The 142563-nt window shown below is 39.6% G+C and overlaps 12 protein-coding genes, 2 long non-coding RNA genes, 1 other non-coding gene and 2 pseudogenes across 23 annotated transcripts; 8 read left to right on the top strand and 9 right to left on the bottom strand.

The window, feature by feature from the left end:
- Positions 1 to 7998: 7998 nt before the first annotated feature.
- Positions 7999 to 9070, bottom strand: LOC120743198. Its single transcript, XR_005698092.1, has 3 exons — positions 9043 to 9070; positions 8844 to 8923; positions 7999 to 8739 (listed from the first exon to the last, which is right to left on the bottom strand). It is a non-coding gene; the product is annotated as an uncharacterized LOC120743198 (long non-coding RNA).
- A 1670-nt stretch (positions 9071 to 10740) lies between these two features.
- On the top strand, positions 10741 to 15990 carry LOC120743185. Its single transcript, XM_040046755.1, has 2 exons — positions 10741 to 10841; positions 12444 to 15990. The coding sequence occupies exon 2, from the start codon at positions 12536 to 12538 to the stop codon at positions 14702 to 14704; it is 2169 nt and encodes a 722-aa protein (XP_039902689.1). The 5' UTR covers positions 10741 to 10841; positions 12444 to 12535; the 3' UTR covers positions 14705 to 15990.
- A 6574-nt stretch (positions 15991 to 22564) lies between these two features.
- Positions 22565 to 22638, top strand: trnaq-uug. Its single transcript has one exon. It is a non-coding gene; the product is annotated as a tRNA-Gln (tRNA).
- A 9130-nt stretch (positions 22639 to 31768) lies between these two features.
- Positions 31769 to 46554, top strand: LOC120743186 (caspase a-like). Of its 4 annotated transcripts, none has more exons than XM_040046758.1 (10): positions 31769 to 31887; positions 34996 to 35049; positions 35208 to 35250; positions 36653 to 36829; positions 36922 to 37141; positions 37285 to 37422; positions 37502 to 37611; positions 40867 to 40960; positions 45513 to 45951; positions 46038 to 46554. In XM_040046758.1, exons 3-10 carry the CDS (start codon positions 35215 to 35217, stop codon positions 46096 to 46098), a joined length of 1275 nt encoding a protein of 424 aa, XP_039902692.1. In that variant the 5' UTR covers positions 31769 to 31887; positions 34996 to 35049; positions 35208 to 35214; the 3' UTR covers positions 46099 to 46554. The 4 variants fall into 4 exon arrangements, with proteins under 4 accessions (XP_039902692.1, XP_039902691.1, XP_039902693.1 ...); XM_040046757.1 differs by having other exon boundaries at positions 34996 to 35053; XM_040046759.1 differs by having other exon boundaries at positions 34996 to 35094.
- Positions 43024 to 46929, bottom strand: LOC120743199. The gene is made up of 3 exons (XR_005698093.1): positions 46825 to 46929; positions 45829 to 45835; positions 43024 to 43036 (listed from the first exon to the last, which is right to left on the bottom strand). It is a non-coding gene; the product is annotated as an uncharacterized LOC120743199 (long non-coding RNA).
- Positions 46930 to 50405: 3476 nt separating this feature from the next.
- LOC120743194 (GTPase IMAP family member 7-like) lies at positions 50406 to 51879 on the bottom strand. Its single transcript, XM_040046774.1, has 2 exons — positions 51758 to 51879; positions 50406 to 51619 (listed from the first exon to the last, which is right to left on the bottom strand). The coding sequence occupies exons 1-2, from the start codon at positions 51774 to 51776 to the stop codon at positions 50922 to 50924; spliced, it is 717 nt and encodes a 238-aa protein (XP_039902708.1). The 5' UTR covers positions 51777 to 51879; the 3' UTR covers positions 50406 to 50921.
- A 279-nt stretch (positions 51880 to 52158) lies between these two features.
- Positions 52159 to 72553, top strand: LOC120743196 (GTPase IMAP family member 7-like). Of its 2 annotated transcripts, XM_040046777.1 has the most exons (6): positions 52217 to 52263; positions 52477 to 52532; positions 70720 to 70882; positions 71154 to 71241; positions 71461 to 71516; positions 71706 to 72553. In XM_040046777.1, exons 4-6 carry the CDS (start codon positions 71177 to 71179, stop codon positions 72281 to 72283), a joined length of 699 nt encoding a protein of 232 aa, XP_039902711.1. In that variant the 5' UTR covers positions 52217 to 52263; positions 52477 to 52532; positions 70720 to 70882; positions 71154 to 71176; the 3' UTR covers positions 72284 to 72553. The 2 variants fall into 2 exon arrangements, with proteins under 2 accessions (XP_039902710.1, XP_039902711.1); XM_040046776.1 differs by lacking the exons at positions 70720 to 70882; positions 71154 to 71241; positions 71461 to 71516; positions 71706 to 72553 and adding an exon at positions 52780 to 53898 and having other exon boundaries at positions 52159 to 52263.
- On the bottom strand, positions 57748 to 61273 carry LOC120743200 (annotated as a pseudogene).
- LOC120743193 (GTPase IMAP family member 7-like) lies at positions 69245 to 91361 on the bottom strand. Of its 2 annotated transcripts, none has more exons than XM_040046772.1 (2): positions 91326 to 91361; positions 69245 to 70541 (listed from the first exon to the last, which is right to left on the bottom strand). In XM_040046772.1, the coding sequence occupies exons 1-2, from the start codon at positions 91342 to 91344 to the stop codon at positions 69844 to 69846; spliced, it is 717 nt and encodes a 238-aa protein (XP_039902706.1). In that variant the 5' UTR covers positions 91345 to 91361; the 3' UTR covers positions 69245 to 69843. The 2 variants fall into 2 exon arrangements, with proteins under 2 accessions (XP_039902706.1, XP_039902705.1); XM_040046771.1 differs by lacking the exon at positions 91326 to 91361 and adding an exon at positions 70676 to 70750 and having other exon boundaries at positions 69246 to 70541.
- LOC120743195 (GTPase IMAP family member 9-like) lies at positions 90117 to 91379 on the bottom strand. Its single transcript, XM_040046775.1, has 2 exons — positions 91326 to 91379; positions 90117 to 91221 (listed from the first exon to the last, which is right to left on the bottom strand). The coding sequence occupies exons 1-2, from the start codon at positions 91342 to 91344 to the stop codon at positions 90524 to 90526; spliced, it is 717 nt and encodes a 238-aa protein (XP_039902709.1). The 5' UTR covers positions 91345 to 91379; the 3' UTR covers positions 90117 to 90523.
- Positions 91380 to 94966: 3587 nt separating this feature from the next.
- LOC120743187 lies at positions 94967 to 97273 on the top strand. The gene is made up of 4 exons (XM_040046761.1): positions 94967 to 95113; positions 95218 to 95662; positions 95913 to 96109; positions 96212 to 97273. The coding sequence occupies exons 1-4, from the start codon at positions 95104 to 95106 to the stop codon at positions 96826 to 96828; spliced, it is 1269 nt and encodes a 422-aa protein (XP_039902695.1). The 5' UTR covers positions 94967 to 95103; the 3' UTR covers positions 96829 to 97273.
- A 6419-nt stretch (positions 97274 to 103692) lies between these two features.
- LOC120743212 lies at positions 103693 to 104578 on the bottom strand (annotated as a pseudogene).
- LOC120743189 (GTPase IMAP family member 7-like) lies at positions 104556 to 106572 on the top strand. Of its 3 annotated transcripts, none has more exons than XM_040046764.1 (5): positions 104567 to 104651; positions 105022 to 105194; positions 105354 to 105415; positions 105537 to 105587; positions 105695 to 106572. In XM_040046764.1, the coding sequence occupies exons 2-5, from the start codon at positions 105118 to 105120 to the stop codon at positions 106276 to 106278; spliced, it is 774 nt and encodes a 257-aa protein (XP_039902698.1). In that variant the 5' UTR covers positions 104567 to 104651; positions 105022 to 105117; the 3' UTR covers positions 106279 to 106572. The 3 variants fall into 3 exon arrangements, with proteins under 3 accessions (XP_039902701.1, XP_039902698.1, XP_039902700.1); XM_040046766.1 differs by having other exon boundaries at positions 104593 to 104651; positions 105095 to 105194; XM_040046767.1 differs by lacking the exons at positions 105022 to 105194; positions 105354 to 105415 and having other exon boundaries at positions 104556 to 104651.
- Positions 106573 to 113360: 6788 nt separating this feature from the next.
- LOC120743191 (GTPase IMAP family member 7-like) lies at positions 113361 to 115127 on the bottom strand. Its single transcript, XM_040046769.1, has 2 exons — positions 115100 to 115127; positions 113361 to 114966 (listed from the first exon to the last, which is right to left on the bottom strand). Exons 1-2 carry the CDS (start codon positions 115116 to 115118, stop codon positions 114269 to 114271), a joined length of 717 nt encoding a protein of 238 aa, XP_039902703.1. The 5' UTR covers positions 115119 to 115127; the 3' UTR covers positions 113361 to 114268.
- Positions 115128 to 115177: 50 nt separating this feature from the next.
- On the top strand, positions 115178 to 116907 carry LOC120743190 (GTPase IMAP family member 7-like). Its single transcript, XM_040046768.1, has 4 exons — positions 115178 to 115305; positions 115481 to 115580; positions 115760 to 115824; positions 116094 to 116907. The coding sequence occupies exons 2-4, from the start codon at positions 115504 to 115506 to the stop codon at positions 116678 to 116680; spliced, it is 729 nt and encodes a 242-aa protein (XP_039902702.1). The 5' UTR covers positions 115178 to 115305; positions 115481 to 115503; the 3' UTR covers positions 116681 to 116907.
- Positions 116908 to 129703: 12796 nt separating this feature from the next.
- On the bottom strand, positions 129704 to 131052 carry LOC120743192 (GTPase IMAP family member 7-like). The gene is made up of 2 exons (XM_040046770.1): positions 130995 to 131052; positions 129704 to 130781 (listed from the first exon to the last, which is right to left on the bottom strand). The coding sequence occupies exons 1-2, from the start codon at positions 131011 to 131013 to the stop codon at positions 130084 to 130086; spliced, it is 717 nt and encodes a 238-aa protein (XP_039902704.1). The 5' UTR covers positions 131014 to 131052; the 3' UTR covers positions 129704 to 130083.
- A 4584-nt stretch (positions 131053 to 135636) lies between these two features.
- On the top strand, positions 135637 to 137869 carry LOC120743188 (GTPase IMAP family member 6-like). Of its 2 annotated transcripts, none has more exons than XM_040046762.1 (4): positions 135637 to 135740; positions 135846 to 136290; positions 136541 to 136737; positions 136840 to 137869. In XM_040046762.1, exons 1-4 carry the CDS (start codon positions 135731 to 135733, stop codon positions 137454 to 137456), a joined length of 1269 nt encoding a protein of 422 aa, XP_039902696.1. In that variant the 5' UTR covers positions 135637 to 135730; the 3' UTR covers positions 137457 to 137869. The 2 variants fall into 2 exon arrangements, with proteins under 2 accessions (XP_039902696.1, XP_039902697.1); XM_040046763.1 differs by having other exon boundaries at positions 135678 to 135757.
- The last annotated feature ends 4694 nt before the right edge of the window (positions 137870 to 142563 follow it).

Genomic DNA, 142563 nt, shown 5'->3' with positions numbered 1-142563 from the left:
CTGGAATGACACTTGTAGTTTGTCCTTTTTCCACTTGCGCTCAGCTCGACGGCAATCGCGTCTGACAGCTCGGGTCAAGTCGTTCAGCCAGGGCTCAGATTTAGTTTTAGGCAGTCTGGATTTTAATGGAGCCACAATGTCCAAAGCAGTCCGACAGGTAGAATAAAACCATGAGCTCAGTTCCTCAGTCTGGCTGCATAAAAAATCCGGGATCTTACAGAACTGGTCAAAGACTGTTGAAAAGTGTTCAGCAGTGGAGGAGTTAAGAACACGACAGCGCTGAGCAGCAGCGCGAGTTTTAACTGAGGCACAGGCAAGAGGAACTTCAAACATCACAGGACTGTGGTCAGAAAACACAGCATCACAAATCTCTATGTTAGAAACAGAAAAACCATGAGATAAAACAAGATCAAGCGTGTGTCCACGTTCATGTGTGGGACCTGTCACACATTGCACCAGATTAAACGAATCAATAAGGTTTAAAAAGCCCTTTGCCATGGGCCTGTCGGGACAACACACGTGAATATTAAAATCCCCAACAATAAGAACACGATCATATTTTGGCATAAATTCAGCCAAAAAGTCGGCAAAGTCACTCACAAAGTCGTTATTGTATTTTGGAGGCCGGTAAACCACCGCACACAACACTGTGTGAGAGCAGCCCAGCTCAAACACAGACAGTTCAAAGCTGGTGAATGACGGGGTTGATAGCTGCTTACATTTAAAATGACTTTTAAAGATCGTAGCTATTCCTCCTCCTCGGCCCAACATACGTGGGGAATTAAAATAGCAGCAATCGCCAGGTAGAAGATCCGAGAAGATGCTGCACTCACCGGCGCTCAGCCACGTCTCGCACACACAAAGAAAATCCAGTCCTCGGGATGTGAAAAAATCCTTCAGGATAAACGTTTTGTTCGCTAGGGACCTAGCATTTACCAGGCCAATCCTGGCGGTAAACAGCGGATCCCCGTCGCTAGCCGTCCTAGAAGCCCGACACAGAGGCCGCAGATTCCGCAGATTCACACCACGTCGGCGGGGGCGAGGAGAGTAGAGTTTTCGGGACATCCCATCCAGGCCGATGACAGGTACCAGCCAGGCACAGACAGGTTCCAACGATCGCTGAGAGAAACAGAAGTTTGGCACCACTCCTTGTTTTCTGGACAAGGGCTTAAGAGAATACCTCAAAGAAGCTTTCAGCTTAACCAGGAAGCCAGCCCTTCGACCCCGGCGACGGCACTTTTGCCGGAGTGGAGGATCTGGAACACGGCACAGGTGAGCCGGGATCTCTGATATTAGCGGGGGCAAAGTTTTATGTTCAGCTTGGTTCCACTTTGCCCAGCTTTTGACAGAAGGTCGGAGATCCAGTAGGGTTTGGCGATCATACACCAAGAAAGAGTTGGCATTTATTACAATAGTCAATAAAATCAATACAAACAAACATAACACTGGCAGTGATAGACGGCAAGCCACACACACCGGCGCCATCTTGAATGTGTTGGCAATAAAAGAAATTTAAAAAAATAAGTTGGATGTACTTAATTCATTTGTGTGGAACCTGTTGACAAAATAGATTTATGTAAAACTAATTAATAAAGCACAATGTGGCTGAAAATATAATATTTGAATTAATTTAACTTAAATTTAACATTTTACTGCCACAAATAAGAAATGTGTTGAAGTAACTAATCTAAACTATCTAACCTGTAAATATATCATCTATGTTCATACAACATAACTTGATTTAGGTAGTCTTAAATATCTCTTGTTAATCTTAAGTAGTTTTTTAAAATTAGATGAACTAAAGATTTTTGCTTTAAACTAACACAATGCAATTTCGTGGAACCTGTTGACAAAATAATTTTAATTAAAGTCAACATTTCATTTTTTTGAGTGTACTTGAAATGTGCAATTCCCTTGTATTCTTATTCCCATTTATTCTATTTATCCCTTTTGTATACTCTTTATTTATATATGTCTCTGTATTTATATATGTGTATACATGGTACTCTGCTCAGATTCTGTTACTTCTGTCGGTGCTGTGCTATTTGGAAACCAAATTTCCCAGAGGAACCCACCCGAGGGATTAATTAAGTTCTATCTTATCTTATCTTAGATATTTTTATTCCCATGTTTACACATATTTAACAAACACGTTGCAATATTGTGCTCTCTTATACATGTATTTTAATGTACATGTTTACAAATTTTCATTCTAACATACATGCATGTTCTTTTATGCATTCCTACATTTTGCTCTCATATACATGCATTCAATATGCATTTAATCTTACAAATAATATACGTATTTAAGAAGAGAATGCATGCATGTCTGAAGAAAATATATGTATGCAAGAGAATAATGTATATGTATGAAAGAGTACAGTGGAAACAGAAGGAGTTTAATGGAAACAGAAGGCTGGGTGTCTGTACCGCTGTGATTGGCTGAGAAGCACGTGTGGGTCACTTTCAAGTGTCTGATGGCATGGAGGGGGGGAGAAGAAACTTGAGTTCTTCAGCAAGCTATCGGGGTGTTAAGAAATATTTTATCATCTCCTGAAACGGTCACATCGTTGTCCTCGTCACTTGATCGAGATGGGATCGGCTCGACTGCACCCAGTGTTACCCACAGCACGGTTGAAAGTGAGATGAGGGAACTTTTTAGACCAACTAACACCCGGCTAGCTTCAACGAGCCAAGTAGCACAGAGTTCAACTGGAGGTCGAACAAAGACTTTCAGGAGAATATGGACTTTGCATTAGGTAATACACATGGTTTTGGAATAGCTTAATTCCTGGTCAGGTTAGTATGCTAATCTGAGCTTTGCACTCAGTTAAATAAATGAGTGTCAATGATTAAGTATTTCTAAGGGGGTTTCTTTTGGTTAGAATATCATTGCATTTTCTTTCCCAGAAATCAAACAAAAAATGTTCCACCTAACACACTTGAGACCAAGCTGAATTTACTTTATGTTGCCAAATTTCATATTTCACCCACCTATTTTGTGATTGGAGGCTGTGTTTTTGCATTGACCTTTTAACAAATGTTCATTTGCTTCAAGTCTTTTTGCTTGTCAGGGTACCTTTCTACAAGTATACAATAGTTATAAGGACTAACAAAATTCAATTCAATTCAGTTTTTTTTCATTGCATTAATTTATGTGCATTGTGATTATTTTTGGTTTCTAGCTTTGTATTTGTTTGTTGCTTTTATTCTCTGGTGTTCTTCAATATTGTTTATCTGACACTTCTATTCTATTTGATCAGTGATCCATGTTTGATGTATTTACCAACTGTATTAATGTTAATGTAATCAGTTTGAGTCATCTTGTTCCAAGACAATACACCTGGTGATTGCGATGACCAAACACCTCAATTAAATGTGGTTGCACAAATTTATTTTTTCCTTTTAACAAGGTGTTTTAAAACAAAACATGGTTGTAAAATCTCAACACACTCACATAATCCAACTCATGAATTCTTTAAAATTGTATACAAACCGTCAACATGCATGTAAAGGTTGATAGTAGCATTCTTGAAATTTAAAGCTGTGACTAAACTTCTAATAATACACACTCAGAAATTAAAGTACAGAAATGTACCTATAGGGGTACAATGTCTTGTCACTGGGGTGGTATCCTCTAAGGTACCGTTCTGTACCCCAAACTGTGGGTACTGATTTGTACCCTTGTAATTTGTACCTTTTACACGTCAAACCTGTACTTTAAAGGGCAAAGTTGTACCCTTAGTATAAAGTACAAAAAAAGAACCCTTAAGAGTACAAAAATGTCTTTCTAAAGGTTCAGTATCCACACACACACACACACACACACACACACACACACACACACACACACAAAAAAAAAAAAAAAAAAAAAAAAAAAAAAAAGAGAAGATTGGCCAGCTCTTGGATTTATGTAAGCATTTTGCATGTATTTAACACAATTGCCTCATGGTTTAAAGTTAAGTGTAACTATATAGTGTAGAAACTACATAATATGCAGAGCGGGTAGATTAAATTGTTCATATCATGTCTGAGTGAAGTAAGTCAATAATATAGCAATGTTAAATCTTGCGAAACCGCACGGGATTTCAGTCTTGCACGCTTTGGTTTGAGGAAGGCATCCATCTCAGTCAAGTCGAACAGCTGCCTCTACTTTTTTTGGTAAACCGAAAGTAGTAAATTGGGTGGTTGTTACATTAAAAAAAGTCTACCTTGTAATTTGAACACAAAATTTTCATGTTTCTATCTTGAACGTAATTAAATCATTTAGGATCTGTACGAGATTCAACAACTTAATTTGTTCTTGTTGAGATGACCTGATACACTCTAGTAAGAGTGGTTAGTTGCTGGACTCATGAAATGAACAAGATCACATGAGATTTCAAACGGCAGGAAAATCACTAGAACGTCTTGATGCATTCAGGAAAGTAAATCTCCAAAAGTTGATTCTGTTCACCTGGACGTGGCTGTTACATCCCCACATAAAAGCTAGGCGATGAGGGTGGGGGACAGTAACAGTCTGGTCCGGGTGAAATGAAAAGAACACCAGGCAGAGGTATTTAGCACAAAATAAATCTTTATTATAATCAAATACCTCAATAATCATATAAATAGTAACAACAAAAAGAGACAGCACCACTGCTTTAATGATAAATCAGACAGGTCAACCCAAAGAGATAGTGACCACTTCAACAAAGAAAACAACTATAAGGCTTCAACAGAAAAAGACAGCAACACTGCTAGTAACAATACCAAGGCAGGCCAAACAAACTAATGGAGGCCACCGTCACTTATGGGAAACCACCGCTCAGTTAAGCACTACTCACAAAGAGCCACACACAGTGGGGCTGGTCACACGCAGCAGGCCGTTTCCATACCTAAACCAGTATCACACACTGACCAGCACAGAGGAAATCCACCAGAAGCCTCTCCCACCACACTGCTCTTCTCCAGCTTATCACCTCAGAGGGTAATTGGTGGTAACGAGGGCAGATGAGCAGCAGGTGTGTCCTAAAGGAGAAGGCAGGGGCAGAGAGAGACAAGGGGAGGGGCAAGAAAGAAGGAGGAGGAGAGGGAGAAGACAACACCACGCCCACACACTCCCACAGTCTCACAGGATGTAACAGTAGCGTTTTGTGGGATGAGTGACGAAGCGTTTCTCCCACAAAACGCTACGTCCAGATGAACAGAATCAACTTTTGGAGAAAATCACTAGAGTTATAAGAGGCAGACAACTACACACACACAACGTGTATGCTATTGCTTTTTATTGTGGTTTAACCTGTCAAGGACAAAAACGTACAGAAAATTCTGCATCAAGCCTTGAAATCATAGCTTTTCTACTTTTGTCAACCCTGGATTGGTGACATGGTGGTTAGCGCTGTTGCCTCACAGTAGGAAGGTCCTGGGTTCAAATCCACAATATGGCTAGTTTGCACTGATTTCTCTCTGCGTATTCTGGTGTTGATTGGTGATTCTAAATTCACCATAAATGTTAATACAAATGGTTGTTTGTTTCTATTTGATTGACTGGTGAGCTGTCCAGTCTGTGCCATACCTCATAACCTAGCCCCCTGCAACCAGGATAAAGATTGGAGGATGTTAGTTGTTGTAGACCCATTAAATTTTTATGTTAACCCGACTTTAGACTTTGTTGAACATTATGTAATATGAAGTCAACATGCAATATTTAAGTGATCAAGTAGCACTGTGGTAAAGGTTATTGAATAGTGTTGAAATAAAATGACAAAATTGTGAAGGATTAAAATATTCCAAGAACTCAACTTACTTCATCTAAACATGTTTCAATCACGTTTTATGAACACAAAATGCACAGGTTTATTGACTATGAATAAGTTGTGTTGATTTAACTCAGTTGTTTAAGTTTCTGCCAAAGCAAAACGTTTGTGTGCAACCAATGTCCATTATTGAATCACGTAAATCCAAAATGGCCTTTTTTTCAGTGCAGATTTCCTATATTTTTCCTCTCAAGATTTGAAAAATTGAAGATACAAAGTCAAAAATACTTGTCACATTTATTACCTTCTTAAATACATTTCTTAACTGTTACATACAAACTGTTATCAACAGAGTATGTGTCATAAGCTGCAACATCAATTTCCTGTCCAGGTTTTAGCAACGTCCATTCACTATCAACTCTAACACTGTATGAATGAAAATGGTTGTCATATAACAGAGGAATGAGAATTTTTCCACAAAAGACCCACATTGTGTCAATATTAAATATGTACTTAATTTGCCAGAACAGAGGAATCTTCTCTGAATGCAGTACATCAATGACCAACACATCTCTTACACAGTATTTGACACTGTTCACAATTACTTCTGACACACACTGGAAAGCTTTCTTAGCACTATCAACTTCAGAAAAGCCACAATAGACTGTCAGTGCTTGTTGCAGTTCCATTGGTAATGACAAAAATGGTGTAGTCACACTTTTTCCAAAAACATTTTCAAATTCACCAAGTAAACTTTTGTTAGAAAACTCCCAGCACTGTCTGAACTGACGTCTGTTGCTCAAAGTTGTAGCAATGTTCATAAAATTTCTACAATTGCGGGACGACGTTTTGAAATACTGGTGCTTACTTTCAAATCTCATACACCATAACAAACGTAGAGGGCTGAAATACACTTTTCAGTTTTGTGAGAAACTCATGGACAAGCAACTTCAACAATAAAATATTCTCTTTTTGCACTTTTTTTTACCATTACAATCTCTGTTATTTCACGACATAGAAGAAAAACATGCCAATATTTACAATTAGGTGGCACACGGTCTGCCATCAGAAATGGCAGCAATCTGAACAGGCACCACTTTTGAGATGCTGATCCAACAATACCAACACTCTGAAGTCTCTCTGATAACTGTACTGGTTTGTTTGTTTTGTCATTCTGACCAATGGGCATTTTTTTGCAATTCTTCATTGATCTCTCTAATTGTAATATGCTTCTCAGTGTGGGCTTTACAAATCACTAGTTTCATAACTAGAGGAACTACACCTTCCAACAGATCATGCATTACATCAGGTGGTAAAGGTTGCGTAACACTGAAATAACTCAGTCTGTCAAAAGGACATGAACTATTTACACCATATATTGTTTTATCATCCGGAAATTCTTGGATTCGTGCAAGATGATACTGGTGAACCTCTGATGTTCTTAAAACAAAGCTTTCTTCCTCAAAGGATTGTTTCATATCTTCATAAGAAGCCATGCAATACCGACAAATTCTACCAGTGTTAAATGACATAGAAAAACCACCAATCATGTGAGCTGATAAATTATCACAAGATAAAGTTGCAAGAGCAGCATGAATAGTGTGTTCAGTTTTATCAATGGTAAAAGTAAAGCCATCAGTGGAAAGTTTTTCCAAATCATCAAGCAAAGGTTTAAGGATAACATGCCAACCACACCGCTTAACGAGAGAATAGCGTACCAATAACGCTAGATGAATGTGTCTCTGCTGAGAAGTGTACCTTTTGTCCAAATTGCCTACAGTGTAATAAAATGCACTAAGTTTGTGTTTGGATCGTTTAGATCCTAGGGGATTAAGTACTTCAAATTCATCCTCATAAAAATGGAGTCGCAGTGCATTTGGGTTATCCTTGAAGAATTGATGATGTCTGAAGATTTCTCCATCAGAGTAATCTGTTAGAAATTCATCAGTTTCCGAATTGCCACTTGAAAAAATGTGATCTTGTATGTCTTCATGAGAAAGATAATTTTTTAGCACCTTATCAACAGGCACATATGAATACGAGCCAACTGTATGACCCACAGAGTCTCTTAATTTGCAATGAACAGGCTCTGTCATGTTGAGCTTTGATTTGCAATGTTCTTTGACCAAATAAGGAGATCGAATAGCTGTTGAAGCCTTCTCAAAAAATTCATTTGAATGCAGGACATTTTTAATCTCTGGACACAAAGACACGTCAAGACCCATTTTCTCTAAATGATATGCTATAAAAGCATAGTAGTTCTCCTTGAAAAAACACATCAGAAAATTTACGTCTTCCACAATTTCTTCCTGAAAAGAGACTGGTAAAGAATTTTTCTCTCTGCACTTAAGAATGAACTTGAAAAGATTGTCTCTGAAATTTATCAAAAATTCATCCCAGGATGGAGGGGTTTCAATATTTTCAGTTGTTTCATTTGCAAATTCATTTGGGTGTGGACTGACTACCTCCTGCTCATTTTCATCTAAGTCTTTATGGGGACACAACACCTGTTCTCTGTGTTTCCTATACACATGTCGTCTGAAAGATTCACATTTTTTGAAGGAAGAACAGCAGTCACTGAATGCACAAGTTATATCAAAATTGGCATCATGGGAATGAATAAGTCCTATGTGCTGAATAAGCTTTGTCAAACTAAAGGTTCTTCTGCCACATTTGGAGCACTGATATGGCTGAGGCATGGTGGTCAATATAGAAGATTTATTTGTCTGGTGACTGTGATTGGCAGAGGCCGGTCCTCACCCTCATCTATTTTCACAATGTACTTTTGGAGAAAAATCAGGGTGTTCTTCAGATGTTTTGGGTAAGCAAGGTTGAAGACAAAATACAAGCAGAAAGAAGAGATGATTCCTTCAAAAATACACGAGCTTCTGCACACTTCACTGCCATCCAACTTCACAATGTTTGGAGCGCTTCTGGAGAACACTGGTTTCCAGTCTTCATGAAGTAGCTGAACAGTTGGATAGGGGGTTTTAGGATGAACCTTTGAAGTCAAAAAAGAAGGTAGAGGAAAGCAATATCTTAGTCTCTTAACAAAAGATACATTTGTTTTCCTTTTATATAGACTAAATATTTTAATACACACACCTCTCCAAGTATGACAAAGAGATCCAGTTTCTCCTTGAAGACGTATGGCAGGAATAAAAGTGCAGCCCTTGTGTCAAGATCTGCCAAAAAAAAAACAAAAAAAACCACAAGATCACCCATGCATTTTATCTGGCATTTCCAGTTACCTATAAAAATTATATAAAATGGAAGCCTTGAAGTTAAAAAAAAAAGCAAATACCTGGTAGGTCATCAGTGAGAGCCCCCTTCTTGCATCAAGGTAGAGCTGGTAGAGTGGGGTTTTCCCTCGTGTAAGGTCAATCACCTTTGCTGCAACACATGAGAGCCCTTCACGAAATCGCTGGCTTACATTACCCGTTGTTGGTTGGATCCACCCGAGTTCGTTGCACAGCTACAAGTAAAAAATTCGCCGCCCCCACCACGATGCCGCCCCGGGCAACCGCCCGTATCTAAAACCGCTACTGGTCCTCCAGACTCATTTCTTAGCAAGCCTGAAGATATAATAATCTCTTTGAAATTAAAAATGTGAAACATAAACCTGCTGGAGAACATCAGAGTCTTATTGTTGTAAATGATGAGAACGAATGAGGATTTTAAAAAGTTCTGAATCCTGCCTTGATACAAGGCCGCCCTCTAGAGAACATATACACTACATGCTTTTTTTATATAAAAACAAAAAAAAAAAGTTAATAAACAAATAAAAAGACTAAAGATATATGCTCAGTGGATTGAAATAAGAAACCTCTCATTGATAATTGATATAATTTCTCTGATAGCGTCAGGTTTCGTGAGCACACCTAAACAGAGGGCGTGTCTGAAGACACTCCGGGAGCCGATCGTCACGAACACCAATGAAAATGAAAACAGACAATGAGACTCTGACCTGATCGGGAGCACTGAGACTGTCTGAGGAAAGGTGAAATGCAGCCATGAGGTATGTCAGTCTGTTAAAAACACTTTACAGCCTGTTTTAACTTCCCCAAAGCTGTTTATAATTTACATCCTTGCATAATGCTTGAATATAATTATACATCTGAGCTGTCTTAATTAACTGACGTGTGTTTGACTCAGTATTCGCAAGTTTTTACTGATGCACCAGGAGCCAGAATGTACATTCGAATATTCAATGTTGGAAAATTTTTCCGGTACATCAGCATTAAATATTATCTAAACCAGGGCTACAAATAAATATAATTTTAAATATGCAAAAACAAAATAACCTTTCTAGAGTTATGGTTACAGACTCTCTTCAACTCCCTACACTTATTTTAATAATCCAAACCCACAATAATCATTAAGTCTTCTCGTGTTTGAGAACTAAGGTTGTTGTTATCGAAATAAAACGAAATGGATGCATATTTGTTTTTACTAATTAAATTTACACTACTTTTCTTGCATAATAGTAACCAATAATCAAATTAAAATAATATTAAAATAAATACTTTAATAAAATAACCAGTAAATTAAAAAATAAAATAAAAAATAAAATAATCAAATATATTAAAATGTCTGAATTGAACAACATAGGAGGTTGATTGCAGCTGAAGCTGCAGGATTAAAACACAAGTGCAGCTTAAATACATGTTCATACTTTGTATTTTACAATAAGAGCAAAAGTAAAGAGGAGGGGAAAGAACAGGACAGGGAGAAAGATGACGGGCTCAGGTTTGTATTCAGTACTAGAAAAAACAGCACAGGAGTATTTCCTGTTTGTGTTAGTATTTGTGTTGTTGGGGTACTAAATAAGACGAGCGCTAAATTCAACCACAAAGTGGTTAAACTATTAGACTGACAAAATGTTTGGCTCCTGGGAATTCTTTTAACTTAACAAGTGAACTGTCTGCTCGTTTCTCCAGAAGTGCTCATCATTGGCATCGCTGACACTGACAATACAACAGGAAGTTACTGACAGCTTCCTGTTTTAATGACAATGTTTTAATGGCAATAAGGAAGTTACGGACACTTTCCGCATGCAAGACGGTACTGATGACAGACATGAGTTTATAATGAAGAGAAAAGGTATCAGTGCCGACTTTCAGAAGTAATCTGCATTATCCGTGTTGTGGTCAATCAAACTTGGTCAGTAATTCACTTTAAAAACACAATAAGTTGAAGTCTGAACGTCAACAGAGAGATCACACTGGACAAGGACATAATTGAGCTTTGCATATTTTTGTTATTACTAAAGTTTTATTTTCAGTCTAGTTTCAGTTGGTGAGTTTATTTTCATTTATTATTCGTTTAATATTTATTAGTTTCAGCTGGGTGGTATTTATAGGGACAGATTAAGGAGGCTAAGAAATAACTCATAGTTGATGGAGGCGTCTCAGTCTTGGGTAACATCCCTGCAAAGCGTTTGCATTGTGTTGTGGTGCCTTGACTTATGAGCTTAATTCGTTCCGTGACGGAGCTCATAACTCAAATTATTCGTATGTCAAATTAATTTTCCCAACTGAAGAAAATTGAAATGCCGCTAATCCGTTTCCCTAAAAAGCAGCATTTTTGTAGATACGTGTAGAAGTGCTACCCTCATATTCACTTGCGGGTCGACTACAAGCACACTTTCGTCACACTATTCATTTCTTTAATTCACTGCACACAATCCACTACTTCTCAGCGCTCGCTTTCTATGAAGTTTTGCAAAACAACTGCGAGTTGCCCGCTGAAAGAGAGCAAGTGAGGCAAGATATGCTGGGCGGATGTTGCGGCCATCACTGCGGTGTTTGCTGCAACAGCTGGCACAAAGGTTTGAGTGCAGTGAAGCTTTGGCTGCGGGCTGTAACACTTCTCTGAGTCATCACCCTGAATGTCCGAGTGTTACAAGACTTAATGTTCGCTTTTAGAAATACCTGCAGAAAAACAGAAACTTGTAGATTCATGCATAAAAACACAAAAAAGTAATTTTATTAATATATGAATGATACTGGATTCACACATTGAGTATAAAGTATAAAATTGAGAAGAAAGAGGACAAAAGTTCTAACCTATAACCCACATGTAAATGAAATTTTAAAATAACTACAAGACATCCAAAAACCAAAGCAGAAAGAAAACCTAAGTTAGGCAGTAGAAAGATACCAGCCTCCTGAGAGGAGGGACAGATCGACTCAGGGAGGTTCGGTTAATAAAGGAACTAACAAGTGAAGAGAGTGTGTTGAGAAGACAGAGAGAAACCTGAGAAGCCGATGAATGAAGAAAATGAGAGGAATAAGAATGAAGAGGATTATTAAGGGGCAGCACTATCCAGAAACATGATGGCTTTAACATCTGGATTTGCACGGAGAAGGAAGAATAAAAATCAAAAATATCAAAAATTTAATTAAAGTATACAATATCATGTCATTTATTCTAATGGATGATAAAAAATGTTGAGTTACTTGGACCTTTTGAACCATAAAGCATAGCTGTGTTTTTGAAAGTCCATGGAAAATACAGAAGCATCATCACAGTCAAAAGAACTGTGCAATAAAATTATGACATTTAAAAACGCACAAAACTTACTCAAGGTAAAATTTGAAAACAATGTCTTTTTAAAAATGTAAACCTTGTGTTATCTGAAATCAGATATCAAGCGATAATGCATCTACTGATCACTGATGACAATTGTTTCTTGATTTCCAGTCTCAGCTGATGGAGACCACTGAAGTGCAAATCAAGCAATGAAGAAAAAGCGGTATTACAGTTAAAGATGAAACACGGAAACAAGACAAGAAATGCATTCAAAGAAAGCTCAGACTCACCAAAGGACAGAGATGGATCTAAAAAGCCACAAAGAAACAGAAAATGAGAGAAATGAGACCTCTGACACAGCTACTGTTAGAGTGCTCCAGCTTTTCACCACTATCTCTACCTTTTACAGACAGTTTCTCAAGTTAAATATATCAACCATAATCAATTCAATTCATAATCCAGACTTTTGTATGTCAAGGCGGCACAATGCACCGTTTTTATCATCACGTAAAACTGAACAAACTCCAGCTCCCACCTTCATTAACTCTTCACTCTGTACTCTTCCAAAGTTTGATCCTTTCCCCCCACAGTCAACCTCAGCAAAACTCAGCAGCACAACTGTGGAACAAGACAGGAAGCCTTTACCCTCGTTGTGTCACAGTCTCTGCACCTCACAGGACTCTGCTTGTTCCACGAATGACAGAATTGTTCTAAATCAACTACAGTTACCTGAGCTAAAGACTCCGGACTCCACCTCCACTACCTTTTCTTCTGTTTCTCCTGTTAGGCATCTTTACACACACTTGTTTTTTTCTTCTGCATCAGTTAAAGGCGACTCCACCGCCACTACTTTTTCGTCCCCTGATTTTTGTTGCCTTCAAAGGATTTCCTCACGATCCACCTGGATGAAACCAGGCAGCATAAAGATGCAGCAATACAGAACTACTTTACTGCTGTCTCACAGCCTCTCCACCTTACAGGACTCTGCTTTGTGCACTAATGGCAGTAAAAGATATGATTTTTCCACATTTCCTTCTTGCTCCCAGTCCAATATCCCAACTGTTGCTTGTTCAGCTGAATGCAGCCAAGAAGAAATACTAGAAGAAGATACAAGCAGAGTTTCAGTTTCATGGACAGAAGACAAACCAGGAAAAGCAGATCCACCTGTCATAACTGAAGACATCCTACGTACCACAACTCTGCCATATAATTCTGATCTCCAGCTCTCCTCCACAGATTGCTACAGCGTTCCTTCACTGAACAAAATACCAAAGAACAACTCAACACAAGCAGCAAGCTCACCTGACATGAAGTTAAAGGAGTTTTCACCTGCCATCGCTGATGACTCTGATGATGAAACCTGCCTGTTCCAGTGCTCCTGTGCAGGCCTGTACCAGTGCAGTGTGACCGGCCTGGTGTTTTTAATGAAGGCAGAAGGAGACGTGGTTTACAGGACTGTCCCTTGGAACAGGAGGCTGCTGGCCCAACACCACAAGAAGCCTGCAGGACCCCTGTTTGACATCAAATGTCAGCAGCAGTCTGTGTGTCAGCTTTGTCTCCCACACTGTGAGGTCATCTCCACAGGTGGAGGTCAGTTCTTGCAGGTCGCTCATGTGAAGGATGAGGGCATCGAGTTTATTACCCCTCACCAGATAACAGAAAGTCACGTTGTTATAAACCTCACAGGGTTTTCTGGTTACGGTATTGTCAGGGATGAAAACTCTCCCTGTGACCCAGTCCGAGCGTTGGTTCTGCTCTTCTACAAACCTCCAGTTGATCCTGATCTCACATCCTTCCTCAGTGTGCTGTTGTTGCCTAAAAATGTTGTTCTGAGAGATGTGCTGCACACCAGGAAGAAACTAGTTGGAGATGAGAGGTACATAGAGACATCTCCTCACTGTAAACTGCATCCAAAGCAGGTTTACACTCTGTCCACTGTTCCTGAAGATGACTCAGTTCTAGTTCAGCCAATAGAGGCCGAATTTGATGAAGAGTCCTATGACAACTACTTCCCATCCTTCCAGGTGATTTTGGAAAGAAACATGAACAATATTCAGTTATTTATTAGAGACAGCATCAGTTCCACCAGCATGTGGCAAAGACAAGTTTATCTTTTGCCTTCTAGAGTAAAATCGTTCTGTGGGCAAACGCCTTTGAGTCTCTCTCCCAATGAGAGGCTGTTAAATGTACGGAGCTGCTTCATCGATGGGATATCACCGCCTGTTCTCAACAGCCTGCTGGACAGACTGCTGGAGAAAAAGGTGATAACTGATGCTGAGAGGGAGGAAGCAGACGCCATGCAAAACAGAAGTGACAGAGCTCGCTTTGTTATCGACACTGTGAGGAAGAAAGGTGAAGCTGCCAGTTCACAGATGATTGAGTTTCTGTGTGAGCTTGACCTCTTACTCTGTGAACATCTTGGGTTGGTCTGAAGCATCCATGTAAATGTTGCTGCATTTGAGCAGACAGTAAATCACACTTCACTTCAGATTTCTTCAATATAACAAATGATGGGAACCAATTTAACATAATGAGTTGTTTCAACCCTTCTTCCCATTGGGTCTGTACTTTTCCTGGCTCATGCATTTGTGGATTTCTTGCGAGGTGAAGATGAACGTAACATGTTTAAGTTTAGCTGTTCATAGATGTAGAACCGGTGGGATTCAGTGTATACAGTACTTACAATGACATTTCCATAATTCATGGTGAAATTAGTGGCTTTTTTGGAGAATTGATGAATATGTAAATGTATCTATACCAATGAACCATGCAATTTAAAAAGTATAATTAGTATATAATTATCTATTTTAGCTTTACATGTTTACACATATTATATTTTGTAGGTGTCCTCTAGAGTGCAGGCATGTATAATTCAATACAGTTTTATAGCTCCAAATCACAACAGTTGTCTTTAAATTTTAAGGTAAATTCCCTAAAATGATAGAGAAACCTCAATAATTAGACGACCCCTGTGAGTTAGTACTTGACATAATATGAAATGATTACATTGTTAAATGTGTATTTTGTGCTGTAGTTATGTTGGTTTGTGTCATGTTTGTTAAGGGTAACTCCCAGACGGTTCAAGGACGGTTTGAAGGAAGAAAACATGGTGATAAAGTCAATCTTCCAAACAATGGAGAATTTATTAGTTTTGGTCCTATTAGCAAGTTCCAATAATTTTCATGCATTTTCCAGTGACATGTGTAATTGACCAGAACTGTGAGGACAGTGCGTTTGTATAGTGCAACATGTGATAGTATTCTGTGGTTGCATTAATCTGGTGCTTTTGAAAGAAAGGCATCATTGTGGACTTGGATTTTCCCTCTATTTCTGCTCATCATCGTCATTATCATCACAGTGTTGAATCATAATTCGGAGAAAGCTTTGGACTTCCATTATTTGACGGGTAGCTTGCAGCTTCTAGAGACTTTCAATTTTCCCCATGAATTATAAATTTAAGAAAGTGTGGGCTCTATCAAGGAAGCCTGATTACTTCCATTAACACAGAGGTGGAACACATGTTCAGTGCTGTAAGTGTTTATGTCACCACCAACTTTATCCCCCCAAATATAAGAACAAAATCAGCATTAGGTTAGAGTGGGTTAATTAAATAAGTAGAATTGATGTCATTTGATTGTTCTTATTTTCCCTTTTTGCTTTGTTCCTGCCAAACTGCTTTAACAAGATCTGCAAATAAAGTGTAAACTGTGGACATTCACTTGTTAACTCTTTGTGAAACATTAGAGGTATAAATCTGAGTATTAATCTTTATTCCTCCAAATAGCTCTGATTGGTTTCTCTAGCCCTTTTTAAGCAATTTCTTCCCTTGGAGTCTGCAGTCCAGGCTTCTTAAACAAGTGTTAACAAGTGACGCGATCAAGAGGGGAGCTGAAATGACAAGTGTGACTGATTAGATTTGACCTGCGAGATACTCAGGTTTCTTCACACCAAAGCAGCCAGGCTGGGCAGCCAGAATCAGAATGAGAAGACATTATTAATCCCTGGGGAAATTATATGGGTTAAAGTTGCTCCAGTACAGTAACATTAACAAAAACAGATCACACTATTTAGCAATACAACATGTTAAGATATAAGGATTAGGACAATATTTACAAATCACCAAATAATAAAAGGTACCCAAAGATGTGACAGATGTGATTATAAATAAATATCAAGAAAATAGACAGGAACATTACAGAGTAGAAAAGAGCGTGTGTAAAAATGGTCTAACTATTGCAGTGTTCACAGTGTGTTAGATGGAGGAGTTTTACAAGGAGATGGACACAGGAATGATTTCCTGTGTCGTTCAGTGGTGCTTTTTGGTCATCTCAGTCTCACTGAACGCGCTCCTATGGCTAGCGAGCACATCATGGAGTGGGTGGGAGGTATCATCCATGATTGTCTCCAAGCCAAATTGTCAGTATTTTACACGTCGGGAGTGAGAACGGGTTGTCCTTTTCGTGGAGATAATTTCTCCTGCATTAAGGAAAATCCCTTCACGTGGAACAGAAGAGGCTGGAGTGCAGAGAAACTGGTAGAGATGCAGTTATACAGTCTACCTGGGCCCCACAAACTATCAGCTAAAGAGAATAAATAAATTCAATTGCTGCACATTTGGCAGAATAATATTTTAAGATTATTTAAATAATATATATATATATATATTTTAACATTAAATGTAAAGAGTCAAATGGAAGTTTTTCTAAAGATATTTGATGATATTTATATTATGAAAAAATTATGACATTTTAAGTTTTTAGATAAAATAAACATGCACAAAGCAAAAATAAACAACAAGAACACAAAGCTGGAAAACCCAACTAAAATTGACCAAAATCTACTCAAAATACTCCCACACAACAGAACCTCCTCTCTTCCTCGCTGGCACCATAACAGTGGTTGATGATCAGTGATCAGTAGTTTGCTATCTGTCACCATCAAAACACTCCACAAATCCTGCGAATGATTCACTTCCTTATAAACCGAAGCAGAGGTGGGTAGTAACGAGCTATATTTACTCCGTTACATTTACTTGAGTACGTTTTTGAAAAAAAATGTACTTTTTAAGTACCTTTTTTGCACGATACTTTTTACTTTTACTTGAGTACATTTATGAAGAAGAAACGGTACTTTTACTCCGCTACATTTGCAAAATTTGACTCGTTACTTTAAAAAAAATTAGTTTAACATTAGATAACATACCGTCAGTGGAGTTTTCCGTAACTTTTTTACCAATGAGATGTGGCCATGCAGTCACATGACCAGTTTGAAACCGTGGCGGGCAGAGCGGCCCAAGCGTTTCAAAGTAGCGGACACACGGAAAGAAGAAATATGATGGCAGAGTCTACGCTGTTCTATTCTATTTTTTGTGATTTAATGTTTGTTTGTTTTTGTTCATTGCAGTGAACCGAGGATAAGCCTGTAGCTGTGGGACCTTTGGTGAGTCGTTTTTCACAGCCCCTTTGTTGTACAACCAACTTTACACCTTTGAGGCCGACTGTAGGTCATCTACCTATTAGGGTGATGGTTGCTCCTGCGTAGAGCAGGGCAATATGGCCAAAAATATTTATCACTATATATATATTTGAAAATTTGCAACGCGAGACAAAATACGTTACAACTCCACAACTTTATTGGTGCAAAAAAAACCCTATTAATATATTTTCACTTTTCACTTAAGCAGCTGTTTTTATGTGCATTAAAGTTATATAAAAATGTAACAGTGCAAATGCAAATTCCTCGCTGACAGTTTAACCAAAAGGCGTTTCCAGTGGAAACTGGCCGACACATCCTCAGCATAACCATGTAGAATATCCACAAAACTTAAAAAGAGGTTATACACACACAATATGGTAATATTATGGTGAAGCACAGTACGTATCACTCCGCGAGGCTCCTGCCTACGACAGCCGTAACGCTCCAACAATCCATCAAGCGGTGCGGCTTCGTAGCTCAGCAAAGTCGTACTGAAACATTTTACAGATTTGAAATTGACTATTTAGCATAAATGGGAAAAAAACTGTGTATGTAACAAGTATCACCTGGCACTTTTCTGCCTTCTGCCATGTGACTGGCAGAGGAACTTTGAAAACGTAGTGGGTGCATGGGGTGAGGTCAGATCTCTTCTGTGGGAAGTTCCAGAGGCGGTTAACTCACTCTGGTGCGAGTGGGTATATTGTTCGGTAAGAGACTTTTGCCGTGTGTGACCACGAGTTTTAATGGAGGAGTCAATCAAGCGGGGAAATCGATCAATATTGTAGCTATATTGGGTGTTTGTTTTAGATCTGTGATTTTGAATGGTTTAATAAAACCGATGTTTTTATTTGGTAACATTTTAATCTTGTTTGTGTTTTGCAGCTGTTGTTGTGCTGCCTCTGTTGTCCTTTTTTTGTTCTTTTGTTTGATTTGTAATTTTGTTTTGGTTAGTCCGTCCAACCGTAAAGGCTGTTGTGAATGATTGAGGGTCAGTCTTTTAAGGGCAGAGTAACCTCTTTTTCTTTTCGTTTATTTGTTTGTGCCACTTCCCTTTATAAACCCTTGTTGCAGGTCATACATAGCGCCGATTCCCAGCTGTGCTGAGACCCAGATTGTTTGCAGTGCGTGCCACAGGTAAATTGATTGCAGTGTCTCTAATGTGACGGTTTGCTGTGTAGTGTTATTTGCTTCCACCCAGTAGTCCTAGCCTGTTTGGTGCCCTGAGAGAACAGGGTAACTAATGAGAGATTTAATAATTAACATCTGACAAGAAAAAACAACAACAACAAACAAAACAGAAACAAATGAGAGTTCACAGTTCTTAATCATATTAATGATTATTGCATTGACATAAGAAGAACTCTGCACTGCTGCTGTAAAACTCTCAGTCAGCCTCCCTTACAGTCTTATGTTCCTTCGGGTGGCTGTAGCTCAGGTGGCAGAGCAGGTCAGCCACTAATCAGAAGGTCGGTGGTTCGATCCCTGGCTGCATGCCAAATATCCTTGGGCAAGATACTAACCCCATGCTTGTCAGAGGGCCCGGTGGCGCCAGTGTCCGGCAGCTTCGCCTCTGTCAGTGCGCCCCAGGGCAGCTGTGGCTACAATGTAGCTTGCCAATGGGTGAATGACTGAATGTAGTGTAAAGCGCTGTGGGGTCCTATGGACTAGAAAACGCTATACAAATGTCCCTACCATAAAACAATATTTATTTATATTTAAAACATATTGTGTTCAAAAGTAACATCATAGAGTGACCTTTTTCCTTACACATGGCTGCTGTCTAAAGGACCTATACATGATATACCCCTCACAGATGTCATTGCTGCCTTTGTCACTGCCACCAGAACCAGTCTAAAATTCAGTTAAACATATTCAATATTTTTGTATTTTTCTGTGTTTTGTTTATTTTTCAATCATTTTACAACTTTTATTAACTTTTAACGTCATTGAGCTCTGTTCCAAATGCAAACAAGGATTTACACATTTTGCTTCTCACCTCATAATGTTTCAGTTCTAATAAATTAACATGTTTTACAAAGCAAAAGTTTTAATTTAGGCATAAAGTGAATCAGTCTCAACAACTATACTGAAGAATAAGGGCCTATTTGTACTGTATAATGTACTGGTTGCATTTCACAGATGTCAGATTTGTTGTTATGGGTATTATAATGGGGCCCAGTTCACGATCGAAACAAAAATAAAACAAACAAACAAATAAATAAATAATGGTAAAGGAGGCCTAGCAGCAGCTGTACATCCTCCATGTCCGGATGGGGAACAACCAGGACCAAGAGCTGCTGCTGGCCTTCTGCTGCTGGACTGGGTAACCTTCATCTCTCAGGGGTCTCGCACAGAATTTTTGGATTTGACGTTTGAATGAAGGGCTTTTGATGCTGAAATAAAGATTTAAAAACACTGTAAAAATTCAAGGTAAACAAAAAGGACAAATAAGCTTAACGGCATATTTTTTATTACTTAGTTTTTAATGAAGGTTTTACTCTTTTTCTTTTTAAAAAAAACAGAGAAGGAAACAACAAACAAACAAAAAACAACAATAACAAAACAAGCAGTCGACTGAAAAACACAGCGTTTTCCCTAAACAGCAACTCTGACAGTGAGAACATGATTTTATATTCATGAATGACAACACATATACAGATGTATGGGCAGCCTAGGAGAGGCATACAGAAGTTTATATAGATGTGAACAGGCACAAACAGGAAAGAAATATTAATGCTAATTTCGGATAGATTTCAACCACTTGACCGATCTTGTGGTATAAATATTAGATTGCAACCTTTAAAAAAAGGTACGTTTTTCCATTTTATGAATCTCCTCAACAACGCTCAACCAGTCGTCCAGAACAGGGGGGTCAGTACAGTCGTGGCCAAACGTTTTGAGAATTACATAAATATTGGAAAAGTTGCTGCTCAAGTTTTTATATTAGCAATTTGTATACACTCCAGAATGTTATGAAGAGTGATCAGATGAATTGAATAGTCCTTCTTTGCCATGAAAATGAACTTAATCCCCAAAAAACATTTCCACTGCATTTCATTGCTGTCATTAAAGGACCTGCTGAGATCATTTCAGTAATCGTCTTGTTAACTCAGGTGAGAATGTTGACGAGCACAAGGCTGGAGGTCATTATGTCAGGCTGATTGGGTTAGAATGGTAGACCTGACATGTTAAAAGGAGGGTGATGCTTGAAATCATTGTTCTTCCATTGTTAACCTTGTTGACCTGCAAAGAAACGTGTGCAGCCATCATTGCGTTGCATAAAAATGGCTTCACAGGCAAGGATATTGTGGCTACTAAGATTGCACCTAAATCAACTATTTATAGGATCATCAAGAACTTCAAGGAAAGAGGTTCAATTCTTGCTAAGAAGGCTTCAGGGCGTCCAAGAAAGTCCAGCAAGCGCTAGGATCATCTCCTAAAGAGGATTCAGCTTCGGGATCGGAGTGCACCAGTGCAGAGCGTGCTCAGGAATGGCAGCAGGCAGGTGTGAGCGCATCTCCACGCACAGTGAGGCGAAGACTCTTGGAAGATGGCCTGGTGTCAAGAAGGGCAGCAAAGAAGCCACTTCTCTCCAAAACAAAACATCAGGGACAGATTGATCTTCTGCAGAAAGTATGGTGAGTGGACTGCTGAGGACTGGGGCAAAGTCATATTCTCAGATGTAGCCTCTTTCCGATTGTTTGGGGCATCTGGAAAAAGTCTTGTCCAGAGAAGAAAAGGTGAGCGCTACCATCAGTCCTATGTCATGCCAACAGTTAAGCATCCTGAGACCATTTATGTGTGGGGTTGCTTCTCATTAAGGCAGTGGGCTCACTCACAATTTTGCCCCAAAACACAGCCATGAATAAAGAATGGTACCAAAGCACCCTCCAACAGCAACTTCTTCCAACAATCCAACAACAGTTTAGTGAAGAACAAAGCATTTTCCAGCATGATGGAGCACCGTGCTATAAGGCAAAAGTGATAACTAAGTGGCTCGGAGACCAAAACGTTGAAATTTTGGGTCCATGGCCTGGAAACTCCCCAGATCTTAATCCCATTGAGAACTTGTGGTCAATCCTCAAGAGATGAGTGGACAAACAAAAACCCACTGACAAACTCCAAGAAGTGATTATGACAGAATGGGTTGCTATCAGTCAGGATTTGGCCCAGAAGTTGATTGAGAGCATGCCCAGTCGAATTGCAGAGGTCCTGAAAAAGAAGGGCCAACACTGCAAATACTGACTCTTTGCATAAATGTCATGTAATTGTCAATAAAGGCTTCAAAACGTATGAAGTTCTGGTAATTATATTTCAGTACATCACAGAAACAACTGAAACAAAGATCTAAAAGCAGTTTAGCAGCAAACTTTGTGAAAACTAATATTTGTGTCATTCTCAAAGCTTTTGGCCACGACTGTACAGAGCCACTTACAACTATTTGCTTTTTTTGCTGCAGCGGTAAGAATCTTCAGGAGATATTTGTCGTTACTTGTTAATTCTTTGGGAAAATCTCCTAAACAAAATGTTATGAAAAATTGTACCAACTAAATTTAGTTTTCCAAAAGATAACGGGGGCGGATTCTGGGTTCTTCCGTTTTGTCTTCTGCGAGATGAGGAGTTCAGAAGATCAGTCATGTGAGATCTTTATGTTAGTGCCCATCATCAGCCAAGGTGCAATGCTGTAAAAAAAACCAAAACCCAGATCATATCAAAAGAGGGATTAATCATTTTATTTATTTTTATTTAGTTTATATATACTTAACATGAATGTTGAGTGGAAATCAGCAGCTGTGCACAATTAAGGGGTACGGTGTGTGAGGATGGCCGAGCGGTCAAAGGCGCTGCGTTTTGGTCGCAGGAGACGTGGGATCGAATCCCACTTCTGACATTGAATCTTTGCTCTTGTTGTCAAATTCCTGGCCTGGAATTATTGGCCTGTGCTGTATAACTCGTCTAACACTCCACCCTGTCCTCAATTAGTCAGTTTACTGACACCAATGAAGACTCAGTGAAACTGTTCCAGCAGATGAAATACTTCACTTAAAGGAAAACTGGACAAGACGAACAGTTGTTTCTGTTTGTCATGTGATGTACAAAGATGGTAAAAATCCACAAAGAGCAAAAAGTAATTTAGATATCATCATCAGGTAATCTGATCACTATCTGTCTGCACAGAAAATCTGCTGGAGCTCAAAATGTACAAATGTACACAACTCAGTTTAAACTGAGGGATTCCCTCAGGTAGACTGGAATTAAGGGTTCCCCCACAAGTCTAAGCCCCCAAATAACCTTAAATAATGTCACTGGAATGGAGCGAGAAAGTCAGCAATGTTGCATCACACATTTCTGATAGTGAATCTGATACTGAAATATCAGAACATAACCCTCAAAAGTTTGATTCTGTTCATCTGGATGTAGCGTTTTCAGTGGGAGAAACATTTCGTCACTCATCCAACTGACTTCTTCAGTCTCAGCTGACTGCAGGTTTCCCCAATCTTATAAATGCTGTGTCCAAATTCAGGGGAAGGATGCTTCAAATGCCATATTTGGAGGCAACGACGTCACAGCGACAGAAGAAAGGCTGTCCAAATTCAAAGAGTCCTCCAAATGTGGCGACAAATACATCCTTTTTAATATGCCCTGGTAGAGTTATAGGGCATATTATAGATAATTGACTTATATCCCTTAAAGTATGTTTGCAAAATCAGATTAATTATTTAATTAGGTTGTGTATTAATTTCTTTAGTCACTTTTGAGGACAAATGTTGCCGTAATTGTAGGTATCTGAAAAAGTCACTTTTATCTAGCTCATATTGTTTTTGTAATGTTTGAAAACTTTGAAGGCCATTCTTATCCATTATTTTACAATATACATTAATACCTGTATGTGACCAGTTCTTAAATTTTAAATCCAATTGGTTTGGTTTAAACTCAGAGTCATAAGCGACCCACTTAAGTACTTGTGGTTCCTTAGGTTTAGTTCTTTTACTAATTCAAACCATACAAGCAATGTAAAAGATGCCAAGGGGTTCAGTTCTTTCTGACAAGCTGTTCTGATCTCCTATCAGGGCTTGAATTGGAATGACCCCACCAGAGATGGGCAGTAACGCGTTACTTGTAACGCGTTACTGTAATCCGATTACTTTTTTCAAGTAATGAGTAAAGTAAGGGATTACTATTGCAAAAACAGTAATTAGATTACCGTTACTTTCCCGTAGGAACGCTGCGTTACTGCGTTACTAAAACAGTGATTTTCTTGCAAGAATGTCTCATGACAGTGACATAAGCAAGTGCGACGTTAGTGACAACAGCTGTGTGCAGATCAACAATGGATCACATATCGATTGTGGGAGAGAGTATGAGCGTGCAGCGTTTAAAGCGTGGAAGTACTGACCTTACTTTGAGTTTGATTCCATAAAAAGTGACAAAAACATTAGCGTCCGTTGTGCGTGGGAAGAAAACTTCTTTTTACAGCGAAAAAAAAACCCCTAAACTTCCAAACAAGCACCGAGTAGCTACGACGTAATGGGAAACTCACAGAGAAACTCGCGGATTCTTCCACTGACCGCTGCGGCACACCTGCACCAGGGTAAACCTCCGCCTACCCCACTCCTGCTTTACAGGTGAAAATAGAGCAACAGGACCGCTGAGTCTTTGACTTTATTTATTTTCTGCTGTGTTTTACTTGCATCTATTTGAAAGAGTGAGTGTAAACACACAAAATATTTTATTTTATGTGCTGGAATGTGCAGAAAATAGGTTTAAATATTAAAAAAAATTTCTTCCAGTCAGAGAATGTTGCATATAATTAATATTTGCTTGATGCATAAAGTTAAAAGATTAAAACTAATAAAACAAGTTAAAAAGAGACTTTTCCATTTGATTACATTTTGTATGATGGATTATGCAGAAAAAGTAGAATTGGGCTGAAAGATCTATCGCTTTATCACCTCTTCAGGTTGTAAATCGTGTTTTTAAAAAGTAACTAAGTAACTAAGTAATTAATTACTTTTGAAAATGAGTAATCAGTAAAGTAACGGGATTACTTTTTCGGGGAAGTAATCAGTAATTAGTTACTGATTACTTTTTTCAAGTAACTTGACCAACACTGGACCCCACACATATTCTCAATGTCTTTCCACCTGGCCCCACAAGTATCATCACACCATTGTATAACTATTTAGAGTTGAGCAGCAAGGTAGTAATCCCGGAGACCTGGAGGAGAGAAGTGTTAAATCCTCCCAATTCTTTTGATCTTTGGGCTGAAGGAAGGACAATACTCGGTGTATAAATGCTCAATCAACAATCTTTTATTCCATACAATTCAACACTTTATGAGCATAAACCATCCGTATGGGGAGACATGCATGAAGAGGGTCACAGCAAATCTCAAAATGGTGGAGGGTTACTCAACCTCTTATAGCCTCTATTGGCCCCCACCTAGTCATAAAACCTAAACATTCACATTCTTTCTCTCTCTCAGTGAGCCTGACTTATGGCCTTGGCTTCCTGTGCAGTCTGTTCTGTTCTTTTCTAATCAGACAAATAAGGCGATGACTCTCTGAAAACAGTATTTCTTATAACTCAGCAGTATAATGCATCATAAAACAATATAATTCATTTACAATAAATCAGCAGTCTAATGTAATACAAATCAGTTTAATAAATCTAATAGTTATCACCTTCTAAGTCAGGAGAATAATGCAAACTAAAACTATATAATAATTTCACAATCTTTAATTAGGGGTATAACATAGCATAATATAATATAATTATCTCACAGAAGCCACCTTTATCTTTATGAATTAATAATGTGCTATATTTAATTCTAGGTTTTCGCCCCGGATCAGAGGCGGAGCCAGACATTTTATGCACACTTTCTGTAAATCCAATAAACTTCTTAAATATCACTGTGTGTGTCTCCTATATGATATATTTAACTGACATTTTAATAACCAACGATTTATACAGGAAAATAATGACTATGACAAGGTTGCCCAAACGTTTGCATCCCACTGTATAATATTTGTCAAGGATTTTCATATCTCTGACTTAATCCTTCATCACACATGTTGAGGAAGAGGTGCGTCACGGTGGTCGTAAACAAATGTTTTCTAGACTACATCAGAAGTATTAGCTTCCTGGTGTATCTCTGTCAAGAAGAAGACATGTTTCAAGATGTCTTGCTTCATTAGGTGTATAAATGCTAATCCTGGACTCCATCTAATCTTACATCGAGTTTCTCCTGATGAACCTCCCTTTACAAATGGAGTTGATTTTTTTTTACCTTTTGGAGTGAAGCATGGAAAGAGTGTTGTAGGAGTGTTTTCACATGCCCCATGCGTGATGGTGCCACTTTGGGGCTTTCAAAGTAGTGGTAACCTCCCACAGTGGTTAAATATGCTGGGACCAAACAGCTGACCACACATGGCTGCTCGGATGCTCAGAACATCATGGTGTTTATTCATTGACTGGGATTTGAAAAGCAGCCCTCACACCTCATGTAACAGCTGCGTGTATATTGTAGAATACAGTTGGCTAAATCCACAAAGAGCAGTAAACTTTAGCATCATCATCATCATCAGGCAATTTGATCACAATCTGTCTGCACAGAAAAGCTGCTGGAGCAAAGTCATCCCCCAGCTAGACTAGATATAGAGATATGAGAATTTAAGTGAATTCAGTGAAATATCAGAAAAGTGGAAAACAAGAAAGCTTTTCACAACAATATGATAATACCTAACAGCAGACTAACTGGTTTTTGTTTCATTATAAGTCACGTGATAACATTTTGTTTTTATTTCACTGCTTCTTTGTTCCATGTTTTAGAGGAAAATATATGTTAATATTGTAATTCTTTATTATTTCTGTAATTTCCTCAAATGAAACGATAAAAGCGTCTGTAAAACATCATGTTAGCGATGAGTTTATACTCTAAGCAGAAACTTTTCATAATAACTGACTTGTACATTGGATAAAGATCGATAATAAAAATAATAAATAGAAACTTTTTTCTCCTGAAGGCCTTTATTATTGAGACTTTTTTTTTTTTTTTTTTTTAACAGCTCTCACATGACTGATAGTTCAAACCTGTGTGAGTGAGGCTGCTTCTCACTGGGTGCGGTGGCGTGTGCCTGTAATCCAAGCTACCGGAAGGCTGAGGCTGGAGGATTGTTTGAGCTCAGGAGCTCTGAGCTGCAGCGGACTATGTCGATCGAGTGTCCGCTCTAAGTTCAGCATTGGCATGGTGCTCCTGGGGGAACCTGGAACCACCAGGTCGTCTAAGGAGGGGTGCACCAGCCCAGGTTGGACACGGAGCAGGTCAAAGCCCCCGTGCTGCTCTGTAGTGGGATCGCACCTGTGAATACACCTGTGAATGAGCAACACAGCAAGACCCAGTCTTTATACACAACACACACGATCATTATACGTGTCTCTACATCACACAGCAGCCTCATCAGCCCTTCTCTGTCTTTTTCATTCACATCAAAAACACTCACAAACCTGCTGCTGTGCTTGTCCTACACCACCTCCACCTGCAGGAACGCTGCAACTACATCATTCAACATAAACACTTATTTAGTGTTTATGTTGTAGTGTTTGTCTCAGCAGGTGGAGACAAACTCAAACTAGGACATGTATCCAGTCAACTAAAGGTCACATTTGCAAGTGTTCACATTTTGGACAGATCCTGACTCATTACTGAAGTCACACGGTAACTGTGTAAATATTTAAATGTCCACACTTGTCCTCTGTGGACAGTTCACTTCTGATAAATATTGTTAAAACTAGAGATGGACCAATCCGATATTATGTATCGTATTGGTCTGATACTGACCTAAATTACTGGATCGGATATTGGCGAGAAATAAATTAAAAATTAAATATCAAAAAAGCACCTCACAAAACTTGCGAAACTCCGCTCATAACCGTAGCACGTCGGAGCAGTACGCGCCACGTGATAGAGCGGCTGTATTTGTGGCCTCGCTACCAAACCGGCATTTCATCTCCGAGGAAGTTTTCCCAGAGAGAAGTAAAGCAAGTGTGTAAGTTCATCTCTGAATGTTTGTAAAGCATTCCAGCGTTAAGCTTAACAACCAATATATGGAGCAACTGCCACTTCTCTCTCCCTCTCCTGTTGCTACTTCAATAAGGAAACTGATTAATGATCAGCTGATCGAGTTTTTTGTCATCTCTCTTGTTTGTTTATCGCCCTCTTCACGCCAGAAAGAGGAAACCAGCGGCTGAACAACAGCAGCACGTTTAACCTTGATAAGCTGTTGTTAGAATTTATTTAATATTACTTTCTACACCAGGATCTTTTTCTACGCAGCTGACGGCTGGTAACTGTAAGGGGGCACAAAGACATACTTTCCTTTCTTATTCTCATTTAAAATGTCTAGCTTTTAATAAATAATTATCTGAATCTTACACCCAAAGTTTTAATCTGATGTAAAATGTATAGAAGTCCATTACTGTATATAGTAACTGTTAAGTCTAATATACCCTAGTAAGCTATAGTACTTTTTTCTTTGGGAAGGTACCATCTGTGCAGTCTGCACTTCTGTTGAAGAAAGATGTTGAATCTATTTAATTATTCTTGAAAACTAATTTATTTCTGTGCATTTTTTTTCACACTGCATCAAATTAAAGTTGATTATGTCAATTAAGCATCATGAGGTGGAGGGTGGGGGGTGGTTCCCTTTTTTTTTTTTTGCTGGGAGTTTGCAACCCTATTAGTTAGGTTGCTTAATATTTCTGCTAAGTACTCTTTAAAATACCAGAATAGGAAGGATGGAGCAGGTTTAAGTTATTAGATTGATCAGTTTTGCTGAACTATGAAATATTTTGGGTGTAGTATATTTTTTGCATACAGGTATAACAGAATAGCTTTAGTGTTTGTTTTAAACTTGAGTAGGAACTTATACAAAATGCGGCAAGATATAAAAAAGTTTTATTGATTAAAAAACACACTATACATACTATACATATGGGTATCAGCAGATATCTAAATTTATGATATCGGTATCGGACATAAAAAAGTGGTATCGTGCCATCTCTAGTTACAACACAGTCATTCAAACCTGTGATTATAAGATGCAAACATAAAACCCAAAAGTTACCTGAATAAATGTCCTATTCAGGGAAGAACGGTGCACAACTCTCATACACAAGTTTCCAGAAACCTCCTGATGAACTCAAATTTCAAGTGTATTTCATCACAACTGGAAAGCAGCTGCCATTCAGTGGAAATCAATTCACATGTTGGCCTATGGGGGGAGCCATAGGCCAACATGTGGACAAACAGTTGAAAGTTCAAGCAGAACTTTCAACTGTGAACCTCTTAGATCCAATCTTCTGAACTGCTCATCTCACAGAAGACAAAAGTGAAGAACCCAGAATCTCTTCTTTACCTCAATTTTATACCTGCTTACACTTTCTCACGCTTCCATCACTGAAGATCACATCTAATCATTCACTGTCCACACACAACTTATCTATTTGTCTCTGTCCAACTTACAAAATTTAACACAAACTTTTAAGTAAGTTCAGTACATTTTCTTTGAGATCATTTTTATTAATAGATTTTTTTATTTTTGTTTATTTTCTATATACTCAGCAGGAATGCTGAGTATATCCATATCTCCGTTAGCGAGCTACCGCGGATCGCCCCGTGCGTGGGGCTGGACGGAGTCAACACGTTAACGAGCTAACTGCGCTAACACACTAGTTCCCACCAATGTAATTGAGCATTGCGTGGCACATCCGACATACTGTTTTACTTAAGTCCATGACGCGCTTACCTTCAGGGTCATGCTTCACATGAAAACCAAAATAGTTCCAATCGCCAGATCTGAATGAGGGTGGGGGAGGTTCAATTTGCCATGTTGCAAGGTGAATCTGCGTTCGACTACTCCGCCTAGGCTGCACTGTCGAGTGCAGATCCACTGAGCGCTCAACACAGACAGCATCGTCAGAAGAAAAGTTGATAAAATAAATTTTGTATTGTTCGATACACATGTATACCGAACCGAAAGCACTGGCATTCTGGTTCCCACAGATTGATTGTGTGTCCATGTGGCACACAGAGTACAGTCAATCAAGACTGTATATCTGCACAAGAACTTATCAACATACACAAAAAGGAAACACGGGTCAAAACAGTTGAGAAATTCTGACAAACAGGAAGTCATACATAAAACATGATGCCAGAGTAAAATAATCAAAACTGGAAACAACCCAAAAATGATTACTGAACACAAACCCAAGAAACTCACACTAAACGAGATAGAGAGGAACACTTGGGAGGCAAGAGTAGTCATGTCAAAATAGAAACTAAAATGTTATAATACTACAAAACAAATGAATTACAACAATGATAAAGACAAAGTAGGAACTAAAGTCGCAAACATAAAAGTTAAAGAACTTTATTTCCTAAAGGAGAAGTAGAAACTGAAAAGGAACAGACAATATAAACAAGGCTACAGACCTTGGGAACATGAGAACAAAAGTATTTGATGTCTGTAGTAGTGGCATCACTCTGTTATATGTATATGGTTGGTGGATGCTTTTGTATGAGGTCAGTGTAGCATGTACAAAATCCCACCTATCTGAAGCTCAGGCACCAGACTGTTCTACATACTAAGTTTCAGTTTTATTTTTTTGTTGTTTTGTATGAGCTCATAGAGACGGGATGTCCCTAATATTGTTAAAAATTCACAACTCTGATTTTGAAATTTGTTCCTTTTCGTCAAACCTAGGAGCAGCCAATCAGAAGACTGTAGTCTTAAAGTGGAATGGGACGAAACAGTTTGTTTCAAATGCAAGAGGACAGATTGTTATGAAATATGAATCATACAAAGCTGCTCTCTTTTAGTTGAAGGCTGCACCACATGAACCTAACGGAAGTGTTTCGTCAAAATACAACCAAAATTAAATAAACAGGAAGCTGACAGAAAGAATCAATAACTCAGTTTTAGTTTTGTGTCTTTATTTTCCTCTATCAGTTTAAGTTGATCACTTTTGTGCTGAAACAATAATTTTTATGAGCTAGCCACTGTCCCAGTAGTCATAGGTAGAGCACACCTGGACAGATCACCAGTGTGAGGACTAACAGAGAGACAGACACCAGAGTTACAAATCTATTTTAAATGACTGCCAGCTTGCTACAGCTGTATGAATGAACATGTGTTTATGTGCCCACAGTCCACTTCTCAGGGAGCTGCAGTTCATTTGAGTCCCCTTTATTAAACAGACCTCACAAAAGGCTAATGTGGCTGGTCCAGTAAGTTAAGTATGACAGGTTTGGCCAGGGATTAAATCATATACTCACAACATTAATGTAATGGTCCTGAATGGTGTGTACCCTTAATTATTTTTCCCACACCTGACTAAAAAATATTGGCATTTTTAACATTTGTACTTTGGGTTTTGTTTTTCATCTCTTCAAAGTTGAAGACACCAAATGTTTAGTTTTAACCTGAGTCACTGATCACTTACAACATTTCCCAGAGTCTGACAGTAAACGTATAAGCTTCTAGTTTACTCCGTTTAATCCTTATGATTAAATCCTGGCTCCTTTAGTCCTGCAAGATTTAAGAATCCAGACTTTGTTCAGACAGGTAGAATTTTATTTTACATTGACCCGGGTCAGTATTAGTATCGTACAGTTTAAATGAAGCTCTGGAGCTAGCAGAACTATATCGGGATATTTATTGGGAATATTTAATCAGTAATTCAATTTCCAACTAGCCATGTCAGGAGCTAATATTACTGTAATAGCATTGTTTTAATACCACGCAGACCTTCGCACACCAACTTTAGGTAGCACAATAAAGATGACGTAAAACATGTAATAAAATCTACAAATGCATCTCCAAGCTGTTATATCAGCACTCGTTTTACACCTCATTGTCATTTATGAACACTCGGTGACTGATGGATGAGAACAAACTTAAAAAAAAAAAATAAACAAACCCCGGGGATGACTGATGGGGAGGAGCTCCGAGGTCAGGTGGCACATCTGTTTGCTGTAGAGCTGAACTGAGCATGTTAAGATTGTGCAGTCAGGGCGCTAGCTGCGGTCAGTGACTTTCTTCTTCAGCTCATCAGAGAGTTTTTGGATATCATCTTTAAGGTCGGTGATGGTTTTGTTTTCTTCCTTGAGCAGCAAATTATCCTCACAAGTGAGCGCCGATGGTTTTGGAAAGCAAAAGCACTAGCGTTAATAATTGTGATAGTTGAAGGTTCAGGCTGAAGTGTGTAGAGACAAAACAAATAAATAAAATCTGACAGGTTAGAAATAAAAATCTGGTTTCAAAGTAGATAAAAAGATACTTTGTGGCTCCTAACAGCTGGCAGCTTCAACAGGAGAACAAACGAAATAGAAACGTGTAAAAGCCTCCTCAGTATGAGTGTGTTCATAAACGGGTCGAACTGACATACCCTGAGTTTGTTGTCTTGTACAAACAGTTAATAATTACACTTTATGAGCAGAAATTATTTTCTTTAAATGTTCTTTCACTTTCAGTTTTAAATGATTGTGTCAATGGATGTCATAGCGGAAGAGAACACGTCATGTTCTGTTAACTTTGACTTGAAAGCAGATAAATTTTTATCTTTGGATTATTTATAAGGTTTTTTTTTCCTACTGTCTAACAGTCGGCCAGATCATGTGCGCCTGGTTGAAATGAAAAATGTTGGGTCTGATCCAGAGGCACCAGAGTATCACTCAGACAGCCCTCCAAGACAGGAAGTAAAAATATTCACAGTCAGTTCGTTGAAACTTTAACAGCAGGCTGTTTCATGCAGGAAGTTTAAGGCTACGTCCAAACACACACGGGTATTTTTCTAAACGGAAATTTTACATTTTCGTTTAAAAAATAAAAAATACAGTCCGCACGTGCAGTTTTGAACAAATATCTCCGTCCACATGTAAATCACAAAAAACGCAGTCGAGAACATGCCAAATCCTAACCGTGCAGAAATATTGGCCAATCAGAAGTCTATGATTCTGGCAGGAAACAAGTAAACAGGATTTTATGTTTAAGTACTTCTGAAATGTTTTTGTGTTTTTCAAGTGCTTTCATCATTTCAAACGTTAATAACTAAAGACAGTATTTTGGCTGTTGTGTAGACTCACAACTTAGGAACGAACAAAGTGAACACAGCATACATAAATGTAATTTAAAAATATATATATTTATTCAAACCCGACGTCCGGATTTGTTTGTGACAGCGTCTGTGTTAAATGTAGAAGCCACGTCCGAAGTTCACTCTGACGCCTCTGTCTCTCTAAGTGGAGGGATAGTAACTGCGTCTAGTTTTTACGTCATTCGTTTATTTTCGTTTCACCCAGTGTTTTCACCAAATCCAATGCAGACGGATATATTTGCAGGACCATGAATTACACTTTGCCTACACCAGCACAAAATTGGGCTCACTGAACTGTCTGCTTAAAAGTTGCCTGACTTGAGCAACTAGGTGTGGGATTTTTGCCAGGAGTTGTCCTTTGGGTGAAACTGGCACTGCACAGCTCAGGTGGCAGCCTTACTTTGACTGGTTAATGCTGTTTGGCTTGTGTGTTTTATTTCAGTCTTTTAGTGGATATGTGTTTGTATACATGTAATTATCGTAAAATAAAATAAAAATCTTTGTATTATTGTAGAGTCTTTACTTAAGCCCCACGCCCCCGGTACCGGGGGCAAAAAGGAGGAGATCACGTTTAATCGGTTATAACGCGGGTTGAGAAATATAAGTCCAGACATATGTGGTATCCACAGAAACCTCAGAATCTCAGTTAAAATGTCATGTAAACCATTTCTACAACCACCAAACAAACCGAAAACAAGCCGCGATTAAACGAGCAATTACGTAAATGCACAGAAGTCCTCTAAACAAACAAAACCGAACCAGAAATTCTTCAGACTTCGTGTAACCGGCTAAAGATAGGCTGGTTAGCTTCCAGGGCTATCACTGACTCCACACACCAAGTTTCACCACGATCAGACCAAAATTCACTGAATTAGCCGCAAAAGAAGACCACAAAAACACAAAGCGGCGCAAATGCGCTAAGACAGAAATTGGCTTACCGTCCTGATTTCCTCCGTTATTTTCGCCGGTAGCCGGTAACCACGTGATTGCTGGTAGTTACCATGCCTACCTAGCCGCATCAGAGCCATTTTCCGTCAACAACCTCCATTTTAGACTCACCTACAGACACGTGACTGGACAGACGCCATATGCAATAAATTTGGGCCACCGTGGCTTTTGGCATTACAATGTCTGATTGGTTGAAGTGACGTGAACATGGCATCTTTACTTTGAATCTGTTGGCTAAAACGATTAAAAAGAGGTGTCAATCACGCAAATTGACCAAAAGAAACCAAAGTTACAGTCCCTCGGAGTTTAAAGGGCCAGAGGCCAATGAAGCGCTCTATGCGCACGGCAGTAAAGTTCCATTACCATGTAAATGTGTGGTTAATTCTTCCAAAATATATTTTTAAGAGAAGCATTTTTAGGCCTGTTAATAAAATTTATTACTTTCTGCTCTTTAATACCTAAAAATCAACTGGCATGGTGTCCAATTGTGTGCCAAAATTGGACATTTTTGTACAACGTCTGGATATTCATCTATTGACAGGGCTGTAGTTTTTCACTGTTTTACTTTAGAAACATAAATCTTTACACAGATGATGCTTATATGTTGGTTACTGGTTTTCTGGAACCAAATGTGAGCTGAGGCATATTTTTAAAATTCAAATTCAAATTTTATTTGTCACAAAAAATTTGTCACGAAAAAATAAAAGGGTTATATGCTAAAAATTACAGAAAAAAATTAGGCGAGAATAAAATCTACTTACTTTTTCTGTGTTCCAGTCTCAGTAACTTTGACACAGTAATATCTGCTTTATTATTTACACCTCTGATTAAATTTCCCAAGTGTTAGCTTTATTTTGATTCCAAGATTGTAAGGACAGAGTTTGTAATTGCAGAGAAATAGTCAATTTAATTTGGGCATTACATTTTCGAGCAGGAAGCTCAGAAACCCCCTTGGGGCTCAAGAGGTTAACAACATAAAGCACTGTTGATGTGATTTGGCGCTTTAAAAATAAAATACAATACAGTGTTTTTATTTGATGTATGTGTGTTAAGCATTTCGTCTTATCAAGTGAAAAAACAGTTATGACTGAGTATCCATATTTGTAAAGCTCTTGTGAGTAATTATTTTATTTCATCTTTTTAGTTGCTGGATTTGGCGACAGAAGGACGAGCCAGTGGGAGTGAGACCTCGCTCGAAGTGGGTTCGTCTTTCCAGATTTTTTCACAGTACAGTGTGAAGCTGATGTGTACTGTCTCTTTTCCTATCTCTTCATTAGGGCCTTTAGATACTACTAAGTCCATCTCAAAATCTTTTTTCTTTTGATTTACTGAAACTGTTCTCTGATCCATTTGTAGGTTAAAGATGGCGACATGCAGAGATGACGAGTGGGCAAAAAACGTATGTCACTGTATAATTCTTATATAAATCATGTTCACTGAGAGAGACGCTGTCCTCTCAACATTCTGCATCTAATGTAAATCAGTAATTAGTAGTGGCCTATTGTAGCTGACAGTTTTTCAGCTACATCCTCAATTTTTTTAAGATGTGGTCACTTTCTCAATTATGTAATTTTTTTCTAGGCAACATTTCTCGAGTGGCAGATAGAATAAGCATAGATCTAGGCCTGAGGGTGTGGGGGGAGGCCTCAGTGCAGCAGCTCCTGAGTGGGGAAATCCCCCTAAAATTCATCCAAAAGCAGTAGCAACTGAGCATTACAAAGATCTATAAATTAAGTGAAGGGTAGAGATGAAGATCAGGGTGATGTAATCTGACCAACCTCAATGACGATGAGGTAAACTCTTAGAAAAAAGAGTCTCTCCAGTGAGTGAAATGAGATGTCTGACACTGGAGGCCTTCAGTGTGAAGAAACACCTGAGATAATCCAGTAGTTGAGCAGCTGGAACCCATGAATAGCTTGGCAAAATAACTGATGCTGCTGAAATGAGATTTAATTGTGGGGATTTTGATACAAATAAATGTGTGTGTATGATTGGATGGGAGGTGTAGTTTGAAGTGGGAATCCATGGAACAAAATGAATTTCAATCTGACAGGGTGCTGGTACCAGGGCCGTTAATGATGGCTTTTTGAGATAGGTTGATGCTGGGCTTTAAATTTGTTTAAATATGATGTTGCTGAAAATGGAGCTACTGTTGTAAAATCTGCCTCTGCATGAGGAACCAAGGTTCTGAATGTGTGGAGACGAGACAAGGAGTCAGGAACAGTATTGTGGTGGCTTGGATTGTGTCCTGCTCTGTGTGAGGATTGGTGAGTGACCGACTGTCATGTACGACTCTGAATGAAGGAGATGATGGATGGGGAGTTTCTTTAGCCTCTTTTAATTATATCAAATTCTGCAAGGATTTCTAAGTGAATAAGGATAGAAATTTTTTATCAAGTCTCTGTAATAAAAAAAAGCAATGATTTTGTGATTTTTTTTATAAAAAGTTAAAGATGACTGAAAACACTTTTAGAGGAAAAACAAATTCGATCATAACAACGCCTAAAATCAGCAGAAGGAGCAGCATATGTGTACAGTTGAATGTTTGTTTGTTTTTTCTTTTTTTTGGGGGGGGGGGGGGGGGGGGGGTACCTGGGTGAGAGCAGGTGAGACGGTGGGTTTGTGCACCAGGTGAAGTTCAGGCGTTCTAAAAATGAGAACAAACAGCCTGCAGTGTGGGAAGGCATATTATAGTTATACACCTGTTATGAGGAGTAACTGGAGTGGTCTTGCTCCCATCGCCAGTTAAATTCTTAACATAGTTTGTTAAAGATCTCATGACTTTCCATTTTGCCTTTCAGATATACCCTGTGACTAAACAATCCAAATCTAGTCGCATCGCCCTGATGATCAATAATATAAAGTTTCATAACAACAGCTCGGACAGACATGGAGCTGAGAAAGATGACTGGGTCATGTTCAATCTTCTCCAAAGTCTGGGATACGAGGTGGTACGTCATAATAACTTGACTGGAAAGGTAAATTTTTACTGGCAGACAATGTTTATTCACTTTCACTGTCAGTTTTTTAAATTGATTGAATAACCTGTGATGATATTTTGTTCCCACAGCAGATTGATGATGCTCTTACTCAGTTCTCGCAGCATAAAAAGCTCACCCACACAGACAGTGTGTTTGTGACCATCATGTCTCATGGAGACATGGGAATTATCTCTGGCACTGACAGTAAGGCGTTTGAAACTGAGAAAATTTTCCAGCACTTAAACGCAAAGAACTGTCCAGCACTGGTGAACAAACCCAAGATCATCATCATTCAGGCCTGCAGAGGAGGTAATTCTCATCTGTCTTCACATACACGATACAACACGTGCATATATTTACTGTCCAGCATAACTGCTGATATGGACGCAGACCTCCTGAAGATGAAAAGGAAAACTTTAGTCACAAGTAAGTCTGTGTGTTCCTTGTTTCAGCTCAGAAAGGATCGGTGTATTTACCTCTCCAACAGCCTGTGCTCACAGATAATATCAGAGCTCTATCAGAAAACTTTACCAGAAATGCCAGAGTTCACATTGAAAAGGACTTCATCTGTTTTAATTCCAGCACTCCTCGTAAGTTTTCCTGCTTCCTGTAACAAATAATTTTTAATAAACTGCAGTTAATAATCTGTTACCGTCTGTTTGTTTGCAGACACAGTTTCATACAGATCAACATCAGATGGTTCTTTTTTTATCCAAACACTCGCTGATGTGTTCAACAAATGGAGCCACGAGTATGATATTGAGGAACTGTTCAGAAAAGTAAGTCTGATGACTGGAAGCTTTTGTTTCCTCAAGTAAAACCTGCGACTGAAATCGTTTGCCCAATAACCAGGGGCTAGCTATAAAAATCTGATAGACAGTTGTATAACAATCCATAACAAAGATATCAAGGCTTTGATCACTGTCATTAACATGGAGATGTTCTTATCATTCAGTAAGGATGGAATAATTGAGGTTAACCTCTTAAGCACCCATGCACCCAAAGATGGGTGCCAAAGGGAGGAGATCTTCTATGTTTGAGTCACAGTAACTTTGACATAGTAATATCTGCATATCTGCACCTCTGATGAAATCTCACAAGTGTTATCTTTATTTTGATACCAAGATTGTATACACAGAGTTTGTAACTGCAGAGAAATACTCCATTTATTTTGCACATTTAATTTACAACCTGGAAGCTCAGAAAACCGCTGGGAGCTTAACAAGTTAAATATGTCACTGAACTTCAAAAAAGTTTCAGTTTCTGATTAAATAACCAATACAGTCAATACAGAGACAAATGTCCCCCACTAAAAGGCAGCAAGGTCCTTAATTTAATCTTTGTTTGGTCAGTGACCAACTCTATTATTTACCAGAAAATAATATGCAAGAGAATTATTTGTCCAGTTATATATAAAAATTAGTGTTGTCAAAATTAACGCGTTAATGCAAATTAATCCATCATAACGGTCAATGTGATTAAAACAAATGCAGGCGTAGTCAGGAAGTGTTCAGTGTGGATAGTTTATTCTGCCAGCCTCCCAGGTGCACATAAGATTATTTACAAAGAAAATAAACAACTAACTTAATTTAAAACAAAAACAAAAATATATATACAAGACACAAGCGGCTGAGCCAATCTGCATGTTACCCTCACTGTAACATTTCACAGAATGCCCAAGTAGGCCCTGACGGCCTCCTTTTATACCTCATTGCCACTCCCACTAGGCACAATATTCATCCTTTTATCATTTCTTTCTCCAAAACACTCAGGCCCTTTCTCAATTCTCAAGTACACGAGTACGGACTTGCCGAGAACGCGAGTACGGACTCGCGATTTGTACAATTGGAACACCAGCGTACTTGATGATGTCACAGGTCCGGAGTTTTGACTGCCGTCCCCTCTTAATTTAACTGTGAGTAATGTGTTATGAAGCTTAACTTTAATCACAGCCAAACCGGTTTACTCAGGAACAAATAAAACACTGAAATAAACCAAACATTAACATTTAGAAGTGATCTAAGTGACTTATATATCATGTTTAACCTCAGTAGTGAAATCTCTATTAATAAAAATAGTGTACATGTACATACGTGTACATACCTTAATAAAAACAAGCAGGTGAGATGTTAGAACGCTTTTATTTTTATTTTAGTGGACACTCAATACAATAGACAGCTACTGGGGTTTGGGGTTTGTTTAACCTGAGTAGCGAAAAGACCGCGGGGGGGTCCTTTTTCTGGCCCAGAAAGAGTAATATTTAAAAGTTTTTAGCCCCGCTCATCCGCCATTGCCGCGTTTGAGTTTTGGACGAAATGCATTCTGGAATATTTAACTGTACCAAGTCCACACAAGTCACCACCGATACATGCTCGATAAAACGGGCGGAGCGAGAACACATCCGGGACTTTTTCGTGTTCTCGGCTTGATGCGTACTTCAAATTGGAACAGAACTTGGTCTCCGACTGATGACGTATCACGAGTACATGAGAACGCAAGTACGCACAAGTACGCATATTGAGAAAGGCCATCATTTTTCCTCAGCTTATTTCAAACTTTATTCCTACAATACATATATGGCCACTTCCAGACAGCCTACAGTGTTTCACAATCACAAAAAAAACAGAAACAAAAATAATGCAGTTCATGTGACCTTTCCAAACACGCGAACCCACTATTTGAACCCCGGAACACCATACCATCGGCTTGCATAACCATTCGCATAATTAGTGATCACGGAGTGGCTACCCGACCGACTTTATTAAAGGTAAGCAAAAAAAAAAAAAAAAAAATACTTGTTGGCCTCTCACCCCTTTTTCTTTCTTTGCCCAGTCAACTAAAAGACGCACAGCCACGGTAACTCAGCGCGACAATTGTAGAAACTCAATGCTGAATGTCCGGTCAGAGAGCCGAGATGATAAAGAATTTTATTTATCGCTGCCATGCATTAATCACACACTCTAGCTGGTGAGCAGGGATGTGGTTCTGAAATTGATACAATTAGGAAACAATATAAACAGCTATCATTCAGCATCACTTTAAAGTATTTAATTCAATAACATAATAAAATATAATATTAATCCTTTTGTGTTCACCTCCTGCCCCTTACTTTAGTGTTCATGGTCAAAAGTGACTGGTCTGATTTAACTGCTCTTAAATGAGCACAAAAACCATTTTTCGCTACCAAATTTTTATTCACCATTCTTTAGCTGTGAAAAATGTCTCAAAGTGTTTAACATGAATTTATAGAATCATACATAAAATAACTGCAGTGAAAATACAAATAGACACTGAAAACGTATTACAAAATGAACATGTAATGTAAAAAATAAATGGAAAACCAAAGACCAAACTCAACATGAAGTTGTGTGTGTGTGTGTGTGCGTAAGTAAGTAAGTAAGCAAGTAAAATTTATTTATATAGCACTTTTTAAATGAAGTTTTTTCAAAGTGCTTCACATGGGAATAAAAGCATATCAAACAAAACAATAAAAATGGTATAAAAAAGGTATAAAAGCATATCGATACAATAAAACACAATAAATAGGGTATAATAGCATATGTAATAAAACAGTTTGCTACACATGAATATTACCTAACTGCCTGTCTAAGCAGATGTGTTTTGAGCTGTTTTTTAAAAGTAGCTACAGAGTTGATGGTGCTTAGCGGGGGACTGTGTGTGTGTGTGACTTCATGCACATGAGGGGCATGTGACACAAGGGGACACAAGCGTGGGAAAGAGATGGGTTCACATAACAGACACCTGTCTAGTCTGTGTGAAGATATGATACGTTGTTTCATAGGGGACTTGGTTCACGAGGGAGGATTGGCACATAAGCACAGGAAAGACGTGTACCCGCAAAAGACATTGTTCAACCTGAAGAGAGAGAGAGTGTGAGTGAGCAAGCTAGCTAGCTAGCTAGTTAGTTAGTTAGTTAGTTAAGGTAGTGGAAAATGCCTGCATCTCTGTAGGACTGTAATATTTTCTGTAATATCAATCTGTGTCACTGAAATTAAGTGACGTGTCTCCCACAGGTCATGCAACGCTTTGAAGCTTCATCCTCTGACTACATGCAGATGCCAACAAAGGAGAGAAACACTCTCACAAAGCGCTTCTACCTGTTTCCAGGTTAGTTTACATCCTATCTTCAATTTTCTTTGGTGTGATGTGTTTTTAGCATATTTTGGGGGGATGTTTTAGGGAAATGCTTTGTCATATATTTATGACAAAGCATTATATATATATATATATATATATATATATATATATATATATATATATATATATATATATATATTTAAGATTGGAATATGCTCTCATGTGCTAAAATATTTTGAATAATATAGCAAGATTTTCTTCTCTCTAAGTCCCATTCTGGGGATGTATTAGTGAATATGATTGTGTACAATATTATATAAATCAGGCTTTCTGACACATAAATTAAAGTAAATATTAAGATTAGCAACGTCTTGTATTTGTATTGGTCTCTTTGAACTGCATCAGTAAGATGCCTTACATGGTAGTTAACACCACACACTAAGATGACAACAAGATGTAATCCACAACATATAAAGTGTCATAATGGCTTAAAATCTACAGGGTGGGCCATTTATATGGATACACCGTAATAACATGGGAATGGTTGGTGATACCAAAGTCCTGTTTGTGGCACATTAGTATATGTGAGGGGGCAAACTCCTCAAGATGGGCGGTGACCATGGTGGCCATTTAGAAGTCGGCCATCTTGGACACAACTTTTGTTTTTTCAATAGGAAGAGGGCCATGTGACACATCAAACTTATTGGTAATTTCACAAGAAAAACAATGGTGTGCTTGGTTTCAACGTAACTTTATTCTTTCATGAGTTATTTACAAGTTTCTCTTTATTCACACCCATTGACATGTCGAAGAGGTTAACACGTGAGGAGCGGATCAGATTGTGTTGATGTCTTGTGAACGCAGTAACCGGGTCATTGCAGCAGATTTCAATGCAAGACACCCTACGAGACCACCTGTCTCCCATGGTACAGTTAGCAAACTGCTTGCTAAGTTTCGTGAAACTGGTTCAGTGTTAGATTTGCCAAAATCAAATCAAATCAAATCACTTTTATTGTCACATCACATGTGCAGGTACATTGGTACAGTACATGTGAGTGAAATTCTTGTGTGCGAGCTTCACAAGCAACAGAGTTGTGCAAAATACAATAACATAAACAGGCAAAATATACGAATGGCTAAATCTGAAATTAATAAGTATATGTACAATATATAATAGTATATGCAAAAAAATAAAATAAAAAAATTTCTGGATGTGTATACTAAATGTTTTTCTACGTGTGTGTGTGTGTGTGTGTGTGTGTATACGCATATTTTGAAAATTAAATAGAGTAAACAATAAATAAAATATATAAAAATATACAGAGTGAGACATGTGCAAAACAGTGGCATTACTGTACAGTATGGAGTGCATAATGTTGAAGTTCCAGTAGTGAAGCTGAGGTGTCTATGACGTGTTCAGCAGTCTGATGGCCTGATGGAAAAAGCTGTCTCTCAGTCTGCTGGTTCGGGACCGGATGCTGCAGAACCTCCTTCCTGATGGAAGTAGTCTGAACAGTTTATGGCTGGGGTGACTGGAGTCCTTGATGATCCTCCCCGCTTTCCTCAGGCAGCGCTTCCTGTAGATGTCTTGGAGGGAGGGAAGCTCACCTCCAATTATCCGTTCAGAGCACCGCACTACTCTCTGGAGAGCTTTGCGGTTGTAGGCGGTGCTGTTGCCATACCAGGTGGTGATGCATCCAGTGAGGATGCTCTCAATGGCACAGTGATAGAAGGTCCTGAGGATGCGGGGACTCATGCCGAATCTTTTCAGTCTCCTGAGAAAGAAGAGGCGCTGTTGCGCCTTCTTCATTGTTTTGTTCATGTGTACTGACGCGTTACTGTGTAATCTGATTACTTTTTTCAAGTAACGAGTAAAGTAAGGGATTACTATTGCAAAATCGGTAATTAGATTACCGTTACTTTCCCGTAGGAATGCTGCGTTACTGCGTTACTAAAACCGTGATTTTTTTGCGAGAATGTCTCATGACAGTGACGTAAGCGAGTGCGCCGTTGGTGACAACAGCTGTGTGCAGATCAACAATGGATCATATATCGATTGTGGGAGAGAGTATGAGCGTGCAGCGTTTAAAGCGTGGAAGTACTGACCTTACTTTGAGTTTGATTCCATAAAAAGTGACAAAAACATTAGCGTCCGTTGTGCGTGGGAAGAAAACTATTTACGGTGAAAAAAAACCCCTAAACTTCCAAGCAAGCACCGAGTAGCTACGACGTAATGGGAAACTCACAGAGAAACTCGCGGATTCTTCCACTGACCGCGGCACACCTGCACCAGGGTAAACCTCCACCTACCCCCAGTCCTGCTTTACAGGTGAAAATAGAGCAACAGGACCACTGAGTCTTTGACTTTATTTATTTTCTGCTGTGTTTTACTTGCATCTATTTGAAAGAGTGAGTGTAAACACAAAAAATATTTTATTTTATGTGCTGGAATGTGCAGAAAATAGGTTTAAATGTTAAACTAATTTATTCAAGTCAGAGAATGTTGCATATAATTAAATTTTTGCTTGATGCATAAAGTTAAAAGATTAAAACTAATAAAACAAGTTTTAAAAAAAGAGACTTTTCCGTTTGATTACATTTTGTATGATGGATTATGCAGAAAAGTAGAATTGGGCTGAAAGATCTATCGCTTTATCACCGCTTCAGGTTGTAAATCGTGCTTTTAAAAAGTAACTAAGTAACTAAGTAATTAATTACTTTTGAAAATAAGTAATCAGTAAAGTAACGGGATTACTTTTTCGGGGAAGTAATCAGTAATTAGTTACTGATTACTTTTTTCAAGTAACTTGACCAACACTGGTACTGACCACGTAAGATCCTCAGCCAGATGTACACCAAGGAAGCAGAAGCTGCTCACTCTCTCCACAGCAGCGCCGTTGATGGTGATGGGGGTGTGTACTTCTCTGCACCTCCGGAAGTCCACTATCAACTCCTTTGTCTTTGCGACGTTGAGGGTGAGATGGTTGGCTTGACACCAGTGGGTCAGGGCGCTGACCTCCTCCCTGTAGGCCGTCTCATCACCGTTGGTGATAAGACCCACCACTGTAGTGTCGTCCGCAAACTTCACAATGATGTTGGAGCTGTCAGTGGCCGTGCAGTCGTAGGTGTAGAGTGAGTACAGGAGAGGGCTCAGTACACACCCCTGTGGACGCAAGAAAACTGTCACTAATGAAGAAACATCAGTGGCTGTCCTAGCTTCATTCAGCAAGAGCCCACAGCGTAGCACTTGCCGCATGTCACTGGAGAGTGGCATTAGTCGAACATCCCTTCGGTGGATATTAGCTACTCACAAATGGCACCCTTACAAACTCCAGCTACTGCAGCATCTCAACGAGGATGACCCAGATCAGCGCACAGAATTTGCAGAATGGGCAAAACAAAAATTGGAACAGGACCCTCAGTTCACGCAGAAGATTTTGTTCAGTGATGAGGCAAACTTTTATGTGAATGGTGAAGTTAACAAACAAAACCACTGCTGTTGGTCTGACACTAACCCACATTGGATGGATCCCTGCAAGACTGTTGGACCAACAAAAGTGATGGTTTGGTGTGGTCTATGGGGTACAACGATAGTGGGTCCATTCTTCATCAATGGAAACCTCAAGGCCACTGGATATTTGAAATTGCTACATGATGATGTGTTTCCCTCTTTATGCACTGAAGCTGGCACGATCCCTGAGTTTTTCCAGCAAGATGGTGCACCGCCACATTATGGGTGCCAGGTCCGAGCATTCCTAGGTGAACAGTTTCCTGGAAAGTGGATTGGTCATCGTGGGCCAGTTGAATGGCCCCCAAGGTCTCCTGATCTGACACCCTTAGACTTTTATCTTTGGGGTCATCTGAAGGCAATTGTCTATGGTGTGAAGATACGAGATGTGCAGCACCTGAAACTACGGATACCGGATGCCTGTGCTGGCATTTCTCCTGCGGTGTTGCTATCAGTGTGCGAAGAGTGGGAGAAGAGGGTTGCATTGACAATCCAACACAATGGGCAGCACATTGAACACATTTTATAAGTGGTCAGAAACTTGTAAATAACTCATTAAAAAGAATAAAGTTACGTTGAAACCAAGCACACCATTGTTTTTCTTGTGACATTACCAATAAGTTTGATGTGTCACATGGCCCTCTTCCTATTGAAAAAACAAAAGTTGTATCCAAGATGGCCGACTTCTAAATGACCACCATGGTCACCACCCATCTTGAGGAGTTTGCCCCCTCACATATACTAATGTGCCACAAACAGGACTTTAATATCACCAACCATTCCCATGTTATTACGGTGTATCCATATAAATGGCCCACCCTGTAGTATAGTGGAAGTAGAAAGCAACATGACATACAATAGTAAACCTAAATTAAAACTGCTTAAGTAAATGTCTGAAGTTACTGTTCTTATGCACATAATCTTCCACTGTAAGATTAACAATATAGTGCCACTCATGGAGAGTTAACAGGGTAATCATATTTCAAGGTTCTATATGATCCCATACATTCTCTCTGGATTTACATCTGATTGTTTGAACTGTATTAAAATCTTTATTTGGTTTATTTTTTACAGACAGAATTTCAGTCATTATCTTTGGCAAAGGGGAGTTTTTGAAGAAAGCTCTAATAACCAACATCCTGGGCAAAGATTTATCGGAGCTATCCAACAAAAAGTTTCTCACAAACACTGAAATATATGAAAATCATACATATGAGTTCATATGTACCCCCGACATGATCACACAATGTGAATATATACAATACTTTTCTAAAGTCCCACCCCCTGACATGTGCTTGGTGGTAGTTGCGGATGGGTTTTCAGATAAAGATGTGCAGCAGCAGATAGATGATCTGAGCAAGAAAAGTGGAAAACCTCCAGAAGTGTTCACAGTGGTTCTGCCTTTGAGATACAAACTAGGATGTTACTCTTTCAAATCCTGCACCATTCAGCAGGTTTTCAGTGAACTGGACAAACTGGCTGCAGACAGAGGACTGACTCTCTTCAGCATGAGGTAAAGATGCAAGTACACACATGCAGAGTTAGAAAAAGACATAATTTTGTACAACATGAAATTATTGTTTAATTTTCATGTTACAGGCCTGCTGATTGTTCTCAGTTCCAATTTCATCCAATGGATGATGATGACCTGTACGGGTGATGCATGTGAGCAGATTTGCAGATGGTGAGAGAAACATATTGAAACATTTTGAAAAAGCTTTTGGGAACAAAATTAAAGAACAAATGATCATCCTCTTCACCCGAGGAGATGACCTGCAGCAGACAGGAATGAGCGTGAAGGATTTCCTTCATTCCTGTCCACCTGGTCTGAGTGAAATATTTAAAAAGTGTTGAAACTGGTGTGTTGTTTTTGAGAACCACAGACCAGGTTTAGATGAAGTGGGAAAACTGATGGAATCAGTGATGGGAGTCTTAGAATAACTTCATGCATTAGATCAGAGCAGTAAATGTCTTTCAAGTGATTTTTTGGTGTAAACATATAAATTGGTAGAGAATGAAATTATGCCCTGAAGTATAACAGTTAAAATGTAATCACGGTCTGATATATTTGTAAGTGAAGCATTTGTGGAATTTTTTTCCTGAGTGTTGTCTTGTAATTTGTGATGTAATTTGTAACATTGATGTTAGAGTCATCAATAAAAAAAAATAACTTCTTTGTTAATGTCTGATCTAAAACAGCACTTAGTTCACAAAATACCTGGGTGATTTGGTAAAAATCAAAAGGTTTTCCTTCACATGGTTATATAAAACCAAAAACAATACATACATCAAAATAAAAAAGAGTAAACTTCAGAACATTTACCCCTCATGTTTTATGATATAGTGAAATAGTTAATAGTATGTCTTTATTGCATTGTGAAAGTACTGAAAGTAGTCTGCATACTGTAGATTTCACACTTGATAAAACACGGAGTACCAAAAAGGCAAAAGAAAAGAGAGAATACAAATCAAAGTTAAATTTCTATGCCCTATACTGCAAAGATAACTGAAGTGAACAAAAACTTGGTTGTTCCATACATCTAGTGCCCAGTGTCTTAATTCAAAGCTCCTTCACCGACTTTGCTACTCACAGTCTCTCCATCTATGAATTGTTGAATTCATATATGATCTATGAACTGACATCAATCTATTTTTGTGACTCAGTGATTACACAAGACGCAAAAATGCTGAAGACAAATGAATATTGAACTGTGGAGTTTGTCTTTGCAAATTCTAAATCATGGCAGTTTAAGGTGCTTGGAAAGAAACCACTGGACTTTTCGTGAAGATGTTCGGCTTGACGTACATTCAGCTGTATGGTCATACTTCCAAGATCACCACCACGGGTGAAGAGCACAATCATGTGCTGATTTGCTGAAGGGGCAAACACCTTCTACAGTTCCTCTCTTTTTTAGTAAATCGACTGACTTGGTTAAGCAGCAGGAACACATGAGGCCAGGGACAGGAGACTTTGACACATTTCACAATCTCTTTTTTGATGAAGTCCTTTGATTTTCCAATCTCCAGGATACCTGGTGTGTCTGCAAAACTAACTTCTCTGTTACCCCGCCGTATCACCAGTTTTTCACAGGCTTCTGTTATCAACGATGAAGAGGGGCAGGATTTGAAACATTTCTCTCCCAGAATGGTGTTTCCAACAGCAGTCTTGCGCACACCAGTTCTTGCAATCATCACTATCCTCAAATCAGGACCTGAAACAAAACATACAAGTTTGATTCAGCCTACCTGAAAATGTTTAACATAAGTGATCACGAACACATTTTGACACTTTTCACAGGAAACGAATTATACACACAGGATTTAAGTCACTGCTTACCTGGTGGGAATAAAGCTATATTTTGTCTTCACTGTTGTCACTGCATAGGTGAGACAGATGAATGCTAAAGCTACTGTTCAACTTGTTGTTTGTAGCTTCATAGCTGACACACCCTCATTATTTGCATAACAGCTCCATATAATAGGCAGTGTATAAAAGGCCCCAAAGTTCATAGAATAGTTTTACTGGTGTTTATAAGTTTATATAAGTTCATGTAATGTTCAGTCTTCTGTCAGTTTGGGCCAGCCCACCTTCTAGTGACATCATCCGGTTAGTAAGGTGGGCAGTGTAATGTCGGATGTGCAGTGTTGGTCCGGAGGGGGTGCACTGGTTCCTGGGAAATGTTATTTGTGCGTAAATGACAAGTAAGTAGTGACCTGTGTTGTATTTTGCCTTTGTTTGTGTCAGTACTGTAGTATGTTACCATTTAGGAGCTAATGTAGTCCATAGTTGGAGCGGTAGGCCACGCATGCAACGCGTGAGTTCACCCTCATTTCATATGCTAATTTATCTTGTTAGCTTACCCCGGTTTAGCTTTGTTGACGCATGTACGGTCGCTCGTATGTCCATAATGTCATTCCTGTGTTATCAGACCTTCTCTGTATGTTGTATGTGATGCTTGTGATTGTTTACTTCGAAGTAGTGGAGTTTGTAGCGAACAATTAGGTACGTTGATTAATAAAATAGCGAACGAAGTTTGACCGGAAGTATGGCGTCCCGCTTGCCCTTCACAATAAGAGCATTGTTACGGATTATAAGTGGACGCTTTTATTTTGTACAATTACCGGAAGTAGTTCCTGTGTACTGACGGTTGCTTAACCTCGCACTAATGCTGTTTAGTTGCATAGTGTGAGCAGTTTGAAGTGTATTATATTTTTCTGATCTTTATATGTGATTATGTTAACTATGTTGTATTATGTTTATATTTGTGTATTTGACTTGTCTATTCTCTTTATTTAACGTTATTTCCCTTGTTTATTTCCTTTGTAGGAAACCACACACGCACACACACACACACACAAACTTACAGTACACGATAGGAGGATAAATGTGCAGCGTACCTGTGGCTGTTGTCTAGCCTGATCAAAACCACCTAATTTAACCTGAAGATTTATCAGCACACAACACTTCTCGCAGGAGAGAAAGGAGGCATGAATGGCATTTGCCACCCTGTAATTGACTTAGCTAGCCATGTAAGAAACAGAGAGAGAGCAGAAAAGAGTGAGGGCAATAGAGAAAGCCAGAGAGAAAAGGCAGTGGAGAGCGAGTAGCCCATCCGGCTACACTAGCTAGGGTCCGAAGCAGAACCTTTCAAAAGGTTCAGCAGGTTTATTTATATTCACTAAAACCAAACACAAGACTTAGGGGTTACACCTAACAGGAGGGGGCCACAGGAAGGGAAGAAAGGGGAGGTCCACACATCAAAATCACTTGGGAAAGATTTGGATACTCTCTCACAACACACCTACGATGGAACACCAGGGAAGACTGGCACACAGGGGAAAACTGTAAGTAGCCAGAAACAAGAAGGGAATCAAATACCCAAGAGGCTGGGGCTTTACTAACGAGGCAGGTCAACAATCCAGCAAGGACTGACCGTCAGCCACTGCCAAGAAGTGGTAGCTATCATTCATTAGTAACAGGTGGGCAATGATCCTTAGGTGTGCTGGGCAGGGAGCTGGAATGAGTCCGGGCCATGATGTAGACACCAAAACAAACAAAGAATGACAGAGAGAGACAGAGCGAGAGGCACTGAGAGAGTACACAAAGGACTTAGGGACCATTACACTTCGTGCCCTGTGTAGATTAGAGATAATCCTAAATAAATTTTAAGTTGTGCATCCAACTCTTAAAGAAATGAAAAGGAATGTCTTCCCAGAGTGATGATTCTTAGAGGGAACAAGTGTGCTGTCATGACAGAAAGTTGGATAGTGATGTTGAAATACCTGTAACACCTTGGGTGGGTTTCTACAGAGAATGTTTTCACCTCATTATTGTGATAACCAGAAATATTAAAGATGATTAAAGGTTAAATGTATTAAAGCTATTGCGTTTCAGCTGATGTTTTCCATTTTCTTCAAAACATGGTTCAGTAGTTAAGTGTTTGAGTCTGCTATTTTTACTACAGAAGTGTTTAACTATTATTTACATGTTCTTTTAATATGTCTTTAAATATGTTTTCCCAGTCCTGTGAGGACAGACTTTGAAATCCAAAGAAAAAGTAATGAAGCAAATCAATTAAATAGCCAAAATAACTTAAAGAAAGTTCAGTAAATGTTGACAAACTATTAGTAGAAGAGTAAAAGAAAAAAGTAATATGAATAATTTTAAGCCATTACGATTAATATAAAAAAGCTTGATCCCAATGATTGGGAAGCAGTATATTAGAGGGATTTTATGTACATAGATGGATACCTAGAAACCTGTTGATACATGTCATCTAATATTCTCTCATTCAAACAGGCGAAAAAATAATAATGAATGAAGAGGTTGAACATTTGGTTCTGACATTGTCATCTTAGGATCACAAATAACTGATGAAAGTTCTGTGATTGCTAGTTTTTATTAGGCCAAAAGCTTTACAAGAATAATTGTCAAACAATAATGAGCATAAAGGGAAATTTTTGTTATGTTTTAATACAAAACAGCCAGAGCAGAACAGACCCAAAATAAAGACTTCTCATTAGAAACCGAAGTCCCCATTCTTTAAATCAGAAAATAATTCACAGTCCCATTTGCATAAAATATTTAATTGACTAAATTTATCTTGTGTCTCCCAAATTTACAACTAAATTTAAACACTGTAAACTTCAGCTCAAACATAACCACCACGATTTGATGCTCACATACAAATTAGAATAGATACAACAGAGACAAGCAATACTTATAACAGCACCGCTTATATTATGATTATTATATAACAATGATGATTATATGATCATTATTTAACTTTCACATACTTTATTCTTCAAATTTAAAAGACAAATTCACTTAATCAATAATATTTTATTTTATTATTTTTTTTTCATGGGAAATCAACAAACTATCTACACTCTGTGTGTCATCATGAACAAACTGTATATTTCGTGTAGGTAAACAAAAGCTGTCCTATTCAGAATAGAATAATTACAGTTAACCACAACACTTTAATCTTTCCCAAGAATGATGCGAAAAAGTTTGATACGTTTACACAACGACTCAGTGAACCTATACTGCTGCAGTGTTACTCCCTTTTTGCGTGCTTCCTCCACCTCTTTAAACATGGCGTCTGTGTAGTGCGTGCCCTTATTTACTGACACCATTTTGTCGATCTTCTTGATGAGCTCCACCAACTGCTTTCTGTCTCTGCTAGTGTTGTCAAAGACGTGGTACCTGTTTCCACAGCTTTGGATGATGCGTTTAAGCCCTGGCTCAGCGTCACGTACATACTGCTCTATGGTTGTGCCTCCAAGATCACCACCTCGGGTGAAGAGCACAATCATGTACTTGTTTGCCTCGGGGCCAAACAGCTCCTGCAGGGCTTCCACTGAGTTTTTCTCTTCTCTCGTGAATCGGCCGATTTGGATGACCAACAGGAACACGTGAGGACCGGGACAGGAGATTTCAACACATTTAACGATTTCACTTTTGATGAACTCATCTGATTTTGAAGTGTCCAGGATCCCTGGTGTGTCTACAACACTAATTACTCTCTTCCCCCACTGTACCCAAGCTTTTTGACAGAATTCAGTCACTGATGCAGATAAAGGACAAGATCTGAAACGCTCATATCCCAGGATGGTGTTCCCAACAGCACTCTTGCCCACACCAGTTTTTCCAATCGTCACAATCCTCAAATCAGGACCTGAAACACAATTCACTAACTCGATTTAACCCATAGGCTATATACAGGAGTTTTACAAGAACCAAAGTGAAACTGAGAAATTTTGACATTTTTCAAAGGAAAGTAATTAAACACACAATGATTAATAATAAGTCTTACCTGCTGGAACTAAAGCCATGTTTTCTCTTCACTGTTGTCACTGCACAGGTGAGAGATGAATGCTAAAACTGCTCTGCAACAAGTTGCTTTTTATAGCTCAACAGATGACACGCCTCCTGCAGTATTATACAGTCAGAGAACAGCAGTCTGCAGACTTTAGACAGAGTCACACAGAGTTTTGCTTCAACAGACTGAACAGCTTCCACTTAATGTAAGTTGTGCTTGTACATGTATTTGCTTTGTAGCAATAAAAAAACAATTTAAAATCAGTATTTAGAGAAAATGATTCTGATTTTTCTGATTTCAGACAAGTTATTTTAACATTTGTGATGATAAATCTCTTTGTTAACAATAGATTTAAGATTTATGTGAATCATCTGAATACAACTGAGCTGGCATTGTCATTTAAACCCACAGGTTTTTCATTTCAAATCCTGCATCATGGGAAGCTTTTTCAGCATAGTCAGAAGCAACGACACTAAAGACAGACAACCGGTGGCACTGAGGTAAAGCTAAAGTTGAGCACTTTTGATTTAGCATATAAATTAAATTGTGAGCGTAGTTTCTTTACATGGGGTACATATATGCTATGAAATAGTTTATAAATGTAGCTTATAGAGATACTCTGAAATGTTTGCATACTATTATAGTAATAATTTTTAATGAAACAACAACCAGCTTCCTGATGAAGTTGTATTTCTTCTATATCTAACTTGTAGTTGGGACCGTGGATCACAATGTATAACAAGACCGCACACTAATGAGGCAAAGACAGGTAAACCACAATCACTTTTAAGTACTATATAAAGCACATATTAGTGGGTTATTCAGTCAATCAGCATTGTTTAGATGATTTCTCAAACAAAGAGCACTTAATGAAAAACACTGCAATAAAGATTCACTAATGATAACCGCATTCTTTTGTATTTTAATAGTACTGTACAAGATTACATTGATTACTTTTTTTAATGTAGCATAATACGTTTTTTCACTTACATTATTATTGGTATACATTTATGCAGGACGACACACTGGCACCACAGTGAACCTTGTTCTTTTGGGAATGGCTGGGACTGGAAAGAGTGCCAGTGGGAACACCATCCTTGGAAAGAAACACTTCATTTCTACACCCAGTTCAAAGCCAGTCACCACAAATTGCCAGGCTACACAAACTGAGATCAGTGGTGTAGACGTAAATGTGATTGATACCCCAGATATGTTTGATGATGACATTGCTCCATCAGTTAGGGGCAAACATGTGCAAAGGTGCAAACAACTCTGTGAGTCAGGACCATGTGTGTTTGTACTTGTGATGCATGTGAGCAGATTTACAGATGATGAGAGAGACATAATGGAAAAGTTAGAAAAAGCTTTTGGGAGGGAAGTTAGAGGACGAACAATCATCCTGTTCACCCGAGGAAACGACTTGCAGCAGGCAGGAATGGGCTTGGAGGATTTTCTTCATTCTTGCCAACCTGATCTGAAGAAAATGGTTGAAAAGTGTGGCAACAGGTGTGTTCTCTTTGAGAACAACAAATCAGGTCCTGATCAGGTTGAAAAACTAATGAATTTGGTAAACACAATACTCAAAGACCAGAAGAACTTATAACTTAAAGTGTTTGGAAAAGTTTTTTTTTTTACTTTTATGTAAAGATAGAGCATTGAGTTAGTCCGTATCTTGAAGAGGTACATCGGGGGGGGGGGGCTCCTTGGATGAGGGTGGCTAGTGAGAATGGCCGAAACACCCAATGAATCAAAGGTACACTACTGACAATGTGTCCCAAATGTTAGTATGATAATTTGGATCAGATCTCTAATCCCTAAACCCCCCTTGACCAAGGGAAAATGGCAGATTAGCTTGGGTAAAAGAAGGAAAGTTGAGGCACACAACGATGTGCTGCTGGTAAAGTTTCTGAGCTGCTTTTCCTCATAACAGCCATCCCCCAATATTTTCTCCATTTAAAGCAATGCATTGTCAGGGATTGTAACATCTAGTCCTTTTACTGAATCATATGAATTACCATACAGACAAGAAGAGAAGAATGACCTTTTATGGTTTTCTATGGAGTTTTGTCAAATGAGGCAATGAAAGCTTGTTAACCTTTGTAAACTGGAAAAACAAATTCAATAAAGCTAAGATTTTCGTGTCCCGTTGTTCTTTTCCAGGATTCAATCCAATTCAGTTTTATTTATATTGTAAGGCAGTGGTTCCCAAACTTTTTTGCTAAATATTGGTAAAATCTGGGAACTAAATGGGCCCCAACTGGGCAAAGTACACAGAAACCAACCTGGGCCCCACCTCTCAAGTTTTTTGTGGGTACCATGTGGGTACCACATAGGCTAAAAAGTGGGTTTAAAGTGGGATTGTCCGCGGGTTCCATAATGGCCCTGTTTTATAAGCCCATCTCTGTGTTATATTGGTAAAATCTGGGAACTAAATGGGCCCCAACTAGGCAAAGTACACAGAAACCCACCCAGGACGAGCAGGCCGGACCGGATGTGCAGGACCAGACGGCATGGAGACCTCAGGCGCAGACGAAGCTAGACGGAGTGAGGCAGGACCAGGCGACGCTGAAGGCGAAGACACGGAGGCTGAAGCAGAGGCTGCCGCTGTAGCTGAAGCTGGACCAGGCGACTCAGAAGCCGAAGACTCGGAGGCTGGACCAGATGAGGGCGAAGACTTGGAGGCCGGACCAGACGAGGGCGAAGACTTGGAGGCTGGACCAGACGAGGGTGGCGCTGCAGGCGACGGCGTGGGAGCCGCAGGTGGTGGCGCTGCAGGCGACGGCGTGGGAGCCGCAGGTGGTGGCGCTGCAGGCGACGGCGTGGGAGCCGCAGGTGGTGGCGCTGCAGGTGAGGCAGGTTGCTGGACGGGCCCCTCGGACCCTCCAGCGGGAGCAGGGGGCTGGACGGGCCCCTCGGACCCTCCAGCGGGAACAGACGGCTGAAGCGGTCCCTCGGACCCTCCAGCGGGAACAGACGGCTGGACGGGCCCCTCGGTCCCTCCAGCAGGACCAGGTTGCAGAACAGATGATTGAGGAGAGGAGTGACGGTGGCGTCGTTTCCTTCTGGACGAGGGAACTGTAACTGGTGGAGAAACGGAGACCTCCTCAACGTCCGACCACATGGCTGCCAGGAAAAAGGCAGGCGAACAGACAGGTGAACCAGGTCCTGGCTGGCGCGTGGGGGGAGAGAAAGTCCGTGGCAGCGTAGAGGCAGGTGGGGAGTGTGTGTCTGGCTGAAGCAGCGATGGGGGAGATTTAGTGAGTGAGAGAGCAAGCTCACCAGCCCTGACTTGTTCTCTCCAGGCAGTTATGGTGTTCTCCGACTTAGTGTCCTTAGCAAACTGAGAAAGCCGAGGGTTATGCCGAATGATGGCATCCACTGCATCGGCAATGCGGTCGAAAATACAAAAATAAACTTACACAGACTGGCAAACAGACAGGACACACAGCAAGATGAGAGTAGATCGCGACACGGACACAGAGAAACACAGGGCTTAACATATTTGCTGATTATATTGTTTATGTATAAGAGAGGGCCAGCTTTGAGTTTGAGCTAAGCGTACTGACGGGAAACTGCATGCTTTTGCAGAGCACAGGAGCAGAAAGTGAAACTAAGTAGGGTGTTTGATCGAAACTTAAAGTGTGTGTGACGTCTAGATGAAGTATATAAATAACTAAGATTCCTGTTTTTGCTTCAGACTTTGGCTGGCATGTCTGTGTGCCTGCTCAGTCTCCATATTCCAGAATATGTAAAATTAAAGATCATTTCTTGAGCTTTGACCACTTTGAGCCGTGTCTTTCTTTGCCGTGAAGAATACAAAGAACTGGATTTAATACTAGCGACTTCAACCATGAGAATTTTAAGACAGTTCTCCCCAAATTCCATCAGCACGTGAACTTCCCAACCAGAGGAGAGAACTGCCTGGATAAAGCTTACACCAACGTGAACGGGGTGCACGTACTGTTTATAAGGTTGGGGAAAGAAGCAGTCAGCTGACACTGAAGAAGACACTTGGATGAGTGACGAAATATTTCTCCCACTGAAAACGCTACGTCCAGATGAACAGAATCAACTTTTTCAGATTTCCTTATCTGGATGATTGAGCATGCATCAAGAGGCATTCAACATTAATTTTCCCATTTTTTGTATGAATTTGTTAATTTGTTACATTTTACAGATCCTCACAAAGCGAGAAAGTTTTTTTTAATTTGACCAATTCAGTAAAACAATTTAAAATGAACACATTTTAACCAGTATTTAGAGAACCTGTATTGTCTACCAGTTGGAGGCTTTAAATATCATTTTATATTCTAACCCATTTGCATTGTTACAGAAAACATCTGCTTTATTGGTCTTCAAGGTTCAAGGTTCTTTATTTGTCACATGCATAGTTATACAAGTATAACACACAGTGAAATGTAGCCTGACACGCTCCTTGACATGTGCAAAAATTGGGGGGGGGTGTAGGGGAAGAACATTTTTTATATATATATATATATATATATATATATATATATACACACAGACATAGTATATACACTGGGTGAATGTGCAGTAGTAGCAGCAAGCAGGTGAATTCTGTATATTAATATGAATAGACATCTGACTATTTTACAGGATAGACAATATAAACATATTTAAAATTAAAGGAATTGAAATGTACATTGTGCCTTGGTTTAGAGTGTCTGGAAGAGAGTCCTGTCTCAGTCAATTATAGATGATGTGAGAGGGCGGGTGTGTGTGTTTAGGGCACGGATGGCTTGGGGATAGAAGCTCCTCTTGAGTCTCTCTGTCCTTGCCCGGAAGATGCGGAACCTTCTACCAGATTGCAGAAGTTGGAACAGTTTGTTGCCGGGATGGGACGGGTCCTTCAGTATCTGCGCTGCTCTAGTCCGGCATCTCCTGGTGTAGGTGTCCCTGAAGCGGGGGGAGAGCAATCCTGCAGCAGCGTTCTGCTGTACGGATCACTCTCTGGAGAGCTTTTTGGTCCTTCACACAGCTGTTCCCAAACCACGATGTCCTGTTCTGTGTGAGGATGCTCTCCACAGCGCCTGTATAGAAAATCCTGAGGATCTTTGGAGAGACCCTGAACTTCCTCAGTTGTCGTAGGTGATACAGGCGCTGCCTAGCCTTTTTGGTCTGGACCTGAATGTGGGCAGCCCATGTCAGGTCTGAGGAGATGTGGACACCAAGATACTTGAAGGACTGCACCCTCTCCACTGGAGCTCCATTGATGATGATGGGCTTGTAGTCTCTGTGCTGACCCCTTCTGAAGTCCACCACCAGCTCCTTGGTCTTGCTGACGTTCAGCTGGAGGTGGTTGTCCTGGCACCACGATGCCAGATTCTTCACTTCATCCATGTAGGCTGCTTCATCGTTGTTGGAGATGGCACCCAACACCACTGTGTCATCAGCAAACTTCACAATGGTGTTGGAGCCATGGGTGGCCACACAGTCTGAAGTGTAGAGGGAGTAGAGCAGTGGCGAGAGGACACATCCCTGAGGTGCTCCTGTGTTGATGGTGATGCTGTTGGAGAAGCACCTGCCCACCCTCACCACCTGAGTTCTGCCAGTGAGGAAGTCCAACACCCATGCACACAGACGGCTGTTAAGTCCCAGATCCCTCAGCTTTGTGAACAGTCTGCAGGGCACTATTGTGTTAAACGCTGAACTGTAATCAACAAACAGCATTCGCACATAGTTACCCTGTTTCTTGTCCACGTGGCTGAGAGTGGTGTGTAGGACGTGGGCGATGGCATCCTCTGTGGATCTGTTGGATCTGTAGGCGAACTGCAGCGGATCTGTGGTGTCTGGGATGGAGGAGGAGATGATGTTCTTCAGCAGCCTCTCAAACACCTTCATTACTACCGAGGTCAGTGCAACTGGCCGGTAATCGTTCAGGGATGAGGGTTTGCTGTTCTTGGGCACAGGGATGATGGTGGATCTTTTGAAGCATGTGGGGACCACAGACTTCTTATGTGACACCTGAGGTTATATTGCCTGTTATTCTAACAGCCCGATCACTGTGTCAATCAGCTTTTCCACTTCCTGTGAACTTGACCTGCTGTTCTCAAAGAGAACACACCTGTTTCCACACTTTTCAACTATTTCCCTCAGACCAGGTTGGCAGGAATGCAGGAAATCCTTCAAGATCATTTTTGCCTGCTGCAGTTCGTCTCCCCGTGTGAACAGGATTTTTCTTTAACTTCTCTCCCAAAAGCTTTTTCTAACTTTTCCATGATGTCTCTCTCACAATCTGTAAATCTGCTCACATGCATCACGAGTACATACACACAGGGTTCTGACTCACAGAGCTGTTTACACTTTTTTACATTTTTGTCTGTGACTGATGCTTCAATGTCATCATCAAATATGTCTGGGCTATCAATCACACGTACATGTAAGTCATTCATCTCAGTTTCTGCCACCTAGAATTCTGTGGTGACCGGCTTTGAACTGGGTTTAGACATGAAGCTCTTCTTTCCGAGGATGGTGTTTCCACTGGCACTCTTTCCAGTTCCAGCCATTCCCAGTAGAACAAGGTTTACTGTGGTACCAGTGTGTTTCCTGTATTGATGTATGGCAATAATGATTTGATAGTAATCAGTTGTTATGCTATACAATAAATAAATAAATGTGAAGCTGCATTTAATCACAGTAACTTGGCTAGCATCAGTAGAATTTTCTTGCAATATTTTGCTTTCTGTAAGTTCAAACACATCAGCAAAGCACTGGTCTTACTTTTTAAACACTTCTTGGGGTCAGTGAAGGAATCTTTGCCATGACTGCCACCTGAATTAAAGGTCATATAAAACTTACTACTTCAGTTAAACAATCCACCTTCACTGAACACTTCACCTTTTAATATATTAGTAAGATATTGATACTGTGTAAGATGGGGTTTACCTGTCTTTGGCATGTTTGACATAGTTTGTAATCCATGGCCGCTGCTAGAATTGAGTAAACAAGTCAGATTCTCCTTATAAAATACATTTCCAAAATATTCCAGAGTAACATTGTAAACTGTTAAAAAGAAGGTTCTTTAAATCTGGTTTCCATGAAGTTAACTCTGACAATCAGTCAGTCTCTACTTTCAGTTTTACCTGTTATCTGTTGACTCAGGTCGTCTGTGTTTAGCCAGTTTGTCCAGTTCACTGAAAAGCTGCTGGATGGTGCAGGACTTGAAACAGTAATCTGAGGGTTCATGTGTCAGTGGCAGCACGACTGTGAACTCTTCTCTTGGTTTTCCAGTTTTCTTGCTCAAATCTTCTATTTGCTTTCCCACATTTTCTGGTGAAAATCCATCTTCTACCACCAACAAGCACACGTGTGGGAATTCTTACAAAATAGTTCCTGTATGTCATCACAGAATATGTCAAAGTCAGGTGTACATGTGATCTCATATGTTATATTGGTTCTCATATTGGTTTCTCTCTCTTGCTCACTCTTTCTCCTGTCACACTGCCTGGGCGAACCTCATGTTGAGCTCCCGCCTTTGCCTTGAAGTAACATTCGTTTCTGTGTATAGATTCCCCGGACCAGTTTTATATCCTGATCCTTGGACCCCTGAGCGTGTGTATTCACTCTAAAAAAATAATTCAGAGGCTTAGTAAATATCACTATAAATATAAGTTAGATGAGCCTGATAAAATCTATGAATATCCTTTTAGTAATTATTTGAGTGTGAGAAGTTGAAATGAATGTCTAAAATGTTAACGTATGTGTTTTTGTTAAATTAAGGTATGTATTTACATTTATCTCAGACAGAAAATTCAGTATGTGGTTCACAGAATACCTTCTTTGCGTGTACTTAATATTTTTGTTTAAGATTGAATCAAAATATTTGAGAAATATGTATCTATACTCATCAGTATCTTGTACTAAAATCATTAATTATTCAAATCAATATTATTTATTGAGCCTTTTTCACTGTTTTGTTCATTTTGTTTTTTAAATACTCTGAGCTTTTGTGTTTGCTCTCCTGGTTTGCCATTTATCCTTCAAGTATGTAAGGTTTGAGCTAAAAGGGAAAAGGCTCTTGTCTTTTTAGTGCTTGTTTATTTTGAGTTATTGCCATGTTTATGAAAATTAAATTTTCATTTGGAAAAGTGTATAACATGTGGTCATTTTACACACATGTATAATGAAACACACAACTACATATTAGTTTGTTTGTTTTTTTAGACTTAGACTACCAGTGAAATACAATAACATTCATAATTGAATGTTAGGGGGCGATCGTGGCTTAAGAGTTGGCAGTTCGTCTTGTAATCAGGTTGCCGGTTCCAGCCCCAGCACCAACAGTCTCGGTGGCCTACTGGTGATGGTCATATTACGTAAATGGAAAATGATTTTGGATTAACTGACCATCTATATTTCAGTTACAATGACCAAGCATGTCAGTGTTATTTACTCAATTTTTTCATGTTTGTGTAACAACTACTATTTCAACTTTATATGTTTAAGCTTTAGTTATTCAATTGATGAAGTATATTGAACAGATTTGACTGGTTTCCAATCTACTCAATATTTTTAGGTGTAAAAATCAGTTTTAGTTTTTAGAGTGTTGGTTGTTTGGCTTGGATGTGTGTGCGAGGAAGGAATTCGCTGTGAGGAGCGAGTGGAGCTGGTCCCGTGGAATCCTGGAAGTCATTAACATATGCTTCAAAAAGGAGTTTCAAAAATGTTTTTTATACTGAATAATTCCTGAACATTTATGTAGGTTCACTGTAAAACTGTTCAAAAGTTTTACTCCACAAATAAGATAAAATGTTTAACTATTGTTTGTGCATTAACAGTCTTCAGCTTTAACTTTCCCTCTCTATCAAAAACATCCCCTGTACATGTCCTGGTAACATATTATATCTGGCTTTATACATAATTCATGTAGTTTTATATTATAAGAGGTCCATCAACTTCAAGATGGTTTACTTCCAAAGTAAAATGTTAGTGTGGTCTCTAAATGAAACTGGATTAATGCTCCTGATTGTTTTTTTCTGAAGTGTACTTAATGGTTGAAGCGAAGTTTTCTATGTATTACCACACAGTACTGAATAATAAAAGTGAACACTAAAGTACAAGGAGTGAGTTATAATGTAAAAGATGTTTTGCTTTACTTGACTTGTACTAAGAGGACTTAAAATGAGATTCTTCCTGAGTTTTTCTAACAGCACAGCAGCTGCTGTTAGCCCTAACCCCTGTATCTGCTCCCAAACCAACAAAAACAGAAGCCAAAAATCGGCAAAAAGTCTTTAAATATAAAAAAAAAAAAATCAAAAGGAAAGAACAATATAGTGTAGCTCCAAAAAGTTGATTCTGTTCATCTTCTTCTTCCTCCTAGCGTTTTTCCCGCTCGGTTGCAGGGTCCGCTTTTCTGCAAAGTCGTCTCCACTTGGGTCGGTCAAGGGCGTCGGTCAGATCGGCTTCGATCTTCTTCATGTCGTCCTTGATTCGGTCCATCCATCTCCGCTTTGGTCTGCCTCTAGGTCGACGTCCTTGGGGGCTGTTCATCTGGACGTAGTGTTTTCAGTGGGAGAAATGTTTCATCACTCATCTAAGTGACTTCTTCAGTCTCAGCCGACTGCTTGTTTCCGCAGCCTTATAAACTGTGATTCTATTGGCTCAAATGATTAAAAAGAGGTGTCAATCATGCAAATCGTAGCCAAAGTTACAGCCCCTCAGAGTTTAAAGCTCCAGAGGCCATTTAAAGGCTCTGTGCGCAGGGCAGAAAGGGCCAGCTGTGGCTAATTCTTATATTCAAAAAACAAGCTTTTTTAGACATGTTAATGAAATTAAATAATTTCTGCTGTTTAACACCTAAAAAATGCAACTCATATATGGTGCCCAGCGTGCTGAAATTGTACATGGCTGGACAATGCCTGAATATTTATTTATTAAATGTGCTGGAATTTGACTGTTTGACTTTAGAAACATAAGTCTTTGCACAGATGATGTTTATGTGTTGATTACAGAATTTTTGATTAAAAGGTGAACTAAAGCATGTTTTTAAAAGGGTTATATGCTAAATAAATAAATATATTAGGCGATGAAAAAAATCTACTTAGTTTTTCTGTGTTCTAGACTCAGTAACTTTGACACTTGAACGACTTATTGCGTATTTGGATTAAAATAATAAATAATTGTTATAAATGTGTTATTATTTTGGAGACATCACATTAAAATGAAGTCCCTTCATTGACTGAGAGATTCTCCTCACAGGAGTGGGTGAGATTTAAAGAGCAGACCAGTGGTGGTCATGTCATCCACGAACTTCAGAGGTTTCATAGATGGTTCCCCTAAGGTTCTCATGGCTGTGTGCAGGCAGGCAGGGAAAAGGACCCAATATGCAAACTCGTGGAGACAGAACTTTAACTCAAAGTCCACAGCTTTGCACGCATAAATCAAAAATCAAAACTAGGAGGGCTGGAAACTGAACTGGAAACAAAATGAGAGTACACTTAACAGAAGAAAACAAAGACAATAGGGACCGCGACAGGGGTAGTCTGATTAAAGTACTAAATAATTAAATATTAGTTATAGTTTTGTTATCTTTCAAAATAGGGGAAACATCTAACTGATATGTTAGTAAAGTCCCTTCACTGAATCAGAGATTCTGCTCACAAGAAAAGGTGAAACATATTCTAAGTTAAAAAAAATTAAATAAAACTTCCACAGCCAACTCTGAAGTGAAACAGTGGCAGCAACACATGCGCATCAGCTGAAATCAAACAATTAGTTTTGCTGATTAAAACATTCACACAGAACTTTGTGCTTTTCTCCATAACAACATTGGTTTGACCGAACATTTGACTGACAGAAATATTTCTTGACAGCAGCCCTTCCTCAGTAATTGTGGTTCATTGTTAGCTCATTAACACGAGTGAATGAAAACATTTTGGGTGTAACCCACAGGTCTTACAGGTATTTTCACAACACTATCCAACCTTTTGTGATATTTCTTTCAGTCTCATGGCAACATGAGACGAGATGTTGGTGATAGGAGACCAGGGTTGGGTCAGCTGTAGAAAGATAAGAGCCGACCTGACTGAGATCAAATGCACACATTGAGTTGGTTGTTTGACTCTCACGAGATAACGTCTTCTGTCCAAACATTAGAATGATCACATCACTGTCCAACTTTCTGTTATATTTGTTTCAGTCTCATGCCAGCATGTTTGTTTATCTCTAAGATGACTCACGAGATAATTTTCTCATATGGTGATAGGAGAGCAGGGTTGGGTCAACTGTTAAAATAGCAGAGCCGATCTGAATAAGTTGTTTAGTGACAGGCTTATTATGTCCAACAAAAACAAAGAAATGCTTTTCTAATGAAAAGTGAAAGCTGTTGTCCCAGGTTACTCCTGTCACAGCCTGGCTGAGGCAGACTGTACGTGATGTGAAAGAGGACTCGAATGCAGACCAAAAACAGAATGTGAAACGTGACGTGGATTAACAGAAAACGAGCAGTTTATTAAGGCTGGCAAAATAAATACAAACAAAGGGCAAGGGCGAAGCTGAACAATAACCTAAACTGGGTGAACCAAACCTTAAACATGGCGAACTGACACAGATACCTGAAGACACGACGTGGAGCAGACAACCTGACAAGGAATGACTGAAAACACACGGACTAAATACACACAGCAGGATAATGAGGGAAGTGGGAACACATGAGCTGACACACATGAACATAACGACATCACAAGGGGAGTGTAAAACTAAACACAGTGTTAAAGTAGGTTCGGTTTGGGTCAGAGAAGAAAGCAAGTCTCAGTCCGATGGAGGTGTCAAAAATAGTGATCTTTATTACACACCTTTGCGCAATCAGTGTGGGAAGACAATTTGCAATACAATCCTTCGTCGAATGGAGCGTCCCGTCTCCTTATATTACCATTATGACATCACAGTTATATCTTTACTGGAAATGATAACAATTACCCTCCCCTTCAAAGCATTGTCCTAATATAGACATGAACTGCTACTCTTAAAAGAAAAACAAGTGTGTATTACATTGTGCATTTTGTGAAAGTGTATCTATCAGAAAAACTGTCCTCAGACGACCCTCCTATTATTACTAAGTGTGTATGTAAACGTGCATGTGTTATACAAGTACGTGCAGAACTGAACGCAGACAGGCCCGAATCCAACTGGACTGGTGTGATTGCAATGTAGTGCAACAACTTTAATCATCTGTGTGCATTAATATTTGCTCAGAGTAACATAGATGTGATTCAAAGATTATTCTATCAACTAATTCAACAATGGTAAATGATTAATGATTGATACTTCTAATTATAACTGTGATCATAAGAATACAAAATAAAATATCTCCTGGTCACAACAGGAACACAGGACCTCTTCGAAGTCAAACAGGAAACACATTGACTGAACTCAAGACATGTAAACTTAACAGACTGGGAAGACAAAACATAGGGTCCTGAAACATGGGACAGAAAGGCACAGGGAACACAGCAGGGAACACAGCAGGGAACACAGGGAAGCCATCTCACAAAACATAAGAACTAAACCCTCGACAACCATAACTGAAACCTAGGGAAATGACAATAATTAAAACAATACAACCAAGGACTTAGAACATAAACCATAATCTAAACTTACAAGAACTCAAAATACTGGGTCTCAAAGACCCAGAACCGGGACAACTTCCTTTATAGTCACCTGACCATAGTAGAGTTTTTCTGGATGTCTACAACTTTAACTCACATCATCTGAACCAAATGCAGAGTAAACCAAATCATGAAACAATAATTCCTATGAAATGCACAATACATATAGAAACATTAAGTAGCAGATTGTTGTTGCAATACGGCCATACAAATAATATTAAGTTGAGTTAAACTTGAGAAAAATATGGTTGCTTTGTGGCTTCCTGTTCTGTCATCATCTGAATTTTGAACAACATGACAAAAACACATAAGAGATCAAATATTTTCATTTGAGCAATCCAATTGCCTCAACATTATTTAGAAAAATATAACATATATAACGAAAAGAACATATTGTGAAGTTTTCTGTCTTTTTTTTTTTTTGAGAAAAGAAAAACAGGTGTTATATAAGATAAGTCATAAACTCCTTGTCATGCTTATATTATCGAAGTAATGTACACATCATGTTAAAATGGTGAGCTTAATAGTTAAGATACGGTCCCCCATACAGTCCATACACACTTTGTCATAGTTGTAAGAAGACTGGAAAAAAGGTGTAATAATAAATAAAACCATAAATGTTAATTAAGTCATTTTATTTTTTCTAAATTCAAAAATTACTTTCTGTCCACCGTGTGTGACTAACAGTCTCACTACCAGCTGGCTGTTGTTGTAATTTGGTGATGTATAGATAAAAGTGAATTGAAACTTCTGCTGTACAGTTTACTAAGCGACGCTGTCATGGGCAGTGTGCAACCACACAAAAGAACAACTTACATTTCAGCATAACCAATACTGGAGAAAGGACAGTTTGGAATTCTAACTGACATTACAACTGGTGCACATTGCTCTAAAATCAGTGCTGTGAGATTGACTTTAAGATCACAACCTGATTTAAAAATTGTATCTAACATTCTTCCCCCTTGAAATAGCTCTAAGGTATTAAGAGAATATGGCAAATGAGATCACAAGATGGACAAAAATGTACTTTAAAAAGAGATCTTCTTGTTTCATTGGAACAGTAAAGTACCGTAGCAAAGAATAAGCGCACCTATGTAAGATGCAAGTGAGTTTACATTATTATCGAAGTTTGATTTTGCCATTATTTACCCTTTCTAGTCTTTGGGTTTCTTAGAATTCTGTCTTCTGGTTTCGGTCTCTTTGTTCTCTGGTTATTCCATCTCCACTGTCAGCTCTATCCCCTTGTCAAGTCCACGTCTCTGTGTTATGTTTCCTGTTTTACTTTGAAATTCTGTGTCTCATGTTAATGTAACTGGTTTTGCTTCCCTTGTCTTGTTAGCCCTGGTTCCACATGTTTCCCTCCTGTCTCCTATTACCTGATTGCTCCCTCTGTGTATTTAAGCCCTGTGTTTTCCTTTGTCTGTGCTGTGATCTACCCTCATGTTTGCTCTCATCCCACACTGTGTGTTCCGTTTGTCAGCCTGCCTGTTTAGTTTATTGATATTTTCACTTAGTTATTTTATGTTCAGCAATAAAGATCTTTTGAGTTCACGTTTTGCCTCCGAGTGTCTGCACTTTGGTTCCTGCCTGCACGTAACACATAACAGAAGGTCACGACCAGAAGATGGACCCCGCAGACTGCTCCGCTTTGGAGTTTGAGGCTGAGATGGAGAGGTTGGTTAAATTGCTGGATGGCATCCCTCAGTCTGATAGCTTGCAGGTTATGTCTGAGGGACTGAGAGCGTTGGAAGCAATGGTGAAAATCAACCCCCAGATTCAGCAATTTGCTGAGATGAGAAGCAGGTCTCCATTTCTCCACCATTTCCAATTCCTTCATCCAGGAGCAAACAGCACCCTCGCCGCCGCCACTCCTCTTCACAGCCCGTTCCCAAGATTACAGAGCAGCACACAGTGGTGAATCACGAGAGCACTTTTCCTGTTCAAATGCTGAGACTGTTGCTCATGCTGTCCAGTCAGCTAACTCCGGGAGAGAATATTATGTTTTGGCACCTCCTGAGTTTGCTGGACTGCTGAGTTTAGTAAGCTGCCCCCAAAGACTCATGAGACTTTGTGCACAGAGACTGTTAAGGTTTCTGTGGAGTCTCAATCCCAGACTGTTATCATTTCTGAGCCTATTATTTCCAGCTCTCCAGATTTTAAAGACTGTTTTTCATCTGCTCAGTCATCGAACATTGACGACTGAGCAGCACCATCGAACCTGTTCATTGACCTCAAAGTTTGATCTCAAAAAAGCATTGACCCACTTTAGCGTCTGGCCCTGGAGCAACTGAACAAAATGGCTATTTTGGAACCATCTGTTTTATACGTCCAGGGTTGTTGTTGAAAAACTAGTGAGCACTGAGTGACAAAACCTGTACTTTTCTCTAACTCATCAGGAGTTGGCACAGTCTTCTCTCAGTGCAGGATGGTCAGGGTTCTGCTGGTAGCTGTTGAGGTGAAATGTTGGCATTAGATGGAGTTAGAGATTGCTTGAGCATATCTGCAATTTTTAGAACCATGGAGTCCTGTTTGCCAGAGAAGAGGCAGAATAATTGTTCATGCCTGCTGAGCTGCGCCTCCTGGGTGGAGAGGCGTACAGGGTCAGAGCCTGAGTCCTTGATGTGTGGCTGGGTTGTTCTGTCACATCCAATGCAAGCTAGCAAGATTCGGAAGCGGGACTTTTCCAAAAGTTCAACAGGTTTATTTAAATTTCCTAACACCAAAGACTTAGGGGAATGTACACCTAACAGGAGGGGGCCTGATTAGGAAACAAACGGGGAGGTCCACACATCCACATCACAATATAAACCTGTGGACACACTTTCACCAAACACCTAGGATGGAACTCCGGAGAACACCATCACACAGGGGAAACATGGTAAGCAGTAAATACCCGAGGGGCTGGGGCTTAACTAACGAGGTAGGTCGACGATCCAGTGAGGAGTGACGGCCAAGAAGTGGTAGCGATCACTCAAGGGAGTGATTTGTAGGGAGCTGGAATTAGCCCTGCCTATGAAGTAGACATCAAAACAACCAAAGAATGACAGAGCGAGGGAGAGAGGCGCTGACAGCACACAGGGAGGACTAGGGATGGGTACCGGTGTCCGGTGCCATGATGGCACCGGTTCTGACATAAACGGTAGTAACCAGACCGAAAAGCAGCGCACATTTCGGTGCTTTATTTCAGTGCTTTTATTCCCTGAGCTGTGATACACTTCTAGCCAATCATTTTACGTTTCCGAGGATAGTAGGCGGGTCCAGGTACGTACGTTCTTTTAGAGCAGAGCTACTGATTAAAAATGCCCAAGGCGAAGCGGTCAAAAGTCTGGCTGTACTTCACAGCAAAATATGCAAACTCAGCAGCCTGCAACAAGTGCTTTAAGCTGATACTGTGATACTTTCAAAGGAAGTAACACCTCGAATCTGATGAAACACCTGGCGACGCATAGCGTTTTTTTTAAAAAGCCAAGAAATGCGCTGTATTTGATAGCTTGCTGCGAGACCTCACACCGAGCACATCTACTGCGGGTGTGGTGCCTGTTATCTGACCCGGAGTTAGCAACATCCCCCAAAAACCCGAAGAGGAGAGTCCTGGCCCCTAGCCCTGCCAGTGTAGCAGAAATGATGAGGATGATGATGGCAGCAGCAGCCGTTCTTCTCTGTGTGAGTAGCTTAATGTTGTTCGTGTGTAATTTACGTTGAGTAGGCTAACCACGTTATTACATTAATGCATGTAAGGTGAACTAGCAAACATCATCATAGCTACATGCGGCTGTCTTCTTGTTTGATGGCAGATACTCCCTTCACCCTGGCCAAAAAGGCTAAAATGACCAAAGAAAAAGTGGGAAACAGCTGAACATGAGAGGTTTTTGGATAAAGTTTGTGTTTTTTCCATTGTTTAAGCACTGCTTCCAGCCAAGAGTGATACCATATATGCCCCATAGCTGCAGAAAAGGCTAACATTGTTATCTTTTTACAAAAAAACCAGCTGAACATGAGAGGTTTTTGGACAAAGTTTGTGTTCTCCATTCTTTAAGCACCGGTTTGAGCACCGTTTGAGCACCGGCACCGTTTCAAAAGTACCGATTTGGCACCGGTATCGGATAAAACCTAAACGATACCCATCCCTAGGGAGGACTGGGGAACCCTCACACTTTGACCCTGTGCAGATTAGAAATAATCCTAAATGAATGTAACCTTGTGCATCCAACTCTTAAACTCTTAAAAGAACAAAGGAATGTCTTCGCAGAGCCAGGATTCTCAGAGGGAACACCTCTGCTGTCATGACCGGAAGTTGTATCGTGATGTTGAAATACCGGTAATACCTGTTTCCATAGAGAATATTTTAACCTGCTTGTGCTGATAACCAGAAATATTAAAGATGGTTGAACGTATTAAAGGTATTAAAACTGTTGTTGTTCACCTGATGCATCTGTCTTTCTGCAAAACATGGTTCAGTATTTAAGTGTTTGAGTCTGCTGTTTCACAACAGAAGTGTTTAAATATTATTTACATGTTCTTTTAATATGAACATGTTTTCCCACTCTTGTAAGGACAGACGTGGAAATCTGAAGTCAAACCTGAAGTAATAAAGCAAACCAACTAAATAGTCAAAATAATTTAAAGGAAATTAACTAAATATGTCAGTAGAACAGTAAAAGAAAAAGGTAATATATATAATTGTAAGTCACTATGATTAATATCAAAACAGTTAAATCATAATAAGTGAGAACCAATAATCTTTATAGATGGATACCTAGAAACCTGTTGATACATGTCATCTGGTTTTCTCTCATTCAAACAGGCAAAAATAATAATGAATGAAGTGCTTGAACGTTTGGTTCTGACATTGTCATCTTAGAATCACAAATAACTGGTGAACGTGGTGTGATTATTAGTTTTTATTAGGCTAGAAGCTTTACACGAATAATTGTCAAACAATGAGCAATTTTCACAATATGTTTTAATACAAACAGCCAGAGCAGAACAGACCCAACATAAAAACTCCTTATAAACCGAAGTCATCATTCTTTAAAAGACAAAACTATCCACAGTTCCCAGTTATATAAAATATGTACTTGACTAAATTTAACCGTTGTCCCCTAAATTGTTCAATAGATTAAATTAGTGTACAATTAAACTCAGACATAACCACCATAATTTCATTCACATATACAAATCAGAATAGATGCAAGAGAGAAAATAAATGCTTTGATAGACAGCTTACATGATCATTATTTCACTTATAAATACTTTCTTCTTTAACATCAAAAGATAAACTCACATAATCAATAATATTTTATTGTGTTATTTCTTTACGGGAAATCAACGTATATTGATCCTACACAGCTATCTACACTCTGTGTATGATCATGAACAAACTGTATATTTCATGTAGGTTAAACTAAAGCTGTCCTATTCAGAATAGAATAATTACAGTAGAATAACAACACTTTAATCTTTCCCCAGAATGATGCGAAAAAGTTTGATACGTTTACACAACGACTCAGTGAACCTATACTGCTGCAGTGTTACTCCCTTTTTGCGTGCTTCCTCCACCTCTTTAAACATGGCGTCTGTGTAGTGTGTGTTTCTATTTACTTCCATCATTTTGTCGATCTTCTTGACCAACTCCACCACCTGCCTTCTGTCGCTGCTAGTGTTGTCAAAGACGTGGTACCTGTTTCCACAGCTTTGGATGATGCGTTTAAGCCCTGGCTCAGCGTCACGTACATACTGCTGTATGGATATGCCTCCAAGATCACCACCACGGGTGAAGAGCACAATCATGTACTTGTTTGCCTCGGGGCCAAACAGCTCCTGCAGGGCTTCCACTGAGTTTTTCTCTTCTCTTGTGAATCGGCCGATTTGGATGACCAACAGGAACACGTGAGGACCGGGACAGGAGATTTCAACACATTTCACAATTTCTCTTTTGATGAACTCGTCTGATTTTGAAGTGTCCAGGATCCCTGGTGTGTCTACAACACTAACTATTCTTTTCCCCCACTGTGTCCAAGCTTTTTGACAGAACTCAGTCACTGATGCAGATAAAGGACAAGATCTGAAACGCTCACATCCCAGGATGGTGTTCCCAACAGCACTCTTGCCCACACCAGTTTTTCCAATCATCACAATCCTCAAATCAGGACCTGAAACAAAAATGACTAACTCGATTTAACCCATAGGCTATATACAGGAGTTTTACAAGAACCAAAGTGAAACTGAGAAGTTTTCACACTTTAGGAAAATAATTTAAAAAACAATGATTAATAATAAGTCTTACCTGCTGGAATTAAAGCCATTTTTTTCACTGTTGTCACTGCACAGGTGAGAGATGAATGCTAAAACTGCTCTGCCACAAGTTGCTTTTTATAGCTCAACAGATGACACGCCTCCTGCAGTATTATACAGTCAGAGAACAGCAGTCTGCAGGCTTTAGACAGTGTCACACAGAGTTATGCTTCAACAGACTGAACAACTTCCACTTAATGTAAGTTGTGCTTCTACATGTATTTGCTTTGTAGCAATAAAAAAAATCTAAGTAATGAGAAAAAAGGGCTCTGATTTCTTAAAGAGTATCAGAGAAAGGCTATTTTTACATCTGTCATGATACATTTCTTAATAGACCTTTGTTAACTTTAGATTTAAGATTTATGTGAATCATCTGTAAACAACTGAGACATACTAAGTTGTTAAATAAGGATACTTAAACAAAAAGGAAGAGTTCAGAGTTGTGCTGGCACTGACATTTGAACCCACAGGTTTTTCGTTCAAATCCTGCATCATGGGAAGCTTTTTCAGCATATTCAGAAGCAACGACACTAAAGACAGACAACCGGCGGCACTGAGGTAAAGCTGAAGTTGAGCACTTTTGATTTAGCTTTAGCATGTAAATCAAGTTGTGAACGTAATGTCTTTACATGGGTACATGTATGCTATGAAATATTTTATAAATGTAGTTAATAGAAAAAACTCTGAAATGTTTGCAAACTATTATAGTAATAATTTTTAATGGAACAACAAGCAGCTTATTGATTAATTCGTATTTCTTCTATTACTAACTTGTAGTTGGGACCGTGGATTACAATGTATAACAAGACCGCACACTGACGAGGCAAAGACAGGTAAACCACGATCTCTTTTAAGTACTATATAAAGAACATACTAACAGGTTATTCAGTCCATCAGCATTTTTCTCATGATGGTTGAAGCAAAGAGCACTTAATGAAAAACACAGCAGCAAAGATTCACTCATTTTAACCACATTCTTTTTTCACTTTCACTTACATTATTATTGGTATACATTTATGCAGGACGACACACTGGCACCACAGTGAACCTTGTTCTTTTGGGAATGGCTGGGACTGGAAAGAGTGCCAGTGGGAACACCATCCTTGGACAGAAACACTTTGTTTCTAGACCCAGTTCAACGGCCGTCACCACAAATTGCCAGAATGTACAAACTGAGATCAGTGGTGTAGACGTAAATGTGATTGATACCCCAGATATGTTTGATGATGACATTGCTCCATCAGTTAGGGGCAAACATGTGAAAAGGTGCAAACAACTCTGGGAGTCAGGACCATGTGTGTTTGTACTTGTGATGCATGTGAGCAGATTTACAGATGATGAGAGAGACATCATGGAAAAGTTAGAAAAAGCTTTTGGGAGGGAAGTTAGAGGACGAACAATCATCCTGTTCACCCGAGGAAACGACTTGCAGCAGGCAGGAATGGGCTTGGAGGATTTTCTTCATTCTTGCCAACCTGATCTGAAGAAAATGGTTGAAAAGTGTGGAAACAGGTGTGTTCTCTTTGAGAACAACAAATCAGGTCCTGATCAGGTTGAAAAACTAATGAAGGTGTTAAATACAATACAGAAGAACTTATAGCTATGAGTGCTCAGAAATTGTTTTTTTCTTTTACGTAAAGATAGACCATTGAGTGAGTGAGTATCATGAAGAGGTAGATGATGCAGTACAGTTTTTTTTCTTTAATAGACTAGATAAGAATTAACAGACAGACGAGACAAGATAAATGATCTTTTATGGTTTATTATGAACTTCTGTTAAATGAGGTACTGAAAGCTTATTAACCTTTGTAAACTGGAACAAACTACTTCAATAAACTAAGAAACAAAGTGTCTCATTGTTCTTTGGTCCAGGATTCAATCCAATTGAATTTTATTTGAGCCCGTTCTCATTCCGATGTATGCTCAACTCTTGTACCGTTATAAGTGCACCACAAAACCAACCAATCACAGACCTGGATGCAAAAACTCTGATTGGCTGTTACAGTTACAGTCTAATATACTGATGATTTGATAAGTCCCGAGGCCTTCCTCAGTAACGCAAAAGGTAACCTTCCGCGTTCCCGCTTTCAGTATGAGACATGGCAGGTTGTGGATGGAATCCAATAGATTGACGCTCCCAGTGGTAACACATGTTCCAGCCCTGTATTACAGCCCTAATCCTAACCTTAATCCCAATCAACCACAACCTTATGCCTAACCTTAACCGCCTTTTTAATCGTGTTAGTGTTTTCCAAAGCAATTACAGTAAAACAAAAGTACATGTGTACATTCAGTCCAAACAGTTCTCATGTCTGGATAGTCATGTTTGGAGAGTTGTAATGAAATTGAACAAATTTCTTGTAATGACAGCTGGTCCATCTAAAGTGTAATGGATGCATTCTCTCCTAACAGAAAGTGTCCCAACTATCTTTAAAGTCTTTTTGGGACACCACTCAGACAGCCAGATATTTAAGAAGAAGAGAGATGAGAACATTTAGCAAAACATGTCACTCCTGGTCTGATTGGGGAGGAACCAGAGAAAACTCCAACATTGTTTTGGCAAAGTTACACACCTATTCAATATTAATTTTTGTGACCTCAAATTCCCCACTCGGTGTGTCGCAGAGTGGGGAAAAACGCCCCCTCCTACTGTCACCCAGCAATCCTGCTTTTCCAGCTTCTCAGCACAACCTCCCAGGGGACTACGCTACCTTTGATACACTGACTACAGGAAACCTGGCTAGCTACGAGTTTTTCAAGGGTACAGTGCTGGGTCTCCAATTCAGTGATCCTGGCCTCCAGAGTTATAGAACAGGCAAATTCATTTATTAAAATAATACTATTATTTTAAGTGTCATTATTACTAAATGTTGCATGTTGAGAAGAAAATTATTTTCAGCAAACAAAATTCATTGCTGCATGCAAGAAATGTATTTGAGTGTTTGCTATTATCCATATACTGTCACAATACTGGGTAGTGTGACACAGTGTTTGAGTTTGAGTGTGTCGCTCTCGCTCTTGCTCTCAACATCTCTGCACCGCGCATGCTCAACTCTTGTACGGTTATAAGTGTGCCACAAAACCAACCAATCACAGACCTGGATGCAAAAACTCTTATTGTCTGTTACAGTCTTCAATCAGCTTGCATGGTCCAGAATATAGCTATATCTTCTTTGGCTTAGTGTGTTTAATTTTTTTATTTTAAATATATAGTTTTTCAAGACCATTGTTGTTTTTTATATAGTTTAAACTAAACCACTCCGCTGGATTTAGCCACATTCTGGGCTGTTATAGTGTGTGTATATTTGCACTTGCAATTTTTTTTTTATATGCGCTCAGAATAGAGGCACAAAAATAACACTATAGAAGACAGGTGGTTACTGACTGCTGAAACTCATTCAAAGAGAGGAATATGAATAATACCAAACATGAAACACAGCATGTCATATTTCCAAAAAGCTAAACATGTATTCCAAAACAGTAAAAATCTAAATGTTCAATAGTTGAAGACACATAGCAACAAGAGTTATTGGTTCGCTGCAGCACATAAGAATAATCATTGAAAAAAAAAAAGACAATAATTCATAATTTAATACTCCAAGACACACTGTTTGCCACCGGTGTCTCCCATATGTGTTGACTTTTTTTATTTCATGTCTACCTGTTTTCTCTCCTTCTTTTCTCTTGATTTAGATATATTTATGTGCAGCTGTTGTTAGATGCATGTACTTAAGTGCACAAAACTAGGCATCATGTACTTTGATTATTGTTGATAGACTGATGATTGCAATCACCTGTGTTCACCATAAACTAGGTCATGGTGGTGCTTTCTCAGGAGTTACTCTCACATGTGTATCAGAAACATGGAGGGAAGCCACATGCTGAAATGTGTCAGCGTCCATTTGCTTTTCCAGGAAGAGTTAAAGTATTTTATATACACCTGTGAGTGCCGATGTTCTCGTTTATCCATTTTTGTGGTTTTGTTCAATTGAGAATTGTAAGATATGAATAAATATAAATATTAATAAATAATAACAAGGTTCGATAGTGGTTAGATCACTGGAAGAAAACTGAGACAGCTTTCACTTTTCATTACAGAAGAATTTTAATGTTTTTGTTAGAAACAAGAAGCTACTAAAACAACCAACTTATTGTGTGCAATTGACCTCAGTCAGGTCTGCTCTGCTATTTTAACAGTTGACCCAGCCCTGCTCTCCTATCACCACATCATAAACTATCTCGTGAGAGTCGTCAGCTTCTTAGAGAGAAACAAACATGCCTGCATGAGACTCAAACAAATATTACAGAAAGTTGGACTGTGATGTGAAAATACCTGTAACACCTGTGGGTTACACCCTAAATGTTTTCATTCACTTGTGTTAATGAGCTAACAATGAACCACAAGCACTGAGGAAGGGCTGCTGTCAAGAAATATTATGTCAGTCAACTGTTGTGATGGAGAAAAGCACAAAGTTATGTGTGAATGTTTTTTTCTGTAAAACTAACTTTTTGATTTCAGACGATGCTCATGTTGTTCTTTGTTCCAGAATCCACTGTTTCGATTCAGAGTTGGTTGTGGAGGTTTTTTTTTTAACTTTAAATATGTTTCACCAAATCTTGTGAGGATAATCTCTGATTTAAAAAAAGAGACTTTAATAACATGTCAAAATCACCCTATTTTGAAAGATAACTAATAAAAAAAAACTAATAATAAAAACCCTAATATTAGTAATTACTAAATAAATAACTAATAATTACTAATAAAAACTAAAACTAATATTTGATTATTTAGTATGTTAATCAGAGTAGATGTGGGAAAGTTTAATGCAGTTTTTTATAAATGTTAAGAGACATGCTTTTATTTTAATCTAAATTCTAAAAACATAAGAACAATAACACCCACAACATCATCACCTCTGTAATAACACGAAATAAACCAAAACGCAACAATTAAATGAGCTTTTATTCCACTGTTTCCAGAAGCAGGTGAAATATCTTGTGTCACTTAAAGTTGGTCCAATCAAGGCCATTATGACTCCATCTGAATCCATTCATTGATTAAAATCTTATCAGCAGACAGTGGAAGGTAGGAACTTTATGCATCACAAACATTTGCCATGTCCTTTTCCACCTTGGAGGCTTGATCAAGATCTTGAATGCATCGTGACATGCACCCTGAAGTTTTCTTTTTTTGCTTTACTAAATATACACCACAGGTGTGCAGTAAATAATGGAGTACAGTAGTCTCTAAAAACAGCTATTTCAACATAATCTGAGCAGATGTAAAATTACAGGCAAGGATATCTGGTTGTACTTACAACACAAACTCTGCACATTCTCAACATCATCACCACAGAGATCGCATGTCCTCAATATCCACCTGCATTCACAAAATTTACCTCTTCATCTCCCACACAGAAGAAGAGAAAAAATCCTCAACTGAAGCACTTACTCTGTGAACAGCTGTTGTGAGCCAGCACTATGACGCAATCGAATAACTGAAATTTCAGCATCTATCAAAATATCAATAAGACTCTCGTCTATCATATAACCAGTACTCTACTTGTGACTTAGAAAGATCATCCATGTACAAACTGAAACGGAACAGGTGACAATATCTCACCTTTTTGAAACTCGGATGAACAAAGTCACATTTTCTTTGTCAGACGTGGAAACAAGGTCATTCAGAATATATGTGCAGAAATCTTTGTTGTTTATTTTTGTCAGTAGTTTTCATGTCCTGTTAAAGTCTATCCAGAAGAATTTGTTCTAATACTTTTGATGCAAGCCAGAGAACTTGACCTATAGTTTTCTCTTTTCAAGAAAAAACATTTCTGGAATCACGTCATCATATTCTCAAATTTCCAAACCAAACCAAATATGCAAATGAAGTTCAACAAACTTCAAAACAACATCAGTGCTGTCAGGTCACACACAAAAACTGAAAATGACAACACTACTGAGCTTTCAGTGTACACTCCATCTGTCAGGGTGTGGTGAAGGAGGACCCACAATTGCAGACACATTGGCAGCAGGAGGTTTAACTGAAGGCGAGCCCTTTAATGGCTCATCAATCAACTAGACATCAGCAGATAAACAAAGACTGGAAAAGAACAATACACTCTGAAAAAGCACAAAGGGAGACAGGCACAAGAAATTCACTCGAGGGTGTAGACACATGGGAACACAGCTGGAGTAAAGTAGACATAACGAGACAGAGACAGCAACACTGAACACAAATCACATAAAACAATGACTGTCACAAAACACAGTAAATCACAAACACTGAGGAATGGAAACAGTGACAAATGCAGAGACAGTCAGAGACAGCAAAACTGATCTTGACATCCATAGGGAGACATGTTAGACTGGTGACACTGGGAAGGACACACATGGGTGAGACGACAACAACCTGCACACAAAAAGGAACTGACTAAATTACCAAAAGACTATGAACTAGAAACATAACTCACTTCTCATAACAAATTACAACATATATTTTTAAAAAACAGACACACACACACACACACACAACACTGGGAACAGCATCAGAATACCCAAAACGCAGAGTTTACAACCTCTAGCCCTTTGCTCTTTTCAAAGTGACGTATTGAGGTAAAGATTACAGAGACACTGCTGAAACTGTCCACGTTCTCCTTCTACATTCAAACAAGAAAGTTTAATATTACAAAAGATCAAGTAAATACTTTATGTGCATTGTATGTTTCATGTGAATTATTGTTTTGTTTGGTTCAGATTATGTTAATCTTCTTAATCTTGTAGAGATTCAGAAAACCTGCCAATCCAGTTAGATCACTATGCAGAAAAGAATCTGGGACAGCAGCTTTCGGTTTTCATTGGAGAAGAATTTCTTTGTTTTTGTTGGACATAATGACCCTGTTACTAGACAGTGATCTCTGATTATTCAGATCTGCTCTGATAGTTTAATATTTGACCCAACCCTGCTCTCCTATCATCACATCATAAAAAACATGTTCTCATGGGACTGAAACACATACAACAGAAAGTTGGACAGTGATGTGAAAATACCTGTAACACCTTTGGGTTACACCCTAAATGTTTTCATTCAGTCAATCAAATCTTGTGATGGAGAAAAGCAAAAAGTTCTGTGTGAATGTTTTAATCAGCAAAACTAACTTTTTGATTTCAGACGATGCTCATGTTGTTCTTTGTTCCAGAATCCACTGTTTCGATTCAGAGTTGGTTGTGGGTTTGTTTGTTGTTTTTACTTTAAATATGTTTCACCAAATCTTGTAAGGATAGTCTATGATTTAAAAAAAAGAGAGACTTTAATAACATATCAAAATCACCTTATTTTAATAGATAAAAACTAATAATAAAAACTCTAATATTAGTAATTACTAAATAAATAACTAATATTTACTAATAAAAACTAAAACTAATATTTGATTATTTAATACATTGATCAGAGTAGATGTGGGAGAAAAGCACAAAGTTCTGTGTGAATGTTTTAATCAGCAAAACTAATTGTTTGATTTCAGCTGATGTTCATGTGTTACTGCCACTGTTTCACTTCAGAGTTGTTTTGTTTTGTTTTGTTTTTTACTTTGAATATGTTTTACCAAATCTTGTGAGGAGAATCTCTGATTCAGTGAAGGGACTTTACAAATATATCAGAGGGATGTTTCCCCTCTTTTCATAGATAACAGAATTAATAAGTAATATTTGATTATTTTGTACTATCAGAGTAGAGAAGTTACATTTACGTAAAATGCTGTGAGAACAGTACTCATGGCCATTGATCAGTGGTCTTTGATCAGTGGTCGTTGATCAATGTTCATATCAATTTGCATATTAATGATCAAGGAACTGACCTCCCAGCCCATTGTTCATTCAGTGTGCTGGTTTCAGTTATTATGCAAATGTACTGTTTATAAGGTTGGTAATGAAACATTTCTACCACTGAAAACGCTACGTCCAGATGAACAGAATCAAGTTTTTGGGATGGACAAGTTACAGTTTAATATAGTTGTTTGCAGGTCAGACTTTGGTGAAGTACCCCTCACTCCTCACGTCTCTTGGAAACTAATGAACATTCCACAGCTGTGCAGCTAAGTTTCATAGAAGAAGTTTTCAAGAACAAGAACAAGAGGAGGAAGCATAATGGAAGGATATGCTCCTGCATGGTATATACCACCCGCAGACAGAGGAAGTGGCTGACATCCAGAAATCCTACCAGTAGACGGATAAAGCTGGATGGATAGGTAGCACAGCAACAAGCTCTAAGTACAAGATACATAGATGCAGGGGTCTACCACACTATGCAAGACCCCCAGGTGCAGGCTGTGATGCCCCTGAGATAATCCAACACATAATAGCAGGGTGCAAGATGCTAGCAGGCAGGGAATACTTGGGACGCCATAACCAAGTTGCTGGCATACCATACAGGAACATCTGTTCCAGGAGCATCTGGCATGGAAGTCCTGAAGCAAAATTAGGACACGTCCCCTAGGGTGGTCGAGAATAATCAAGCCAAAATTCTGTGAGATACAAACAGACAAACTAGTGATGGCTTACCAACCTGACATAGTAGTGGTAGACAAGCAGAGGAAGATGGTAGTAGTGATAGGTGTAGCAGTACCAAATGACAGCAACTTCAGGAAGTACCAAGGGCTGAAAGAAGAGCTGAAAGAAGAACTCAAGAAAATGTGGAAGTTGAAGGTAACTGAGGTTCCAGAGATAATCGAAACACTCAGTGCAGTGAGTCCCAAGCTTGGCGAGTGGCTCCAGTAGATCCCAGGAACAAGATCTCAGGGTTGACGGGGGAATTAGTTTATGTATATATGTTATGGGTCAAAAGTTTGGACACAGCTTCTCAGTGAATGTCTTTTCTTTATCTTCATGTCTATTTACATTGTAAATTCTTACTGAAGGCATCAAAACTATGAATGAAAACATATGGAATTATATAGTAAACATTAAAGTGTGAAATAACTCTTGATGAGCTTCATGAGGCAGTCACCTGAAAAGGTTTTCCAACAGTCTTGAAGGAATTCCCAAAGATGCTGAGCAATTGTTGGTCCTTTTCGCCTGCACTCTGCAGTCCATCTCATCCCAAACCATGGGCGACTGTGAAGGCCAGGCCATCTGGCAGAGAACTCCATCACTTTCCTTCTTGTTGTTTCTTGACCCAAACAAATCCCTTCAGCTTGTTGCTTTTCCTTAGTAGTGGTTTCTTAGCAGCTATCTGATCATAAAGGCTTCTTGCAGTCTCCTCTGAACAATTATTGCAGAGCTGTGTCTGCTGCTGTTATTATGTGTGCTAATTATTGGGGGTCTAATCTGAGGTGCTGTCAACTTGTGATTTCTGAGGCTGGTGACTCGTGTTAATTTATCCTCAGTCTGCATCACTGCAGCCGGTGCACCAATCCGTCTGTCGATCTCCCGCTCCCTTCTCCCATCACTCGTGAACAAGAACCCGAGATACTTAAACTCCTCCACTTGGGGCAGGGTCATGTAGTGGGCACACCACCTTTTTCCGACTGAGGACCATGGCCTCAGATTTGGAGGTGCTGAGACAGAAAACTCTCAAAATCTGATTTTCTGTCCAGTGTAATTTCTACCAACAGTCACAAGTTCTTTTTAAATGTTTATTTTTAACTCTGTGATCAACCCCTGTTCCACTGTTCCTATGGAGGCTTCTTCTACACTTTCTGAAAATGTTTTGAAACACTTAATTGAAAAAAATCTCCTCTTTAAAGCCTCCACATTCACCGGCAGTGTTAGACCTAGATCTGCCCTACTGTTGAAAAACAGTTTGAGCCTTTAACTTTTTCCACCTTAAAGGTAGCAATCGATCACTTAAGATCATCTTAAGTCTTAAGAAGATAGGAAGTAGCACAGTAATAATAAGAACTACCAGTATCCAGAATCAACCTTTCCCAAGGTAATTAAAAAATGGGGTCTAGGATTTTGAGAAAACATTTGCTGCAGAAGTTTCTAGGTATCGAATATTTTCAGTTTGTATGACTGATTGCATGTCGTTGAGCCAGACATTGAAGGAGGGAGGAACAGCGGACTTCCATTCCTTTAGAATAAGTCTTTTCGCAACCATCATTCCGAGATCAACTGGCACCCTCGTAGTTGCAGAAATAGTTCTGGAACATACGCAGCCAAAAACTACTATTTCTGGATTGGGTGGGAAGAAGATTCTATAAGCTTTAGAGTATTAATCAAATATTCTGGATGAGAAATTAGTCAATGAGGGACAATGCCAAAAAGCATAAGCCAGAATGCTATCTGAGATTTTACATCTGTCACATATGGAGGAAGTCGATGGATAAATTCTGTGTAGTCGAGACTTGGAGTAATGTAGCCAATGGAAAACTTTAAATTATATTAATTGATCTCTGACATTGATGTTAACAGAGCAGGAATGAATTTCTGAAAAGCACTTGTCCCACATTGATTCCGATATTTCTATACCCAGTTCCTATCTAATCTGAATGAATATAACAGTAAATACTAAATATTGAATATTATTGTGCAGCACGTAAGATCGACAGCGCACAGTGTGCTTTGAGGTAGGAGCCAAAAAGGGTGTATTTTGTGTCTGTGAGCACGCGTGTGTACGCGCTTGTATTTAAAAGGTTCCTTCATGTAATTCATGTAATGATCTGCTAGAGGGTGTGGGGGGCCACAGCCCCGTCTTCCAGGGCATGAAGCAGGTATGGGGGAGATCCAGGCTCCAGACATCCAGAGGCCCCCAGAGTACAAGAGACCAAAGAAGACCAACGGAGGGGCAACCGTGGCACTCTCCCGGAAAGAGCTGTGGAGAGCCCCAGATAAGGGATCACTCAGCAGCCGCGGGGGGTTGCAGTGACACGCCTTTGAGCTCCGCCGTCAGCCAGCTGTGCCAGAGTTACCAAGCCCCAGGCCCAGAGGCCGAGGGCACCCAACCCCGGGGGGGGGGGGCAAGCAAGCCCCAGGCTCCAGGCCCCGACAAGCAGCCACCAGAAGTGAGCTGGTGTGTACCTGGACTCCATACCTTGGAGGACCTGAGATTTTTTGGACCATTTTGTCTTTGTATATCTCGATGACATCCTGGTTTTCTCTAAGAATCTTGAGGAACACAGAGTACATGTCCAGGCTGTGGTCCAGTGGCTGCTGTAGAACAAATTATTCGTCAAAGCTGAGAAATGTGAGTTCCACTCTCCTTCCGTGTCGTTCCTGGGTTACATCCTCGCAGGGGGACAGGTGACCCAGGACTGACCTAGCTAAGGTTAAAGCAGTTGTCGAGTGGCCCGTTCCAACATCGCGAAAACTCTTACAACGTTTTCTGGGCTTTGCCAATTTCTATCGCCACTTTATAAGAAATTAGAGTCAAAAAGCCACTCCCCTTACCTGCCTTACATCTTCTAAACTTCCCTTCATCTGGAGTCAGGAGACTGATGCTGCCTTTTCTAAGCTGAAAGAACTATTCACGTCTGCGCCAGTGTTAATCCATCCTGATCTCAGTAAACAGTTCGTAGTTGAGGTGGATGCATCAGATGTTGGGGTGGGGGCGGTGTTGTCCCAGCGCTCTGACCCGGCCGGAAAGCTTCAACCCTGCGCCTTTTTTTTTTCCGCACCGCTTCTGCCCAGCGGAGAGAAATTATAACGTTGGGGCTTGGGAGTTGCTCGATCTAAGGCAGGGGTGTCAAACTCAAATACACAGTGGGCCAAAATTCAAAACTGGAACAAAGTCGCGGGCTAACATTAATATTTATTGAAAAAAAAAATCTTCCTCCAGATATAAGAATAAATCTTTTCTTATGGACTCAAACAAGTTTTGCTGAAAAACTGAATATGGAACAAGCAAAGCTTAATACTAAACGATATATACATTAGCTGTATAATACCAGTAGGCCAGCTCTAATAGTAATTTGGCATGGCTTCGTGGGCCAAATGTAATTAGGCTGCCAAATTTGGCCCGCGGGCCAGAGTTTGACACCTATGATCTAAGGTGATTGATTGGGCTCACAAAGGCAGATTTGCTTGTCATCCAGGAGTTTGGAGGACCAGCTCTCTCATTAAAAGGTATTTCTGGTGGTACTCAATAGATAAAGTTGTCAAGGAGTATGTGGCCGCATGCTCAATCTGCGCCCGTAATAAATCAAACCCACGCCGCCCAGCCAAATACCTCCCAAGATTGTGTCTGACAGGGTTCCCCAATTCACGTCGCAGGTGTGGAAAATGTTTTTTATACAGCTCTTGGAGCAAAACCTTGCCTAAGCTCAGATTATCACCCGCAAACAAATGGACAAACTGAGAGGCTCAACCAGGAACTGGAAGCTACCCTCCGCTGCATCACTGCCTCTAATTCAGCTTCACAGTCCTCAATCTTGGGGAAACCTGCAGTCAGCTGAGACTGAAGAAGTCACTTGGATGAGTGACGAAACGTTTCTCCCACAAAACGCCACGTCCAGATGAACAGAATCAACATTTTGGAGACAATAGAATCAAAATAATGATGCCACGTTCGCGTCACTTCAACCAATCAGACGTTGCAATGCCAAAATCCATGGTGGCCCAAATTTGCTGCATGTGGCGTCTGTCCAGTCACAAGTCTGTAGGTGGGTCTAAAATGGAGGTTGTTGATGGAAAACAGCTCTGATGCAGCTAGGTAGGCGTGGTAACTTCTGATAATCATGTGGCTACAGGCTACCGGAAAAAATAATGGAGGAAATCGGGACGGTAAGCCAATCTCTGTCTTAGCACATTTGCGCCGCTATGTGTTTTTGTGGTCTTCTTTTGCGGCTCATTCAGTGAATTTTGGTCTGATCGTGGTGAAACTTGGTGTGTGGAGTCAGTGATAGCTCTGGAAGCTAACAAGCCTATCTTTAGCCGGTTACATGAAGTCTGGAGAATTTCCGGTTCGGTTTTGTTTGTTTGGCGGTCTTCTGCGCATTTACATAACTGCTCGTTTAATCATGGCTTGTTTTCGATGTGTTTGGTGGTTGTAGAAATGGCTTATATGACATTTTAGCTAAGATTCAGAGGTTTCTGTGGATACCACACATGTCTGGACTTATATTTCTCACGCCATGTTATAACCGATTAAACGTGATCTCCTCTTTTTTGCCCCCGGTACCGGGGACGTGGGGCTTCTTTTACTTACTTTCAAAGTTTTAAATGGTATAGCGCACAGTTATTTAAGCAAACTCCTCAACACATACAACCACAAAAGAGCACTGAGATCATCTAGCCAGATGCTTTTTAGGTCTAGATTGAAGGTCTTGATTGAAGCATAGAAGAGATGGGGCCTTCACAGATAAAGCGCCTAGACTCTGGAATAACTTGCCAGTTGATATTTGTACTTCAGAGTCCATTCAGTCTTTCAAACTGAGTCTTAAAACTCCCTTTTTTATGTTGGCTTTTAATTCAATTTAAGTTTGAGTACCATCAAACTTGTTTTATGTTTGTTTTGTTTATTTTGTTTTGTTTTTATGTTAGTATATGTGCTATAGAAATAAAAAATGATATTGATAACTGCCTGACGAGACTTGGGCTCAAATTTAAATTTTTTTCTGGAGTTTGAGCCCCAGTAACTCTTAGATACTATCCAGAAAGCAACACACTCCAGGACAGATCTGTCCTCAGGTCAGCAGATCCGCCCCACTTTCTGGCCATCCAAACAGGATCCATCCGCTTATGGAGAAGGCATCATCAAACAACAGGAACAACGAGAACGTGTTTTTGTTGTTGTTGTTGTTTTTCTTTAAATTCTCAAATTTCACTATCTGTTCTCACACAGAAACCATTGCACTGGGTTTGCTTTGTAGGTACTGTAAACTTTCTTTCCAAATTTTCTTCATTCGTGGAGTTACAATTTCAGCAAAAATTATACTTATATGAAATGATGTGAGTAACTGCTTTTTTTGCATTTTTATTTAGAAACATGAGATTGCTTTGAGCAAAGTTAGCTTAGAGCACATTACCTACCAGCATATTAGCTAATATAAAATGAAATGCTAAGAGGTTAACCGTTTAAAAAGCACCTCAGTGATTTATTTCAGTGTGGCAGGTGCTGTTATTGGGTTCTCTAGTCCAGTAGTTGTCACTCTAAGGCTGAACAGTTTTCTTTCCAAGACAATAAGACTTTGACTGAATAGCAATTTCTCCTGAGTAACATCTGCCCTGACCTTTAACCTAAACCTTGGTGAAGTTTAGATGGCCTCATCCAACAGATAGCTATGCTGTCAAGCCAATGAGAAACTTAGAAATTGGGGTTCTGGATTGGAATGACATTGATGTAAATACATTATTTGTAATGAAATAAAATTCTCTGAATAACTGACCATCAGCCCAGAGAACAACTTGTTTTTCAACTATCTTCATACAAACAGACAGGGAACAAAAAGAAATAAAAACAAGCAAACCTGTTCTCTAAGAAATACTACAATCCACATTTATTTTTATTCATTGATGTTATTACCAAAAACTACTCTGACTAACTGACAAACTTATAGTCCCTCAGTACTTCTTGGCTGTCTGCTCCAGGTTTTGATTTTTTCTGTTTTCCTCTCTCCTCTCTTGTCTCTTTTACTCATTTGTTTGTGTTTATATTCATGGATAGGACTTATCCAAGTAACGAGTAAAGTAAGGGATTACTATTGCAAAAACAGTAATTAGATTACCGTTACTTTCCCGTAGGAACGCTGTGACGTAATGGGAAATTCACAGAGAAACTCGCAGATTCTTCCACTGACCGCTGCGGCACACCTTCACCAGGGTAAACCTCTGCCTATCCTACTCCTGCTTTACAGGTGAAAATAGAGCAAAAGGACCGCTAGTCTTTGACTTTATTTATTTTCTGCTGTGTTTTACTTGCATCTATTTGAAAGACTGAGTGTTAACACAAAAAAAAATATTTTATGTGCTGGAATGTGCAGAAAATAGGTTTAAATATTAAACAAATTTCTTCCAGTCAGAGAATGTTGCATATAATTAAATTTTTTTCTTGATGCATAAAGTTAAAAGACTAAAACTAATAAAACACATTTTAAAAAGAGACTTTTCCATTTGATTACATTTTGTATGATGGATTATGCAGAAAAAGTAGAATTGGGCTGAAAGATCTATCGCTTTATCACCTATTCAGGCTGTAAATCGTGTTTTTAAAAAGTAACTAAGTAACTAAGTAATTAATTACTTTTGAAAATAAGTAATCAGTAAAGTAACTGGATTACTTTTTTAGGGAAGTAATCAGTAATTAGTTACTGATTACTTTTTTCAAGTAACTTGACCAACATTGATCACGGGTTCCTGCCTCTGGGTGAACACACCTTTTTCACAGAAAAACTGTGTTGGTAAAGAATAACAGTGTTATTCAGCAAAATGATCCCTCTTTGAACAAGACTGCTGTGTTTACTGTATTACTGCAGGAACTGCAGGACTGTTTTGACTCCACTGATTGGACTGTTTTTGAAGCTGCATCTGAGAACCTAGATGAGCTCACGGACACTGTGACATCATACATCAGTTTCTGTGAAGACGTGTGTGTGCCAACAAAGACCTTTTGCACATACAACAACAATAAACCATGGTTCACTCCTAAACTCCAACATCTTCGCAAGGCCAAGGAGGACGCCTACAGAAGTGGTGACAGGGTCCTGTACAAGCAAGCCAGGAACACACTGACCAAGGAGATCAAAGCAGCTAAAAGGATCTACTCCCAGAAGCTGGAAGAACGGCTCTCAGCCAACGACCCTGCGTCAGTGTGGAGGGGCCTGCAGGAAATCACCAGCTACAGACGCCCCCCACCCACTATTGAAGCAAACAAAGACCTGGCCAATGAGTTAAACACTTTCTATTGCAGGTTTGAGACGGACAGACTCCCACGCCCCACCCTCCCCTCCCCAGGGACATTGCTTCAGACATTGACCCCCAACACACCTTCCACCTCTCCCCCCTTCACCCTGCCCCTCCCCAATCAAGACTCAACGACCACCCCCACCCTCCCCAATCCAGACTCAACGACCACCACCACCCTCTCCAATCCAGACTCAACGACCTCCACCACACCTCTCACCCCCCTTTCCTCCTCCCTGAAACTAAGAATACACACTCAGGATGTGAGCCGACTATTCCAGAAACAGAAGCCCAGGAAAGCCCCCGGACCAGACTGTGTCTCACCCTCCTGCCTCAAAACCTGTGCTGAACAGCTGGCTCCCATCTTTACTCGCATCTTCAACAGATCCCTGGAGCTGTGTGAAGTTCCCTCCTGCTTCAAACGCTCCACCATCATCCCTGTTCCCAAGAAACCCACCATCACAGGACTGAATGACTACAGACCTGTCGCCTTGACGTCTGTGGTCATGAAATCCTTCGAACGACTGGTGCTAGCCCATCTGAAAGACATTACAGGCCACCAGCTGGACCCTCTGCAGTTTGCCTACCGGGCAAACAGGTCAGCGGATGATGCAGTGAACATGGGGCTGCATTACATCCTGCAACACCTTGACCGCCCGGGAACTTATGCCAGGGTCCTGTTTGTGGACTTTAGTTCGGCTTTTAACACCATTGTGCCTGAACTTCTTTCCTCCAAACTCTCCCAGCTCAGCGTGTCACCAGCTACCTGTCAGTGGATCACCAGCTTCCTGACAGACAGAAAGCAACAAGTGAGGCTGGGGGAGATCACCTCTGAAACCCGGTCCCTCAGTATTGGTGCCCCTCAAGGATGTGTCCTCTCACCACTACTGTTCTCCCTCTACACTAACGACTGCACCTCCAATAACTCTGCTGTCAAACTCCTAAAGTTTGCAGATGACACCACTGTCATTGGCCTCATTCAAGATGGTGATGAGTCTGCATACCGGCAGGAAGTTGAGCGGCTGGTACTCTGGTGCAGTCAGCACAATCTGGAGCTGAACACTCTTAAGACTGTAGAGATGACAGTGGACTTCAGGAGACATCCCTCAACTCTGCTCCCCCTCACCATATCAGACAGCCCTGTGTCAACTGTGAAGACCTTCAAGTTCCTGGGTACAACCATCTCCCAGGACCTGAAGTGGGAGACCAACATCAACTCCATCCTCAAAAAGACCCAGCAGAGGATGTACTTCCTGAGACAACTGGGGAAGTACAGTCTTCCACAGGAGCTGCTGATCCAGTTCTACACTGCGGTCATTGAGTCTGTCCTGTGCTCCTCCATCACAGTCTGGTATGGAGCAGCCACTAAACAGGACAGGAGCAGAATGCAGCGGACTGTACGGGCAGCAGAAAGGATCATCGGCACCCCCCTGCCCTCCATCCAGGATCTGTACCTCTCAAGAACCAGGAAACGGGCAGGGAAAATCATCACAGACCTCTCACACCCTGCACACAGACTTTTTGATCTGCTGCCCTCTGGCAGACGGTACAGAAGCCTGCAGACCAGGACCACCCGACACAGGAACAGTTTCTTTCCCCTCGCCATCTCCCTTCTTAACAGTTGACCTGTCACACTGCTCCCACTGCCAGACTGCAGCTGCACCTTATGTACATTTTGTAGTATTCATTCCACCTCATTCATTTCTGTATTTTATGTATATAAGTTTAGATTAGTTATTTATAGTTGGTTTACACAGCTTTGTGTATGTATGTGTAATGTGTATATATAGACACGTGTGTGTGTGTGTGTGTGTGTGTGTGATTTACATTGCTGTGCTTGAGAGCCACCATCTACCGGAACCAAATTCCCTGTATGTGTCTGCACATATACTTGGCCAATAAACACGATTCTGATTAACTACACAGCTGTTTTGAGATATTGTCACCAGAAACATCAGTGGTAATAAAAAAGGAATAGAAAAAATTCCTCTGTCATAAGAAGTAGATAACCTGTAATTAATAAAAGCTAGAAAAACATGCATTTGGCAGTGTGAATATATTCCTTATGGCAGGGCAGTGTGTGACTCAGGGTTAGAGTGAGGATAAAGTCACTTGATTTTCTGTTGAAAGTAGAAAAAAGTAGAGAAGAGGCAGACCTGAAAACGCCTTCGGTTTTATTTTCTCATCGAAAGCAGAGGCAGCTTTTATTGAAGTATTTTAATGAATTTACAGTGAGTGTACCGCTCTCTCTCTCTGCTGATAGAGTTAATTCCAGCAGTCTCTGTCTCACGCTTTCTCTCATCTGTATGACAGTAATCATTCAAATACGACCATTATCACAAATCGGTCCACACGGCCATGACAAAACCTCAGAGATGCATAGGAATGGTGTTCAAAAACCATTTCATCTTATGTAAATAAAACAAAAACAAAAGAAACCTTACACTAACCATGGTGTGTAGTCATTACAGTCAGTGGTTTAGGGGAGTGTTTGTGCGTAAGAATGGTGTATGCATTATGTTGCTAAAGGCAACCAAAGTCCAACAGGGTGTCTCATGGGACAGTGCCCACCAGCAACTGAGCTCTGAAGGCTTTTAAAAAACACTGCCCCAGGTAATGTCAGTTTCATTTATTGTAAATGGGAACTCCACCCCTCTAATGACTGCAGACAAAACACACAAACAGGACAAAAGGAAGGCAGGGTGGAGTGGGCCATCACACCATATTTTTTAAATTACCCTTTGGATTCCAGTCTTTATGGGACTAATAAAGGTTTACCTTATCTTATGTGATAGGACTGTCTATGTTGGTCTCCCAAATCCACAAAAAAATAGTTAGAGATGGGGTATTTTCTTTTACAAATGCATGTGTAATTAATAGAAGCCGTAGTGTCAAAAAAAAAAAAGGGAATCCTGGTGCCTCCCAGTGGATAATGGCAGCAGATACACCACCTGTTAAAAGTGAGGTTAAGTGCACGAAAACCTTTAGAATGTCATAATAATTTCCCTGGTGTTTCTAACCACAGCAGTGTTTAGAAAAATCTACACTACAGAAGCTCGACACAGCATCAAAATGTCAGTATCGAGTGTCCCATCCCTACCATTTGTTTTTCAATCTTGTGTTGCATAAGGTCAGACAGAAAATTTATTTTGTACTTTGGTCAGCAATCCAAAGAGTAACTTCTTAACACTCATCAAGAGAATAACATTTATTGTACGAGTTTTTGTAGAAAACAGTAGCATTACATGAACATTTATGAGATTTATAATAGCTCAGGTTGGTTTTAATTCAACACGAGTAACTTAACTCATTCACTGCCAGCCATTGGCAGTGAATGAGTTAAACCCATTGACTCATGCACTGCAATTGACGGCTATAGACGTCAATGGCAGTGAATGAGTTAATATTTGAAATACATAAAAAATGAAAAAAAAAACCCGCTTTTTTTTAAAGAGAACACATAAAATTGACCTGTGCAGAGTCTATTTTTCAATAATAACAAAAACACAACAAATTAGACTGTTAGGTATAGATATTTATTTAATTTGACTTTCATTTACTAGACAAAAAGAACACTAAACTTTTTAAAGCCACATTGGGATGAACATTCTATGAAAACATTATATGATACATACATCATATCTATATAGATAGATAGATAGATAGATAGATAGATAGCTAATATACACAATAGATTTGAGTTCGGACATATAGACTACATTTAGAATGGATACAAGAAGTACTTTTATCTAATAATTAGTCTTAGGTCCAAAACTTGTATTATTAAACTTTTATTATTAAACCCTACTGACATCCAAGGACACGCTGAAAGATGTGTTTTTATTTTATATTTGTTCTGATAAATTAAAGCAAATTAATGCTACACAATTATCTACACAAAGTGTGCATCAGAGATTTTTAATATATTTCATATGTTCACATATGGGTACACAGGCTGTCTTGTTTCCATTATGCTGATTGTGTTTAGACAGTTTATCACATTGATTTAATCTCTTGCAAGAATGGAATGAAAACGTAAAATGCTCTGGTGCAGTGGAGCAAGGAACCTGTACTGAGCGACTCGCATTCCCATTTTCCGTGCAGCTTCCACCTCTTGAAACATCTCATCTGTGTAGTACGTACACCTGTTCTCAGCCACCATGCGATCAATCTTGCTGATTAGCTCCACCACTTGCTTTCTGTCACTGCTTAGGTTATCAAAGACATGGAACCTTTTTCCACATCTTAGGATAATGTCTTTGAGACCTTGGTGGCCTTTATTTACATACTCTTCTATTGTCATGTCTCCAAGATCGCCACCGCGGGTGAACAACACAATCATGTAATGATTAGCCTGTGGCCCAAACAGCTCCTGCAGGGCTTCCACAGAGTTTTTTTCTTCTTTGGTGAATCGACCGACTTGAAGGACCAGCAGGAACACGTGAGGACCTGGACAGGAGATTTCAATACATCTCACAATTTCTTTTTTGATGGTTTCTGCAGTTTTTCCCGTGTCCAGAATGCCTGGTGTGTCTACCACACTAACTACCCTATTACTAAACGTCTTCACATGTTGTTCACAAGATTCAGTCACTGACTCTGAACTGGGAGAAGAAAAGAAATATTTTTCTCCCAGGATGGTGTTTCCAACAGCACTTTTTCCCACACCAGTTTTTCCAATCAGCACAATCCTCAAGTCAGCCTCTGCAACACAGATTGCACCAAAACTATTTATCATGTCAGAAATCAATAGCTCAACATCTCAGAATCTCAGTTTGGGATATTAACTATACACAGGTAGAGCTTACCTTGTGGAAATAAAGCCATATTTTATTGAAGTATTGCCCCGGCAGAGGTGAGAGCGATGAATGTGAATATTTCTGTTGAACTCAATATTTATAGCTCCATAGCTGACACGCCTCCAGTACTTGCATAACAGGTTTATGAAATATTGACAGAGCAGCACAGCATAAGTGAGGAAACAGTAAGGAGAAGAAAGATTTGTAGTTACTTAAAGTATGAGAACAACTGTTTTTCACAGAAAACTATATTTCAATTGCCCTTGGCAACTTTTTTGTATAAAACTATATAAACACTTTATAGGTGTTTGTGTAAGTTTATAAAAATTGTGTTTCACACTTTGAATAATAAACCCCTTGCATTACTACCAAGACAAAGACTACATTAGCACTACTTAGTAAGTTGTAGTTCTGAACCATAAATAAATATAAATACCATCAAAGGCCACCTGTGCTGGAGGTGCGCAGGACAAGCCCAGAACACCTCACCCAGGAGGCACCAAGAAGATATTCTGTTCGGATGTCAGTGCAGCAGGATGGATACATTTATTTATATATCTTAAACACTGTAGTTCAGACAGACAACATGTGTCTGACAAATTCATAGGTATAAAAATATCAATCATATTTTCTACTTAAATGATCAAAATTGGTCTCGGTGGGTCAGCCAGAGTTGAATCTGTCCAAAAGAATCAAAGGCTCTGTAAGGAATCAGGAAACCATGTCTGATGGGACAGATACATCATGGATTCAGACCAGATCAGGGCAAGATCCAATTCATCTTTTGTAATTTCCCAGCTCATCCTATCCAAATCATTCATAACAATTTAATTCTTACTGGCACAATTTAGTTGTATTTCTTATAGCATGTTCGCTTTTACTGATAAAAACTTTAGGTTAAAAAAAGAATTGGAAACTCTACTGCATGTTTTAAGATAAAGGTGAAACTATTACTGAACTCTGACTATTAACCCTCTCAAGGCAGACATTGCTGATTTGCAACAGTTAAAAACTAACACCCTGATTACCCCACATACATATTTTATGATTTTTTTTTACTCAGAAGTACCACTGCAGGACTTGGTTGTGCATTAGCAACAAAAAACTTAATTTGAGCCTGAGAGGGTTAACAGTAACTGAGTAAAAGATGTAGGGAACCAATTACTTATCAGTGAAAACTGATGTTGGATCAGATTAGAAATGGTTAAGTTAGGGAACCTTAAAGCAGAGTTTCTGTCAATCGAATTAATGGCAAAAACAATTAAATTCTCTATTAAATAAGCTTAGGTTGCTACATTCTATTAATTTGATTTTTTTAAGATTGTTCTTTAGACAGTACAACAATGAAGAGTAGACAAAGGCAGTGAACTGGAGGTAAATTACATGGTTTACCCAACCATCCAAATTGTTTGATTCAGGTGTTCCAATCTCTTCTTTAGCCACAGATGTATAAAATCAACAACCTACGGATGCAGACTGCTTCTACAAACAATTGTGAAGGAATGGGTCGTTCTCAGAGTGGTACCAGGATAGGATGCCACCTGTGCAAGTCCAGTCTTGAAATTTCCACGTTCCTTAATATTCCACTGTCAACTGTTGGCAGTGGTATTATAACAAAGTGGAAACAATAGGGAATGACAGGAACTAAACCATGAAGTGGTTGGCTACACGAACCTGTTCATTTGTCTAATTATTTTTCTTCCCACTGTGAGGTGTGTCTCTTCTAAGTCCCTGTTTGTGCATGGATTAATCATCAATGTGTCTTTTAGATCCCAACAAGACTGCTCAAAGGAGGGCTACCATTAGTTAATGCTTCAATCTTAATTATGATCAACCTCTCAACATATCTCTCAAACATCCTTGAAAGAGTAGTTGTGAAACAGCTAACAGATCATCTGCAGAGGCTTATTTGAAGAGTTTCAGTCAGGTTTCAGAGCTCAGCACAGCACAGAAACAGCTTTAGTGAAGGTTACAAATGATCTTCTTATGGCCTCTGACAGTGGACTCATCTCTGTGCTTGTCCTGCTAGACCTCAGTGCAGCGTTCGATACTGTCGACCATAATATCCTATTAGAGCGATTAGAACATGCTGTAGGTATTACAGGTACTGCACTGCAGTGGTTTGTATCATATCTATCTAATAGACTCCAGTTTGTGCATGTAAATGGAGAGTCCTCTTCACACACTGAGGTTAATTATGGAGTTCCACAGGGTTCAGTGCTAGGACCAATTCTGTTTACACTATACATGCTTCCCTTAGGCAGCATCATTAGAAGACATAGCATACATTTACACTGCTATGCAGATGACACCCAGCTCTATCTGTCCATGAAGCCAGATAACACACACCAATTAGTTAAACTGCAGGAATGTCTTAAAGACATAAAGACCTAGATGGCCGCTAACTTTCTGCTTCTTAATTCAGATCAAACTGAGGTTATTGTACTCGGCCCTGAAAATCTTAGAAATATGGTATCTAACCAGATTCTTACTCTGGATGGCATTACCTTGGCCTCCAGTAACGCTGTGAGGAACCTTGGAGTCATTTTTGACCCGGATATGTCCTTCAGTGCGCATTTTAAACAAATATTTAGGACTGCTGTCTTCCATTTGTGCAACATCTCTCAAATTTGAAACATCTTTTTTTAGAATGATGCTGAAAAATGTGTCCATGCATTGTTAAAGAAAGTACATTTGTGGGTTGAACAGTTTAATTATGTGGGTTATGCCTAAGACAACTTGTCCAATCGTCTGTGCCAATGTGAACAGCTTATTCTGCTACTGAATCTTGTTATGTGTCATTTATCGGATTGGATGATTGAAGTCTGTATTGGCAGTTTAACAATTTATTCACTTAACAAACAGGGAACTTTGTAGAATTTTGACTAATCATCACCGCAACAGCCTGGCACCTCCTCCTCCTCACAAGAGGATGAGGATAAATGTCTATGTATTTAGTGCTAAGTTGATGTATCGTGGAGTGGTGTTCCCTGGAGGAGAGGGAGAAGGAAGGTGACACAGCAAATGAAAGAGTGTGGCCTGCACCTAAGTAATCCGGAGACAGAGGAGTGCATGAGCGCATGAGTACTTAAGTATGCTGCCTTACAGGAAAGGTGAGCCTAACATTCACACACACACAAACCCAATTGTAAGAGACAAAGAGAAAGAGAAAGGATAGCAAACCACAATGGAGATCAGGATATACCAAGGAACATAACATGCAACCTCAAATAAATAAAAAGAAGAATATTCTAGTATATACTAAAATATCTGGGATAGAATTTTCACACAGGGAATGTGATGGAATGAAGACAGCAAAGCAAACTGAGTCTTTTCATAATCGTACTAGTGCATTTCATAACAGTACAATATCATGAAAAGGTTCTTTGTTCTGATAATTTCATGAACTTTCCTATATTCTTATTCACTTCAGTCTTTTACATTTTAAGTTTTATTCCCAAATTCTCTGCAGGGTTTGGATTCAGCTAGCATAAATAATCAGCAGGACATGAGACTCCAGCACATCACACAATTTATTTTTGCTCGTGACCTCTTCAGTTTGTCTGGTTTGGGTGTTAGTGGATGAAAATCAAATGTTTCTGACGAATTCTCCACCACAAAGATGACACAACTGAATGTTAAAAACGTTATATATAGCTTCACACATGACACACCTCCAGCATTTGCATAACAGGTTATTAAAACAGACAAAGATCGGCACAGCTTACAGACGCCACACAGCTCGTCTTCTTCACTTTGCTAAACTGGACTGAAGGACTGAAGGACTATGTCTTCTAGTGGGTGAAAATGTTCTGTAAATAGAATTTTAGTTGTTTTGCTGAAATTAAAAGAACTGCATAGCAAATGGGAAAATGAACCATGTGACTTATTGTTTTCACAGAAAGGAAGATTGTAGTTGTTATCCTGGGAAGAGATGAAGTCTTGAAGAAAGCTCTAATAACCAACATCCTGGGAAAAGATTTATCCAAACTAGATAAAAGACAAGCTTTGAAAAAGATTGAGATCTATGTAAATGATATATATGAAGTCATGTTTACGCCAGACTTGTATGCAGAATTTAAGGACATACAAGACTTGTTGTGTATTAATCGATATCCTGACATGTGTCTGCTGGTGGTAGAACATGGCTTTTCACCAGACGATGTTCGGAAGCAGATAGAACATCTGAGCAATAAGACTGAAAAACCTGCAGAAGAGTTTACGGTTCTGCTTCCACTGAGTTATAAACCCACAGATTACTCGTTCATATCCTGCACCATGGAACAGGTTTTCAGTGAGCTCGACAGACTGGCTGAAGGCAGAAATCTGATGCTAACTAAAACAAAGTAAGGATGAAAAATAACATAATGCTTTATGGTATTTTTTCATGTATTTGTGGGGGAAGGTTGCTATGCTACTAAAACACAGGTATTATGGCTTAATTTGAACATTAGGTCCACAGGTAATCCTGTTGTGGTGAAGGCGTGTTCCCGGGCTCAGCTGCAGGGGAGGGTGGTGCAGTGCACTCAAGGGACAGTGTTGGTTGGAGGATCAGGTGGACATGATTGAACTAATGAGGTTTCACCCTTTTTATAGTGAGATCAGAGATCAGAGACGGGAGAGTGCGCAGACAGCTGGAAAGCCAGCGGATGTGTGTGCCGAACCAGGAAAACAGCCTATAAGTGAAAAATCAATCAAAACCATTAAACAACCACAGGAACAGAGTGTCGGGTCACGGTCCTTTGTACCTCTTCCACGTTTGTCAGCACCACGCACTGTGATGGCAATGCCAGGTAAACCACAATCTATACAGTGTCTTTCAGACTTGTTCAGACTGGTATCAGTTGGAAGTTCATTATTCAAAACTATGTCGATGTTTCTGAAATTCATTACAGGAATCAATACAACACAACACTTCCATACAGGAAAGCGTACCAGCAACAAAGTGAACTTTGTTCTCCTGGGAATGTCTGGGACTGGAAAGAGTGCGAGTGGAAACACCATCCTTGGAAAGCCAGTCTTCTTCTCTAGACCCAGTTCACAGCCCGTCACCAAAGATTGTGAGATAGCAGAAACAGAGATAAATGGCAAACATGTGCGTGTGATAGATACTCCAGACATGTTTGATGATGACATTGAAGAACCAGTTAAGAACAAATATCTAAAACAGTGCAAAGAGCTCTGTGAGTCACACCCTTGTGTGTATGTACTTGTGATGCATATAAGCAGATTTACAGATGGTGAGAGAAACATCCTGAAAAAACTGGAAAAAGCTTTTGGGAGGAATGTTAAAGAACAAACTATCATCCTGTTCACTAAATCAGATGATTTGCATCGTTCTGGAAAAACGCTGACTGATTTTCTGCATAGTTGCCAACCTGATCTGAAGGAACTGATTCAACAGTTGGGCAACAGGTGTGTTCTCTTTGAGAATAACAGATCAGGTTCAGCTCAGGTGGAAAAGCTGCTGGACACAGTGATCATGGTGTTAGAAAAACAGCAGAAGTTATAATGTCATGTGTCAGATCATTTTCAGTGTAAAGATATGAAAAATTATAAAAACTGGGTTTTCCTCTATATTTCCTCTATATGTATTATTCAAGGGTCTACCTGAAACTATAAAGTGCCTTGAGGCACCTGATGCTGTGATTTGGAGCTGTATATATAAAACTGAGTTGAACTAAATTAAATTGAAAAAGGTTTGAGCATGACATTATTTGATGTATTAAACCAGTAGATCTTATAAATCTCATAAATCTTATAATTTTCATTTTTAGGCTTTATTTCACTTTTTTCCTACAAATCAGCAAATGAAGGAGTGATGGATTTAAAAATTATGTTGGGATTTTTGTAATTGTTGTTTGTGAATCTTGGTCAGATTAATCAAGCTCATAAAGTTTAACAGCAACAAATTATCGCTGAATTCAATAAAAGTTATCAAGTGCATCTGGTGTCTCTTTGGATAAACAGATCATTGTTAGATCCTTAGTTGTTTTGTTTGGTCACTGTAAAAACATCTCAGGTATTTATGTTATTATGTAGAAGTGATTGAGCTGCAGATTTTCCAAGAAACCAACTTCCGAAAAGACTCCTGTGATGTCCCATAAATACATAAATATCCATATGTTGGACTTTAAAATGTAATGTGGTGAAAACCTGTTAAAAGTTTAAATTTAAAGAATGTGTATAGAACGGGTACCTTATATTAGACAATGAAAATATAAAATTAACTTAATTTCCCAATGTAAGTACTGCATATTTCACAAACAAATAAGTAATTAAGTAATTATTAATAACAATCTATTCCAGCGTGAGAAAATGCACCCAAACGCATTTTAAAATCATTCTAAATATGATTTATACTCCAACGGCCTTATTCAATGAATCCTTTGATGGCATGAACCCTCAGTTATATCTTTTAGTCGTTTTGTTTCTCATCCATTTATTTATCTGTTAATTTATTTAATTATTTTATTTTATTTCATTTTATGTTGTTGTGTTATATTTTTCTGGAACCAAAACTGTATCCAGGTGCAGTTTCAACAAGCATCACTATTATTGTCGATGTGTCGCCATCTATTGGACATATCATGAATAAGCCAGGATAAAGAACTTTAGTTGTTGCAGCACTATTTTTTTTAAAATTATCATTATTATTTTTTTGCCTGTCCTGTTTGGTTCTTTAGTCATCAGAATTGTTCTCTGAATGCCAATAAAAATATCCAACAAATTTACTTACCAAGTGGATCATCAAGTTGATCCATTTGATCAACGTTTATTTTATTTTATTTTATTTTCAGTTGTTACGAAGCGCAAGGATGAAAGGCCCAAAAGCATAGAAACAGCTGCGTTTTCAAAAATACCCGTGTAGGTGCGGACGTAGCTTAAAAGAGTTAGTACTGCATTTTATTACTACCTGTAATTTATTGCAGATTACTTGTATTTGATTAATTGTTTACTAAATGTTTGAGGTGTGGAATAAACTGCAATGGTTATTGCAAACAAAATATGGGTGTGAGTTCCCAAAAACGTTTGGGAACCACTGTGCTAGATGGTGTGGGGAGCCATAGCCCCGTCCCCCAGGGCATGAAGCAGGCATGGAGGAGATCCAGGCTCCAGACATCCAGAGGCCCCAGAGTGCGAGAACCCACGGAGGACCATCAGAGGGGCAGCCATGCCACCCTCCTGGGAAGAGCTATGGAGAGCCCCAGATGAGGGGTCACTCAGCAGCCACGGAGCAGAGGCCAGAAGTGGCTGCAGTGACATGCCCACAGGCTCTGCCAGCAGCCAGCTGCATGAGGCCTGAGGGCTGGTACCTACCTGAGCGTCCAGCCCCGGACACTAATAGCCACCAATGCACCGAGGCCTGAGGGCATCAGCCACGAGCAGGGGTTGCGGTGAAGGGAGATAAGCCTCCATACTTTGGAGGGCCTGAGATGTTTCCAGAGAGGTGGAGTCTAAGACCCGACCTGACATATAGACACAGGCAAACATGAACACACAGACACAAACGTGCATTCCCACCCTCATGCACACATATACAGATAATCAGCACTCACCCGTAAAGACAGACACAAATGGAAATTGTACACACAATCATACTCCCCAAACATACTCAAGATAATACCCCAGGTCCAGGTACCCTCGCCCACAGAGGGGGAAACTGCACCTGGACCCAGGAGATGTTACCCTTTCCAAGCAGACTGCCGGTGCCCGGCAGCAACAGGGAGACCCCGCATTTCAGACCCCAATCGGACGGCCAGCCCCTTCACCCAGATGTCTAACAGAGAACAGGGGTGTGTGAAAACTCCATACCTCCCTCCTCCCGCTCATGTGTAGTGTTGCTAGGGTTGTTCTAAAGTGCATTTAAAACACAGAAGGTGCTTCCTGGCAGAGAGCAGCAGGTGTTAGCACAGCCCGTCCCGAGAACCCTCAATGTCTACATGCATTTAAAATTGAGAGGTGGGCACCGGCGCCAGAGGTGAGGTTGAATACACAGACCGACCTCTGGACGCTGTACTACGTGCCCATCCCGAAGGCCCTATATGTATGTGTTATGAGAGTGTGAGTAATGTGGATGTCTAAGTTGTGAAATACAAATTAGACACAGGTGGCCAGAAGGGGACAGGGTGGGATGCTTCCCCTGCACCCTAGTGACACACCTGCACCCCAAGGCCCTGCATGTCTGGGCGGGTTTGGTGGAGCGGGAAGAGGGAGGCAGTTGGGATGGCTGAGCCCCCGTGGATCCACTCGCAGCACTATTCAATTCAATTCATTGTAAAGTGCAAAATCACAACAACAGTCACTTTAAGATGCACTATATTGTAGGTCGACCATACAATAATACGTACAGAGAAAAACCCAACAACATATGACCAAGCGCTGTGGCGGCAGTGGGAAAAGAGCTGAATTTTTCTCAGTGTCGAACTCTGTCACTGTCTTTAACTTTCAGGTACACACAGAAAGGTACAGTTGCTTTATGTCAATTTCGTGGAATGGAAATGAGTTATGAGTTGTACAAAAATGCCAGTGTGCCATCATCTACTGAACATTCAATGGATAATCTCTTAAACATCAATCTAATATTCAGCTTAATAATTTTATTCTTAGACTTCTCGATATACAGATTAGAAAAGGTGTTGCATTTGGGTAATTGAATAAACTGTGCTGAATGATGCAATTTACTTAATCAAAAAGGACATTTTTAAGCCTAATCTAAAAAGTAGATTGTGTGTCTTGGAACCCAAACTGGAAACTGGTTGCATATAAGAAGGGCCTGAAAGCTGAATGCTCCGCCTTCCAATTTCAATCGATTGCATGGTGGCAGAAAATGTTGGCTTATGTTATAGAGGCGCAATGTATGAAGATGTTGCCTCCCTAAGATAATGACCAGAGGGGTAACTGGTTTCCTGTTCAACAACTTGTGGTGCTGCAAGAATAGAAAAAGGGACACACGTTGAGCTGAAGTCAGTTTCACAAAAGTAAAACTTTGTCAGAAAAAAGAATTACCCTTATAGCAGTCTTATTGCACATGTGTGGATGTGTTAGATCAGTTGAAGTCTTTGTTGTGGAGTCTGACAGCAGTGGGGAGGAAAGACCTGCGAAATCTCTCCGTCCCACACCGTGGGTGCCGCAGCCACTCAAGGAGCTGCTCAGTGCTGTCAGTCTCCTGCATGGGGTGGGAGATGTTGTCCAACAGGGATGACAGCTTAGCCACCGTTCTCCTGTCACTCACCACCTCCACTGGGTCCAGAGGGCATCCTAGAACAGAGCTGGCCCTTCAGATCGACCTGTTCAGTCTCTTCCTGTCCCCAGCAGAGATGCTGCCGCCCCAGCAGACCACACCGTAAAAGCTGGCTGAGGCCACCACAGAGTCATAGAAGGTCTTCAGGAGTGGACCCTCCACTCCAAAAGACCTGAGTCTCTGCAGCAGGTACAGCCTGCTCTGCCCTCTCCTGTCGAGGGCGTCTGAATTATGAGTCCAGTCCAGTTTGTTGTTCAGATGAACACCAAGGTACCTGTAGCTGTCCACCGCCTCAATGTCCATACCTTGGATGTTCAGTGGTTGCAGTGGGGGATGTTTGTGCCTTTGGAAGTCTACCACCAGCTCCTTGATTTTACTAGTGTTGATCTGGAGGTAGTTCAGCTGGCACCAGTCCACAAAGTCTTGGGTCAGTCCTCTGTACTCCTTGTCGTCCCCATCAGTGATGAGGCCGACTATTGCAGAGTCATCAGAGAACTTCTGCAGGAAGCACTGGGTGGAGTTGTGGGAGAAGTCTGCAGTGTAGATGATGAAGAGGAACGAAGCCAGAACGGTTCCCTGTGGGGCCCCCGTACTGCAGACGACCCTCTCCGACACACAGCCCTGAGTCCTCACATACTGTGGTCGGTCAGTGAGGTAGTCCAGAATCCATGTTGTGAGGTGATGGTCCACTCCTGAGTTCTCCAGCTTGTCCTTCAGGACCGTGGGAAGAATAGTGTTAAAGGCACTGGAGAAATCAAAGAACATGATTCTCACAGTTACAATAGGAGGAAAGGGGGCAGAGAGTGCTATTGACGTGATTATTGACAAAGTTGCCAAAAATGACAACTTCAGGTTTGTTTTAATTTAGCTTTGGAAACTTTAACGACATCCACTGTTTGATGTCATCAAGGCAGCGTAATAAGAGCTGGGGACGGTCTGACCCTGATTTTAAAGGCAGATAAATCTGCAAATCATCAGCAAACCAGTGGAATGAAATGTAACGTGAAAAGATGGAACGCAATGGCAACAAATAGAGTGCGAACAGGGCAGGACCCAAAATAGAACCTGGAGGTACACCGTATTTAAGAGGTGCAATTTTAGAGGTATGGGAGCCCATATTAACTTAAAAAGACCTTATTGACAAGTAGGACCAAAACCACTGGAGGGCAGATCCTTTTAGGCCAGCATGAAATTCTAGCCGTGATAACAGGATGTCATGGTCGACAGTGTCAAAATCTGCTGAGAGGCCAAATAATAAAAGGGCAGCAGGGCTGCCAGAGTCCAGAGTTAAAAGAATATTGTTAAAAATCCTTAAAAGTGCCGTCTCAGTGCTAGGTAGAGATTTAAAACCAGATTTAAATTTTTCAGAGATCTTGTTAAAATAAAGGTGGGCCTGCAGCTGTAAGTAGACCACTTTCTCCAAAACATTAGACAGAAAAGGAAGCTTTGAGATTGGCCTGTAATTAGGCAGAACAGTTGAGTTGAGGTTGGGTTTTGTTAGAAGAGGCTGAACTATTGTTTGTTTAAAGCATGATGGGACGCAGCCTGTAGCAAGGGACATATTAATTAATCTCAGGATAAAAGGCCCAACAGTATTAAAAGTGTTTTTAAGCAAGCTTGGGGGGAGACAATCAGAGGGGCAGTGTGATGATGTTAGGTTACAAACTACCACAGTCGAGTCATTAAGGGAGACAGGATTAAACTGCTCCAAGACAGCTGAGCACATAACAGAAAGACTAGGATCTGAGGCAGCAGTCGACGAGACAAGGGCCCTAATGGACAGAACCTTAATGTTAAAAAATGCGAAAAAATCATCACAAATACTTGGTGAAGAAATGACTCCGGCACTATCACGGACATTAAAAACTGAGGCCTGTGACTGTTTGCTGACACTGCCCTCTGGTGTCCCAGACCTGGTTTGCCAGAGGTGGCCCACACATGGGCCAGCACAAGGCCAGTTGCATGCACCCTGTGGTCCTGTGCTGGCCCATGTGTGCCACCTCTGGCAAACCAGGCCTGGGCCACCAGAGGGCAGTCATTCTTTGTGGTATGTGGGCCATTTGTAAGTGGTGTGCAGCCACGGGCCAGTTGTAGACACACTGCTGGCCCAGAACAATGTGTACCGTAATCAAGCCATGTAATAACATCATGTGCCAGAACATAATAGTGCAACATGACGAAAACTCTGTTCAAACAGTGAATGGACTGATTTGTATATAGTGCTTTTGTTCTCTCCCAGATAACTCAAAGTGCTCTATACAATATGCCACATTCACCCAGTCACACATTTTCTTTTAACTGAGTGCTTCCTAACTACATTCACACACTTGACATGCAGACTGGAGGAGCGAGAGATCAAACCACTAACCTTCTGATCAGCAGGTGACCTGCTCTACCTGCTGAGCTACAGCCACCCAGTGGCAAGGATGAGTAAACCGTTACTAGGTTTTGGATTAAGTGTACACTCACAAACCTTTGAAACCTGCATTTGAAACATTGGCTACCATAGCAGTATAGTATTGCAACATGGCATTTGTGTCTTCTAACTAAAATGGGAAAATAAGTGCCAACATTGCCAGACCTAGCCCTCAAAATAAAATAGGCATTATGCTTGAATCATTTAGTTGCATGTGCTCAGGACAGCAGCACATAAGGGCATTAGTAAACAATAACATTACAGGTCACAGATGGATTTTTCCATTTCAGTGCAGGAACCCAATAATGAAAGAGAATCTTTGGGATGCGAACATGTCATTAATGTATACAAACACACACATGCCTTGTGTTTATGCAAAATATTTCTCCTCAAACTGTGTTTTATTTGTCCCTGCATTATGAATAAAATTAAGTAAATATAATTCAATGAAATATAATATGTCCTGATATTTCTAATAAAGAAAAAGAAAAAACTGAGATTTTGGTTCCATCCGAAGAGACAGCAGCAGGCAGAATTTCATGGTGGGATCTTGAAGTTGAAGCTGAATGAGGCTGATTTTTTAAATGTATTTACAGCCCAATGCAAAGCCACATACTGTAGCTGTTGCAGCAGCATGGTTTTGTCAGAGAAGAGTCCAAGTTCTGAAATGAACTGCCAATTTGAGTTGATTGATATTGATCTTCATATTGATATATTTATATTAATACTTTCCATTCTGTTCTGCATGTTGCCTTCACTTCTCTAAAAGTGGCATCTGTGTCGTGTGTGCCCCCGTTTGCTGCAAGCATGTTGTCCATCTCTTAACAAGCTCCTCCACTTGGTGGAGCTAAATCAATCTTTTCACAGATGTGGAACCTGTTGCCAGCGCTCTGAATGATATGTTGAAGCCCTGACTCAGTTTCACTGGCGTACAGCTGTATGGTCAGGTCTCCAAGCTCACCACCACAAGTGAACAGAAACAGTCATCTGCTTATTTGCTTCTGGGCCAAACAACTCTTTCATAGTTTTTGTCTTCTCTGGTGATTTGACCGACTTGGATGACAGACAGGAACACCTGAGGACCTGGACAGGAGACTTAAATGCATTTAACAATTTATTTGTTGATCAAATACTTGATTTTCCAGAATCCAGAATCCCTGGTGTCTTCCACACTTAGTAAAGTGTGTCACAGTTTTGTTTTTACAATATCTCAGTCACTGATAATGAAGAGGGACAAGATCTACATTTTTTCCCAGCAAGGTGTTTCCACAGCACTCTTGCCCACACCAGTTTTTCCAGTTGTCGCAATTCACAAATCAGGACCTGAATCACAATTCACAACTTCAGTGTAATCTGTGCATGTAAACCTCAATGAATCTGAAAGTATTTCACCATTTTTCATACATGAGATAATTAGACATCATGCAGAAAGAGAGGATTAAAAATCGTTCTTACCTGAGTGAAATGTAGCATTTTTTTGTTTTTATCTTGACTGCTGTCACCGAACAGATGAGAGAGATAAATGTTAAAGCTGTTAACTGCATTGGTTATTTATAGATACACCTCTGACATGCCTGCATTGGTTGGATAACGCCCCCACATAATAGAAACACAGTGCAGCTCAGCTTCAGACACCACACAGAGCTTTGCTGCTTGTCTAAGGGAATGTCTCACGGTAAGTTCACTTGTAGACTTTTCTTTTATTTGCATTAGTTAAAAACCCATTGTTAATGAATAAAATTTAGATATAAGGAAAGATGTTTAATGATTACCTAAACATGAGATACAGTATTACAGACAAATGATTTCATGTTTGTCTAATGAGCTTGGAAAGACGTTTTTCTTTCCAGTCTCCTTAGACGTATAACCTTCTCAGACGAGTTCATGTTTGTTTTCACAGACAACATACATGATTTTTACTGCACAACACTAGGGGAATACTTATCATAGTAACTTACAGTTTACACTGCTAAAGTGTTTGACAAAGCCTTGAAAACTGATATAGCATCTTGTGTAAAGAGTTATCTGTTTTTTTTACCCAAAAGAAAACTTATGAAATATAAATAAATGAAGGTGAAGAGTTCAGAATTCTGCTGCCACTGACATATGAACCTACAGATTACTCCTCCTAATCCTGCACCATGAGCTGCCTGCCCTTCAAACTGGAAAAAAGTGCTAAACAGACAAAATCCAGACCATCAGAGGCAACTAGCAAGAGGTAAAGGTGAAGGTGGAGAGTAGAGAGTGGCTGATTTATAATTACAGTTAACTTCATGTAAATCTGCTTTCAACAGAAGATGCTATTAAATAATTAATTGTTATGAAACAGCAAACAGTTTACTGCTAAGTTAATATGTTCACTGTTACAAAACTTCAGATTTGGCCATAAATCACAAACCACAGCTAGGCTACACACTCACACTGACACAGCAACGAGAGGTAAACCACAATCTCACTCAGCACTTTCCCTTAAAAATGATTTGTGCGGTGGCTTATTTGAACAAACCACTATGCTTCATAGAAACTGATACAAAAACTCTCATTTGTCTATTTTATTCAGGTGGCAAACATAAAGAAAAGCCCTACAGTGACCCTAAGAAGAGTTCAAAAAGTATGAACTGTGCTTATAATGTGCCTAAAATTAAAGAAAGTAAGTGTTTGTTTTAATGTAACTTTCATCTGTTTCTCTTAAATTATCATTATCGTAAATCAATTCAGGAAGACATGCTGGCACCACAGTGAACCTTGTTCTTCTGGGAATGGCTGGGACTGGAAAGAGTGCCAGTGGGAACACCATCCTTGGACAGAAACTCTTTGTTTCTAGACCCAGTTCAAAGCCGGTCACCAAAAAGTGCCAGATGGAAGAAACTGAGAAAGAAGGTGTACACTTATGTGTGATTGATACTCCTGACATCTTTGATGATGACATGAAATCATCAGTTAGGGACAAACATGTGCAAAGGTGCAAACAGCTCTATGAGTCAGGACCCTTTGTGTTTGTACTTGTGATGCATGTGAGCAGATTTACAGATGGTGAGAGAGACATACTGGAAAAGTTAGAAAAAGCTTTTGGGAGGGAAGTTAGAGGACGAACAATCATCCTGTTCACCCGAGGAGACGACCTACAACAGGCAGGGCTGGGGTTGGAGGATTTTTTACATACCTGTCAACCTGATCTGAAGAAAATACTTGAAAAGTGTGGCAACAGGTGTGTTCTCTTTGAGAACCACAGATCAGATTCAGCTCAAGTGGAAAAGCTAATGGACAACGTGATCAGGGTGACAGAAGAAAAGCAAAAATGATGACTTCATTTATCAGATCAGAGCACTAAAATACGTGCCATTTCCTGTCTCAAGTAATAAATATGTTAGAGCATTAGTCTGTTTCTTAAAGTGCTGTATATTGGATTTATAAATAGCTTTATGTGTCTTATTTTACAATGTTCTAAAGTAGCCTACATCCAACCAAGATGCCACGTAGCCTGTTTCCTGCTTCATGTCTTCCTTGTGTTTTCTAGTCTCATTGTTTTCACAGTGTTTCTTTGTATTTTTATGGATTTTGGTTTTCCTTCAATAAAAGATCCCTGTCTGTCTGCATTAGGGTTCTGATTCCACAGTCTAACCTGACAAATGGGATTTTATTTATTTATAATAGTCACACCAGTTTTAAGATGACACATCATAAACGCATATTCGTCTTCCTTTGATGATTGTAGCGTATGTGTCTGTTCACCAACTCCTGTGAGATGCCTTGATCAGATACACTATGATACCAGAATTATCAACAAGCACCGAGAATCCAGTCTGACAAATGAATATTTTAAGATTGTTAACAATATTCTGAATTTCAGTTTCAAGTTAGCTTGAAAATTCAATTATACTTTATGCAGTTCTACCTCTGCTGCTGAGTGGAAATGTAGGTACTAGAACACAAGATACACACCAAGAATACTTCTTCAGACTAACAAATTAATAAAGTTTGATGTGCTTCAAAACTGGAGTTATTCTGTGCGTCGCCAGGTAATGGTAAATGGTAAGTGGCCTGTATTTGTATAGCGCTTTACTAGTCCCTAAGGACCCCAAAGCGCTTTACACAACCAGTCATCCACCCATTCACACACACATTCACACACTGGTGTGCCAGGTGTTTCAACAGACCTCCTTTGACAGTATCAGCTTAAAGCACTTGTTGCTGCTGAGTTTGCATCTTTTGCTGTGAAGTACAGCCAGACTTTGACCGCTCCTCCTTGGGCATTTTTAATCTGTAGCTCTGCTCTAAAAGAACGTACGTACCTGGACCCGCCTACTACACTTGCAAAGGTAAAATGATTGGCTAGAATCCAAAGTGTATGACATCTCAGGGGAAAAAAGCACCGAAATTGTTGTGGTCCTGAGTTGGTGACCCAGTGTTTTTGGTTTTTGTACTTTCACTTTTGATTTCATCATGGTTTGTGACTGTTTGTGTTTTGGGTTTTCTGTCCTAGTGTTTCTAGCGCCCTAGTTTCGTGGTACTTCCTGAGTTCTGATTTTTAGGTTTTGTTATTTGACCTCCCAGTGTTTACTCTGTGCTCCCTCTGTTTTGTGTCACCCCCACCTGTGTATCCCTCTAGTGTAGCTAGGTCTCTGTGTAAAGCCCGCGTCTCTGTGTCTGTGTCTTCGCATGTGTTTTGAGTTTCCTCTTTTATTGTGAAAGTCTGTCTTGTGCCAGTGTGTTCAGTTTGCGTTTCCCCTGTCTCGTCTTGTTGATCACAATCAGCTGTGCCTCCCTCCTGTGTGTAGTTGCCTCGTTTCCTTCTGTGTATTTATAGCCTGTGTTCACTCATGTTAGTGTTTCTCCTAGAGGCTTCCTTTCAGGTCCGTTTTGTTAGTTTCTTCCAGTCTAGGTCACCTTTAGGTTTTGTTTCTGTTTGCTGCATTTCAGTTTGTACCACCAGTGTGTTAATAAAAGTTCGCTCACATCCAAGCCAGTGCCTGCGTCTGGATTCTGTCTCACACTCACCACACGTCTGCCCCCGCAGCCGTGACAGAAATAAAGCACCGAAATGTGCGCTGCTTTTCGGTCTGGTTACTACCGTTTATGTCAGAACTGGTGCCATCATGGCACCGGACACCGGTACCCATCCCTAACTGTAACCACTGTTGCTACCATGATATTACTTGGATATTTACTGATTTTTACTTTGGTAATTGAGTATAACCTTTTCCTACTTTAGAAGGCCTCATGTAAACTCTGCACATATATTTTTGAATTCAGCTGAACAAACCTACAATGAGCAGTGAATATTGGAGAGGCACATGTCAGCTGCTCACAGCCTAATCCTTGGGCTGCCTTTTTTTCCTTTACAATCCAATTATGTCACGTCTCTCATACCTGACATTGTCATTTCAAATTTCAAAATGAAGATCTCTATGTCTATGTTATTATTATTTACTGATCAAACTGCACAGCTTCACATTTTTCTCATGTCACATCATTATGAAAAAATGTGAAAGATGATGCTTCATCATCTTCAAAAATAAATCATAACCTGACACAGGATTTACCTTCTCTCTTTCTCCCATGCCTTTTCAAACTTTGTTTTGTTATCTACCAAAATGTGGTGTGTCATAGTTGATTAGGCTTGTTCTCTTTTGAATAGCCTTTGTCTTTTAACCTTTATTTCACTTTCTATTTCTCTATCAGTGCATCCAAACTGAAGGTAGCCATGTGACCGCAACTATGGACAACGTTAGAAACAGGAATATTTCAGGAATTCAATGGCCTGACGTCAGTAAAACATTTAGACAAGTTAGACTGGATGTTGGTTTTGTTTGTTATTATCACATTTGTTTTTCTTCTGAACACACATATCGATTTTTGTTGTGACTGAAAGGAATCCATTTCATCGGCATTATCTACATTTTCTGTCATGGAAGACAGAAGCCACTCAAATCTCTACTGAACATCACTGATTCAAATCGTGGAATTCTGTGTGTACTCACAAATGTTTGTCTCCTTGTGTTCTACAGTATACATAATAATTCATCTCATTTGATCATATACACATTATCTTATACACACACACATAAGTTAACGGATAAATGTGAGTAACTTGGAGGTTATACACAGATGGGACAAGATGGGACAACATGACCTGGGAAGAGTCAAAAAGTTGAGCTGGCAATAACATTCGAAGTATAAACACCATCATCATTACATACATTACTCTTTAATTGGCTTTATATGACTGTAGGATCTTTAGCTTTCAAAATAAAGCATCTTGAGGCAACTGCTGTTGTGATTTGGCACGGTATAAAGAAATAAAATAAATACATAAATACGTCCATTTTGTGTCAAGTAGATCCCAAAGAGAAGTTCTTTCTTTGAAAAGTCTATTTTTAACAAGTTGAATGAAATCAGGAATCTTAGGGATATTTCTTACTAAACTTTGTTACGTTGAGGCACCTTATTTTTCTTTACAATGCATATCATTCAAGTCTTTCCAGCTTGACATGGTTGTTTTACAATTCAAAATTAATCTAAACTGATATCATTTCTTGACTGCCACTGGCCTCACCAGATTGAGTTACCCCAAAAGGTTGATTCTGTTCATCTGTGTGTTTTCAGTGGCAGAAACGTTTCGTCACTCATCCAAGTGACTTCTGTTAGACTCCGAGTTACATTTGCAGGTGATTTACTGAAACATCAAAGCACAGAAAAGATTCAACACACCATCTGCTAAGATGAAACTGTTTGACTTCTACGAGTCACATAAGATGAGGACATAGAAAAGCAAAGCTTCATGTTTAATATGTATACAAAGGATCATTAACTTATGAAAAAGTGTGAAAGATGACACTTCATGATTGCTTGCTCTCTTTCAGATAGTCGTCTTCTTTTAATCTTTATTTCAGTTTCTACTTCTCTGTACATCCAAACTGAAGGTAGCCATGTGACAGGTACTATGGGCAACATTAGAAACAGGAATATTTCAGGAATTCAAAAGCGTGACTTCAGTAAAAACCTTTAGATAAGTTAGACTGCATTTTGGTTTCCATTTGTTATTATCAGATTGGTTTTTTCTTCTGAACGCACATATGGATTTTTGGTGACGGAAAGGAATCCATTTCATTGGCATTATCTTATCTTTTCTGTCAGTGGAAGACAATGCACATGAAAGCCAATGGCCTTGGAGTTACTCAAATCTTTACTGAACATCACTGTTTCAAATCTTGGAATTTTCTGTGCCCTTACAAATGTTTGTGTTCTTCTGTTCTATGGCATCCATAACATCCATCCTCTTCAGGGGCACCGGGGGCTGGAGCCTATCCCAGTTGTCTTAGAGTGAGAGGCAGGGTACACCTTGGACAGGTCGCTAGCCTACTAGCAGAGGCAGTATATTAAGAACAGGAAACAGATGCAGACAGAAAAAGCGGAACTAGGCAGAGGGTAGCACACGTAATCACTCCACCAGCAACACAAACATACACATATCAAGTAAGGGCAGAGTGTAGCGCAGAAGTTGTTTTGATCTAAACTGTGTATGACGTGAGTACCAAAATAACACGGGAGGGACCTGACTATCATACAGGTCATAGGCTTCTGATGCTTCAGATCTGCAAGTGACTTAGCGCTGTGCACATCTCTCTTCCGGAAGATGATTGAATAAAATGATTATAAATACATTGACCACTCTGACTCTGCGTCTTCTCTGTCTAATAAAAGAATAAAAAGAACTGGGTCCAGTAACCCAAACTCTTTCATGGCACGCATTTTCCGTTTCTCTTTGCTAATTCTCTTTTGCTGTTTGAACAGCATAATGTCCTCATAAGCTGATATCAGGCCCTTGTAGAGCAAAATTTAGTAGTTTGGTCTAGACAACCCAAAACGTGATGTCCACATATGTGGACGCCAGCTTTCTTATGTTGGGCCGTCTTATTTTCCCTTAGACTGCATATAAGTCGTGTCAGGAGTTTCCTTCTCTCCTTCTTCCATGCCTTTTCATACTTTTTATGTACCAAAATGTGGTGTGTCATAGTTGATTGGGCTTGCTCTCTTTCGAATAGTCTTCGTCTTTTAATCTTTATTTCACTTTTTACTTCTCTATCAGTACATCCAAACTGAGCAAACTGAAGGTAGCTATGTGACAGTAACTATGGACAACATTAGAAACATGAATATTTCAGGAATTCAATAGTCTGAATTTAGTAAAACATTTGCACAAGTTAGACTGGATTTTGGTTTTGTTTGTTATCATCAGATGGTTTTTTATGGGTTTTGTTTTGAACACGTATGTTGATTTTTGTTGCTGACTGAAAGGAATCCATTTCATCGCCATTATCTTATCTTTTCTGTCAGTGGAAGACAATGTGCATGAAAACAAAAGCCCTGCGAGTTACTCGAATCTTTACTGAGCATCACTGATTCAACTTTTCTGTGCCCTTACAAATGTTTGTGTTCTTCTGTTCTATGGCATCCATAACATCCATCGTCTTTAGGGTGCCCGGGGCCAGACAACATTCAATACATCATCTGCTAAGGTTTAATTATTTGACTTTCTCCAGTCACATAAGGTGAGGAGATAAAAAGTTTTATATTTTATATGTTTGCTACATCCCCAAGGTGAAAGGCTGGCAGTGGGTGTGAGGGGCAATACTGAATGGAGGCTGGAGAGAAAGAAAGAAGCAAAAACAAAAATCATAAATCATAAATTGTATTTATGTGTCTGAACACAAAGAGACTCCACTGGCATTATGTCAATATCAGTAAAAACCCTAGGTTGTGCCTCAGAACTGTAGCCTAACTGACAAAAGTTCAGAGCTCTGTTGAGCCAATCATTCCTTTAAGTTAACTAATAATGAATTTCTTCACAAATAAAATTGTAACCATTAGAAAAGAAATTACTCATAAACCTCTCACAGATATAACATTATGTACAGCTACTTTCAATAACATTGATAGTTTTTAAGTCTTTTTCTCCAATTAATCTTTTTGAGTTAACTTCAGTAATTGTTCTCCAACCAATCAACATGTGTTTCAGACCCCATTCCTACAAGACTGCTTTAAAACGTCCTACTATTCATTAATGCTTCAATCTCAAATATGATCACTCTATCTCTATTATTTGTCTATGCATCACAGGCTTTCAAGCTGGCAGTGGTTATAACTTAAACAGCCATCTCCAGACCCAGCTGCCTTAGCTAATTAAAGACCAATCTCCAACCTTCCTTTTGTCTCAAAAATCGTTGAAAGAGTAGTTGTCAAACAGCTAACAGATCATCTGCAGAGGAATGGTTTATTTGAAGAGTTGCAGTCAGGTTTATTAAACCCGATTCTTTGATCCCCATGATAGAACAGAGAAAACCCGACTCAGGAGTGTTAAATCACTTATAATTCTTCATTCAGTCATCTTCCGGAAGAGAGAGCCCTGCACAGCCCAAAGCCAGTTGCAGAATCTGTAACATTAGAAGCTAAAAATGTGTCTCATATAGGTGTTATTTTGGTACTTTACACGTCACACACAGCCTCGATACAAACAACTCCTTATATGTTACTAGTTCCTGTTTTTTCTGTCTGGTTTCCTGTTTTATTTATATGCTTGTACAGCTCTACAGTAACTTCCTGTTTTTCATTCTGGCTCACTTAGTTTGTGAGTCAAAAGTGGCCTTGCTTTACAAGCCTTCAATATTAAAATACATAAAACAATATACTCAGAAAATAAGCACAAAGAATATATGTTTATTCCTTAACAGGTTTCAGAGCTCATCACAGCACAGAAACAGCTTTAGTGAAGGTTACAAATGATCTTCTTATGGCCTCTGACAGTGGACTCCTCTCTGTGCTTGTCCTGCTAGACCTCAGTGCAGCGTTCGATACTGTCGACCATAATATCCTATTAGAGCGATTAGAACATGCTGTAGGTATTACAGGTACTGTGCTGCAGTGGTTTGTATCATATCTATCTAATACACTCCAGTTTGTGCATGTAAATGGAGAGTCAGATAACACACACCAATTAGTTAAACTGCAGGAATGTCTTAAAGACATAAAGACCTGGATGGCCGCTAACTTTCTGCTTCTTAATTCAGATAAAATTTTGTGAATTTTGCTTTGGGATCAATAAAGTTATTCTTATCCTTTTTCTCAGCGGTCCATCATTAGCTGAGCCATCTACAAGGCGGATGGGCACTTGGGCAGGGTGATAAAGTGAATTGTCTTGGAGAAATGATTCATGATGCTGAAACCTAGAAACCTGTCAATACCAGTCATCTAATTTTCTGTCATTCACACAGGCAAAACATAACAATGAATGAAGCAGCTGAACATCTGATTCTGACATTGTCATCTCAGAATCAGAAATAACTGATGAAAGTGGAGTGATTAGTTTTTATGAAGCTTGAAGCTTTAAATGAATAATTGTCAAATCAGATTCAGATTAAGGGAAACTTTCATAATGTTTTAATACAAACAGCCATAGAATAGACCCAAAGTAAAACTTCTCATTAGAAACTGTAAGAGCCAATTAAAGGCTGGTTTAATTGGTTTAAAAAAGGAAATATAGATTTTTGTTGATAAGTGTGTAATTTCCAGTTAATTTCCAAATACTGTTGTGTTAAAAGGGTAGAATATAGAAGCGCGAAATTCTAGTGCGCTTTTTCGTATTTTGGGCTTCTGCCACGCTGTAATTACGTAGTTCGGGAGTTGGATAAGCTGGAGGCAACACAGTCTTTCGACCGAGTCTTGCCATGTTAATTCAAAGTTTCATTAAACAGCTTTTTAAAAAGAAAAGTACCTGGTCTTGCTTGCCTTTCAAATGCCTGTTGCTGGACTGACTTCTAAAGGTGGTACAAAAGAGTGAAACAGAGGCAGAGTGCCACCGTTATAGAAACTGAAGTCATCATTGTTTAAAACAGAAAACAATTCACAGTTCGAATTAACACAAAATATTTAATTGACTAAATTTATCTTGTGTCTCCCAAATGTATGATATATACATAACCACCATGATTTGATGCCCATATACAAATCAGAATAGATGCAACAGAGACAATAAATACTTTAATAGCATAGCTTATGTTATGATTATTATAAAACGATGATTATATGCTCACTATTTCACGGTCAAATACTTTCTTCTTCAAAGTCAAAAGATAAAGTCACATAATAATATTTTACTTTATTATTTCTTTATGGGAAATCAACATATATTGATCCTGCACACTCTGTGTGTGATCATGAACAAACTGTATATTTCATGTAGGTAAAAAAGCTGTCCTATTCAGAATAGAATAATTACAGTAGAATAACAACACTTTAATCTTTCCCCAGAATGATGCGAAAAAGTTTGATACGTTTGCACAATGGCTCAGTGAACTTGTACTGCTGCAGTGTTACTCCCTTTTTGCGTGCTTCCTCCACCTCTTTAAACATGGCGTCTGTGTAGTGCGTGCCCTTATTTACTGACATCATTTTGTCGATCTTCTTGACCAGCTCCACCACCTGCCTTCTGTCGTTGCTAGTGTTGTCAAAGATGTGGTACCTTTTTCCACAGCTTTGGATGATGCGTTTAAGCCCTGGCTCAGCGTCACGTACATACTGCTGTATGGTCATGCTTCCAAGATCACCACCTCGGGTGAAGAGCACAATCATGTAGTTGTTTGCCTCGGGGCCAAACAGCTCCTGCAGGGCTTCCACTGAGTTTTTTTCTTCTCTTGTGAATCGGCCGATTTGGATGACCAACAGGAACACGTGAGGACCGGGACAGGAGACTTCAACACATTTAACGATTTCACTTTTGATGAACTCGTCTGATTTTGAAGTGTCCAGGATCCCTGGTGTGTCTACAACACTAATCACCCTGTTACCCCACTGTGTCACACCTTTTTCACAAAACTCAGTCACTGATGCAGATAAAGGACAAGATCTGAAACGCTCACATCCCAGGATGGTGTTCCCAACAGCACTCTTGCCCACACCAGTTTTTCCAATCGTCACAATCCTCAAATCAGGACCTGAAACACAATTCACTAACTCGATTTAACCCATGTACACAAGAGTTTTACAAGAACCAAAGTGAAACTGAGAAATTTTGACATTTTTCAAAGGAAAGTAATTAAACACACAATGATTAATAATAAGTCTTACCTGGTGGAAATGAAGCCATGTTTTTCACTGTTGTCACTGCACAGGTGAGAGATGAATGCTAAAACTGCAACAAACATGTTGCTTTTTATAGCTCAACAGATGACACGCCTCCTGCAGTATTGTACAGTCGGAGAACAGCAGTCTGCAGACTTTAGACAGAGTCACACAGAGTTATGCTTCAACAGACTGAACAACTTCCACTAACTGTAAGTTGTGCTTCTACATTTATTTGCTTTGTAGCAATAAAAAATCATTTCTAATCAAGAGTGTCTAAGAGTATCAGAAAAATGTATTTATTTAACGGAGATATACTAATTTGTTAAATGAGGATACTTAAACAAAAGTGAAGAGTTGTGCTGGCATTGACATTTGAACCTGCAGGTTATTCGTTCAAATCCTGCATCATGGGAAACTTTTTCAGCAAATGGCAAGACGGAAGCAACGAGACTAAAGACAGACAACCGGCGGCAGACAATATGAGGTAAAGCTAAAAGTCGAGCACTTTTGATTTAGCTTGAGCATGTAAATCAAGTTTGTAGCGTAGTCTCTTTTCATGGGGTACATATATGCTATGAAATATTTTGTAAATGTAGCTCATAGAGATACTCTGAAATGTTTGCATATTATTATGATTATAACTTTTTATGACACAACAACCAGCTTCCTGATGAAGTGCGTGGGATTACAATGTATAACAAGACCACACACTGATGAGGCAAAGACAGGTAAACCACTATCTCTTTGAACTGCTACATAAAGCACATACTAGTGGGTTTTTCAGTCAAGCAGCATTGTTCATATGATTTCTGAAGCAAAGAGTACTTGAAAAATAATGCAATAAAGATTCACTAATGGTAACCACATTCTTTTGTGTTTTAATAGTACTGTACAAGACTCAATCTTAAATTATTTCATTCACTTTTAATTGATTCTTTTTTTAATGTAGCATAATAAGTTTTTTCACTTACATTATTATTGGTATACATTTATGCAGGACGACACACTGGCACCACAGTGAACCTTGTTCTTTTGGGAATGGCTGGGACTGGAAAGAGTGCCAGTGGGAACACCATCCTTGGACAGAAACACTTTGTTTCTAGACCCAGTTCAACGGCGGTCACCACAAATTGCCAGAATGTACAAACTGAGATCAGTGGTGTAGACGTAAATGTGATTGATACCCCAGATATGTTTGATGATGACATTGCTCCATCAGTTAGGGGCAAACATGTGCAAAGGTGCAAACAACTCTGGGAGTCAGGACCATGTGTGTATGTACTTGTGATGCATGTGAGCAGATTTACAGATGATGAGAGAGACATAATGGAAAAGTTAGAAAAAGCTTTTGGGAGGGAAGTTAGAGGACGAACAATCATCCTGTTCACCCGAGGAAACGACCTGCAGCAGGCAGGAATGGGCTTGGAGGATTTTCTTCATTCTTGCCAACCTGATCTGAAGAAAATGGTTGAAAAGTGTGGAAACAGGTGTGTTCTCTTTGAGAACAACAAATCAGGTCCTGATCAGGTTGAAAAACTAATGAAGGTGGTAAACACAATACTCAAAGACCAGAATAATGTATAAATTGAAGTGCTTGGAAATTATTATTTTTTGCATATATGTAAAAATAGAGCATTGAGCGAATCAGTATCTTGAAGAGGTAGATGATCTAATACAGCTAAAAATGTGAATCTTTGGTGTTTTCTTTAATAAATTTCATTTGAATTAACATACAGATGAGAAGAATGATCTGATGTTTTTTCTTGGACTTCTGTCAAAGGAGGCAATGAAAGCTTGTTAACCTTTGTAAACTGGAACTAATTCAATAAAACTAAGATTTTCAGTACAAAGTGTCCAATTGTTCTATGGTCTAAGACTCAATTCAATTTTATCTATATGGCACCACATCACAACAACAGTGGCATTAAGGTGCTTTCTATTGTAAGGTATTTTAAGTACTACTTAAATATCCTATTAACAACAAGTAAGCAATGGGGGTGAGTGAGTAAGCTCAGGAGGTAGAGGGTGGTGGTTCGAGTCCCGTCTTCTACTTACCCCAAGTTTCTCTCCAGTGCATCTATCACAGTATGAATATGTTTGAATGTTAGATAGAAAGCACAGAAAAAGGTGCTTGTATGACTGGGTGAATTAGGTAAGTTGTATAAAGCACTTGAAGTGTGCAATGGGAGTCCATTTACAATTTACCAATCTGAGAGCAAAGTCCTCTATTTAGGTGATACAGTACTATGATATGTTCAAGAGAAGATGAGGCCTAATCATTCAAAACATTCCACGTGAGGAGAAGGATTTTAAATTTGATTCTGGATGTAGAAGGGATCAGATGAAGAAAAGCCAATTTGCTAATGGTAAATGGGCTGGTTCTTGCATTGCGATTTTCTACTCTGAGCACTCAAAGCATTCATATAACTTGCCTTATTCAGTGCTTTCTATCCATCATTCACACACTCTCCTTGTTCTATCTTCAGATATTTAGATATATTCATGTGGGGCTGTTGTTGGATGCATGTATTTATGGAAATTCTGTATGTGCAAAAAACTAGGTATCATATATTTTGATTATTGTTGATAGACTCATTATCGCCATTGCCTGTGTTCACCATAAATTAGGTCCTGGTGGTAGTTTCTTAGGAGTTACTCTCACTTGTGTATCAGGCACACAGAGGGAAGCCACATGTTGAAATGTATCAGTGTCAATTTACTTTTCCTGTAAGAGATATATACTCTGAGGAATGTACCAATTCATGACCGATAATATTCCATTGGTCCCCTGGGCAGACTCTTTTAGGCGGACTCGTTTCCAGTAGGTGTCAGACTCCGCCAGAGCTGCCCTTTGTCACTGATTCTGTTCATGATTTTTATGGACAGAATTTCTAGGTGTAGTAAAGTGGCAGAAGGCTTTCACTTATGTAGTCTCAGAATCTCATCTTTACTTTTTGCAGAAAATGTGATTCTGTTGCTTGATCGAGTGATGGCCTCCAGCTCGCATAAGTATCTCGGAAATCCTGCTCACGTGAGTACATTTACCTTTGACAGTTTGGAGGCAGATCCAAAGAAGAACTAAGACTAAGAACAAGAAAAATAACTCACTTCTCAAAACACAATACAACAAAGATTCAAAAATCCCAAAAAACACAAAACACTGGGAACAAATTCAGGGACCTTAACAGGACTTTTTTCTATAAAAATAGAAATGGATACCCCACCTCTAGCCCTTTGCTGTTTTCAATGTTCTGAAGTAAAGATACTAAAGATAAAAGATTATAGAGAGACTGCTGAGACTGTCCATGTTCTCCTTCTCCGTTCAAATAAGAAAGCAAAATAGGGCAAAAGATGTTGTAAATGTTGTTATGTGCGTCGTATATTTCATGGAATTATTGTTTTATACTGTTGTTACGTCCCCACAACAGTATAACAGTATTTACTCATCATTTGCTTCAGATATTGTGAGTTAATGTTGTAGAGATTCAGAAAACCTTCAATGTGGTTAGATCACTATGCAGGAAGTAAACTGCACAACAGCTTTTACTTTTGATTTGAGAAGAATTTCTATGTTTTTGTTCAATGTAATGAGCCTGTTACTAAACAGAAACCCTGCTTAGTCAGATCTGCTCTGATAATTCAGCTGTTGAGCCAACCCTAATCTCCTATCACCACTTGATAAGATATCTCGTGAGAGTCATCAGCTTCCTGTAGAAGAACGAACATGCTGGCATGAGACTCAAACAATTATAACAGAAAGGTGGGCAGTGATGTAACACCTGTGGGTTACACCCAAAATGTTTTCATTCACCCGTGTTAATGGGCTAACAAGTACTGAGGAATGTTCATGTTTTCCTTTGCTCCAAAATTCAGTGTTAATGCCACTGTTTCACTTCAGAGTTGGTTGTGGAAGTTTTTTGCTTGCTTGCTTGTTTTACTTCGAATATGTTTCACACACTTGTGAGGAGAAACTCAATAAAGGGACTTTACAAACATTTCAGTTTGATGTTTCTCCTTTGAAAGACAACAGAATTAATAGCTAATATTTAATTATTTAGTACTTTATTATTATTATTGTCTGTATGTCATATTTATGATTAAAAACGGAATTGAGCAGGAATTGATCCTGCAACATGAAATACTGGTATCGGAAGTATCGGTATTTCAGGATTGCTCCTCACATCACTACCCCTCAGTCACTGAGTGAGACGGTAGACAACGGTGAAGAGGAGAGTGCAAGTGCATTGCAAAAACACATAAATGTGACTGACACCCATAAACGATGCAGCACCTGGCTTGAGTTTAAAGAAGCAGACACTAACTAAAAAGAGAAACCAAATCAAACCAGCCAATCTGAGGCATTTGATTTTTCTGAATGTCAACCTGCACTGAGGACATACTGTTTTTGAGTTCGGTCCTTTTTCTGTTCTGTGGATTTGTTAGCAGTGTTTAAACCATGACCCTACTGAAAATTGCAAAACATGAATGTCTTGAGCATATTGAGCACTCAGTTCACTAGTTAGCTGGCAGCCCTATCTGATAACTGTTAGAATTCATATTATGGCAAGAACCTAAATCACCTAAATAAATAGAAACGACAGTCCATTATTACTTTAAGAACTGAAGGTCAATCAGTCTGGAAAATTGCTATAACTTTAAATGCATCCCCGAGCGCAGTCACAAAAACCATCTGCACTAAAACGAAATTGGCTCACATGAGAACCGCCCCAACAACAACTGTTCAGAGGAGACTGGATAAATCAGGCATTTATGGTCAAATAGCTCCTAAGAAAGCAAATAGCTACTAAGGAAAAGCAACAAGCAGAAGAGATTTGTTTGGGCCAAGAAACACCAGGAAGGAGGAGATGGACTTCTCTGACCAAATGGCCTGGCCTCCACAGTCACCTGACCTAAACCCAATCAAGATGATTTGGGATGAGATCGACCGCATAGTGAAGGCAAAAGGACCAACAAGTGCTGAGCATGTTTGGGAACTCCTTCAAGACTGTTTAAAAAGCATTTCAGGTGACTGAAAGCTCATTGAGAGAACACCAAGAGAGTGCAAAACAGTAAACAAAGTAAAGGGTGGTTATTTTGAAGAATCTAAAATATATATTTAAATAATTTCACACTTTTTTGTTTACTACATAGTTCCATATATTTTCACCCATAGTTTTGATGCCCTCAGTAGGAATCTACAATGTAAATAGTCATGAAAATAAAGAAAAGACATCAATTGAGAAGATGTGTCTAAACTTTTGACTGGTAGCATATATATATATATATATATAAGTTAATTTCCCTCTCACCCCTGCAGGCAGTCTGTCCTTCAAGCTTGGGTCCTCCCCCAGAGACCTTGTCCTGCACAGTAACTTTGCTGTTCCTGGGACCGCACTCTTCTGAACAGAGATGTTGTTCCTGGGATCTACTGGAGCCACTTGCCTAGCTTGGGGGTCACTTCACTGAGTGCACCGATTACCTCTGTAGCCACTCTGTAGCAGGGTGGCTGCTGTGTTTCTTCGGATTACTCCTCACCCCCCACCCACCCCTGTGGCTTGTCATGTCTTCACAATGTTGTGCTGTGGACATTTATGTGCTTTTTTTGTGCAAAGGAGTTTTTTTTGTTTCCTGTTCTCATGCTGTCCTACCATGGAAGCACAGCATGAGTAGGGGTCTCTTTTTTCCTCTCGTACTTTCCCCACTGTAGTGTACATTTCAATGTTTTTCTCTGATTCTACCAATCTCCGACCTGTATCCCCATGTAATGTTTGTGCTATATGTGTATGGTCGGGGGGGTCCCATTTCACTGCAGGGCAACCTGCATGTGACGAATAAAGCTTTGATTGATTGATTGATTGATTGATTGATTGATTACCTTCAACCTCCACGTTCTTCTCTCAGTTCTTTTCTGAGCCCTTGGTACTTCCCGACTGTCGTTTGGTATAACTTCATCTAGCACTACTGCCATCTTCCTCTGCTTGTCTACCACCACTATGTCCGGTTGGTTAGCCATCACCAGTTTGTCTGTCTGTATCTGGAAGTCCCACAGGATCTTACCTCGGTCATTCTTGGCCACCCTTCCCATTTTTGACATGGGACTTCCAGGCCAGATGTTTTTGTATACTATGCCAGCAACTTGGCTATGGCATTACAAGTATGCCTTGCCTGCTAGCATCTTGCACCCTGCTGTTATGTGTCGGATTATCTCAAGGGCATCTTTACACAGCCTGCACCTGGCATCTTGCCTGGTGTGGTAGACCCCTGCCTCTATGGATCCTGTACTTAGAGCTTAATCCTATGGTGCCATGGTTATTTCCTCTGTGCTGTCTTTCCATCCAGCTTTATTCATCCACTGGTAGGATATCTGGATGTCAGCCACTTTCTCTATCTGCCAGTGGTATATACCATGCAGGGGCATGTCCTTCCATGATGCTTCCTCCTATTGCTCCTTTCTTTCTTGGGTTTCTGTTGCTGAGGTATTCACTAAGCGCTCACTAGTATTCAGCCTACTTCCGTTCACTTAGCTTACAGTGCTACAGTACAGGGTAATAGGTGTTGATAGCCCAGATCTTGTTCTTGCCATTCAGTTGACTCATCAGGACTTGCCTTGCAGGTATTTGGTGGTTGTAGCTTTATTAGCGGCCTCTTCGTTATTCACATTTCCCTGTGAGATTCCCAGGTTGTCAGGGATTTGGGTTTTTACGATCCAGCATTCTGAGTTTTTTTCGTTTTTTTATTTCTTAGGTTATATTTGAATATGTTAAGTTATTGCATTATTTTTAGTTAAGGTTTAGTCTAATCTATGATATCATCAAAGTCCTTTTAGTTTTGAGTCTTTGTCTGTTCTCTGTGTAGTCTGTCTTGTCCTCTATGTTTAACTTTTAGTTATGCCTGTGCTTTTGTTTCCCTTATCTGTTCTGATGTGTCTCTCCTTGTGTTCCATGTCTCCCCAGACTGTCATGTGATTCATATCTGTGTGTTCCATGTTGCCATATCTACTTCCCATTATGTTTCCTGTTTTTTATTGAAGCGTCCCATTTTCCATGGTTAGTGTGTTTAGTTTTCTTTCCCCTTTGGCGTCATGTGTTCCCCCAGGTGTTTGCACTTCCCTCATTACTCTCATGTGTATTTAAGTCTTTTTTTCTCCCTCTGTTCATTGTCAGGTCGTCTGTTTGCCTCACCTCATGTTCCTGGAATTCATGTCATCTCAAGTCCCGGTTTTCTTAGGTTCATGCTCATGTTCCCGTTTATATTTTACGTTTATATGTCTAGCTTTAGCTTTCCCAGTTTAGGTTGTAATTTAGTTTTCACCATTGCCATTTTGTTTCTATGTTTTTCTAACAGCAAGAATAAAATTCTTGCTTTTTCTTTAGCTTCAGGTCTGCCCCTTGTGTTTCCTACTTTTAGGTCCGCTCCTTAAGCACACTGGCCATCCCAGCCATGACACAGGTACTGGTAGCTGTCCTTGATGTCTGCAATGTTGCCTTCTGGTAGTGCAGTCCCCTTACTTCTGACTACTTTCCCTCTCTTTGTTACCATACAACTACACTTCTCCACTCCGAATGACATTCCAATGTTGTTGCTCTATATCCTTGTGGTGTGGATAAGTGAATCAATGTCTCATTCACTCCAGGCATATTCTCCTGCCTTTAAGCTCTCTGATGTACCTCCTAGGCGCCTTCTTCATTGAACCTTTCTGCAGGTCCAATACTTGGCTAACTTCCCTCCGTGCTACCTTGATCTTGGCATCTAGTCTCCTTATCCATGGAGGGTACTATTCCTTGTAGCTGTTCATCTTGTAGCAAAGCATCTCATTGATCACTGCTATGCCATGCTGTAGATCAGCTGGCTGATTTCGGTGATGGTCGTAGTAGGGGTTGTCCGTAGTGCTGCATCCACACTACGGACTATCTTCTACCTAAAGTACCTTCAGAGGGTACTTTACGTAATCTTTCTAACCAGCTGCACAGGGTCCAAGTTTCCAGCTTTGTCTTAATCCTATTGTCATGTTTACGCTGTGTGGCAGGCAGGAAGTAGAATCCAAGCACAGGACTCATACACAGAGAGGAATTAAACTCAAAGTGGCACCTTTATTGCTGGGAACAAAGTCCATACTAATACAAAACTAAGCCAAAAACAAGAAACTGGAAACTCAAACCAAAAACCTAAGAATAGGGAAACAAAACTAAGAACAAAGAACTAGGAAGCACAGAGGAAAACACACATCAGAGAGGCCACATGAAGGTTAATGACACAAAAACAAGCAGGGGAAGACTGAGGACTATAATACACAGGCTGGATAATGAGAGGATTGGGAACAGGTGGAAACACAGCGCCACACCGCCGCCTGCTCCTGCTGCGTGGCCGCCAGCTCGGCCACCATTCTCGCCAGCTCTTCCCTCTGCTGGCCCACCCCTGGATCTGCTGTGCCTCCCATCCTGGGTGTCGGCACCACTGTAAACATACACGGCAGACCCAGTGGCATTTTGATGCTTTTTATTAAAGCTTTGACGGTTGCTGTCCACAATACTCACAGAGCTGCAGCTCTCCCGCTGCCCACTCAACACTATCACAACAACACAACCACAGGACCCAGTACAATATTTAATTCGGCGGGGCGTGATTGCGGATGCCGTGCAGGTGCGTCCGCCTCCTCTGCACGGCACCGCAGGCCACGCCCCGCCACAGACTTCTAAAGGCTTTTGTGACCCCTTGGCTGCACATGTAAAGACTGTTTTTCTCCCCTGAGCCAGCTCATCCTGAGTCACCTGGGCCTGCTGCATACCCTGTGCAGCCCCAGGCAGATCATCAGTCTTAGCCAGAGGTCCTCCCACCATCTGGTCCTGCTCAATCTCAGCTAGAGGTCTCTGCGCCATTTGGTCCTGATCTGTCTCTGCAGTGTCTGGTCCTAGTCTGCCCTGTCCTGCTCCACCCAAGCAGTTGTCAGTCCCCAGCCAAGCCACCCAAGTTTTGTTGCTTCTGCTGATGCTAGCCTCCACTTAAGCCACCTTAACTGTCCCATCACTTCCGTCAGTCCCCTGTGAAGCATGCGGTCAATCTCCAGGACTTATTTTCTTACTTTGTTTTTGGACTCACTTGCTCACTGTTTTTGGCGTTGGAATTCTCCATTCTGGCCCACGCCACCTGTTTCCCCAGTCATGTCTCTGTATGATTATCTGGGGCTTCTGTCTCTCTGCGCCTCGTGCTATCTCTCTCTGTCTCTTTATCGCTCTCTGTCTTTTAGCTCCGTCATGTCCCGAGATGGGCAGTAACGTAATGCGTTACTGTAATTCGATTACTTTTTTCAAGTAACGAGTGAAGTAAGGGATTACTGTTGCAAAAAAAGGTAATTTGATTACCGTTACTTTCCCGTAAGCACGCTGCGTTGCTGCGTTACTAAAACCGTGATTTTTTTTTTCGTGAGTGTCTCATGACAATGACGTAAGCGAGTGCGACGTTCATGGCAACAATTCAATTCAATTCAATTCAATTTTATTTATATAGCGCCAAATCACAACAAAAGTCACCTCAAGGCGCTTTATATTGTACCGTAGATCGCACAATAATAAATACAGAGAAAAACCCAACAATCATATGACCCCTTATGAGCAAGCACTTTGGTGACAGTGGGAAGGAAAAACTTCCTTTTAACAGGAAGAAACCTCCGGCAGAACCAGGCTCAGGGAGGGGCGGCCATCTGCTGCGACCGGTTGGGGTGAAAGAAGGAAGACAGGATAAAGACATGCTGTGGAAGAGAGACAGAGGTTAATAACAGATATGATTCAATGCAGAGAGGTCTATTAATACATAGTGAGTGAGAAAGGTGACTGGAAAGGAAAAACTCAATGCATCATGGGAATCCCCCGGCAGCCTACGTCTATTGCAGCATAGCTAAGGGAGGATTCAGGGTCACCTGGTCCAGCCCTAACTATATGCTTTAGCAAAAAGGAAAGTTTGAAGCCTCATCTTGAAAGTAGAGATAGTGTCTGTCTCCCGAATTCAAACTGGAAGCTGGTTCCACAGAAGAGGGGCCTGAAAACTGAAGGTTCTCCCTCACATTCTACTTTTAAAAACTCTAGGAACAACAAGTAGGCCTGCAGAGCGAGAGCGAAGTGCTCTAATAGGGTGATATGGTACTACAAGGTCATTAAGATAAGATGGGGCCTGATTATTTAAGACCTTGTATGTGAGGAGCAGGATTTTGAATTCAATTCTGGATTTAACAGGAAGCCAATGAAGGGAAGCCAAAACAGGAGAAATCTGCTCTCTCTTTCTAGTCCCTGTCAGCACTCTTGCTGCAGCATTTTGGATTAGCTGAAGGCTTTTCAGTGAGTTTTTTGGACATCCTGATAATAATGAATTACAGTCGTCCAGCCTGGAAGTAATAAATGCATGAACTAGTTTTTCAGCGTCACTCTGAGACAGGATATTTCTAATTTTAGAGATGTTGCGCAAATGGAAGAACGCAGTCTTACATATTTGTTTAATATGTGCGTTGAAGGACATGTCCTGGTCAAAAATGACTCCAAGGTTCCTCACAGCATTACTGGAGGCCAAGGTAATGCCATCCAGAGTAAGAATCTGGTTAGATACCATATTTCTAGGCTTTTCAGGGCCGAGTACAATAACCCCAGTTTTATCTGAATTAAGAAGCAGAAAGTTAGCGGCCATCCAGGTCTTTATGTCTTTAAGACATTCCTGCAGTTTAACTCATTGGTGTGTGTTATCTGGCTTCATAGATAGGTAGAGCTGGGTGTCATCAGCATAGCAGTGAAAATGTATGCTATGTCTTCTAATGATGCTGCCTAAGGGAAGCATGTATAATGTAAACAGAATTGGTCCTAGCACTGAACCCTGTGGAACTCCATAATTAACCTCAGTGTGTGAAGAGGACTCTCCATTTACATGCACAAATTGGAGTCTATTAGATAGATATGATACAAACCACTGCAGCACAGTACCTGTAATACCTACAGCATGTTCTAATCGCTCTAATAGGATATTATGGTCGACAGTATCGAACGCTGCACTGAGGTCTAGCAGGACAAGCACAGAGATGAGTCCACTGTCAGAGGCCATAAGAAGATCATTTGTAACCTTCACTAAAGCTGTTTCTGTGCTGTGATGAGCTCTGAAACCTGACTGAAACTCTTCAAATAAGCCATTCCTCTGCAGATGATCTGTTAGCTGTTTGACAACTACTCTTTCAAGGATGTTTGATATGAAAGGAAGGTTGGAGATTGGCTTATAATTAGCTAAGACTGCTGGGTCTAGAGATGCTTTTTGAGTAAAGGTTTAACTACAGCCAGCTTGAAGGCCTGTGGTACATAGCCAATTATTAGAGATAGGTTGATCATATTTATGATTAAAGAATTAATTAATGGCAGGACTTCTTTGAGCAGTTTTGTAGGAATGGGGTCTAAAAGACACTTTGATGGTTTGGAGGAAGTAATTATTGAAGTTAACTCAGAAAGATCAATTGGAGAAAAAGAGTCTAACTTAACATCAATGGTACTAAGAGTAGCTGTAGATAATATTACATCTGTGGGATGTTTATTGGTAATTTTTTCTCTGATGATAAAATTTTATTTGTGAAGAAGTTCATGAAGTCATTACTAGTTAACGTTAAAGGGATGGTTGACTCAACAGAGCTCTGACTTTTTGTCAGCCTGGCTACAGTGCTGAAGAGAAACCTGGGGTTGTTCTTATTTTCTTCAATCAGTGATGAATAGTAAGATGTTCTGGCTTTGCGGAGGGCTTTCTTATAAAGCAGCAAACTATTTCTCCAGGCTAAATGATGATCCTCTAGATTTGTGACACGCCATTTCCTCTCCAGCTTATGAGTTTTCTGCTTTAGGCTACGTGTTTGAGAATTATACCACGGAGTCAGGTACTTCTGATTAGAGACCTTAGTTTTCACAGGAGCTACAGTATCCAGAGTCGTACGTAGTGAGGAGGTAAAATTATTAACAAGATAATCGACCTCTGTTGGAGCAGCGTTCAGATAGCTGCTCTGCTCTGTGTTGGTACAGGGCATTGAAGATGATAACAGTGGGTGGATTATATTCTTAAACTTAGTTACAGCGCTTTAAGAAAGACATCTACTGTGATAAAGTCTACTCTCCACCGCTGTGTAATCAATTATTGTAAATGTAAATGTTATCAGGAAATGATCAGACAGGAGAGGGTTTTCAGGAAACACTGTTAAATGTTCAGTTTCTATGCCATATGTTAAAACAAGATCTAGAGTGTGATTAAAGTGGTGGGTGGGTTCTTTTACATTTTGAGAGAAGCCAATTGAGCCTAATAACAGATTAAATGCCATGTTGAGGCTGTCATTTTTAGCATCTACATGGATGTTAAAATCACCCACAATAATTATTTTATCTGAGCTCAGAACTAAATTAGATATAAAGTCTGAGAAATCAGACAGAAACTCTGTGTAAGGCCCAGGTGGACGATAGATGATAACAAGTAAGACTGGTTTCTGAGTTTTACAGCTGGGGCGGACAATGTTAAGCATCAGGCTTTCAAATGATTTAAAAGTCTGTCTTGGTCTTTCGTTAATTAATAGGCTGGTGTGAAAAATTGCTGCCACACCGCCCCCTCGGCCTGTGCTTCGAGATTTCTGGCAGTTAGAATGACTCGGGGGTGTTGATTCATTTAAACTAACATAATCATCCGGCTGCAACCAGGTTCTGTAAGGTAGAGTAATCAATTATTAAGTCATGTACTAACAGAGACTTGGAGGAGAGAGACCTAATATTTAATAATCCACATTTCACTGTTTTACTCTTTGGTTCAGATGTGGATACTGTATTGTTCTTTCTTTGTAATTGTTTATGTTTAAGTTGTTTGTTGCTGGTTTTTAGTTTGTTTTTTGTCTTTTTGGAAGCTGACACAGTCTCTATGGAGATGGGTTTTTGGGGGGGTAGCAGGAGGAGAGAAGCTGCAGAGAGGCGTGTAAGACTGCAACTCTGCTTCCTGGTCCCAACTCTGGATAGTCATATTTTGGGGGGTTTAATAAATTTGTCCATATTTCTAGAAATGAGAGCTGCTCCATCCAAATTGGGATGGATGCCGTCTCTCCTAACAAGACCAGGTTTCCTCCAGAAGGTTTGCCAATTATCTATGAAGCCCACATCGTTTCTGGGACACCACTCAGACAGACAGCAATTTAAGGAGAACATGCGGCTAAACATGTCACTCCTGGTCTGATTGGGGAGGGGACCAGAGAAAACTACAGAGTCCGACATTGTTTTGGCAAAGTTACACACCGATTCAATATTGATTTTAGTGACCTCCGATTGGCGTAACCGGGTGTCATTACTGCCGACGTGAATTATGATCTTACTGTATTTACGTTTACCCTTAGCCAGCAGTTTTACATTTCCCTCAATGTCGCCTGCTCTGGCCCCTGGAAGACAATTGACTATGGTTGCCGGTGTCATGTTCCAAACAGGTACAGAGTTTAAGTTCATTTATTGATTCATAAGGATTTTATTGGTCCTTCACATGTCTGAGAACAGAATCACCAATTACCAGAGTTTGAGTGTTGTAACACTCTGAGAGTCGGTGCAGTCTGACTTTGACAGGGTCATGCCCCCTGCTGGTCAGTGAAAAACTGACTGGCAGGAGGTGAAGACGATCGTCGTTGCGCCAGCTACACAAGCAGTCAGGAATTTTTCCTCATCGGCATCACAGACTGTGATATATTTATGCCGGAATGTAAACAGAATACATTTTTGATTTTTCAAAAGAAAAATAAGAAGAATTTACGTGTATGACCCAAAACTACCCACACATAAAGAAACCTGGCTGGCTCACCACATGTAACACAGTAAAGTAAATAAGAATAAGAATAAGAATAAGAATGATGATAAACAAACAATTTGGTCAAGAAGGAAGTTGGACAAATTCCAGTCAAGTTCATTTGACCTATGATAGGCCATGTTCCAAACAGGTACAGAGTTTAAGTTCATTTATTGATTCATAAGGATTTTATTGGTCCTACAGCAACGGCACAGAGGTCAGGCAGCTCGCCATCCTGCACTGAAGTCTGATTGCAGGAAAAAAATCCCTGACCATCGAGTAGGTTGAGTGAGGGCACAATGCTGAATAAATCAGGTCAAGTGTACTAAAACCTTAAATTAAATTATGATCACACATCCTTGGTGTTTCTAACCACACTTCAGAGCAGTGTTTAGAAAAATCTGCACTTCAGAAGCGTAACACTGTGTTGAAACGTCAGTGTCGAGTGTCCCATCCCTACCATTCCTTTTTTGCTCATGTGTTGCATAAGGTCAGACAGAAAAATAATTTTATACTTTAGTCAGCAATCCAAAGAGTGACTTCTTATCGTTACACTCATCAAGAGAATAAGATTTATTCTACGAGTTTTTGTACAAACCAGTAGCATTACATGTACGTTTATGAGATTTATAATAGATCAGGTTTGTTTTAATTCAACATGAGTAACTTAATATTTAAATGCATAAACAATGGAAAAGAATATTCTTTTTTTAAAGAGAACACATAAAATTGACCTGTGCAGAATCTACTTTTTTAATAATAACAGAAACACAACAAATTAGACTGTTAGGTATAGATGTTTATTTAATTTGACTTTCATTTTCTAGACAAAAAGAACACTAAACTTTTTAAAGAAACATTGTGATGAAAAAATGGATTTAAATACATATTTTTACAATGAATAATAGAGTTGTGTTTACACATATAAACTACAATGATTTAGGACTGCTGCATTTAGAATAGATACAAGGAGTACCTTTCTCTAATGATTAGAATCAGATCCAAAACTTGCATTATGGTTATTATTAAACTTTAATATACCCCTATTAGCATCCAAGGACACACAATTATCTACACGAAGTGTGTGTCAGACATTTTCATATGTTCACATATGGGTACACAGGCTGTCTTGTTTCCATTATGTTGATTGTGTCTAGACAGTTTATCACATTGATTTAATCTCTTGCAAGAATGGAATGAAAACGTAAAATGCTCTGGTGCAATGGAGCAAGGAACCTGTACTGAGCGACTCGCATTCCCATTTTCCGTGCAGCCTCCACCTCTTGGAACATCTCATCTGTGTAGTACATGCGCGTGTTCTCAGCCACCATGCGATCAATCTTGCTGATTAGCTCATTCACTTGCTTTCTGCCCCTGTTTGTGTTTTCAAAGACGTGGAACCTATTTCCACATCTTTTGGTAATGACTTTAAGACCTTGGTGGCCTTTATTTACATACTCTTCTATTGTCATATCTCCAAGATCACCACCGCGGGTGAACAACACAATCATGTGATCGTTAGCCCTTGGACCAAACAGCTCCTGCAGGGCTTCCACAGAGTTTTTTTCTTCTTTGGTGAATCGACCGACTTGAAGGACCAGCAGGAACACGTGAGGACCTGGACAGGAGATTTCAACACATCTCACAATTTCTTTTTTGATGATTTCTTCAGATTTTCCCGTGTCCAGAATGCCTGGTGTGTCTACCACACTAACTACTCTGTTACCAAACGTCTTCACATGTTGTTTACAAGATTCAGTCACTGACTCTGAACTGGGAGAAGAAAGGAAACATTTTTCTCCCAGGATGGTGTTTCCAACTGCACTTTTTCCCACGCCAGTTTTTCCAATCAGCACAATCCTCAAGTCAGGACCTGAAACACAGTTAACTAATTTGATTTAACCCATATACACAAGGGTGTGACAAGAACCTCAGTGAAACTGGGAAATTTTGACACTTTTCAAAGGAAAAATGTTCAGGACCTGCAACACAGATTTCCCCGGAACTATTTACCATGTCAGAAATCAATAGCTCAACATCTCAGAATCTCAGTTTGGGATATTAACTATACACAGGTAGAGCTTACCTTGTGGAAATAAAGCCATATTTTATTGAAGTATTGTCCTGGCAGAGGTGAGAGTGATGAATGTGAATATTTCTGTTGAACTCAATATTTATAGCTCCATAACTGACACGCCTCCAGTACTTGCATAACAGGTTTATGAAATATTGACAGAGCAGCACAGCATAAGTGAGGAAACAGTAAGGAGAAGGAAGATTTGTAGTTGCTTAAAGTATGAGAACAACTGTTTTTCACAGAAAACTATATTTCAATTGCCCTTGGTAACATCTTCTGAAGAAGAAATTTAAAAACTACCTCATTCAAATGGCCTGTAACTGTATAAAATATAATAATAATTAATAACAAGTTTGTGTAACTCTTAAAAAAAAACACACAGTTACAAGAAGTTTCACACTTTGAATAATAAACCCCTTGCATTACTACCAAGACAAAGACTACATTAGTACTACTTAGTAAGTTGTAGTTCTGAACCATAAATAAATATAAATACCATCAAAGGCCACCTGTGCTGGAGGTGCGCAGGACAAGCCCAGAACACCTCACCCAGGAGGCACCAAGAAGATATTCTGTTCGGATGTCAGTGCAGCAGGATGGATACATTTATTTATATATCTTAAAAACTGTAGTTCAGACAGACAACATGTGTCTGACAAATTCATAGGTATGAAAATATCAATCATATTTTCTACTTAAATGATCAAAATTGGTTTCGGTGGGTCAGCCAGAGTTGAATCTGTCCAAAGGAATCAAAGGCTCTGTAATGAATCAGGAAACCATGTCTGATGGAATGGATACAACACGGATCATGGATTCAGACCAGAACAGGGTCAATTCATCTTTCATTGTTTCCCAGCTCATCTTATTCTGATCATTCATAACGATTTAATTCTTACTGGCACAATTTAGTTGCATTTCTTATAGCATGTTCGCTTTTACTGATAAAACTTTATGAATTTATAAAAAAAACTTGGAAACTGTCCTGGATTTTTTAAGTTAAAGGTTAAACTATTAATGAACTCTGACAGTAAGTAAAAAATGTCGGAAGCCAGTTACTTATCAGTGAAAACTGATCTTAGATCAGGTTAGAAATTAGGGAATCTTAAAGCAGAGTTTCTGTCAATCTAATTAATGACTAAAACAATCAAATTCTTTATTAAAGAAGGTTAAGTTGCTACATTCTATTAATTAGATTTTTTTAAAGATTTTTTTGGGGAGGGGGCATTTTCTTCATCTTTATTAGACAGTACAACAATGAAGAGTAGACAAAGGCAGTGAACTGGAGGTAAATTACATGGTTTACCTAACCATCCAAATTGTTTGATTCAGGTGTTCCAATCTCTTCTTTAGCATGCAGACTGCTTCTACAAACAATTGTGAAAGAATAGGTGGCTCTCAGCATGGTACCAGGATAGGATGTCACCTGTGCAACAAGTTCAGTCGTGAAAATTATTTTTCTTCCCACTGCGAGGTCTGTCTCTTCTAAGTCCCTGTTTGTGCATGGATTAATAATTGATCAACAAATGAATTTACTGTGTCTTACAGAAACCTGGTTACAGCAGGATGATTATGTTAGTTTAAATTAATTAAGCCATACTAATTGTCAGTATTGCCAGTTTATTAATCAACCAAAGACCCAGACGGAGTTTTAATTCATTTGAAAGCCTGATGCTTAGTCTTGTCCACCCCAGCTATAAAACACAAAAAAGTAGTTTTATTTGTTATTTCTCATCCAAGTAGTCCTTACTCAGTTTCTGTCTGATTTCTCAGACTCTTCATCAGATTTAGTTCCCAGCTCAGATAAAATAATTATTATTATTTCAACATTCATGTAGATACTAAACATGACAGCCTCAAGAGGGGATTTGATCGTTTATAAGACACAATTTGCTTATTTTAAATTGTAAAAGAACCCACCCACCATTTAATCACACTCTAGATCTTGTTCTGACAGTATTCTCTGAAACCACTCTTTTTTTTCTGATCATTTCCTGATAACATTTACATTTACAATAATTGATTACACAGCAGTGGGAAGTAGACTTTATTACAGTAGATGTCTTTCTGAAAGCGCTGTAACTAAGTTTAAGAATATAATCCACCCACTGTTATCATCTTCAATGCCCTGTACCAACAAAGAGCAGAGCAGCTATCTGAACGCTACTCCAACAGAGGTCGATTATCTTGTTAATAATTTCACCTCCTCACTACGTACGACTCTGGATACTGTAGCTCCAGTGAAAACTAAGGTCTCTAATCAGAAGTACCCGACTCCGTGGTATAATTCTCAAACACGTAGCCTAAAGCAGATGACTCGTAAGCTGGAGAGGAAATGGCGTGTCACAAATTTAGAGGATCATCATTTAGCCTGGAGAAATAGTTTGCTGCTTTATAAGAAAGCCCTCCGCAAAGCCAGAACATCTTACTATTCATCACTGATTGAAGAAAATAAGAACAACCCCAGGTTTCTCTTCAGCTCTGTAGCCAGTCTGTGAGTCTGTATCTACTATGAGGAGACTTAAGTTATTTTGCGACTATAGAGAGGGCTTTACCAGAAGTTGGTCTGCACCCTAACAGAGCTGTTTTTTCCATGTTGTCATCAAACATATATTACTTACAAAATTTTGTTGCTTCTTGGCAAGAAATGTTATAAAATTGGAACACCGGTTTATTTCCTTTCAAATGGTGCCACATTTGTAAAGAAAATACATTTGTGGGTTGTCAGTGAAGGTTCTCAGTCATAGAATAGAATAGAATAGAATAGAATTTAACTTTATTGTCATTGCACATGCACAGGTACAGGGCAACGAAATGCAGTTTGCATCCATCCAGAAGTGCTTTAGTGATATAGATATATTACAATATATATTAGCAATAATATAGATATGTGAGTATATTACAGAAATGGGTCTATTATGGTATGTTATAATGTACATGGTATGAAGTATGTTGTGAATATTCTATAACTATAAGTATGAATATTCACAACATACTTCATACCATTATAACATACCATAATAGACCCATCCAGGTCATCTTAAGTCTAAGGAGCTTGGACAGAAAAGTGTCTGGACTTCTTTGAGTTGATTGAAGACGTTACATTATGGAGAAACTCCTAAACACAAACTTAACAATGTGGTGTATGCTGTACAGTGTAGCGAGGAATGCCCAGACCTCTACATTGGAGAGACCAAACAGCCACTTCATAAATGCATGGCACAACACAGAAGAGCCACCTCCCCAGGACAAGACTCAGCTGTCCATCTGCATCGTAAGGTCAAAGGTCACTCTTTCAATGATGCCAATGTTCACATTTTGGACAGAGAGGACAGATGGTTTGAAAGAGGAGTGAAAGAAGCCATCTATGTCCACTGTGAGCGACCATCTTTGAACAGAGGCGGTGGTTTACGACACCAACTGTCTGCCATCTATAATCCAGTTTTGAGATCCCTTCCCAGACGCCTTAATGGCACTCACCCCCTTGGCCATCTGACCTCAGGACCCATTTTCACACCTTGGCTCATGTGATTAGGTAGAGGATCATTAGGGGGTCCATTGTCCCTCTCAGTGTTATACTCCTACAGGGCCTAAATTTGGGACTATAGAACTGAAGAATCTTCTCAAATGAGAGGTGAAATGTCTTCAAGCAACTTAAAGAAGTCCAGACGCTTTTCTTTCCAAGCTCCTTAGATTACATTTGTGGGTTGAACAGTTTAAGTATGTGGGTTGTGCCTATGAAAAACTTGTTAGATCTTCTCTGCCAATGCTAAACAGCTTATTCTGTTGCTGAATCTTGTTATGTGTCATTTATTGGATTGGATGATAGAAGTTGGTCTTGGCGGTTTAACAATTTATTATAGCCATAACAAGATAAATGTCCATGCATTTAGTGCTAAGTTTATATATCGTGGAGTGGTGTTCCCTGGAGGAAAGGGAGAAGGTAGGTGACACGGTGAATGAAAGAGTGGCCAGGTACCTAAGTAATCTGAAGACAGAGGAGTGCATGAGCGCATGAGTGCTTAACTATGTTGCCTTACAGGAAAGGTGAGTCTAGCACTCACACACGCGCAAAGCCAAGTGTAAGAGACGCAAAAGGAAGAGAAAGAATAGCAAACCACAACGGAGGCATGGGATCAGGATAAAACAAAGAACATAACATTAAACTTCAAACAATAAAAAAAACAATATTCTGTCATATACTAAAATATTTGAGATAACATCATTTTTTTTCATCAATTGTCACACAGGGAATGTGATGGAATGAAGACAGCAAAGCAAACTGAGTCTTTTCATAATCGTACTAGTGCATTTCATAACAGTACAATATCATGAAAAGGTTCTTTGTTCTAATAATTTCATGAACTTTCCTATATTCTTATTCACTTCAGTCTTTTACATTTTAAGTTTTATTCCCAAATTCTCTGCAGGGTTTGGATTCAGCTAGCATAAATAATCAGCAGGACATGAGACTTCAGCACATCACACAATTTATTTTTGCTCGTGACCTCTTCAGTTTGTCTGGTTTGGGTGTTAGTGGATGAAAATCAAATTTTTCTGACGAATTCTCCACCACAAAGATGACACAACTGAATGTTAAAAACTTTCCATATAGCTTTACACATGACACACCTCCAGCATTTGCATAACAGGTTATTAAAACAGACAAAGATCGGCACAGCTTACAGACGCCACACAGCTCGTCTTCTTCACTTTGCTAAACTGGACTGAAGGACTGAAGGACTATGTCTTCTAGTGGGTGAAAATATTCTGTAAATAGTATTTTTAGTTGTTTTGCTGAAATTAAAAGAAATGCATAGCAAATGGGAAAATGAACCATGTGACTTATTGTTTTCACAGAAAGGAAGATTGTAGTTGTTATCCTGGGAAGAGATGAAGTCTTGAAGAAAGCTCTAATAACCAACATCCTGGGAAAAGATTTATCCAAACTAGATAAAAGACAAGCTTTGAAAAAGATTGAGATCTATGTAAATGATATATATGAAGCCATGTTTACGCCAGACTTGTATGCAGAATTTAAGGACATACAAGACTTGTTGTGTATTAATCGATATCCTGACATGTGTCTGCTGGTGGTAGAACATGGCTTTTCACCAGACGATGTTCGGAAGCAGATAGAACATCTGAGCAATAAGACTGAAAAACCTGCAGAAGAGTTTACGGTTTTGCTTCCACTGAGTTATAAACCCACAGATTACTCGTTCATATCCTGCACCATGGAACAGGTTTTCAGTGAGCTCGACAGACTGGCTGAAGGCAGAAATCTGATGCTAACTAAAACAAAGTAAGGATGAAAAATAACATAATGCTTTATGGTATTTTTTCATGTATTTGTGGGGGAAGGTTGCTATGCTACTAAAACACAGGTATTAAGGCTTAATTTGAACATTAGGTCCACAGGTAATCCTGTTGTGGTGAAGGCGTGTTCCCTGGCTCAGCTGCAGGGGAGGGTGGTGCAGTGCACTCAAGGGACAGTGTTGGTTGGAGGATCAGGTGGACATGATTGAACTAATGAGGTTTCACCCTTTTTATAGTGAGGTGAGAGATCAGAGACGGGAGAGTGCGCAGACAGCTGGAAAGCCAGCGGATGTGTGTGCCGAACCAGGAAAACAGCCTATAAGTGAAAAATCAATCAAAACCATTAAACAACCACAGGAACAGAGTGTCGGGTCACGGCCCTTTGTACCTCTTCCACGTTTGTCAGCACCACGCACTGTGATGGCAATGCCAGGTAAACCACAATCTATACAGTGTCTTTCAGACTTGTTCAGACTGATATCAGTTGGAAGTTCATTATTCAAAACTATGTCGATGTTTCTGAAATTCATTACAGGAATACATACAATACAACACTTCCATACAGGAAAGCGTACCAGCAACAAAGTGAACCTTGTTCTCCTGGGAATGTCTGGGACTGGAAAGAGTGCGAGTGGAAACACCATCCTTGGAAAGCCAGTCTTCTTCTCTAGACCCAGTTCACAGCCAGTCACCAAAGATTGTGAGATAGCAGAAACAGAGATAAATGGCAAACATGTGCGTGTGATAGATACTCCAGACATGTTTGATGATGACATTGAAGAACCAGTTAAGAACAAATATCTAAAACGGTGCAAAGAGCTCTGTGAGTCACACCCTTGTGTGTATGTACTTGTGATGCATATAAGCAGATTTACAGATGGTGAGAGAAACATACTGAAAAAACTGGAAAAAGCTTTTGGGAGGAATGTTACAGAACAAACTATCATCCTGTTCACTAAATCAGATGATTTGCATCGTTCTGGAAAAACGCTGACTGATTTTCTGCATAGTTGCCAACCTGATCTGAAGGAACTGATTCAACAGTTGGGCAACAGGTGTGTTCTCTTTGAGAATAACAGATCAGGTTCTGCTCAGGTGGAAAAGCTGCTGGACACAGTGATCATGGTGTTAGAAAAACAGCAGAAATTATAATGTCATGTGTCAGATCATTTTCAGTGTGAAGATATAAAAAATAGTTTGACCATGAAGTTATTTGATATCTTAAACTCGTAGATAAAAACGAGTAAGTATATTTTATAAGTAATTAAATATTTATTAATAATCATTAATCATCATTATCATTTTGATTTTTAGCCATAATTTTTCTTTGTTCTCTACAAACTGGCGAATGAACGATTGGTTTCTGAATTGTTTTCTTTTTTGCTTTTGTTTTTTTGTTGTTGTTGTTTTTTTTTGGGGGGGGGTCAATCTTGGTAAAATAAATCAATGAAAGCTCATTTTGTAAAGTGTAACAGTAACAAATTATTGCTGAATTCAATAAAACGAAGTTAATGTGCATCTGGTGTCTCTTGGATAAACAGAACATGGTTAGGTCTTTAGTTTTGTGTTTGGTCCTCTGTAAAAACATCTCAGGTATTCAGGTTAATTTAATAGAAGTGAGTGAGCTGCAGAGATTCCAAGACACCAACAAACTTCCGAAAAGGCTCCTGTGATGTCTCATAAATACATAAATATCCATATGCTGGATTTTAAAATGGCATGTGGTGAAAACCTGTAATAAATGAGATTTAAAGAATATGAAATGTTAAAATGTATAGACTGGACATCTTATATGAAAATATAAAATTAACTTAATTTTTTCAATTAAGTACAGCATAACGGCATTTGTCCAGTTGTCTTCCTCGTGCACGAGAAACATAAAGAACTTTGCCTAATCGTATCTTGCTTTGCTGTGTAGAATTGTCTTGAACGTTCCAGCAAGTAGGTTTATGCTACAAACCTATCAATAATCTTAGCCACTGGGGCCCCAGGGTGGCTGTGGCTACAGTGTAGCTTGCCATCACCAGTGTGTGAATGGGTGGATGACTGGATGTGTAAAGCGCTTTGGGGTCCTTAGGGACTAGTAAAGCGCTATATAAATACAGACCATTTACCATTTACAGCATATTTCACAACAAAATAAGTAATTAAATATTTATTAATAATAATCTAATCTAGTGTGAGAAAATGCTCTCAAAAGCATTTTACAATGATTCTAAATATGGCTTATACTCCGTCTTACTCAATTAATCCTTTCACCTCATTAACCCTCAGTTATATATATAATAATGGTTTATATGGTTGATTGTCATTTATGCTTAGAAATATTTACTCATCTATGCTTAGAGTTTATAATCGATGTCATATTCAAATTCAAATTCAAATTCAAATTTTATTTGTCACGTACACAGTCATACACAGTACGATATGTAGTGAAATGCTTGGACAACTGCTCGTGACCTAAAGAAAACAAAAAAGGAAAAGGCTATGAATAAGATAGGAAATAAATATGAAAAATTAAAAAGGGTAAATTTAACTAGGAAGGAATAAAATATAAATTAAGGTTAAAAATGAAATAACTGTACAACACAAATTAGAATGAAGGGTAAATTTAACTGGGAGAATAAGATAAAATATATAAATTAAAGTTGAAAATAAAATAACTGTACAACAAAATACACAATATAGAACTATATAAGAATGTATGAAGAAATATAAATAAATATATACACAATAACAGCAGCTGTACAAATATTAACTGGAAATGAAGAATATAGTGACCAGTGTTGTGCAATCCACATTATGTCTTGTGCAGTGCAAATATGCTTAAAGTGATTTAAGTGATGAAGTGAAAACAAAGTCCATAATGTCCAGTGTGTGTAAGAACTGTATGTGTGGGTCAGTACTGTGTGGTGGTGTGATTGAGAGACCGTATCGCCTGCGGGAAGAAGCTCCTCCTCAGTCTCTCTGTGTTGGTCTTCAGGGAGCGGAATCGCTTTCCTGACCTCAACAGAGAGAACAGTCTGTTGTTGGGATGGCTGAGGTCCTTCACCATCTTCCTGGCCTTGGTCCAGCACCGCCTGCTGTAGATTGAGTGCAGGTCAGGGAGCTCGGAGCGGATGGTGCGCTCAGCTGACCGCACAACCCTCTGTAGAGCTCGTCTGTCCTGCATATTGATAGGGGTCTGATCCTTAGTAGTCTGCAAAGACTTTGTGTACATTCCAGAGTGTTCTGGCATACACACTCAGATCCTAGGGTCATGGGAAGAGGTCGTATCTTCTCTTGCTGATATATGGTGTAGCAAACACATCTATATCTGTTTTATTCTAAGTGCCTTTTGTTTAGATGAACTGCTGGACTTCCAGACCAGCAGGTTTAGGGAAGTCGTTTACAGGGTCACATTCTGACCACACACACACACACACACACACACAGATACCTACATATACACACAGACGGTACTCTTTGTATACATGTACGCCTATGTAAGATGTCATATGTTAATGAGTCTATGCATATTTATGTAACCTCAATAAAAGAGCAGTGTTACGAGGGAGCGGACAAGAGCAACTGGGGTCAAGGAACGGCATTTTTCCAGTTGTCTTCCTCGTGCACGAGAAACATAAAGAACTTTGCCTAATCGCGTCTTGCTTTGCTGTGTAGAATTGTCTTGAACGTTCCACCGAGTAGGTTTATGCTACAAACCTATCAACAATCTTAGCCAGTTATTTATCTGTTCATTTATGTAATTATTTTATTTTATTTCATTTTATTTTTTTGTCTGGAACCAAAACTGTATCCAGGTGCAGCTTCAACAAACGCCACTATAACTGCTGATGTGTCGCCATCTACTGGCCATTTGATGAATAAGCCAGGATAAAGAACTTATGATCTTGCTGCACATTTATTTAGTTCAGTTCATCCATTCATCCATCAATTCGCTTCCGCTTATCCTTTTCAGGGTCACGGGGGATACTGGAGCCTATCCCAGCTGCCCAACAATCATATGACCTATGAGAAGCGCTTTGGTGACCAGAGGTGGGTCCAGTATCCAAAATTGTACTCAAGTAAAAGTAGCATTACTTTAAAATATTATTACTCAAGTAAAAGTGAAAAGTAGTCTTCAAAAAAGTTACTCAAGTAAGAGTAAAAAAGTACTTGGTGAAAAGACTACTCAAGTAGCGAGTAACTGTTTGAAATGTCTGATTTATTTTTTAAATAAATGCTATCAGACAAACAAAAATAAATAAATATACAATTTTTTGTATTTTCAAATAGAATATATGTAAAAAGATCAACAAAATAAGGCACAAAAATTCTAATTTCCAGATTTCAGTTTTTCACAACATAAAGCATTTTTCATCAATACCTACAGTAAATAATATAAATATATAAACAGTGCAAACCATTTCCAGTGACAAGATATGCTGTAAACGTTATATTCATTTTTGCTCCAAATGGCACAGCAGCCTCAGAGGAAACATTAGAACAAGGCATCTTGAACATATGTACATACACGGCAGCTCAGTTTACCATAAGTTGTATGGGTGTGCATCTATTTCTGCATATTTAGCAAACAATGTGCCATTTCTTCACTCAGTGAGGTGATGGTTAAGCTTCAGCAGCAGTTTGCTCTCAAGGTTCTTTCTGTGAAGCTTTAACTGTTTAGCAGTGAACAGGAGTCGTATCTGACTGAGAAATCCTTCACAAGCTCCAGATGCATGAAGAGCTGTATTCATTTTGATCGACAGCTTCTTGATGGTAGGAACGCCATGCAATGGATCCACACCTCCAGTGAATGGACATGAAAGGTACCTCTCCAGTTCCCCTGCTTCTGGCTTTCCTGACCCCATGGATCCATCACCTTTGTCGGTTAGGCTGCTGTTTGCGCTGGCCTCATCCAGCTCTGAGTCTAGGTGATGTCTGATGAAGTGGAGACCTGTGGAAAAAGGCTTCCATATCCGAGGCTTTTCAAAGTGGCCTCACAAAATTATCACGACTACAACAACCAGAAAAAGAGCTGGATGGACATTGCTGCTCAATTGCAGCTGCCTGGTCAGTGTTTTTCATTAGTAATTTAGCAAAGTTGATGGTGGTGGAATGTGTGTGTCTGTGTGTGTGTGTCTGTCTATGTGAGTGAAAGACAGAGAGGGAGAACGAGAGACAGATTTTGTATGATAAGCTTCATGTTATAAACGCACAGTTTGAGCACTCAGGTCGCATCAGAGATGTCTTTTTACGCCTCTTGGTGGCGCTGTCACTTGGTGTTTGCTCGCTCTGTGGTAGAGTATCACTTCCTGTTCCTGCTCAAACACAGTGGTGTTTCTGAGTAGCTTATTTGCTTAGCAATTTAATTAACAACTTTTAAATACATTCTTCTTTCATAGTATAATCTTCACGTGCTTCATCCGAAGCACACTTTCTGTGTACTCACTACCTAATTTATAGCCAAAGTATTCACTCACTGTGTCTGTACTGTTTCGCTAGCTTAGCTCGTAGCTGACTCGTTAGCACCATGGCTACTTCACCTGTCCCTCCCGCACTTTCCTCCTCATTGTGTCAGATGTTTAGTTACTCTTCAGCCTCTTTTAGCAGTAATGATACTTGTAAGAAATGTAGCATATTTGTAGCTCTAGAGGCCAGGATTACTGAATTGGAGACTCGGCTTCGCACCCTTCATTCACCCATAGCTAGCCAGGCCCCTGTAGCTGGTGCAGCGAAGATAGCGTAGGCCCCGCTAGCTGTTCCCCGGCAGACCCCAAGCAGCTGGGGAAAGAGGGCGGCTGGATGATGGTGAGGAGGAAGCATAGTCTTAAACAGAAGCCCCAGGTACACCACCAACCTGTTCATGTGTCTAACCGTTTTTCCCCACTCGGCGACACACCTGCCGGGGTTCAAACTCTGGTAATTGGTGATTCTGTTCTCAGATATGTGAAGCTAGAGACACCGGCAACTAGGGATGGGTATCGTTTAGGTTTTATCCGATACCAGTACCAAACCGGTACTTTTCAAACGGTGCCGGTGCTTAAACAGTGCTCAAACCGGTGCTTAAAGAATGGAGAACACAAACTTTGTCCAAAAACCTCTCATTTTCAGCTGTTTTTTTGTAAAAAGATAACAATGTTAGCCTTTTCTGCAGCTATAGGTCATATATGGTATCACTCTTGGCTGGAAGCAGTGCTTAATAAATGGAAAATGTCATGGTCCTGCGGCCATGACTCAGTGACTTTGTGTTTGTGTTCTTTATTGTTATTACTTT

This window comes from Simochromis diagramma, unplaced genomic scaffold (genome assembly GCF_900408965.1).
Source record: "Simochromis diagramma unplaced genomic scaffold, fSimDia1.1 OVJJ01000707.1, whole genome shotgun sequence".
Lineage (NCBI taxonomy): Eukaryota > Metazoa > Chordata > Actinopteri > Cichliformes > Cichlidae > Simochromis > Simochromis diagramma.
Note: the sequence above shows the minus strand (reverse complement) of the source record. Positions and strands in the feature narration are given on the sequence as shown.

Bases quoted from the DNA above. Each gene is read 5' to 3' on its own strand.
- LOC120743196 (XM_040046776.1), top strand. From the start codon at position 52,199: ATGGGAAGCTTTTTCAGCATAGTCAGAAGCAACGACACTAAAGACAGA. The intron at 52,264-52,476 runs GTAAAGCTAAAG...TCTAACTTGTAG, and splicing joins AGACAACCGGTGGCACTGAG to TTGGGACCGTGGATCACAAT. The intron at 52,533-52,779 runs GTAAACCACAAT...ACATTTATGCAG, and splicing joins CACTAATGAGGCAAAGACAG to GACGACACACTGGCACCACA.
- LOC120743190 (XM_040046768.1), top strand. From the start codon at position 115,504: ATGGGAAACTTTTTCAGCAAATGGCAAGACGGAAGCAACGAGACTAAA. The intron at 115,581-115,759 runs GTAAAGCTAAAA...CACAACAACCAG, and splicing joins CCGGCGGCAGACAATATGAG to CTTCCTGATGAAGTGCGTGG. The intron at 115,825-116,093 runs GTAAACCACTAT...ACATTTATGCAG, and splicing joins CACTGATGAGGCAAAGACAG to GACGACACACTGGCACCACA.
- LOC120743189 (XM_040046764.1), top strand. From the start codon at position 105,118: ATGAGCTGCCTGCCCTTCAAACTGGAAAAAAGTGCTAAACAGACAAAA. The intron at 105,195-105,353 runs GTAAAGGTGAAG...ACAAAACTTCAG, and splicing joins TCAGAGGCAACTAGCAAGAG to ATTTGGCCATAAATCACAAA. The intron at 105,416-105,536 runs GTAAACCACAAT...TATTTTATTCAG, and splicing joins CACTGACACAGCAACGAGAG to GTGGCAAACATAAAGAAAAG.
- LOC120743185 (XM_040046755.1), top strand. From the start codon at position 12,536: ATGCATTCAAAGAAAGCTCAGACTCACCAAAGGACAGAGATGGATCTA.
- LOC120743186 (XM_040046758.1), top strand. From the start codon at position 35,215: ATGGCGACATGCAGAGATGACGAGTGGGCAAAAAAC. The intron at 37,423-37,501 runs GTAAGTTTTCCT...GTTTGTTTGCAG, and splicing joins TTTTAATTCCAGCACTCCTC to ACACAGTTTCATACAGATCA. The intron at 40,961-45,512 runs GTTAGTTTACAT...TATTTTTTACAG, and splicing joins GCGCTTCTACCTGTTTCCAG to ACAGAATTTCAGTCATTATC.
- LOC120743188 (XM_040046762.1), top strand. The intron at 136,291-136,540 runs GTAAGGATGAAA...CCCTTTTTATAG, and splicing joins CTGATGCTAACTAAAACAAA to TGAGGTGAGAGATCAGAGAC. The intron at 136,738-136,839 runs GTAAACCACAAT...AATTCATTACAG, and splicing joins CACTGTGATGGCAATGCCAG to GAATACATACAATACAACAC.
- LOC120743187 (XM_040046761.1), top strand. The intron at 95,663-95,912 runs GTAAGGATGAAA...CCCTTTTTATAG, and splicing joins CTGATGCTAACTAAAACAAA to TGAGATCAGAGATCAGAGAC. The intron at 96,110-96,211 runs GTAAACCACAAT...AATTCATTACAG, and splicing joins CACTGTGATGGCAATGCCAG to GAATCAATACAACACAACAC.